Raw genomic sequence first — 144,179 nt, 5'->3', positions numbered from 1 at the left:
GGTCGGTGGAGGGGAGGGGCCCTTTGAAATCCAGACCAAGGCGTTCAAAGGGACGGGAAGCCTTGATCAGGTGCGCACCATCCGGCCTGAAAAAGTGCGGTTTGCACTCTGCGCAGATGTGGCAGTTCCTTGTGACTGTACGGACCTCCTCCACGGAGTAGGGGAGGTTGCGGGACTTTATAAAGTGGTAGAACCGAGTGACCCCCGGGTGGCATAGGTCCTCGTGGAGGGTTTGGAGGCGGTTAATTTGTGCGTTGGCACATGTGCCGCGGGATAGGGCATCGGACGGCTCGTTCAGCTTTCCGGGACGGTACATGATCTCATAGTTGAAGGTGGAGAGCTCGATCCTCCACTTTAAGATCTTGTCGTTCTTAATTTTGCCCCGCTGTGCATTATCGAACATGAAGGCTACCGACCATTGGTCCGTGAGGAGAGTGAATCTCCTGCCGGCCAGGTAATGCCTCCAATGTCGCACAGCTTCCACTATGGCTTGGGCTTCCTTTTCCACTGAGGAGTGGCGGATTTCTGAAGTGTGGAGGGTTCGAGAGAAAAAGGCCACGGGCCTGCCCGCTTGGTTAAGGGTGGCCGCTAGAGCTACATCGGAGGCGTCGCTCTCGACCTGGAAGGGGAGGGACTCGTCGATGGCGCGCATCGTGGCCTTTGCGATATCCGCTTTGATGCGGCTGAAGGCCTGGCAAGCCTCTGTCGACAGGGGGAAGGTCGTGGTCTGTATTAGGGGGCGGGCCTTGTCTGCGTACTGGGGGACCCACTGGGCGTAATATGAAAAAAACCCCAGGCAGCGTTTTAGGGCTTTTGAGCAGTGCGGGAGGGGAAATTCCATGAGGGGGCGCATGCGTTCGGGGTCGGGGCCTATTATCCCATTGCGCACTACATATCCCAAAATGGCTAGCCGGTTTGTGCTAAAAACGCACTTGTCCTCGTTGTATGTGAGGTTCAAGGCTTTAGCGGTCTGGAGGAATTTTTGGAGGTTGGCGTCGTGGTCCTGCTGATCGTGGCCGCAGATGGTTACATTGTCGAGATACGGGAACGTGGCCTGCAACCCGTGTTGATCAACCATTCGGTCCATCTCTTGTTGGAAGACCGAGACCCCGTTTGTGACGCCAAATGGGACCCTTAGGAAGTGGTATAATCGCCCGTCTGCCTCGAAGGCTGTGTACTTGCGGTCACTTGGGCGGATGGGGAGCTGATGGTAGGTGGACTTGAGGTCCACGGTGGAGAAGACCTTATATTGGGCAATCCGATTGACCATGTTGGATATGCGGGGGAGAGGGTACGCATCTAACTGTGTGTACCTGTTGATGGTCTGGCTATAGTCTATGACCATCCTTTGCTTCTCCCCTGTCTTTACTACTACCACCTGTGCTCTCCAGGGACTATTGCCTTCCTTCAGTAGCCGCTGGACTTCGGACCGAATGAATGTCCGGTCCTGGGCGCTGTACCGTCTGCTCCTAGTGGCGACGGGTTTGCAATCCGGGGTGAGGGCTCAACCTTGGGGGTTGCGAGGCCGCAGATAGTGAGTGGGGGTATTGGGCCGCCGAATTGAAACGTTAGGCTCTGCAGGTTGCACTGGAAATCTAATCCCAGTAATGTGGGCGCGCAGAGTTGGGGAAGGACGTAGAGCCTGTAGTTTTTAAACTCCCTCCCTTGCACCGTTAGGGTCACTATGCAGAAGCCTTTAATCTGTACGGAGTGGGATCCTGCAGCTAGGGAAATCTTTTGCGCACTGGGACGGATGGTCAAAAAACAGCGTCTTACCGTGTCGGGGTGGATGAAGCTTTCCGTGCTCCCGGAGTCGACCAGGCATGGTGTCTCGTGCCCGTTTATCAGCACCGTTGTTGTCGTCGTCTGAAGCGTCCGGGGCCGTGCTTGGTCCAGCGTCATTGAGGCCAGACGCGATCGTAGTGTTTGAGCGTCTTCCTCGAACCCCGTGGAGCCGTCGACACTGGGGTCCGTTGTTGCCGTCCAAGATGGCGGCTGGGGTGAACAAAATGGCCGCCCCCATACATCGCACATGGCTGGGGGGTCACAAGATGGCGGCGGGGTGGACAAAATGGCCGTCCCCCTGCGTCGCACAGGTCTGGGGGATCCCAAGATGGCGGCGCCCCTCCTCCCCTCGTGGTGGCCGGGACCCAAAATGGCGGCGCCTGCGGGTCGCCCATGGGGCACTGGGGGGGTTGGGGAGCGTCAGAAACGCGCAGATCGCCTTGTTCTCCGGGGACAGCGGTAGTCGGGACCCAAACTGGCTGCGCCTGCGGGTCGTACATGGGGCGCTGGACAGCGGTGGCCGGGACCCAAACTGGTTGCGCCTGCGGGTCGTACATGGGGCGCTGGGGGGGGGTTGGGGAGCGTTATAAGCGCGCAGGAATCCTTGTTCGCCGGGGACCGCGGCGACCTCCCGGGACCGGCACACAGCCGCGAAATGGCCCTTTTTTCCGCAGCTCTTACAAGTCGCTGCGCGGGCCGGGCAGCGCTGCCGGGGGTGTTTCGTCTGGCCGCAGAAATAGCAGCGGGCTCCCCCGGGACGACTTGGCGTCTGAACCGCGCAAGCCTGTGGGGTGGGGGGGGGGGGGGGTTTGTCGCGACGGGGGTCCACGGAGCCCAAGGGGCTACCGCGCAGTCGGGGCCGTAGGCGCGGGCGTTTCGCGCGGCCACATCTAGTGAGGCTGCAAGGGCCCGTGCCTCTGAGAGTCCTAGCGACTCTTTTTCTAAAAGTCTTTGGCGGATTTGGGAAGAGTTCATACCAGCCACAAAAGCATCACTCATCAACATGTCCGTGTGTTCCATCGCGTTTACCGGCGGGCAGCCGCAGGCCCGTCCCAAAATTAGTAGCGTGGCGTAGAAATCATCTATCGATTCTCCGGGACTTTGCCGTCTCGTTGCGAGTTGGTAGCGTGCGTAGATCTGGTTCACTGGGCGAACATAGATGCTTTTTAGTGCTGCGAACGCCGTCTGGTAATCCTCTGCGTCTTCGATGAGAGGGAAAATTTCCGGTCTTACCCTCGAGTGCAGGACCTGTAGTTTCTGGTCTTCTGTGACCCGGCCGGGGGCCGTTCTGAGGTAGGCCTCGAAACAAGTCTGCCAGTGTTTGAAAACTGCTGCTGAGTTCACTGCGTTGGGGCTGATCCTCAGGCATTCCGGGAGGATGATCCTGAGCTCCATAGTTCTTTTAAGTACGCTTAATAAATTGTAGCGCACAAAGACTCACGAGAGACAAATAGAGATGAAGTCGATGAGTCTTTATTAAGCGTGACTTGTTCCCCGCAGTTCAGTAGCTGACTGGCCTGCGGGGGAGAACTCCAGGTTCTCATACTCCGCCTTCAGGGCGGAGCTAGAGGTCAACAGCCAACCAGGACCCGGGATCTGTCAGCCAATGACATCACGGCTTCACAGTCCCACATGACCCCTAATGCATACTACCACAGTGGTGAAGGGAATTTCTTTGTTTTCCTTGGACCTGGGGGTGTGGGGTGGGGGGAGAGACATTGGAGGGCAGTGAAGCCTGAGCGGGGGCCTCCACATTGGCTAACTCAAGCTGAACAGGAGTGTGGTGGGGGGGGGGGGGGGGGGGGAAAGAGAGGCTCTAGCCAGCGGAGCCTAATAGAACAGATTTTGATGGGCCTAGGAGGTGTGTAAAGTTGGGGGAAGGGACCGATACTGGGTGAAGTGTTTTCAAGAGGAAGTGGAGGAAGTGGGTGGGAGGATTCTGGGAGGGGGGGGCTTGATGGTAACAATGGAACGGGGCTGGCCAAGCCAACTGGGCAGGGCCTGGAGTTATGATGATGGTGGATAGGCAGGGGGGGATTTTGAGACCCCTCCGGTTAGGATAGTTATGTGGAATGTGGGGTTTGTTGGAGGGAGGTTTTCAGTGTCATCTTGGGTAGTGCCCGTGAATTTGGAACCAGGACCCCTAGAAGCCTTTTTTGGGAGGTTGGACCGGCTCGGGTGGCAGGCGGGTGCAGGGCAGATGTTAGCCTTTGCCTCACTGATTGCCCGGAGGTAGGTCCTGTTGGGGTGGAGGTCAGCTTCTCCATCTTTGTCCGAAGATGTGCAGGTTAGGTGGATTGGCCATTATAAATTGCCCTTAGTGTCCAAAATTGCCCTTAATGTTGGGTGGGGTTACTGGGTTATGGGGATAGGGTGGAGGTGTTGACCTTGGGTGGGGTGCTCTTTCCAATGGCCGAATGGCCTCCTTCTGCACTGTAAATTCCATGATAATCCATGGTAATCTTGGGACACGGCTTGGCAGGGGGTGGGGGGGGGGGGGGGGGGGGGGGGGGGTGCCTACTTGAATTTCTTTGACTCTCGGGAAGGTGAAGTCTCAGCTGAAGGGGATGAAGGAAGGGTTTCACAATTCATGGTGGCTGTTTATTATGCACTTCCAAAAATTGCTTGCCATTGAACATTGGGGTGGGGGGGGGGGGTCTGCGGTATTGTTGTCTTTGGTTACACTGTTTACGGATTGATTGTTCATTTGCGTTTTTTTTAACCTGGAATGTACAGGTGGATGTTTTGGTCTGTATATTGAGCGAGGTGCGGTTTGTGTGTGGGGGATTGTTATTGTATTTGTTTTTGTTTGTTTTTTCTTTGGTTTATTTGATGAAAATGTTGAAATTGTGGAAAATAAAAAACATTGAACTTGGAAAAACATTGAACTTGGGATTCAAGGAGGGCAGATAAACAGTATTAAATGGAAAGTAAGGAAATTTGGCATGTCCACATCGACTCTTACCAATTTTTACAGATGCACCATACAAAGAATCCCGATCTGGCTGCATCACAGCCTGGTATGGCAACTGCTCAGCCAAGACCGTAAGAAACTCCAGAGAGTCGTGAACACAGCCCAGTCCATCACACGAACCCACCTCCCATCCATTGACTCTGTCTATACCTCCCACTGCCTTGGGAAAGCGAGCTGCATAATCAGATACTCTCCCCACCTGGGCTATTCTCTTTTTCAACTTCTTCCATCGGGCAGGTTAAACAGGTTCAAAGACAACTTCTTCCCTGCTGTTACTAGAGTCCTGAATGACCCTGTTATGGGCTGAAGTGATCTCTTTACAAATCTTCTCTACTGAGTAGTGCTACACTCCGTATGCTCACCCGATGCCTGTGCCTATATATTTACATTGTGTATTTATGCATGTCCTACATTTTTCATATCTGGAACGATCGGACTGGACTGTATGCAGAACAATACTTTTCATTGTACCTCGGTACACGTGACAATAAATCAAATCAAATCTAATGCCTGTGTTTACATCTATGCGTTCTATTTGCGACACTATGCTGTCAGTTTGAAACAACTGAGTTCCAACACTTGCACATTTCAAAGTACAGAAAATGTAGTGCCAACAGAATAAAATAACAAAAACCTGTATTTATATAGTGCTCTTTCCGACATCAGGATGTCCCAAAGATCTTTATCGGCAATTAAGTATTTTCAAATGGAGTCACAGTTGTAATGCAAGAAACGCGACAGCCAATTAGCACACAGCAAGCTCCCAAACATAGTAATGTGATAATAATTAGATCAGCTTTTTCAGTTGGTGGAGTGATAAATATTGTCCAGAACACCAAGGGTAACTCCTTTACTATTCTTCAAAATATGCCATAGGATCTTTTACACCCATCTGATAGGGCAGAACAGTACTCGGTTTAACTTCTCAATCGAAAGGCAGCACCTCTGACAGTACAGCACTCATCAGTACAAGAAGAAAGTGTCAGCTTTGATCTTTATGCTTAAGCACTGGAGTGGAACTTGAATCCACAACCTTCTGACTCAGGTGAGAGTGCTATCAACTGAGCCATGGTTGATCCTCCTGTGACAATGCAGCACTCGTACATCCATTAGAAATTGTCCACACCAGTTTTATTGTTGCTTGAGCAATATATTTTCCAAATGATAGCTTTTGGCACCATTAAATTACTTCAAAAACTGCACGAATTATCACAAGATGCTGTTTTGATCTGACAATGCCAAGAAACAAACTAAAAATTATTAAGTTGTGGCACTGGGCATTGATTATGGCAACATGAAAGAACATGATTCCCAGTGTTATCGCCATTAATTTAACAGTATTTCAACAATAACAACTTGCATTTATATAGCATCTTTAATATAACACATCCCAAGTTACATAAGAGCATTTGATGAACAAACATTTGGTTCAATTGGTAGGTTTTAAGGAGTGTCGCAAAGGAGGTAAGAGGGGTAGAGGTGAACAAGTTGAGGGTTAGAATTCTAAAGCTTAGGGCCCCAACAGCCTACGGTATGGCCAAAAATGATGGTGCAATTAAGATAAGGGATGTGCAAGAGGCTAGCATTGAAGGAGCACAGATATCTCAGAGGGCTGGAGAAGGATACAGTGCCAGGGAGGGGTAAGGCCATAGAGGTTTTGAAAATAGGCTGAGATTATGCAATTTATATTAGCTTAGCTGAACCCAGCAGGTGACTTCAATTGGCCTCAGTGGCCTTGTGCTCAAAGGGGTGGAGGAAAAGTACAACAGAGTTCCTGATTGAGATTCTGTGATTCCTGCAGTAAAATGTTCATGTCAGGGGAGGACAGGAACCTGTGGCACAACACCGAGCCAAATAGCCTATCAAGACTTATTGTCTAGAAGCACACAAGAATATTGTCACCTTCCAAAGCCACAACCTCTAGCGCCAAGACAGAGCAGCAGAAACACCACCACCTGTAAGTTGCCCTCCAAGCCACACACCACCCTGACTTGGAACTTATATCATCATTCCTTTACTGTTACTGGGTCAAAATCCTGGAACTCCCTTTCTAACAGCACTATGGTGTACCTACACCACATGGACTGCAGCAGTCCAAGGCGGCGACTTACCACCACCTTCTCAGAAATTATTAGGGATGGGCAACAAATGCTAGTCGAGCCTCTGACAACCAAATCTCATGAAAGAATAAAACGTGTCCACCTGAGCAAAATATTGAAAGTCTGTCAGCACACATGAAATCATATCCCAACAAAATTGCGCTATCAGGAGAGGAGTGAAGAAAATCAGAGGGAGAAAAATATATCTCTTGGGAACCACTTGCTACATGTCTGGGAGTTAGAAAGGGGTCCAGTAAATACTCACCGGGCCACTTAGTTTGGAGACAGTGGAAAATGTCTGGACTACGCTGCTCCGATCTCTATGCGTCATTGTGTCTGAAAAAGTGCTGTGCAAGGACACAGTATTGAGATGCCCATCTGGCTTTGTCTGTAACAATCCAAATGATTTGTATTAATTAAGGGCTTATTTTTTTTACATAGTTTTCATGTCCCTATTGGAAGAATACAGTTGAAAATAAAACATTCCCAGCATCATGGTATTGAGGCTCATCTGAATAAATTTGGAAGAACAGACTTGCATGGGTATTGCGTCTTTCATTATCCAGACTCCCAAGCACTATGCAGCCAATTGATTTATTACGGTGCAGCCACTGTTAGAATGCAGGAAATGAAAAAGGCAATTAGTGTACAGCAAGGGGCCACAAACAGCAATAAGAAACATAACCAAATAATGTTTTTTAGTGATGTTGATAAATATTAGCCAGGACGCCAAGACAACCCCTTTGTCCTTCTTCAAATAGTGCTACGGGATCTTCTTTGTTTGCCTGAACAGAAAATTGGGGCCACGATTTTAATGTTGCATCCATAAGATGGAATCTCCGGACATGCTGTAGTCTCTTAGTACTGCAATGAAGTTCCAGCCTGGATCGTGTGCTCAAGTCATGAAGATGCAAATCGACAAGGTTTTTACTCAGAGATGAGAATGCTACCAGTGAGTCATGGTCACCATCTTAGGAAAAGGGAAAGAAAGTCTGGATGGAGTAAATTTATCTCAAAATACTCCTCTCTCCTCTTCCACATTTCACCATAGAGAAAAATTATTTATCAGCAAAGGTTTGATTCAAAGCCATAAACTTTATGACATGCAAGAATGTCCTTGAATCAGGCCAGTCTCTCCGCTAAACTACTTCATGACATTTGCAACAAAATGCAGATCAATGCCTCCTCAACCTCACTGGGAACATCATAGATAGATAGATAGAACATACAGTGCAGAAGGAGGCCATTCGGCCCATCGAGTCTGCACCGACCCACATTAAGCCCTCACTTCCACCCTATCCCCGTAACCCATTAACCCCTCCTCACCTTTATGGACACTACGGGCAATTTAGCATGGCCAATCCACCTAACCTGCACGTCTTTGGACTGTGGGAGGAAACCGGAGCACCCAGAAACCGGAAACTCACGCAGACACGGGGAGAACGTGCAAACTCCGCACAGACAGTGACCCAAGCTGGGAATTGAACCTGGGACCCTGGACCTGTGAAGCAACTGTGCTAACCACTATGCTACCGTGCTGCCCTAATTTACCGTGCTGTCAGGGACCAAGACTTCATTCTGTCTGATGAGGTGATCCTGAGTTCTCTTCTTAGGCAGACCCTCAGAATCGAGGATGGCTTGCTTCCGCTCTGTTTCAATGGGTTCTGAGATGGTTGACAAGTCCAATGCGTGATCTGCAGATTCTCCGACACATGGGGCAGCTGGTGCTTAAAGGGTTGGGTAGATAGATTGCTGAAAGTTTTGTGTTCCCTCTGATGCCCAAATTTGTCTCTGCAGGTTCCCATCAGTCACTCGATGTGTTTGGTCTTCCCGAAGGAGCTTTCATGTCACAAGCCATGGTTTACCATGAGTTGGTGGGTATGTTTGACTTCTTTAGGGGATGTTCCCACTGTCCTCCTGGGAGTCTCCTGTTGCAACTAATTCTGAGTAAAGCAATTGCTTTCGAGTCTAATGTCAGACACCTCAATCCATGTTCTGCCTAGTTAGCATATTTTTGAGTGATTAGCACCTCAATGTTGGGCAAGTTGGCTTGGGCGAGGACACACACTGCTGTTGGATGGCCTTTCTTGCCACCAGGTTGAGAGAATGTTGTGAAGACTTTCAGGTGCTTGCTATAGGTTATCTAAGTCTCCGAAGCTGCTGCCCGGTAAGCCAGGATCTTAGTCTCGGTTTGAGATCCTGGTCCTCAAATACTCCTTTTCTCAATTGGCTGAATTCAGAGCTGATACATTGTGGACGCTGATGAATTCTGTTGTCTATGTCTGCCTTTGTCAACTGGAGGCTCCCTAGATAAGGAAATGGACCACAATAATCTTAATCGACGGGGGCCATGGTTTGCTGTGAGAGCTGGTTGGAAGATGTTTTCCAGGTGTTTAGTGAAAGGCCCATTTTCTCCTATGCTTCGGAGGATTTGATAATGACCCGGAGCGCAGTTCATTAGTGAGCACTCACACAAGTGTTTGTGTATCTGTATTGTGCAGTTCTATGACTGAAGTTGGAGTGGTTTTGGTATGTGTAATAATCTCACCAAAGCGGGTCTTCTGATACCATATCCTTTTATTTACAAAATGCAAAAGGCCACACAGCTCACAAGCCCAGGGGCCTATAGAATATCGTTCTGGGTTGAAGCAGCGGGTTTAAAACTCCCGCTTCTTGTTTCCCATTGAGTGGGATCCTGCCCCCTCAGTAAGGAAGTTCATTCTTCGCAAAGTCCACGGGGAGATTTATTGATTCTCCATCCCCCCCCCCTCCCCCCTCCCCGGTGTCCTTTGTGGTCACCATAACAGATTCAAGATGTTGTAGGTTGAACAGTTTCCCATGTGTTCTATAGGGTGTCTCCATGCCTGTGGGTAATTTTCTGAAGGCAAGGCAACATATTGCAGTAAGGATGATGGACAAGAGAGTTAGTGCAACGTCACAGTCTTGTTTGAACATTTTTTTTCCACTGTGATAGGACTTGTGGTGGTTCCATTGGAAAGGACCATGGCTTGTATGTCATTGTGGAATAGATGGAGGATGATGAAAACTTTCTCGGGACAGACAAATTTTAGGATTCTATTACGACATCCTGAGTGAGTGCGCGGTTAGTTCCAGCCCCACGGACCTCGGAGTCCCAACATAAGTGAATTAACCAATAATTTGTGTTTTCCTGAGATCATTAACCCTTGACTGCTCCAATAAGTTACAGACCTGGTGACTGACTGCTTATTTCCTTACTCCAGAAGCCCTTCACAGACCTAAGTACTGTCTGTCTTATCACTAGGAAAGCCTTCACAGGAATGGCTTGGAGGTTTTAGAAATCGCCTAGCCGAGAGAGAAACTGGCTGAGAGGGAGAAAGAGCAGATAGCAAGAGTGCTTTTAAGGTGCTTTCAGGCCTGCATCTTCTCAGAACTGACAAAATGGCTCGACTTCCCCTATTCCAGAAGTTTCTGAAAAACTCCACCAATCCCAGGCAACAAAAGGAGAAGTCTACATTCACCGATTGGCTGCCTGCCAAGTCTCTCAAATCAACATCCAGGTTCCGCCTCAGAACCCAAATGGAACGTCTTGGCCTGGTCCATTAGAACACGGGTGTTTGTGTGTGCTCAAAATCTGCTGTTTAAACGCAAACCTCAGTGTTGCAGCAGCTAGCAAGAAGATTGTGGATTAAAGGCAGTCAGAACAGGAATTTAAAAAAAGGAAACACAGCAAAGGTTTTACAACAGTATCAACATACTTCCCCCACTAGAAGAATGAAACGTCAGGACATGGATCTTTCATTACAACGTATGCAGGACACACAACACCCACACATACTTGTCTAAACTAGCCCCAATACAATCACCCCTGCCTGGTTTCGGAGTTTGTAACAATTTTAAACTCATGACACCCTTTTTGCAAACACATTATCACTTGCAGGAAATATGCAGTCTTTACAACAAAAGATTGCCATAATGTCTCTGACAGAAAACTCTTTGCGTTCTGGGTTTTAAATGTCTCTGTAAATGCAAGTAGTCGCCAATTCAGGGACGTCCAGGCTGGCCAGCACGGATTCATCCTCCAACATGACCGCCAACTTCCCAGGCTCTCTTTGGTGTTCCATAGATTACATATTCCTGTGCATGTCCAACATGCACTGCTCCTCAGTTTCTAACTGAGCCAGTATCTGTGGTTATAGTCAAGATGGAGCTGGCTTTGATGGTTCAAAAAGTGTGTGTCCACACCAGGGATAGTTAACAGAGTGCACCCTGGTGTTTCCTTACAACTTTGTCTACACTCCTTTGGCACCTCCTCTAGACCAGTCTCTTGCTGTCCCTCAGGTAACACTAACAAGCCTTCCCGATTGTCGGATGAAAATCTACACAAACTTGGGAGGTTTTCCTACAACTATACTATGAGTAGAGTTGTCAATGATGAATGAAGTAGTGGGTTTACTGTTAACCAATAGACTCTTTTCAATTCTACCAGCCTTACATTCTCTCTTGGCGTTCACATGGTCACCTTCAGCACCAGGAGCCGCTGAGAGGTCAGTCCTCTCAAAGTTGATTGACTCAACAGGCACTATACCTGGGGTGGCAACTGTTACCTTCTCATCAGAGTTTTCGAAACCACCACCTGCACTACACTTCCACTTTCAGAATCAGAGTATGGGACATCACTTACTCTGTGAACAGTTTTGGTTTTCCTTTCCTCTGCGAGTGCAGAACCACTGCAGGATTGGCCAACCTCTTTCCCCTTAATTCTCGAAAGAACTGATGGCCCATTACTTCACTTTCCCGGCTACCTACCTCTGCTACCTTAAAGAGGCGCTGTAGACCTTCAAAAGAATGTGTTAAGCAGCCGCTCGCTGGGTATAACACCCAAGTCTTTACTGTACTCGTAGTGACGAACTGACGCTGTGCAGTCAGGTATATTTTTCTTCAAAGCAAGCCTGATCTGGGAACTTCTTTCACTTGAAAGGAATGGCAATGGGGTTATCACAAGAGGCGGTAACAAATTACCTTTTGGCGAGTCCAATTTACCTCCTTTATGAGCTTTGGAAGAATTGCTCGCCAGTGGTCCAAGTTCCGTTTGTGACAAATCTACTTGGGTACAGCTGACTATCATTGCATCATAGTCAGACCCGAGAACACAGTCAAGACTGTCATCTAACTCTTCCTCCCTACTATCATTCTTAGAACTATTCACCATCAGTTCCTAACCGGAACCTAGGTCGAAGTCAGAACATCTCTGACACCTCCTTACCAATACACTTACAACAACTGCTCACCAGCACCTCAGAATCAGAACCGAGGTTGAAGTCAAGACTCTTGTCTAATTCCTCATCCTTATGGTCACCTTCGGTCTGAAAATGGTCACGACCTAGTTCACTACCATGGTCGCTGGAAACATGCTCAACAGCAGTCGACACCTTTCTCCAAGTGTTTTACTGCCCAGTGGGTTTTTCTAGCTCCGGCATGCCCTTCAGTCAGCATTTCAGGTGCGATCTGCAGTACTTCCTTCGGACTCTCTGTAATCGTTGGTGATGCTACAACCTTCACTCCCGCTAAATCGTTCCCCAAAACTACGTCTATTCCTTCCACTGGGAATTCCTTAACCACTCCAACTACTGGACACGACACTAGGTCACATTCCAACTGCACTTTATACAATGGAACTGGGATTTAGCTTCCACCCATCCCATTCACAAATACCTCAGCTTTGACTGGGCTCTCTGGAGGAATGTCCAAATCCTTCTCCAGCACAAGAGTTTGAGTAGCCCCTGTGACTCTTAAAATTGTTATGGGTTTGACTACTACTTTTGAGGAAAATTGAGTGACTTTTTCCTTAGACACAAAACCGGTATATCTTTCATCTACCTAATACTCTACACCTGCACCCACAGCAGTGTTCACCTTGGGTCTCCTAAATCCAGTTAACGCGACCATCTGCACCGAAGCATTCTCCACTTTTTCTCCTTTCTCAGAATTCTCCGTGAACCCGCACAACTCCCATGGGCCTTCCTTGCAATTTTCAACAGGCTGAACGAACATGTCCCACCTTATTACAACACCTAGACTTCCCAGTCTTGCTTCCACCTCCGGTACCTTGCTTTCTGGGCTGAGGCGGAGATCTCGGAGCCTTCCCAGCTATGCATTCTTTAACTTGGCTACCTGTCATTCTCTCACTCTCCCACTTCCTATCCTTTTCAAAATTATGGGGATGATGGAACAAAGGTTTACATTTATGGATTAGCTCGTAATCAGCAGCCATAACTGCTGCTTGCTTAGCAGTTTGCGCTTTCTGGTCTTCAACATGGGCTCTTATTATCGTAGGTAAGAAATGGGGCAGCACAGTGGCGCAGTGGGTTAGTCCTGCTGCCTCGCGGCGCCGAGGTCCCAGGTTCGACCCCGGCTCTGGGTCACTTTCCTTGTGGAGTTTGCACATTCTCCCCGTGTTTGTGTGGGCTTCGCCCCCACAACCCAAAAGATGTGTAGGCTAGGTGGATTGGCCATGCTAAATTACCCCTTAATTGGAAAAATTGAATTGGGTGCTCTAAATTTATTTTTAAAAATCGAAGGTAAGAAATTCTTAAACTCCTCTAAGAGAATGACCTCTTGGAGCCTCATAGGTTGTCTCAACTCCCAATGCTCGTTCCCATCTATTAAAATTGTTCTGCTTAACAATTTCAAACTCTGCGTATGTCTGTCCCGGCAGTCTCTTCAAATTCTGAAACGGTTGCCTAGATGCTTCAGGAACCAATTCTAAAATAGCCTTTTTTTACTGTGTCATAATCCCTGGACTCCTGCTCTGACAAGGCGGCATAAACTCCTGTGCTCGCCCCCTCAACTTACTCTGCAGGGTTAATGTCCACTTCTCTTTTGGCCACTCCATTTGTGTTATTTTCTCGAAAACCCTAAAGAACGTTTCTACTTCTTGCTCTTCAAATTTTGGGAGAGCCTGTAAAAACTTAAACATATCACCACTAAGTTCTGTTCCAGGACTAGGCTCCCCACCCCGTTCTGGCAGCTTTCCACTCAGTGCCAGTACCGCAAGCTGGAACTCTTTCCCTCTCTTTCTTTTCTCTCATTCTCTCTTTCCTCTCTCTTCATTTCCATTTCCTTCTGCTTTTGCTGTATTTCTATTTCCTTCTGCTTTTCTCCATTTCTATTTGTCTCTGCTTTTCTTTGCATTTCTATTTCCCTCTACTTTTGATTTGATTTATTATTGTCACATGTATTGATATACAGTGAAAACTATTGTTTCTTGCATGCTATATAGACAATGCACACCGTACATAGGGAAGGAAAGGAAGGAGAGACTACATAATGCAATGTTACAGTCATTGCTAGGGTGTGAGAAAAGATCAACTTAATACAAGGTAGGTCCATTCAAAAGTTTGATGGCAGCAGGGAAGAAGATGTTCTCGAGTCAGTTGGTACGTGACCTCAAACCTTTGTACCTTTTTCCTGACGGAAGAAGGTGGAAGAGAGTATGTCCGGGGTGCTGGGATCCTTAATTATACTGGCTGCCTTTTCGAGGCAGCGGGAATTATAAAGGATGGGAGGCTGTTTTGCGTGATGGATTGGGCTATATTCACAACCTTTTGTAGTTTCCTGCGGTCTTGGGCAGAGCAGGCTCCATGCCAAGCTGTGATACAACCAGAAAGAATGATTTCTATGGTGCATCTGTAGAAGTTGGTGAGGGTCAAAGCTGACATGCCAAATTTCCTTAGTCTTCTGAGAAAGTAGAGTCGTTGGTGGGCTTTCGTAACTAGTGTCGGCATAGGGGGACCAGGACATGTTGGTGATCTGGACAGCTAAAATCTTAAAGCTCTCGACCCTTTCTACTTCGTTCCCATTGATATAGACAGGGGCATGTTCTCCACGATGCTTCCTGAAGTTGACCACAATCTCCTTTGTTTTGTTTTGGCCATTGAGGGAGAGATTATTGTCGTCGCACCAGTTCACCAGATTCTCGAACTCATTCCTGCACTCTATCTCGTCATTGTTTGAGATCCGACCCACTACGGTGGTGTCATCAACAAATTTGAAAAGCGAGTTGGAGGGAAGGAAACACAGTCATAGGTGTATAAGGAATATAGTAAGGGGCTGAGGACACAGCCTTGTGGGGCACCGGTGTTGAGGATGATCGTGGAGGTGGTGTTGTTGCCTATCCTTACTGATTGTGGCCTGTGGCTTAGGAAGTTCAGGATCCAGTCGCAGAGGGAGGAGTCGAGGCCCAGACCACGGAGTTTGGATATGGGTTTCGTAGGAATAATGGTTTTGAAGGCTGAGCTGTAGTCAATAAATAGGAGTCTGACATGGTGTCTTTGTTATCTAGGTGTTCCAGGGTTGAGTGCAGGGCCAGGGAGATGGCGTTGGCGGTAGGTGAACTGTAGTGGATCAAGGCAATCCGGGAGGTTGGAGTTGATTTGTGCCATGACTAACCTTTCGAAACACTTCATAATGATGCATGTCAGGGCCACTGGACGATAGTCATTAAGGCACACTGCTTGGCCTTTCTTTGATACAGGGATGATGGTCGTCTTCTTGAAGCAGATAGGCTCAGATTGTTGTAAAGAGGGGTCTGCAAATACCCCCGCCAGCTAATCCGCGCAAGACCAGAGTACCCCATCCGGGCTAGTGGCTTTCCATCGGTTGACCTTCGAGAAGGCTGATCTGATATCTGCAATGGCGACCTCAGATACAAGTTCAACCGAGGCTTCTGGGGTGGAGAGCGTGTTCTCGTTTACATTTTGCTCAAAGCATGCATTGAATGCATTGAGCTCATCAGGGAGGGGTGCTTTGGAGCCACCGATTTTACGTGCCTTCATCTTGTAGCCCGTTATGTCTTGCAGACCTTGCCATAGTCGGCGGGGGTCCGTGTGGCTAGCCTGGGTCCCGAGCTTGGTCCAGTACGGTCTTTTGGCATCTTTGATGGATCTCCTTAGATCTATTTGGCTTTCTCGTATAGGTCAGGGTCACCTGACTTGAGCGCCTCAGACCTAGACTTGAGCAAGCAGTGGATATCCCTGTTCATCCAGGGTTTCTGGTTGGGAAACACGCGGATTTACTTCTTTGGTACACAGTCTTCTACACACTTACTATTAAAGTCAGTTACTGTAGTGGCGTTCTCGTTCAGATTGGTCGCAGAGTTTTTAAATATTGACCAGTCCACTGACTCTAAACAGTTCAGTAGGAGATCATCCGATTCATCAGACCAACATTGCACGACTTTCTTTGACAGATTCTCCCGCTTCAGTTTTTGCCTATAAGCCGGGAGCAGGAGCACAGCCTTGTGGTCAGATTTGCCAAAGTACGGGTGAGCGATAGAGTGGTAGGCATGTTTAATAATTGTGTAGCAGTGGGCCAGGATGTTTGGGCCTCTGGTGGAACAGGGGACGTGTTGGTGGTAACTTGGTAATACGCTCTCGAGCTTGGCCTGATTGAAGTCACCAGCCACGATGAACAAGGCCTCGGGATATTTTGTTTCAAGGCTATTTGTGGTGGTGTATATTTCGTCCAGTGCAATTTACAGTCCACATGGGGTGGGATGTAAACTGCTGTCAGGATAACGGAGCTGAACTCCCACGGAAGGTGGTAGGGGCAGCATTTTAGCGTCACGTATTCTAGGTCCGGGGTGCAGAAATTCACCAGTGTTGCTACATTTAGGCACCAGAAGGTGTTGACTAGGAGGCAGACCCCACCTCACTAGCCTTGCCTGAGGCCGCCGTATGCTCCATTCGGTGGATTGAGAAGCCCTCTGGTTGTAGGGCACAGTCTGGTGAAGCAGGAGTGAGCCATGTCTCCGTGAAACAGAGCACACAGCAGTCACTCAGTTCTTTTTGAAAAGTGAGTCTGGCTTAACGTTCGCCTAGCTTGTTTTCCAGAGATTAGACATTTGCTCGGAGTAAGCCAAGCAGTGCTTTGGAGCTGTGTTGTTTCACTCTCACCTGCAGGCCTGCACGTTTTCCATGCTTCCTGGAGTGACTGCTTCTTTTCGAGCCTAGGAGACGGTGAGAATATGCAGTGTTAAGGGTATAGTTGTACCCAATAAGTTTGCTGCATTTGCTGCACTTCTATTTCCCTCTGCTTTTGCTGCATTTGTTTCATTTGTAACTGGATCTTAAAATGCTACAGATTGTTGATCTGGCTGGGGCTACATTGCCTGTTTTTCCTATGAGCAATCTCGTCAATTATCTCAGTCTTCTTAGCTTTAGCTGGTACAACCAGTTTTAATTCCCTTGCCAATTTGATGAGCTGGTCTTTGCGAAGATCCTCCAAATAAACCAGATGTGTCATCCACCTGGAGAAATTGCTTAGCAGCTTCCAGAGCCATCTTGTTATATTACAACAAACTTGGTGTCTCTTAATAATTTACTCTGTACCTCAAATTCGCTGTCTAACGTTTCTAATCCCGGACGAGCCCCTAATTTAAGTTACAACATGCCAGGCGAGTTCACAGTCAGTTCCAGCCCCACAGTATTTTTGTGTCTGTCTTGCCATCCACATTAATTTCCATATCAGAAGTTTTCAAATTGCAAAGTTGCTTTGACACTCAAATGCAAAATGGGTTTATTTTGAAAATAATTTTGGGGCACAGTGTAAGAGCAAAAATGTTTGCAAATGTTACACCCCTACACTGCCATCACTCATTAGAAACATAGAAACTTCAAAAATAAGAGTAGGCCATTCGGCCCTTCATGTCAGCTACATAATTCATTATGATCATGGCTGATCATCCAACTTAGTAACCTGTTCCCGCTGCCCCCCCCCCCCAATATACTTTCATCCCTTTAGTTCCAAGAGCTATATCTAACTTCTTCTTGAAAACATATGTTTCAGCCTCAGCTGCTTTATATGATCACAAATTCCACAGGCTCACAACCCTCTGGGTGAAGAAATTTCTACTCACCTCAGTCCTAAATGGTTTACTCTGTAACCTTAGACTGTGACCCCTGGTTCTGGACTTCCTCGCCATCTGGAACATCCTTCCTGCATCACCCTGTCTCGTGCTGTTCCCATGGGCTTTAATTTACCACTAATCTCTTGAAAGCCTTTTGAAAGTCCAAATAAATCACACCACTGGCTCCCCCTCATCAACTCTACTAGTTATATCTTAGAAGAATTCCAGAAATTTGTCACAGTAAGAAGTCTCACAACACCAAATTAAAGTCCAAAGAACTTGTGCATGAAGATGTTGGAGTGTTGAGGTACGAACTTGGCCCCCATGGCTGTTCCATGTATCTGGATGAAGAACTGTTGTCGAAGGTGAAGACGTTGTGGTTCAGGGTGAAGCTGATGAGCTGTCGGATTGCATCTGGACATTGTCAATTTGTCAAGCATGAATTACCTTTCATAAATCCATGTTGACTCTGCCACTGTTTTTCAAGTGCTCTTCAGCAAATTTTTTATAATGGACTCTAGTATTTTCCCCACGACTGATGTCAGGCTGACTGGTCTATAATTCCCTGTTTGCCCTCTATCTCCCTTTTTAAATAGTGAGGTTACATTAGCTACCCTCCAATCTGTAGGATCGGTTCCAGAGAATCTTGAAGATGACCACCAATGCATCCACTATTTCTAAAATCACTTCCTTAAGTACTCTGGGATGTAGATTATTAGGCCCTGGGGGATTTATCAGACTTCAATCCCATCAATTTCCTCAACACCATTTCCCTACAAATATCGATTTCCTTCAGTTCCTCCCTCTCACTAAACCCTGTATTCCCCAACATTTCTGGTATGTTAGGAGTGCCCCTCTTTGTGAAGACTGAAACAAAGCATGTATTTAGTTGGTCAGCCATTTCTTTGTTCCCCATTATAAATTCCCCTATTTCCAACTGTAAGGGATCTACATTTGTCTTCACCAATCTTCCCCCTTCACACACCTATAGGAGCTTTTACAGTCAGTTTTTATCTCCCCTGCACGCTTATTCGCGTACTCTATTTTTCCTTTGTCCTCCTTTGCTGAATTTGAAGCTGCTCCCAATCCTCAGGTTTGTTGTTTTTATTGATCTCAATGATCAATACAATTACCAAACACAACTGGGTTACAATATCCTCCTGCTTATTTTAAAATTTCTTTTTACTTTTCCTTTACCTTTTTCTTAACCTACTCTTTCTCTCTTTATGTCTCCTGTATCTAACATGACTCTGAATCAAAAGGGAATTTACACATGAAGGCATGGGGCATACATGACTGAGGTATTAAATGAAAAACTTGCATCCATCTTTACCAAGGAAGTCGATGTTACCCAGGTCATGGAGATGGATGCGGAAACTGTGTCCTTGGGTGGGTTCAAAATTAATAACGAGGAAGTGTCGGTACTTAAAATTTGACAAGGCATTGTGATCAGATGAGGTGCATTGAAGTGAGGATGGAAATTACAGAGGCGCTAGCTATAATGTTCTAGTTTTCTCCAGATGCAGGGGAGGTACCAGAGAACTGGATAATTGCAAATGTTACACCCTTGTTCAGAAAAGGTTGCAAGGATAGCCCCAGCAATTACACTGATTTAACATCAATGGTGGGCAAACTTCTAGAAACAACTGGACAATCTCAGCAGGTCTGACAGCATCTGTGGAGAGAAAAGAGAGCTAACGTTTTGAGTCTGGACGGCTCTTTGTCAAAGCTCATCCTGACTCAAAACGTTATTGATGCGACCATCAATTCACGTGAGACAGAGAGTTGAAGTGAACAGTGGCTTCAATCGACTAGAACAGTGCCTGCCTGCGACTGCTCTGCTAGTGAGAGCCACCTACAGGGCAGCTGCTCTTTATACCTCCCCTCAAGGGGGCGGAGCCCACAAGGGCAACAACATGATACATTCCGTGTAGTACAGTACAATGGTCCATAGGTGGAGCCCACATGGGCAACAGCGGGATACAGTGGTGAATGGTTGGTACAATACGTTCACCACATTCACCCCCTGTTAAAAAAATTGAAGTCCGGCGGGGGTGAAGGGTTCACAGGTTCAGTATGTCCGGCGCCCTGATCGTGTGCTGCGATTGCCGGAGCTCTGGTATTGCAGCAAGCCCGGGTGTCAAACTCGTCGGTGCGGGCATGGGTGGTGAACTCTTCGGTGCGGGCACAGGGGTAGACTCCGGGAGTGTGTCTTCAGGAGCTTCATTCCTGTGGGTCGGCGAAGGGGGGAGTATAGGACGGGGTGTGGAGGCCATGTAGGGGCAGGGGCGCTGGTCAGTGTAGGTTGGGGGTGGTGGTAGGTTGGGGTGGTGGTAGGGGAGCCTGCAGGTGCCAGGTCCCAGAGGGAAACCGTATCCTGTCGGCCGTCAGGGTGTTCTATGTATGCATACTGGGGGTACTGAAGTCCGCAGCGCAATAGTCAGCGGTTCTATCGCAAGGGCGAATAATAACAGGGAGAGGGGGCACCCCTGCCTCGTCCCCCGGTGGAGCGGAAAGTATTCCGACTTCACCCTGTTCGTGCACACACCTGCCACGGGGGCCTGGTAGAGAAGCTGGACCCAACCTATGAACCCCTCACCGAATCCGAACCTTCTTAGCGCTTCCCACATGTACACCCATTCCACCCGGTCAAAGGCTTTCTCTGCGTCCATCGCCGCCACTACCTCTGCCTCCCCTCCCTCTGGGGGCATCATGATGATGTTTAGGAGCCTCCGTACATTGGAGTTAAATTGCCTGCCCTTGACTAAGCTTGTCTGATCCTCCCTTATCACCCCAGGGACACAGTCCTCAATTCTAGCAGCCAGGATCTTGGCCAGCAGTTTGGCGTCCACGTTCAGGAGCGATATCGGTCTATAAGATCCACACTGTAGCGGATCTTTCTCTCGTTTGAGGATGAGTGAAATCGAAGCCTGTGACATTGTTGGGGGGGAGGGTCCCTCTCTCTTTGGCCTCATTAAAAGGTCCTTAGCAGGAGTGGGCACAGCAGCTCCAAAAATTTGTTGTAGAATTCTACAGGGTAGCCGTCCGGCCCCGGGGCCTTGCCCGACTGCATGTTCCCTAGACCCTTTACCATCTCCTCCAGCTCTATCGGGGCCCCCAGTCCCTCCACCAGATCCTCTTCCACCTTTGGAAACCTCAGTTGGTCCATGAATTGCTTCATCCCTTCCCCTCCCGGCGGGGCTCTGACTCATACAATTTACCGTAAAACGCCCTAAAGATTTTGTTCACCCCCTCTGGGTCCACTTCCCCAATTTCATTCGCCGACTCCCTCTTGCGAAGTTGGTGCGCCAGCATTCTACTCGCTTTCTCCCCGTATTCGTAGACAGCTCCTTTGGCTTTCCTCAGCTGTGCTAGTGGTCAGCAGGTCGAATTCCGCCTGCAGCCTCCGGCGCTCTTTCAGTAGCCCCGTCTTGGGGGTCTCCACGTAACTCCTGTCTGCTCTGAGTATCTGCTCTACTAGCCTTTCTCTCTCCGCTGTTTCTTTCTTCTCTCTGTGGGATCTGATAGAGATTAACTCCCCTCTGATAACTGCCTTCAGTCACTCCCACACCGTGGACGCCACTACCTCCCCCGTATCATTAGTTTCCAGGTAGTTTTTAATGTTCCTCCTTATCCGCCCACAAAGCCCGTTGTCTCCTAGCGGCTCCACATCTAGCCTCCGTAGTGGGGGCTGACCTCTCTCTTCCCCAAGACGCAAATCCACCCAGTGTGGAGCATGATCGGAGACTGCAATGGCCAGTTATTCTGTCTCCTCCACCCGAGGGATTAACGTCATGCTCATCAGAAAGAAATCTATACGGGAGCAAACTTTGTGGACATGGGAAAAGAAAGAGAACTCCGTCGCCCTCGGTCGGGTGAATCTCCACGGGTCTACGCCCCCCCCACCTGTTCCATGAATCCCCTCAAGTTCTTTAGCCGCCGCTGGTCGCTTCCCCGACCTGGGGTTTGAGCGGTCCAATACAGGGTCCATAACTGTGTTAAAGTCACCCCCCATAATCAGATTGCGTGAGTCTAAGTCCGGGATTTTACCCAGCATGGGTCTCATGAATTCCACGTCGTCCCAGTTCGGGGCATAAACGTCCACTAGCACCACCTGAGTCCCCTGCAGCTTCCTGCTAACCATTATGTATCTGCCCCCCTTGTCAGCCACAATATTCCCTGCCTCAAAAGCCACCCGTTTGCTGACCAGATTGCTACTCATCTGGTCTTTGAATCCAGCCCCGAATGGAACACCTGGCCCACCGACCCTTTTCTCAATCTTGTTTGGTCTGCAGGTTTTAGGTGCGTCTCCTGTAGCATGGTTACATCTGCCTTTAACCCCTTTAGGTGCGAGAACACGCGAGCCCTCTTGACCAGCCCATTCAGGCCCCCCACATTCCACGTGATCAGCCTGGATGGAGGGCTAACCCCCCCCACCCGACTAGCCATCTCACTTTTTCGGCCAGCCACGAGTTCGCATTCCCCTTAATGGTGCCCTCCCATTGGAGGCCCCCTCCCCCGACTCTCCCTCTGTTCCCCCATGTTGGCTCTTTTTCCGTCAGCAAAGCAGCATCCCATCCACCTCCTCCCCCCCCCCCCGCCCCCCCCCCCCCCAGCACCCCCGTGATCCCAAACCCCCAAGTCAAGTACACGCTTGACACTGGCTCTCCCCCCATTACGCTTCCGTGAGTCAGCTGACCCCGGCCACTCCCGCCTCTGTCTCCGATTATTCAGATGCCTCATTTTTCGGGCCCCACCTTCCCTGTGAAAAGCCCACCTTATCTGCTTCAACGGCCCCCAAAGAACATTTTCCGCCCCCCCCCAAACAAAACGGACAACAAACCCCGGGCGCAAACCCGGCCCCACAAAAGAAACGGCTCCAGCTGCCAGGAGAACAGCCCTACGTGTAGGGCCCCTCTCCTCCCTCTGCGGCCGAGCTCTACAAAAGCCGAAAACATGGCCAAAGGAACAGGGAACAAACAAAAATAAGAAGGGACATAATGTTGCTCCCACCGGCTACCCGGCAATTAACATCCCCACCAGAGTAACGTCCCAGTGTGGCTTTCCTTTAGGCCGAGTCCAACTTTTCTTGCTTGATAAAATTCCACGCCTCGTCCGGTGTATCAAAGTAATGGTGGCGATCTTGATACGTGACCCACAGCCTCGCCAGATGCAACAGCCCGAACTTCACCCCTTTGCTGTGGAGGGCCACCTTAGCACGGTTGAATCCAGCGCGCCTCTCGGCCAGTTCTGCTCCCAGGTCCTGGTAAAATGTGGATTACGCTGTTCTCCCACCTGCTGCTCCGCTCCTTTTTAGCCCATCGCAGGACTGGTTCCTTATCCGAGAAGCGGTGGAACCGTACCACCATGGCCTTTGGCGGTTCATTCGTTTTGGGCTTCCTTGCAAGGATTCTGTGCGCCTCATCCAGTTCCAGAGGTCGAGGAAATACTCCTGACCCCATCAGGGTCCCCAGCAACGTGGGCACAAATGTGCTCGCGCCCGACCCCTCCGCACCCTCAGGTAGGCCCAGAATGGCATGTTTTGCCTCCTGGACCCGTTTTCAAGGTCTTCCAGCCTCTCCTGCCACCTCATATGCAGGGCATCGTGTGCCTCCACCCTGACGGCCAGGCCCAATATCTCATCTTCATTATCAGAGACCTTTTTCTCAATCTCCTTGATCGCCTTCTCCTGCATTTTCTGTGTCTCAACCATTTTCCCCATTGGGGCCTTCATTGGGGCCAGCATCTCCGTTTTCAGGTCAGCAAAGCAGCTTCTAAGGAACTCCTGCTGTTCCCGCGACCACTGGGCCCACGCTGCCTGTTCCGAGCCGGCCGCCATTTTCTGTTCCCGCAGCCGTTCCTGACGCTTCTCACTGGTCGTTTGTTTGGTCGTCCTGCTCCAGGACCCCTCCATAAACTGCTGTGGGGAGCCTTCTAGCGCCTTTTGCCTGCCGATTTACACCGAAAAGGGGCCGTCAAAGCTCCTTAGAAGGGCCCGTTAGTGGCGGGAGCTGCCGAAAACGCGACCTACCCACGCATGGCCGCCACCGGAAGTCACCTTTGATATTTTTTAATCAGCATCTTGGTTACAAAGGGATCAGGGGTTATGGGGAGAAGGCATGACTATGGGGATGAGAAAATATCAGCCATGATTGAATGGAGGAGCAGACTCAATGGGCCGAGTGGCCTAATTGTGCTCCTATGTCTTATGGTCTTATTCCAACTACAAAATCTGATGGTTGAGGGTTAAAGTCTCCTTCCAAGACTTGGGAGCCTAGACTAGACTGCTATTTCTGCGTAATACTGAGGAAGCGTAGAGTTGTTGGGGGTATTCAGTGTTGAACCTTAAACAGAGGTGCTTTCAAGTGGGTGCTGTGGATTTCATTATTTGAAGACAAGGGTGTAGCTAATATTACTTGCTCATCCAAAACCAAAAATACACCTATTGTTCATTAATTTCATCATCCTGTGTAGGACCCCTGTCAACTAGGAGGTACATCAATACAGCAACTGCTCTTCAAAAGTACATAATTAGCTGTAAAGCACTTTGGGATGTCCTGAGATCATTAAAAGGTGCTACACAACTGCAAGTTTTGTTTTCCCCTTTTATACGTACAACTTGCACTCGTTCATTTCATTACATACTAATAATGCCATCTGAATTCTCCAATAAGATGTGTCATCTACTTTTCTGACTCTAAATTTATGGAAAAGATTTTTCCACTCAGTCAGTAAAAGTCAAACTTTTACATGGGTGCAAGAAACGTTGGTGGGTCCCTCAGAAAGGCAAAAAATTCTCACAGAATTCCCAGAAGTTCTGCAAAGGACTCTTGGAAAAAAAGGCGCCAGAATTATTGGATTAAAAGGCTGCAGCAAACCTCGTAATAAGGACCACCGACTCAAATAAAAATAACTTTTAACGTAAAAATAACAAATCACGAGTAAAACAGAAATCGTTGCTTTCTTTATTTCTCCCAGCCTCTCTTACCCAAAGTGTAGTTGTTTAGATGGTAAACGTTAAAACACGACGCGTTTCTGTCAAAAAATTACTTACGACTGTGAAATGTGTAAGAATTCAGCCAGTTTACATCAATTCGCTTCGAGGCCTATTTCTGCCGTTAGCCTGTCTTTCGCCCGTTAGCCGGGGAAACCTCGCGCTTTCCCCACACGCGGGCGCGGCCCAGCGCCAATGCTTAAACTGACCAATGGACTTGACGCTTCGGGGTCACGTGGAGCCGAGGTAGCCTATCGGGACCCTGGGGCGCCTTGCAGGCGAAGACTCTGGCTGCGCCAGGTAAGCAGAGGGCGCTAGGTGAGCAAGGTGGCTGGGTCACTTCGAGGTGCAGCTTTCTGACTGCATGTTTTACACCCAAGACACACGCGCGGATCGATCATTCATTCATTAGTTTTATATTGATTCGTACAGTGATCGCTCAAGCAAATGGTGCTAGCCGACGTGCTGGGGAAGACCAGGTACTTTAAACTGTTGGTTAAATTTTCAAAAAGCACTTCGACACCCATTGATTTCCCTTGGCCAGGCACCATTTTTAACTAAAGGAATATTCAGGCAACCTGCTCCTCGTCGGCCCTCTGCCCCATGTTTTCTTCAAGTAAAATAATGTTAGCAAGAGTAATCGCTCCCCTGGAGTATTATTTCCTCCCATAAGACGAGTAAAGAACATACTCGAAGGTGCCCACACACCAAGCTACCTGGCGATGGTGAATGTCTCCATGGTAGTATTGGTGTGAGTGATCACTGTGCAGTCTTTGTGGGGATGGAGTCCCGATTCTCACACAGGGCACTTTCCATCATGTTGTGTGGCACTACCGCTGTGCAAAATGGGATAGATTCAAAATAGATCTGGTCAAACTGGCCATCCATGAGGCACGAGCGGCCATCAACTGTATCATAATTGTATTTCACCACAATCTGTAATGTCATGGCCTAACATATCCCTCAGTCAACCATCGCTGTTGTGATATGTGCATGCACCTTTAAAGAAGCATATCTCAAACTATTGTCTATCATTACTACCTCAACTGGATATGATGTACTAGTTCCATGGACTTGAAGTCAGTCTGCAAGCAACAGAAGTAGGGATTAGATTTACAATACTTAAGACTCACAGTTAAGTCTATCTGTGTATAGTCTTGTCATCAAATAAAGGATCCACATTATTGTTGCACCAATCCTTATGTATGATTGGTATGTTTAGAAGAAGAATGTAACATGGTGACAGAAGAATGTGACAGGGTTTCGAAGAGTTGGTTGAGTAGAATACCAACCCCAACCTCACATCTGGCAGAAGAAAGGGACTGGTGTGAAAGTGAAGCAACAATCAAAACAGACTCTGTGTAAGTGATTCTGCAGTTTCTCTTTGTTCTGGGATTGTATCTAAGTCCAGGTAGCAAGCAGGTCTTGATTTAAGCAGAACTTGACAGACAAGGGCGTTCATTACTGCTCACTATCCCTACAGGAAGTCTGGGAAAACCGAATACTGCAGATTGCGCTGGAAGGAAGAATCAGTTTCTAACAGCTAAAAGAAGCCTGTTTTTTAAAAAATGTGTTTCCTTTCACTTTTGAAGCCCTTCAGCCATTTTGCTGCCTAAATCACAGCTTTGCAGCTTACGTAAACCTGGGGAACATCAAAAAGAGCCCAAGGCAGGCCAGCAGCACGGTTCAATTCCCGTACCAGCCTTCCAGAACAGGCGCTGGAATGTGGCGACTAGGGGCTTTTCACAGTAACTTCATTTGAAGTCTACTTGTGACAATAAGCAATTTTCATTTCATTTCAAAGCACCACCATTGTAGTCAAAAAGTAACCCATGACTAGCTATGGCAGTGGCCACTAAAGGTACTAGAACAATGAGCTAAATTAACTCTAAAATAGCTGGAGGAAAGAGATAGCATTTAAAATCCTGCAAAATGCTAAAAGATAACCACAAAATATCCAACACTTAATTGAAAGATAACAGATCACCCATATGAATTTACTTTGTTCTGACAATGCAATGAGCTATGTTTCCTGGACTTTGATATTTCTGGCCATTAATGTTGCTATCTGCAGTGAAGGCTTCCACTGAACACATCAGGTCTATCTTATGGCCAACTTAAAAATCCTGAAAAATACAGTCGAAGATCAGTTAAGAATGAAGCCTAACTTCAGAATGCAGTGTCTAGAATCCATGTTCTTAAGGCAACAACTGACCGAGAACATTGATCAATTTATAAGTAGAACTAGCCAACAGAATAATTAAGCATGTGATAGCATATCTCCAATGAGACCATTTCGAACAGACATCTTGGACAAACCTAAAGATTGCACCATGGAAACTATAACAAAGCGGATGCAAGTACGACGCATGCTAATGGATAAGCAGAGTCTACAGACTATGTATAATTCGTCCACCATCATTAGAATAGCCAATGCAGGCAAGCCTGGTAAGAAATGCAGGCATTTCCGCCTCATACATGCACCCAGAAATGACCTGGCTTTTAATTCTGTCTGCAAGACATGTGGTTCAAAATCACAAGAAGCCACAACCAGAGGCCAGACAGGTACAGCATTCTAAACAACCAAGAGCATATTCTAAACAGTATCAAGACAAGATCCATAAAATGTTAGCCAAGCTACACAGTCAGGTGATGAGGATAACCAGATCAACGACACACAAAGTGAGCAGATATTCAACACAGTGAATATCAAAGACTGTGTTGGCACATTAGTACCAACAGAAGTCTTTACCATCATCCAGATTATATGTCCATAATTGCAGGGTCCGCAAAATTCATATGAAAAACTGGATACTGGTGCAAGTGTAAAAATACTTTCACTTTGCACACTGCAATGTATGTACCCATAAAGGTGGCAACCAACCAATACCAAACTCACCACGTACAATGACTCCGAGATTCCTGGGATCCATTACACTGGAGTGTCATTACAAAAAGTCACTCTGGTATTTTATATTGTGTCTACCCATTCTGAACTTGCACACTTCATCGCACTGTGGAATCAATGTGGAATTACTGATGCATTGCAATTACTATGATGCATTGTTCAGAAAACAAGAAGATGAAAGAAGCCCATGACCAGCATGTGGATAATAAATTACCCGACCTAACCTTTGGACAGAAAGCTCAAGTACAACACCCAAATGATTGCACCTGAACTGCAGAAATGCCCAGTACCTAGGTTGTATCATGTACGACCATGACCGTGCAATCAAATGGATGTCAAATCAGAACAATATCATAACCAGAAACGCCAAGTAATATTGTAAACAACATGGTCTAAGATTCAACAAAAACAGAGCACCCCAACTAACATTATGAAAATGCACAGCAGCCTCTGGAAAAGCTCACCATAATTAAAGTTGGAGAGATAAACAGACCGCTGATATATTTCAGAGACCTGTAAATGTATTGCTCTGTATTAAAGTCCATGCGATGTTTGTTATTTTCTTTTGCTTTCATGTAAATTGTTTGATTCTTTAAAGGTAAACCTTTTTTTCAAAAAAAGGGGATGCTGTGATATGATGTACATTCACCTTGAAGGGAGCATATCTTAAATTACTGTCCAACATTACTACCTTGACAGGATAAAATGTATTCGTCCCATGACTTGAAGTCCGTCTGCAAGCAGCAGTAGTAGAGATAAGTACAATATGTGGTCTTCTCGTAGAATTCAACAGTGTAGAAGGAGGCCATTTGGGCCACTGAGTCTACACCAACCCTCCGAAAGAGCGCCCTGCCCAGGCCCACTCCCCTGCCCTACTCCCATCACCCCACCTAACCTGCACATCTTTGGGCACTAGGCAATTTTAGCATGGCCAATCCACCTAATCTGCACATCTTTGGGCTGTGGGAGGAAACCGGAGCACACTGAGGAAACCCACACAGACATGAGAACATGCAAATTCCACACAGACAGTCACCCAAGGCTGGGGTCAAACCCGGGTCCCTGGTGCTGTGAGGCAGCACTGCTAACCATTGTACCATTGAGTTCAGATGAGTTGCCAAGAGCAGTTTCCAGCATATCTAAAAATGAGATTGACATTCTGGTGAAAGCTACAACACAGAACTAATGCTAAACAGCAGATGCTGTATGCTATAGACAGAGCTAGATGATTTCACAACCGATTTTTATCAAAGATGTGGAGATGCCGACGTTGGACTGGGGTGGACACAGTAAGAAGTCTTACAACACCAGGTTAAAGTCCAACAGGTTTATTTGGAATCACTAGCTTTCGGAGTATATCTCCTTCATCAGGTGAGTTAAGAGGGAGGTTACACAAACACAGCATATAAAGACAAATAATGATGCAAGATGATACTGTGAACGCGAGTCTTTGCAGGTAATTAAGACTTTACAGGTCCAGACGGTGCGACAAGAGAGAGAGATAATCACAGGTTAAAGAGGTGTGCATTATCTCAAGCCAGGACACTTGGTAGGACTTTGCAAGCCCAGGCCAGATGGTAGGGGGTTAAATGTAGTGAGACATGAATCCAAGATCCCAGTTGAAGCTGTACACATGCGTGTGGAACTTGGCTATCAGTTTCTGCTGGGCCATTCTGCGTTGTCGTGCGTCCTTTGAGAACGCTTACTCGAAGATCAGAGGCTGAATTCGGAAACAAACCTGGTCCCTGGTGCTGTGAGGCAGAAGTGCTAACCACTGTGCCCCTATACCGCCCTTAAAGAGACAATCACATTTACTAGATTTAAAGTGGAACAGCAAACTGAGAGGTAGATGAAATGTTTGATGTCATTTCAATACAGTCTGGAAATTGAGAGTTAAAGCACTTGTGAGCAGTTTGCACAGCAGTCGAGACCAAGAATTCCTCAAGGGGTAAGTGTGAAATCCTAGACTGGACTCTCTCTTGATTTTTAAAAGCACAAGTGAACCTTGCCATCTGGAATTTACCTGAGTGGAGGAGGAGAATCGCGGAGGCCCCAGAGAATACTGGGTCAGGTCTGCTACAAATGGAGTGATTAGCCCTGTTGCTTTACAGCGCCAGAGACCCAGGTTCGATTCCCAGTTTTGGTCACGGTCTGTGCGGAGTCTGCATGTTCTCCCCATGTCTGGGGTGCCGAAAGACATGCTGTTAGGTAATTTGGACATCCTGAATTTTCTCTCCCGTGTACCCGAACAGGCTCCGGAATGTGGTGACTAGGGGCTTTTCACAGTAACTTCATTGCAGTGTTAATGTAAGCCTACTTGTGACAATAAAGATTTATTATTATTATAGAAAAAGGGGTCACAATCTCAGAATACAGTGTAGGCCATTTAGGGTAAAGGCGAGGAAACATTTTATCACTGAGGGTGGTGAGCCGATGGAATTCTTTATCACGGAAGGCTGTCGAGACCAAATCTATAATTAAGAATGAAATAGATAAATTTCTGGACTCTATAAAGTTGTCAAGTGCTATGGAGAGAGCACTGGAGTATGTTGTTGAGATAAAGAATCAGCCAATATCAAATTGCGGAGCAGACTCAAAGGGCAAAATGGTCTACTTCTGCTATTATCTATGTTTCAAAGTTTTTCCTAGTGAAAGATAGGTTCCAAAGTAAAGACTTAGCAAAAGTTATTATTTAAGTTTGATGCTGGATCTTTTAAGTTGACAAAAATTGGTGAGGTGTAAAGGCCCTTTGTCCAGGACATTACATAGAAAATGCTAGCCCAAGAAAGACCAAGGACTTCTAGTTTGCTTTCTACTATAATGGTAGTCACAAGATAAAACAATAATAGAATTGTTAACATTGAGGACTGTGTGCCAGAGGTCATTATGGAAGATCAAACCGGGTTCGTCAAGGGCAGGCAGCTGGTGGCCAACCTAAGAAGGCTGCTGAATGTGATTATGATGCCCCTTCGATGAGGATGTGGGGAATGAGGCCCTTTTGTGGGGTAAATTCCACCTCATCCTGCACACGGCTCAGCCTCATCCAATGCAAGGTGGCTCATAGAGCTCATCGAACCAAAATCAGGATGTGCAGGTTCTTTGATGGAGTGGAGGATAGGTGCGAGCGGTGTTTTCGTAGGCCCTCCAACCATATCCACATGTTCTGGTCTTGTCCAAAGATGGTGAGCTTTTGGGTCTCCTTCTTTAACACCGTGTCAGCGGTTCTTAACATTGACCTGGAGCTTTATCCGTTGTTGGCCGTTTTTGGGGTGTCGGACTTGCCGTGGCTGCGGACGGGGTGAAAGCGGATGCGCTCGCCTTTGCCTCACTGATAGCCCGAAGGCGAGTTCAGCTGGGATGGAGAATGTCCGCTCCACCTAGTGCCTCAGTCTGGTTGGGTGACCTGATGAACTTTTTATACCTGGAAATGGTCAAGTACACCGTCAGGGGATCGGTAGAGGGATTCTATCTCAGGTGGCAGCCATTTATCTCTCACTTTCAAGAGTTAATTACCAACAGCTGTAAGGGAGGTAGGGTTTATTGGTGGGGTTAGGGGGGATACGGGGTGGATTTTGTTGTAGCCTTTGTTAAGTGTTTTTCTATATCTGATTTCTTGTGTTAACATGACAATTTTACCATATTTGAACAATTTTCATAGTTGTGTTGTAGTTCAGATCATGTTTGTTAAATACTGGGTGGCACGTGACGCAGTGGTTAGCACTGGGACTACGGCGCTGAGGACCCGGGTTCGAATCCCGGCCCTGGTCACTGTCCATGTGGAGTTTGCACATTCTCCTCATGTCTGCGTGGGTTTCACCCTCGCAACCCAAAGATACGCAGGTTACGTGGATTGGCCACGCTGAATTGCCCCTTAATTGGAAAATAAATAATTGGGTACTCAAATTTAGTTAAATATAAAAGCTTCAGTAAAATATATTTTTTTTACAAAGTATCAGGCACTGTGCATAATGGCCGCTGATCCATTCCTGTGCTTTTTGCACCACCGCCCAAGACCAATTTCTACCCCTAAATTCCTTAACCTTTCTGTAATATTGGAGGGAGCAAACTTCCTTTTTGTTGAAAATTTCTCTCCAGGCAAGTTGTACAGACTGCTAATTTTGTTCTGTTGAAACCTGCATGGATGATTAAATAGGCAAGAATCCATCTATAAAGGCATGTTGGGTCTTGAATACAGTTACACTACTGCTAAGAAGGAACTGCCTTGCACCTTTAAGGTGAAAATATCCTTGACGGTCATGTGTCTGAATGTGGAATGAATTCATTCATTGTGTTTGGTTACTGGTGTTGCAATAGATTCCAGTACGTGGACAAGTAAGCATGAATAAAGCAAGCATGTAGTATGTTTGAGACCTTAGAGGTAGATTTTGTTTTACCTTCATAGAGTAACAGCAATGGATATGTAGAATAGTTTCTCAGATAAAATAATGTATTTGGATTCAATGCACTTAGATAAATACCTGCAATATAAATGTGGTCCACAACATGTGCTAAATTATACAGATTAGATAGGACCAAATTTAATACCTGGAGGTAAACATCAACTGTGCGTCAGTGGTAGCACTTTTGCCTCTGAGTTAGATGTTTGTGAATGTAAGTTACACTTCAGGGACTTGAGCACAAAATCTAGCCTGACATTCCAATGAAGAAGTGCTGTTCTGTTGAAGGTACCATCTTTTGGATGAGGCATTAGTTGATACCACATTTGCCCTCCGATGGATGCAAAAGATCCTATTATATTATTTGAATGGGGGCAAGGTGTTCTCCCCAGTGTCCGAGGCCCAATATTTATTTCTCATCCAACCTTTAACCATTTATCTAGTCATTATCACACTTTGTGCAGAAGATAGCTGCTGCATACCCTACAATAATGAGTCCAGAACTAGGGGGCACTGTTTTAAAACTAGGGATCACCCTTATAGGTAAGAGATGGGAAGTATTTTTTCTCTCCGATTGCTTTGCAATTTTGAAATTCTGCCTCAGAAGACAATGGAAACTGGGTTGCTGAATATTTTTAAAGCAGAGGTAGATAGATTGTTGTTGGACGAGGGAATCAAAGAATATCAGGGTAGGTGGAAATGTGAACTCAACACAAACATCTGCCATGATCTTATTGAATGGCGGAGCAGGCTCAAGGGGCTAAATGTCCTACTTCTGCTCCTATTTCATATGTTCATATGCAAACGTGCTTAATTGTCTTTGGATATCCTGAAGCTATGAAAGTTGATAAATAAGTGCAAGGCTCTCTCTCTGGTGCCTTGACTTTGCCTCCTGAGGAAGACTATCAATGTGGGTTTGGTACCTTCCCAAATGAATCTTCTCCATTTTGATCCATCAACAGCCACGGATACTCATGGGTTGGAGGCGTGTTTGACCTCTTCAGGTATGCTTTGAGGACATCCTTAAAGCATTTCCATTGTCCTTGGAGTCTCCTGCCACCACATTCAGGGTGGAGTAGCAGCTTTGGGAGGTTTGTGACTATGTGTGCCTTTCCTCCTACATGGTTTGTCAGAATTTACCTCACTTTCCTCCTTTAAGACACTCCTTAAAACCTACCTCATTGACCAAGCTTTCAGCAAAGGAACAAGCCCTTCAGTCCTCCAAGTCTGCCGATCATGATGCTCTAGCTATAAAAAAAAACTTTGCCCTTACTCAGTCTGTATCCCTCTATTTCCTCCCTACTCATGTGCATATCCAGACGCCTCTTAAATGTTGCTGATGTGCCTGCTTCCGCCACATCCTCTGGCAGCATGTTCCAGGCACCCACCACTCTGCGTGAAAAACTTACCCCGCACCTCTCCCTTAAACTTTCCCCGTCTCACCTTCAACCTGTGCCGCTTTGTAATTGACACTTTCACCCTTGGAAAAAGCCTCGGACTATCCACCCTGTCACTGCGCCTCATAATTTTGTAGACCTCTATCAGGTCTTCCCTCAGGCTCCTTCTTTCCAGTGAAAACAATCCTACTTTATTCAACCTCTCCTCAAAGCCAACTCCTTGAGACCAGGCAACATCCTGGCTAACCTTCTTTGCACGCTCGCCAAAACTTACACGTCCTTCTGATATTGTGGTGACCAGAACTAGCACGCAATATTCCAAATGCGGCCGAACCAAGGTTTTATACGGCTGCAACATGATTTCCCAACTCCTGTACTCAATGCCCCGGCTGATGAAGGCAAGCATGCCATTTGCTTTCTTAATCACCTTGGCCACCTGTGTTGGCAATTTTAGGGAACTGTGGACCTCCATGCCAAGATCCCTCTGTATGCTAATATTCCTAAGGGGTCTGTCATTTACAGTAAAATTCATACCTAGATTTGATCCTCCAAAATGCATTTGGCTGCTTTAAACTTCATCTGCCATATCTGTGCCCAAGTCTCCAATCTATCTGTATCCTGTTGTATTCTCTGACAATCCTTGGCACTATCAGTAACTTTTCCTATCTTTATGTCATCCGCAAACTTACTAATCAGACCACCCACATTTTCCTCCAGATCATTTATATATACTACAAACAATAGAGATCCTAGCATTACTGCCTGCAGAACACCGCTAGCTACAGATCTCCATTCCATCGTTACTCTCTGTCTTCTATAACCAAGCCAGTTCTGTATCCATCTAGCCAGCCCACCCCGAATCCCATGTGATTTTAGTTTTTGTACCGGTCTGCCATGTGGGACCTTGTCAAACGCCTTACTAAAGTCCACATAAACTACATCCACAGACTTCCCTCATCAATTTTCTTTGTCACCTCTTCAAATAACTCAATCAAGTTGGTGAGACATGATCTTCCCCGCATAAAACCATGCTGCCTGTCACTAACTAGTCCATGTTCCTCCAAACGTGCTGCCCTCAGTATCTTTTCCAAAAGCTTCCCCACATTGATGTCAGGCTCATCAGCCTATAATTTGCTGGATTATCGCTGCTTCCTTTCTTAAGCAAGGGAACAACATTGGCTATTCCCGAGTCCTCTGGAGCATGTGACCTAATAACTCCTTATGTGGCTCGGCATCACACTTTGGTATCGAGGCAAGGCCGTTGAAACTTACATGAGGCTTCCCTTGGGATTTGCGACGCTTGAAATGGTTTGAGGGATTTAACAAAATCTCGCAAGATGTCGTGATCTCAATCTCGTGCTTACTGGGCCAGATCCAGATCTGCATATTTAAATGAGTCATTCGACTCATTTAAGTATGCGCTCGCGGGATTCTTCCGGAGCCTGGGACTTAACGGCCGGGCCTGGAAGACCTCGCCAGGGTGCCATTTAGTACTGGATCCCACAAGCTTGGACCAGTCGTAATGGCACTTGGTGGAGGGGGGTCTCCCAGGTTATTAGAGATCCCCCGGTGGTCAGGGACAGGGCAAGGATGCACCTTGGCACTCCTTCTGGTATTCTGGTACCTTGGCACTGGTGGGGCAGTGCCTGGGTGCCAGGTTGGCACAGCCAGGTATTGGCCCTGGGGGACTTAACCAGGTGGGGGTGAAGTGTTCCCGGAGGCCTCCCCAAGGTTTTTTTTTGGGGGGTGGGGGGGGGGTGGGGGGCTGAAAGAGGAAGATCGGGGCAGAGAGACAAAATGGCATCCAATCATCGAAGAGCTTCCCTGCTGGGCTCACCGGCAGGAAATGACTCGAATCATAATAATACTAATCTTTACTAGTGTCACAAGTAGGCTGCAATTAAGTTATTGTGAAAATCCCCTAGTCGCTACACTCCGTCGCCTGTTCAGGTACACTGAGAGAATTCAGGATATCCAATTCACCTAACAAGCACGTCTTTCGGGACTTTTGTGGGAGGAAATTGGAGCACCCGGAGGGAACCCACGCAGACACGGGGAGAATGTGCAGATTCCGCACAGCGAGTGACCCAAGCCTGGAATTGAACCCGGGTCCCCATGGCGCTGTGAAGCAATTGCGGCCTTGGCAGAAAGAAAATCCCCAAAGTCAAAAAAGTCCGGAAAAGTACCATTGACTAGTGGGGTGTTTCTCGCCACTGCAGCCACCAAGAAATACCCCGCCAAACACTCCCAAAACCAGACATACATTTTCTTCCGTTGAATTGTGCCGGGGTGTTACATTAAGTTATAAAGTGCTATAAAAGTTATTGTTTTTGGTGATAAGAATAAAGTGTACCCCTATCTTCAGTGTTCCTCTGTTGACCTAACTCTTGCTTTAATTTTACCTGAAATAGTTGAGCTAAGGTTTTAAAATTTTCAGGATCTATAATGAAAATTCCTATTTTGGATATTCTCTCAAAGTCTTATCAGTAATTTGAGTACGATGATCCTCTTCTGTTCTAGGCATGACCATATGTTCTCTCTTCTATCCAGTATCATCATTAAGACATGTCACATTATCACATGTTCTTTCTACTTAGCCCAATCCACCCTGTTATAGATTCTGTCCAAGACACTATCCCCTGAGAAAAGGTTCTGCAAAGTTACTCCCTATTATCCAAAGGTAGATCGAAAATAATACACAATAGTAGTTCAATTTTACAGCTGTTATTAAAAATAGGAAATTCTGGAAATTACTTGATGAAAGAAGAGGCACGTTATTGATACATATGCACACCTTTCCTCAGCTCTAATTTCTAGAATTTTCTGTTGTTTTGTCAAAAGGTTCAACATTTCTATTTTTCAAAGTGTTCCCTTTTTATATTGCTGCTGCAAGGTACGATTCGAGTACAATTCTGCATGATATCCTAAGGAGAATTCTTGTGTCTTCTCTTGAGGCTTAGAAGCAAGTTCTCTGCCTTTCCCCACCACTGGCAGCTAAGGGGGAATTCCAGCATTGTGAACAACAAAGCCTAAGAGTGGAGAAAAAAAAGGAACAGTTTGGATTGAGGAGGCGGAGGAAGAACAAAGTGAGTGACAGAGTACGCCCAGGAAGAAACCGAGGAATATAAAGAAGCAAATCTAAGAAGTGGAACTCATTCAAGGAAGGACTCAAAAGAGGAACCTTTGTAAAAAGCACGCCAACAGCTGCAAATACGAATTAAGAGCCAATGTAATTAAAAATTAGACACACGAGAATGTAGCAGAGAGCAGGCAATCTTTTTTTTATCTGTTCACAGTTTTAGTCTCTGTATAATGAAACGGTGATAGAGGTACCGGAGAACTGAGAGACTGTACCATAGAATCATAACATTTACAGTGCAGAAGGAGGCCATTTGGCCCATTGTGTCTGCACTGGCCCTTGAAAAGAGCACCCTACTTGGGTCCACACCTCCACCCTGTCCCCATAACCCACCTAACCTTTTGGATACTAAGGGGCAATTTAGCATGGCCAATCCACCTAACCTGCACATCTTTAGATATCTAATAGGAAAGGTAGAACAGTTGTCTTACAAAAGAGAAGGCTAAGGGATGACCTGATCAAGGCCTTCACAGTTATGAAAGGGTTTGACAAAGTAGACATACCAGAAATGTTTCCACTTGTAAGCAAGACTAAGGACTAAATAATACAAGGTGAAAATGGGCCTGTACTGATCTCAGGTTGTCAGGTGGCAGTCCCAACGTCATGACACCAGAACATGATAATACAGTAGACAGCCTAGAAATTGGGTGCCAATCAATCTCATTTATCTTTAGTACAATGTCCCTGGTGGTGTCGTGGCTGTCATTATAGCCCTCTCCATTTGTTCGAGGGGTCCTCACAGGTATCATGAACCATCACTTCAAAGAGACAAAATGACCCTTGTCACCCTGTTATGACACCCTGAGTAAGTGCACGGTCAATTCCAGCCCCATCTGTCCCCTCCCGGAGTCACAACACAATAAATTAATCAATAATATGGGCAGCACGGTAGCACAATGGATAGCACTGTTGCTTTGCAGCTCCAGGGTCCCAGGTTCGATTCCCAGCTTGGGTCACTGTGCGGAGTCTGGACATTCTCCCTGTGTCTCCGTGAGTTTCCTCCGGCTGCTCCACTTTCCTCCCACAAGTCTCGAAAGACATGCTGTTAGGTAATTTGGACATTCTGAATTCGCCCTCTGTGTACCCGAACAGGCGCTGGAATGTGGCGACTAGGGGCTTTTCACAATAACTTCATTGCAGTGTTAATGTGACCTACTTGTGACAAAGATTTTTTTTAAAAATTAATTCTTACAAAAATACCCGAAGTCTTTGGCCCTTGGCTGCCCACTAATTACAGTCACCAGGTCTGCAAATGTAAACACAATACCATTTATTTACAACAAGAACTACAATGAAATAAGCAGCAGATATAATTGGTTAACTATTAACTAACACCAAACTCCCACTTTAACTTGCCCAACACGTTACGCACACACGCAAGACTGACAAACATAGAGGGATGGAAAGGGATAAAAATCGTAAGTGAAAGGAAAATGAGTCTTTGTTTCAGATGATGGTTTTAGCACACTTTTCTTCACAGTAAACTTGCAGATTAAAGTCTTTGGTTTGCAGCCTGTAATGGTCTCCCATGTAGATTCACTCATTCAGGTTCTCTGTGGATTAGAAATGCAGTACTCACAACTTTCCTGGAGGGGCACCTTAATTCTTGTCAAACCTTGCTTTCAGTTTGAGGTTTGTATTCACGCCTCTAGTTTCAGGAATACTACCCCCACAGGCTTTCTGGAGAGATAGATGGCACTCACAGTAGCGTTCTGGAGAGAGTTAGCTGGATATTTTCTCTACCAGAATCAAATCTGAAACTTTGGGACTCTGAAAAGCATACCAGTGGGATAAGATCCAATCATCACTCGTCACCAGGCAGAGCACAGCCTTTTGGGTCAATTCATTGGTCCCCAGCCAATCAATCAAACCGAGTCCCAGCCCATCTCTTTCACTGATGCCAGCAAATCTGAGGTTTCCTATTCAAACCAGCACAGACAAGCAAAGGGATCTCTCCTGCTTCTGGATTCTTCTGCTTCAAAAAGATACAGGCTGCTTGCCTTAAAGAGACACGTCCATTAATCATCCATGGATCAAAATAGGAATGGCTAAATATAAAGGGAATAAACAGGAAGAACCCTTATGACTCCGAGGCCAACCATCCAGTGCATCAGGTCCATTAAACATGTCTGGCACCTGGCAGTTCCTGGGAATGTGGGAGTTGTCCAAGCACATAGCGCATACCTGCTTCATCATATACCCGAGGGCGCCCCGTGTGTACCGGCCCCGGCAGTCATACCAGGACCTCACGGACCGGGAATGCAGGAGGAGACTCCGGATGAGCCGGGAAACCGTGGCACACATCTGCCACCTGCTGGCACACCTGTCACCGCGTGGCACTGGCGGGGGACACCCTCTCCCCGTGCCCGTCAAGATTACGGTGGCCCTGAACTTTTATGCAACGGGGTCATTCCAGGCACCGAGTGGGGACCTGTCCGGCATATCGGTGCACCGGTGCATCCGGGCAGTGACAGATGCCCTTTATGCCATGGCGCACCGCTACATCCGCTTCCCCGTGGACCGGGCCAGCCAAGATGCCCGGGCCGTGGGCTTCTCTGCCGTTGCCGGGTTCCCCATGGTCCAGGGCGCGATCGATGGGATGCACGTCGCCGTGCGGCCACCTGCAGATAACAGGGCCGTGTTCACTAATAGGAAGGGGACCTATTCGATGAACGTACAGGTGGTCTGCGACCACCGCATGATGATCCTGCACGTCTGCGCCCATCACCCAGGCAGTGTACACGACTCATTCGTGTTGGCGCGGTCATCCATCCCCGGCATGTACGAGGGACGCCATCCCCGGCTGAGGGGCTGGTTGCTGGGCGACAGGGGCTACCCATTGCGATCGTGGCTGATGACGCCTATACGGAGGCCACGCAATGAGGCGGAGAACCGCTACAATGATGCCCATGTAGCGACAAGGGGAGTGATCGAGAGGTGCTTTGGCGTGCTGAAGATGCGTTTCAGGTGCCTGGACCTCTCTGGGGGCGCCCTCCAGTATCGGTCAGATAGGGTCGGCCGCATCATTGTGGTGTGCTGCGTCCTGCACAACATAGCCCAGCAGAGGGGCGATGTGCCGCAGGCAGAGGAGGGCGGAGTGGAGGAGCAGCAGGAAGAGGCGCAGTCCTCCCCAGATGAGGGGGATGGGGGCAATGGTCAGGGCAGACGGGGTAGACACAGGCGGGTGGCTGTCCACCGTTACCGGCTGGCCCAGCGGGCACGGGACAGACTGATAGCCGCCCGCTTCACTGAATAGATGGGCGTGGGAATCGGGTAGTATGGCCACAGACCGCACACCATGGCAACAGCCGACCACCCACACCCCCCACCCATCCACCCACCCAGCACCCTCCCCAACCCCACACACCCCACCCGCATGCACACCAACCCCCCCCCCAATTGCCGATCCACCGGCGGCACAACGGGCCGGGCTCACCCAGTTGCGGGTGGACGCGTGTCTATCGCAGGCCATGGAGGATGATGACAACCCGCCTCCGAAGAGCTCCTGGCTCTACATCGTTGGACTATGTCTGACCCATGGCCACAGTACCACCATCCACCCGGACCATCCCTGCATGCGGCTGTGACACTGCAGCGCACGGTCCCGTCCTCTGCCCGGGGGATGTTGATGGCGGCCCAGGGAGAAGGGGGCAGACTCACCTGGGGCTGAGGTAAGACCACCCGTCACACACACACTTGCGCTCAACGTACATGACACGCCCGCACACTTTGGACAGAGCACAAAGGCAGCTTCGGTAGGTGTAACATTGACTTTAATAACCAAAGGAGTTCATGCACGTGCCCTAGCCCCTAAAACTCATCTGTGCCCTGCACCCGTGCCAACTTACTCAGTGTCTAATTGTTTGGCCTTACGGGCCCTTTGACTACGTCTACGTGGTTCCCCAGACGGTACAGCAGAACTGGAGGTGGACTCCTGGGATTCCTGCCCTCTGACACTGGATCCCTTTGGCGGCCGTTTCCTGGGGCGTCCTGGCCTAGATGGGCCAGGCTGCGGCCCGGGCACTGGGATGGCAAGCTGCCAGCCTGTCCTGCCCGTTGCCCACCCGATGCACCTGGGACGGAAGGGGGGGGGGGGGGGGAGTCCGAGGTGTCGCGGTGTACCGGGACCTCCCCTACAGAGGGAGCCGGGACGGACCACACCACCTCCTCCTCCCTCGGGGTGCCCGATGGCCCCCAGGCCTCTACATGGGTGGGGGATGCGAACGGACTGGCCATCTGACGCGCCCCCGACATCTGGCGCTGCCAGTCCTGGAGGCCCGTGCTGGTATCGACAGGGGTCTGCAGGTTTGCAGCCATGGAGCCCAGGGGGTTGTCAAACCCTGTCTGTGACAGTGCGACGCCGGCTCGCACATGGCCACTGGCGCCGATGCCCTCAGCGATGGCCTGCTGAGACTGGGCCATGGCCTGCTGAGACTGGGCCATGGCCTGCAGAGACTGGGCCATGGCCTGCAGAGACTGGGCTATGGCCTGCTGAGACTGGGCCATGGCCTGCTGAGACTGGGCAATGGCGTTGAGCGCCTCTGCCATCTGGCGCTGGCACTGGCACATGGCCTCCTGTGAGAGGGCAGCCATTTCCTGGGCCACAGACGCCGCCTGCACGGAAGGCCCCAGGCCTCGCAAACCGTTCCCCATGTCTGACACCGTCGCACCCATTGCCTCCACCGCGGACGCCACCCGTGCGGTGTCAGCCTGGGTGGCACGCATGACCGGGACCACTCCCAGCTCCTGGACGCGGGTGGACTCCTCCACCTGCGACCGCAGCCGCCGCAAGCCACCCGTCACCCTATTCGCTCGTCTCCGTGTCGGTGGTTGCATCGGATCTATGTGTGGGTGTGGTAACTGCAGGAACCCGGGATCCATCTGGGCGGCAGATGTTCGCTTGGCCTGGGCTGCCCTCCGACCGCCCGGTCCCTCTGCTGCTCCTACCTCCACCTGCTGTACCGGGATGGCTGTGTTGTGCGCACCAGTGAGTGTACCAGACGCCTCATCACTAAAGTGCCCAACCGTGGTGAGTGTTTCTGCGATGGTGGAGGGTGTTGGTGACAGCAGTGGCGTTGTGTCGTGCTCTTCGTCCCACTCTGACTCCATGGCACTTTGGGGTGGGGGTTCGTCTGCACCCATCCACTCTGAGTCACTGTCCGATATTTCGTCTTCCCGGGTAGGGGTGTCCTGGGTAGTGCTGTCCCGGGTAGTGCTGTCCCGGGTAGGGGTGTCCTGGGTAGTGCTGTCCCGGGTAGGGGTGTCCCGGGTAGGGGTGTCCCGGGTAGGGGTGTCCTGGATAGTGGTGTCCTGGCTCGGATGTGACGGGGGCCTGTGGCTGCCCCCCTCATCGCTGGGTGGTCGCTCCCGCACGTGACGGGGGTGTCGTCTCCCTGTTGCTCCAGGTCTCTCCGTCTCCCGTGGTGTGCGAGGGGCATCCTGCGGGCGTCGCATGCTGGAGGGTCCGGGTCTCTCCATCTCCCGTGGTCTCCGAGGGGCATCCTGCGGGCGTCGCATGCTGGAGGGTCCGGGTCTCTCCGTCTCCCGTGGTCTCCGAGGGGCATCCTGCGGGCATCGCATGCTGGAGGGTGCGGGTCTCTCCGTCTCCTGTGGTCTCCGAGGGGCATCCTGCGGGCGGTGTGCATCTGCGGGGATGGGTGCCTGGACGTTTGGTCCTGCGATACACAATGAAGCATGCATGGTTAGACATCAGGCAGTGATCAGGTGATACGGGGGGAGGGGGATATAGGGGAGGGGGGATATGGGGGAGGGGGGATATGGGAGAGGGGGGATATGGGGGAGGCTCACCCTGCCTGCTCTGACGAGGTCGTTCACCTTCTTGTGGCACTGGGTGCCTGTCCGTGGTGTCAGGGCCACAGCGGTGACGGCCTCTGCCACTTCCCTCCACAGACGCCGGCTGTGGCGTGGGGCAACTCTGCGGCCGTGCCCGGCATACAGGGCGTCCCTCCTCTGCTCCACCGCGTCCAGGAGCGCCTCCACATCGCGTGACTCGAACCTCGGGGCTGAGCGACGGCCAGCCATCCAGTCGGGTGTTGCGGTCGGGTGTTCTGGTCGGGTGGGGGGGAGCTGCGCGGCCTTATGAGCCGTCACGCCGTGCAGCGCGTATGACGCTGCACGGCGTGAACCACTGCGCAAGCGCGGATCCCGTTACGTCGCTGCTAGCCCATTTCGGGCCGGAGACTATCGTCCCATTTTTATGACGTGACCCAAGTGGGATTTGCGCCGTTTTTTGCGCCGATCGGCGGACTTTCCGCCGATAACGGAGAATTTTGCCCCCTAATCGCCACATTCAGGGGCACCTGTTCAGGTACACAGAGGGAGAATTCAGATTGTCCAATTCACCTAACGAGCACTTCTTTTGGGAGGAAACCGCAGCCCCCGGAAGAAACCCATGCAGACCCCACACAGTGACCAAAGTGGGAATTAAACCTCGGATCCTGGCGTTGTGAAGCAACAGTGCTCACCACTGTGCTACTGTCCCTGTGGGTTAGAAAATTCCAAAGGTTAACAACCCTCTCTAATTACCAGTCCTAAATGGTTTATCCCTCGTCCTAAGACCTCGGGCCAGAAGAAACAGCCTCTCGGCTTTATTCTGTCAACCCCTCTCAGAAACCTGTCTTTCGATGAGACCCTCTCAGAATTCTCCCAAGCTTCAAGAAAAGGTGTTTTGTGGAACTTTACTGCAAGGCGCCTGCCCGTGGCCATAACAAGTCACTGAACTTTCAAAACAAATTCTGATTTCGTATTTGGATCACCGCTTTACCGAGTGCAACCTCCACCTCTTCCCTTTCGCAAACAGGCACTCCCGGTTTGCAAGGCGCCGTTTGAGGGTGAAGGTTAGTCTCCTCGCTTTAGACGGGACTACTGGGGAAAATGTGTATGGCTCGGGAACCCGGAAGGGTGGAGACTATGCAAGGAACAGCTGTAAACTCGGCGTCATTTTACGGTGAAATTATTACAACTCAGTTTGAAACGCAGGAAGTGGGGCTGAATCTTTCACATCCTCTATTTGAGAGCTGAAGGAGGAATAAAATGTGCTTTCGTTCTGACTCGCCCGCTGGCAAGTCGAGGTACGAACAAATCTGAGCAGAGCGGGTGGGAAGAGATCGGTCGTCTTACAGCCAAGTAAATAAAAACACGGACCAAAATCCAGGCGAGGAGGGAGAAATCGTTGGTCCCGAAGGATACCTGCGGCATCGGAATTGATTGAATCAATGTCCTTGTGATTAGCTTGTCAATTTCCGGTCTTCAGCCTGGAGTCCCGGTAAGAGAATGTACGTCCCAACTTTTAAAGAAAGTTAAATGTGGCTTCAGGTGATTAGTTTGTTTTGCAGCTAAAGTCAGCGACTTCCGTGTCTGTTTCACTTTTATTAACATGATCCCAAGTTGCATTGTGTATGGTGACTACCTGTCACGTTAATATCACAACAGGGTGATAAGTAAATGTTGGCAATTGTCACTTCTTTGGGGGAGGTTTAAATTGTTCTGAATTCATGTTTTTTTTAACTAAAGTTTTAGTGATCTGTCATGTTGTTGTTGATTTTTAGAGAATACTGCTGTGTTATGTATCACGCCCACCAACGTGATTTAATCCGAGGGCAACAACTCCCAATTCTATTAACTGCTGGATTCGAGAAAATATTTAACTCCAGTTCCACTGGACTGTGGGACTCCCTCGGGTTGCTTAATTCAATTATTTAACAAATACTTTAGGAAGTAGGATCCGATTATTGGATTCGATGAGATATTTTCAATGAGATATTAAATTCGTTGTTGATCTTTTCAGTGCTAGACCTCATGGGAGTCTCTCTCTGCTGGACTGGATGTTATCGATTGTGATGATACTGCCTGTGGATTTAACCCCGGTGTGGCAGTGCAGGAACTATCCCAAAAATTACAGCAACCAGTGTGTAGTGAATGCTTACAATGATCAACCGAGGTTGTTAAGAGTCTGAGAGAAGGTGCACTGAGACAATATAAAACTTAGTGATTTTTCAGGCCTGTTGATTGTAGTGAGTGGTCAGAGCTCAAGGTTTTGAGCTCCCCCAGCAAAGAAAAGACCAGGGAAAACGTAGGGTGGTATGTGGGGGTTGGGAAGATAGAAAAGTTCAAGAGATTGATTGATCCTTCTTCTTCTGTGTTTGAGAAGAGAGAGAGTAAAACCTGGCTCTGGAAATCCTATAAGGGCTCTCAAATCTTTGCGAGACTGAGTGGTACTTTATAAGAGATGCTGGTTGGTGTTACATCTTCCCACCCAGAAACCAAGAAGGTCTCTACCTACAAGTATTGAGAAAATTCCCTGTCATGTCTTCTGTTTTTAGAGAATATATATGTATAGACATATAAAAATAACAGGCAGGAAAAGATCATTTGGTCCATCAAGCCTGCTCCACACAAGGGTAGGAGAATTAGGAGCAGGAGTGGGTCATTTGGCTCCTTGATCCTGCTGCACTGTTTGACCAGCTCATGGCTGAGCCGACTGTGGCCTCAGCTCCACTTTTCTGTCGGCATTCCCATCATCACTCTTGACTCTCTTGTCAGTCAGAAAACTGTACAACTCAGGATTGCTTGTTTTAATTGCTGGAGCTTTTAGTATATCTCATTCTTAGCCACAAGGCGATTGGATCATTTATTAGTTGGACTATTCTTCGCTACCCTATTCAGCAATGACAGTGTCACGTTATATCCAGGCCAGAAGATCCTTGATTTAACATCAGTCTATGCTGAATTAGAAGAGCTGTCATTGACTTCAGCAACCCTGGGTGAGTGGCATCAAAGCAAACTGTAGAATCACTGTTCAACCAGGATTTCCTGTCTCCCGCCAATGTTTGGGAAGTGTGGGGTGGATGTTAAGGCTGGTTTACTGCTGTCTGTGGTCGAAATGCCCACCAGTTCTCACAAAAAGACTGACTATTTTGAGGAAGCACCATTTGGCTGTCAGTGCCAAAGGGGAGAGAATATTTTAAATGGCTGTCAATGAAGGGGTGAGTCATTCTAGGGGTACAAGAGGGAAGGAGAGATCAGCAGATTGGCACGCGATCTATCAACGATGTTTGCAAACTTCATTTGACTTGTCAGCATTGGTGAATATTGTCCATTGCCATTTCAGCAAAGTGTAATGGTGGTGTGTTCATTTGAGCACACAACAGCCTGATTCTGGATTCTGACTTTGCAAAAAAAATTTGCCTATAATTTACTTGTACTGTTCGAGGATGTTGGTCGTGTTGGGAACAATCTGACTGAGGTGATGAATTAAGTGTGATAGGTGAAGTATATATATATTTTTTCTCCGTTGTGTATTTGTACCAAAATAAGATTGGAGGACTTTTACAAATAAAAATCTAATTAATAACAGGGAATGCTGAAAATGTGCAGCCGGTCAGCTAGCTTCTGTGGGAGGAGAAACTCACCTTTCATCTACATTGAAAAAAAAAGAGATGGACCCAAGTTTTTAAACAAGTACAGAAGCAACACATTGGGAAGGGACGAAAAGAATCACAGAAATTTATGACAGAAGGAAACCACTTGGTCCATCATGCCTGTGCTGGCTGAAAAATATCTATCCCTAATCCCACTTTCCAGCTTTTGGTCTACTGTCTTGTAGGTTATGGAACTTTAAGGGCATATTCAAGTACTTTTTAATGTGATGGTGAATTCTGCACCTTCTAGACCTTTTATGTTGATTCTATCCCAGTTAATATTAGGGTAGTTGAAATCCCCCATTATTCCTGCCCTATTGTTTCAACTTCTCAGAAATATATCTGCATATTTGTTCTTCTATCTGACTGTTTTGGGGATCTATAGTATACTTCCAGCAGTTTGTTTGCCAGTTTACTCCATATGGTTTCATTTGATCCCTGCACCTTATTCGTCTCTTCTAACAGCTATAATTGTATCAATATTGTGACCCTCCTTTTCTCATCTGAAAACCCAGTAACCAATAACATTGGGCTGCCATTCCTGTCTTTCTTTCTGTCAAGTTTCATTAATAGATATGATATCATAATTCCAAGTATCTATCTGTGTCCTCAGCTCATTCATTAGATTCACCCTTACATTGAAGTATATGTCAATAGCATTGTCAAACACTTTTGTCCATTTTCTAGACTTTAATACCTCTGCTTTCCATATTCGTTTACTAATTTTCTGTCTTTCATTCTCAATTTTACATTTTTCCCCCTTCTGATTATAATCTCAGGTTCCAAATGCCATGCCAAACCTGTTTCAACCCTCCCTTAGCAGCTCTAACTAACCTTCCCACAACTATATTGCTCCCAGCCCTGTTAAGTGCAACCCATCTGTTTTCTTTGGGTCCCATCTCTCCAAAATCAGTCCCTAAAGTCCTCCTTCCTGTACCACCTCTTCAGCTCCACACACAACTACATTTCTTCCTACGTCTATTCTCACTGGCACTTGGTACCAATATTCAGAGATTACTATCTTTTGAGATCCTACTTTTTAATTTCTTTCCTTGCTCCCAAATTTTTCCTGCATGATCTCATCCTCTATGTACCGATATGAACCATGACCAATTATAGTTGTTCGTATAAACATAGAAACTGGAGCAGGAGTGGGCCAGAAACTGGAGCAGGAGTGGGCCATTCTGTCCTTCCAGCCTTCCTTTAGTCCCAAGTGCTATCTAACTCCTTGAAGACATATATAATGTTTTGGCCTCAACTGCTTTCTGTGGTAATGAATTCAACAGGCTCACCACTCTCTGGGTGAAATAATTTCTCCTCATCTCAGTCCTAAATGGTTCTCTGTATCTTTAGACTGTGACCTCCTGTTTCAGGACTTCCCCTGACATCAGGAACGTCCTTGCTGCATCTACCCTGTTAGAATTTTATATGTTTCAATTCCTCTGGGCAGCACAGTGGTTAGCACTGCTGCCTCACGGCACCAAGGTCCCAGGTTCGATCCCGGCTCTGGGTCACTGTCCGTGTGGAGTTTGCACATTCTCCCCGTGTTTACGTGGGTTTAGCCCCCACAACCCAAAGATGTGCAGGGTAGGTGGATTGGCCACGCTAAATTGCCCCTGAATTGTAAAAAATTAATTGGGCACTCTAAATTAAAATAAAAATGTTTTGATTCTTTTAAACTCCAGCGAATATAATCCTAACCAACTCGATCTCCTCTCGTACGTCAGTCCCGCCATCTCAGGAATCAGCCTGATAAACCTTTGCTGCACTCCCTCTATACCAAAAACATCCTTCAGATAAGGAGACCAAGACTGCACACAATAATATAGGTGTGGTCTCACCAACGGCCTGTAGCCAAGTCTTCTAGCTATGAAGGCCAACCTACCATTTGCCTTCATTACCGTCTGCTGCACCTGCATGCTTGCTTTCAGCAACTGTTGTACAAGGACGCCCAGGTCTCATTGCACATTTCCCTCTCTCAATCTTTGCCATTCAAATAATCTGCCTTCCTGCTTTTGCTACCAAAGTGGATAATCTCACATTTATCCCTATTATACTGTACCTGCTATTCATTTTCCAACTCACTCAACTTGTCCAAATCATACTGAAGCATCTGCATCCTCCTGACAGCTCAACCTCCCACCCAGCTTTGTGTCATTTGCATAATGGAGATATTGCGTTCAGTTCCCTCATCTAAATCATTAATATATGTAGTGAATAGCTGGGGCTGAGCACTGATCCCTGCCACAAAAGGTAAAGTCGCTACAATCGCAGACGACCATAAGCTGCTTTCCACTTTGATGGGCGTAGCTGACTGGTGGTGATTTAACCTGACAATCACCGCATCTCAGGTGAGGGGCAAGGTTGAGAAGGCAGGCCTTCAAGAATAGCCTCAGCCGAATTTAACCCGAGCTGCTGGCCTCTCTCTGCATCACGAACCAGCTGTCTAGCCCAGTGAGCAAAATTGGTCCCCGCAGAACGTCCTGCAACCGCCCAGAGACATCCTTGACCCCAGCACCAGGGAGGTAACATACCATCCTGGAGTCTCTTTTGTGGACACAGAAAATCCTTTTCACAGTAACTTCATTTGAAGCCTACTTGTGACAATAAGCGATTTCCATTTCAATTACTTACATTTTTTGAACAGATTTTTAACATAATAAAACTATAGTAACGACAAGGGGAGTCTGGGGAGTTCACAGGGAGACATGTATTCAACTTTACAGCGGCACACATAGGAGCGGTTACACATTACCGGGTCTCTACTCCTTTCTGTTGGCTACTACAGAAGCCGACCTATTATACAAATGTTGGTTAATTCCTGGTCCAATCAGGACAAGGGAACAATCATCCCCAGCAGGAGGAACCTCATACATGTCACATGCTTACAGGTCAAGAAGGATGAGGCGGAAAAGTTGACTTTTTTTCAGTCGCATGGGATATCATTTGTGAGTCTGATAAGAGTCATTTAGGTATTGTGGCCACAAACCTGATTGGAAGCATTCAAACATGGACTCTGGGAAAACCAGGAACAGATTTGGGAGGCAAAACACATTCAAGGACTTTGGAGAGAAAAGAGAGATGATTGAAGATGGGTGCTAGTTTGCAAGGCTGGTATGGTCTTGTCTTTTTATTTTGCGGAGAGGGCTAATGGTGGCAGATTTGAAATAAGTGGCGGGAATCCCACCCCCCGGCCGCCAAATTCTCCGGCACCGTAAATTTGGCGGGGTCGGGAATCACGTCGCGCCGGTCGGCAGCCCCCCCCCCCGGCGATTCTCTGGCCCGTGATGGGCCAAAGTCCCGCTGCTGTCATGCCAGTCCCGCCGGCACAAATCAAACCACCTACCGTCCCGGTGGGACTGGCGGCGCGGATGGGCTCTGGGGTCCTGGGGAGGGGGGGGGCGGGGGGCGATCTGGCCCCAGGGTGTGCCCCCACGGTGGCCCGGCCCGCGATCGGGGCCCACCAATCCGCGGGCGGGTCTGTGCCATAGGGGCACTCTTTTCCTTCTGCCTCGGCCATAGCCTCCGCGATGGCCGATGCAGACGTGACCCCTCCCCTGCGCATGCGCGGGGTTGACGTCAGCAGCCGCTGACGCTCCCGCGCATGCGCTGACTTCCACCGACCGGCGGAGTACCTTCGGCCCCGGCTGGCGTGGCGCCAAAGGCCTTTCCCTCTGGCCGGCGGAGCGCCAACCACTCCGGCGCGGGCCTAGCCCCTCAAGGTGAGGGCTTGGCCCCTTTGGGGCGGCCCAACGCCGGAGTGGCTCACTCCACTCCATCCCACCGGGACCCCCCGCCGGGTAGGGGCGACTCCCAGCCCTGGAGTAATAACACTTGGAAACAGAAATGTTGACAATATCAGCTAAAATGGCCACCAGGAGGGGAAGTTAGATGGTCAACAGTTTATTGGAAAAAAGATTGAGGGCGCACGAGGCGGGTTTCATAGGCTAGATGAGCTCAGAAAGGGCATAAGGTGAGATAGAGAGACCAGAGAAAGATGTGAGTTCAGGGCCAAGAGCAGGAGGGAGCATTAGAAGAAGTTTAGCCATTGCCTGCGACCAGAAATAAACATACAGTGTAAAGAAAAAAAAATAAAATTTGTTCTTTGGATATTACCGTCACTGGCAAGGCCAACATTTATTGCCCATCTCTATTTGCCCTAGATAGTAGTATTGAGCCACTTATAACTCATAGGCTTACTAGGCCATATCAGAGGGCAGTTGGGAGTCAAAATATAGGTCAGATCAGGTAAGGATGACGGATTTCCTCCCCTGAAAGGCATTAGTGAACTAGATGGGCGTTTACAATGAATTGGTAGTTTCATGATCATTATTATTGATACTAGGGATTTTGTTCCAGATTAATTAATTAATCTTGCTTGTTGTCTGTGCTTTATTTCTTTGATTGCAGTTTTTGCTAAAATAGTCTCCATCAGGAGTTAGCACTGGAGTTGCAGAATGAACTTCCCTTTGCTCTTCCATTCTTGTGGGCCCTAACCACATTCTCAAAGACACTTTCATTTCCCACATCAATCATACACACACAGTTTGTCTGGGTGAAATTTCCAATTGACTTTTTAATGTCAGGCATTCGGCAGGTTTTCATGTCAGACATCCTTGTCACGTGTACCGAGTGAAAAGTATTTTTCTGCAAGCAGCTCAACAGATCACTAAATACATGAAAATAAAAGAAAAGAAACTCATTATTTTGAACTCATTAGGTGGTGAATTAAGAGTACTCCAGTCTCATTTCATGTCAGCACTTTAACAGCAAACAGTCATAGCAGACCCAGTCCATCACACGAACCTGCCTCCCGTCCATTGACTCCATCTACACCTCCCGCTTCCTGGGAAAGCGGGCACTATAATCAAAGACCCCTCCCACCCGGCCTACTCACTCTTCCAACTTCTTCCATCAGGCAGTAGATACAAAAGTCTGAGAACACGCACAAACAGACTCAAAAACAGCTTCCCCGCTGTTACCAGACTCGTAAACGACCCTCTTATGGACTGACTTCATTAACACTGCACCCCTGTATGCTTCACCCGATGCCGGTGTTTATGTGGTTACATTGTGTACCTTTGTGTTGCCCTATTATATATTTTCTTTTATTTTCTTGTATTTAATGATCTGTTGAGCTGCTCGCAGAAAAATACTTTTCACTCGGTACACGTGACAATAAACAAAATCCAGGCTATTCAATAACGCAGTTTTCCTCTTCCACCCTCCTTAAGCTTTGTTGGGTATGTCGAGTGTCAAATCTAAGACAATAATTTTCCAGTTCCATTTTATCATATCTCGACTCCATTCACAGTGTATTCTATTTTCTCTTCCTATGAGCAGCACTTTACAATTTGCTAATATTTGTAATTTCCTCCCCTTCACCAAGTTTCTTATCCATTTCCAGGGCTTCCCTTTAACCTCTGCAGTTTTAGATTAAATTGGTGGCTTTTAGTGGGAAGTCAAGGTACTCTGGATCCTAGAGCTCACAACCATCCAATTGGATTGTCACATTCTCAGAAAGGTCCATCCCTGAGGATGGTCAGGCAAGATCTTCGCCTTCTGAACCCGTACTGACAGCTGTTGATTAGGTTATTCACAGACCGATAATCCTTAATCCACAATTATACATGGAATAGATGTAGGACTAATGGTAGTCTGTTATCTATGTTTTGCCCCTCTTTGAATATAGGGGGGGAGTCCTCTGCTCATTTCTCCCTATCTGGTGGTCTTGCACTTTCTTTTTCAGTTGCCCTCGGGAGCCTTCCTTTTCAATTTCAATGAGCAACATAGCTATGGATAAGAATATATGAGATCGCTTCCCATTACCTGTGTGCTTAAAGGAAACACAGCCCTGTTCCCCAAGAACTTTCTCCTCCTGTAAGTATTGTCTCTCGAGATTCTAGCTCTTCCACCATCACCACCAAAGATTTGTTGGTTACACTGTTGTCCATGGCTTGTAGCCCCGAGCATGGACTTGAGGCAACTTGCAAATGGTAGGATGCCCCCCCACATCCCCCAAGTCTGACTCAGATGAGCACCCTAAGTGTCCAACGACTCCCTCATAATGATTGTCAGTACGTCAAAAATGCCTCCCCCTTCACCTACTCCCCCAACCCACCATCTTTCTCAGTGCTCTGTGATTTGTGCAATTATCACTCGGGATTCATTTGTGTTGAGCTTGTCTAAGAATTACACCACTATTGCAAGTAATAAGCAATATGCTTTCTTTGCTTGGAGAAAGCATGTTGCTCATTACTTCCTCACAAGGGAAGATACTGTTCAGCATATTTGATATTGGGTGCTCCCCCTCACTTTCAAGCTTATTTAAACCTTTTATATCTTCCATCAGTTCCCTGACTGCTCTTTTGCTGTTGTGCTGCTACAAGAACGTTTTACTATAGCGCTAAGCATTTTTCCAGATCTCTCTGATCATCTCATTAACATATTGTATTTTGAACTTTCGATTCCTTCTCTTTGTCTCGTCAGGATTTGAACATGCCATTTTTCTCTTTCCCATTTTCAATTTGTTTACTTAGTTGGAGCTCATTGGCCATCTGAATATATCTATCCAGCATGCTCAGCGTTATCCTTCACACATTCCAGTTGCCTTTGTTACGATCCCAGTTGATGTTATAACTGGATGGGAAGATCCCAGAATGGAACCCTGGCTCAAAAGACCATAACTTTTACTTTTCTTTACAAAACGTGGAGTAATGGAATCACAAGACCGCTAATTAGTCTTAACAAGAAAAAAAGGGTGGCACGTGGCACAATGGTTAGCACTGCGACTACGGTGCTGAGGACCCGGGTTCGAATCCCGGCCCTGGGTCACTGTTCGTGTGGAATTTGCACATTCTCCCCGTGTCTACATGGGTTTCACCCGCACAACCCAAAGATGTGCTGGTTAGGTGAATTGGCCACGCTAAATTGCCCCTTAATTGGAAAAAAATGATTGGGTACTCTTAAAAAAAAATTTTTAAAGTATAGAAATTATGAAACATGAAAAAATTGGATTATAAAACAATCCTCTTTTACTCCCCCTTTAGCTTAGCACACAGGTTTTAGGATCAACACAGATTACAAAGTACATTTTAAGCTACAAATGTCTCATTAACTCATATAAGATGACTGTGGTCAAATACACATCCTCTGCTCTGAACCCAAGTTAGTGTCTGTGGACTTCTCTTTGGGATTCCCACAAATGATTGCCACATGAGAGTTTCCAAAGTCCACCCTCAAAAACATGCATTAAAATCTTCTCTCATAATAATGATGTTTTCCCTTAGTGGTTTGCATTCCTAAATCCGGATGAGGTTTTACAAATGACTCTTTTAAACAAGACTTCCGCTCTACCTTTTAACAGCAAGTCCAGTCCAGGATTTTACACCACCCCCTTTAGGATTTATTTTACTTGACTACTGTACAAAGTGTTCACAATTGATTTCACTCCCGATTCCCAGACTGTAGTAAAATGGCATCACTTTTGATTTACCTCTGAAGTCTGCTTTCCTACTTTAAATTTGGTTGCTGCAATTGTCTTTTTAACTCCGAACCCTTTATTTATTTTTCCTTTAATTCTTCTGAACAATACATTGGTCTCTGCACTCTTAGCTCCAATCATCTTAAACATTATTTTTGTCCCAATTCCCTGGTTATCTGAATTGTATCTTGTTTCTTAGGAAGCCTGCATCTTCGCAACTCCCTTGTCCTGTCCAGCTTCTCCTGGCGGAGTTGAGAACTGTTCACTCCCCAGTGTCCTATCTCCAACTGCAATCAAATTAGTTAAACTAAAACTTAAAAGCTCATCTACCTTACAAGGCCCCACTGCTGCTTTATTTACTCTTCATGCCATAGCCCTCCCTTAGCAGAATAGAATTGCAGTTGGAATTGAAACCGATCCCCTGCACCTTTGTCTAGCATGAACCTGACTACAGGTTTTACCCCTTTCAGGCACAGCAACATTAAATTAAACCCACTTAAATCTCTATCTTATTTCTAATGTTTATCAATACAAATAATAAATCCCTCAAAACTACCTTTATTTTCCTAACATCGTCTACTGAATTGTTTTTGGACAGTATTTATCATTGAATTAAATTGAACTAATTTTAAATGATATACTTGGGTTCCTGGTCTTTTGGTATTTCTGATCTCCAGATGATATTGAACATGGCTGTTGTCTCTACCTTCGGTGTTATGTTACATTCATGTCTTGACCATTTTCTGAGCCATTTACTCATACCAAAGCAAGATCAGCATTATCTTTCACGGCTTTCTTGACGTGTTGATTGAGAGTATGTCATTGGTTTACTCTGAATCTGAACGATGGGTTTTTCTAGTTTATATTATGGATACAGAGAATGGTTACAACACAGAAGGAAGCCATTTGACCCATCATAACCTTGCTAGTTCTCTGCAAATATAACTCAGCAGTTGCACCACCCTGACCTTTCCCCAAAGCTCTGTAAATATTTTTATCTTCAGATGCTTATAAAATTTCCTATTAAAGCCATGATTGAATGTACCTCCACTCCACACTCGGGCAGTGCATTCCAGATCCATTCGCTGCATAAAAAGGTTTTTCCTCATGTCACCTTTCAGTTCTTTTGCCATTCACCATAATATTGGTGTCCTGTACTTCCCGGTCCTTCCAGCAATAGGGTCTGTTTTCTCGATCTAAACCTCTCAATTTTGAGCACTTTCAGCCAATCTCCTTTCACAGTAACAGAGGTTTTTCACAGTAGCTTCATTGAAACCTACGTGTGACAATAAGTGATTATTATTATTTCAACCAGTTTTTTTGAGAAAATATTTTATTGAAGCATTTGTAATTTTCACAGTTTAACACATTAACATTTCCTAAAAGAAAAAAAATCCCCGTATGGGCCGGCGCCCGCAAAAAAACGAAAAAACAATGTGCCCTACTGCCCACGCCCTATTCCCTAATTACCCGTATACTGAGTTCCCTGTCCTTATCTAACACTGCCATGCCTCCTATTTTCTTCACCCCCCCCCCCCCCCCTTCACCCCCCCTTACTGCTGACGTTCAATTTTCTTTGAAGAAGTTGATGAACGGCTGCCATCTCTGGGCGAACCCCTGAGTTGATCCTCTCAAGGCAAACTTGATGTTTTTTCCAGGCTGAGAAACCCTGCCATATCGCTGACCCACACTCCTGACTTCGGGGGCTCCGAGTCCCTCCATCCCAGCAAAATCCTTCTCCGGGCCACCAGGGAGGAGATGCCAAGACATGGGCCCCCCTCCCCACCTTGGCCACCGGATCATCCGATATCCCAAATATTGCCAGTTCTGGACTCGGGGTTACCCTCCCTTCCAGGACTTCTGACATAATGTCTGCTAATCCCTGCCAGAATCCCCTCAACTTCAACCATGCCCAGAACATATGCACATGGTTAGTCGGGCTACCACCACACCGCCCACATCTATCCTCCACCTCCTCAAAGAACCTGCTCATCCGGGCTACCATCATGTGGGCTCTGTGGACCACATTGAACTGGATCAGGCTAAGTCTGGCACAGGATGAAGATGAATTGACTCTCTTCAAGACTTTTTCCCACTTTTCCATTTCCAATTCTCTTTCCAGCTCCTCTTCCCACTTCCGCTTCACCTCCCTGATCGGGTCCCTCCCACTCCATCAACTCTTTGTATATCTCCGAAATCCTCTCCTCTCCGACCCCAGTTTTTGACATCACCTTATCCTGTAGTCCCCTCAGCGGGAGGCGAGGGAAGCTTGGAACCTGCCTCCAGACAAAGTCCTGGACCTGAAAGTATCGAAACCCATTCCCGCCCGGTAGCTCAAACTCCTCCTCTAGTGCCTTCAAGGTTGGAAAGCCCTCCTGGATAAATAAATCCCCAAATCCCTTGATCCCTGCCTGTTGCCACCTCCTGAAGCCCCCATCCAGCCTCCCCGGAACAAACCGGTGATTATTACAAATTGGATACCACACTGACGCCCCTCCAATCCCATGTGCTGCCTCCATTGAACCCACACCCTTAGGGCTGCCACCACCACAGGGCTTGTTGTAGAGTACCGAGCCGGCGAGAACGGCATGGGCGCCGTTAGTAAAGCCACCAAACTCGTACCCCTTGCAGGATGCAGCTTCCACTCGCTCTCAGGCCGACCCCTCCCCCACTACCCACTTCCTGACCATCGATATTTTGGGCGCCCAATAATAATAAAGCTCGGGAGAGCCAGGCCACCCTCCCCGCGACCCCACGCCAGCTCCAGGAGTGCCCTCTTTACTCTCTGGGTTTTCCCCGTCCACATAAAACCTGTAAATGCCATGTTTATTTTTCTAAAAAAAGCCTTTGGGACAAAAATCGGAAGGCATTGAAAAAAGAAAAGCAGTCTTGGGAGGACTGTCATCTTCACCGTCTGGACCCTTCCCGCTAGCGTCAGCGGGAGTATGTCCCATCTGCGGAAGTCCCTTTTCATTTGGTCGACCGCTTTGCCAAGATTTAACTTGTGGAGCTGCCCCCACTCTTTAGCCACTTGAATCCCTAAATATCTAAAACTCCCCGCCACCACTTTAAAAGCTAACTCCCTCAGTCTCCTTTCCTGCCCCCGTGCCTGGATCACAAACATCTCGTTCTTTCCCATATTCAGCTTATAACTTGAAAATCGGCCAAATTCTCCCAGTACCTCCATGATTTCGGTCATCCCCCCCACCGGGTTTGGAACATAAAGTAGCAAGTCACCCGCATAGAGAAAAACCTTGTGCCTCACCCCCCCCCCCCCCCTCACTATTCCCCGCCATGCAGTCGATATTCTAAGGGCCATTGTTAAAGGCTCCATGGCCAGGGCAAACCGTAATGGGGAGAGCGGGCATCCCTGCCTTGTCCCTCTCCTGAGATTAAAATATTCTGACCGGGTTCGGTTGATTCTTACGTTTACCACCGGGGCCTGATATAACAGCCCTTTCAACCGTTTTTAAAGAAAACCCTAACTTCATGAATATATCTACAGAAATGAAGTCCCCATCCCTGGAACCATCCTGTAAATCTTTTCTGTACCCTTTCTAAGGCCTTCACTTTGTTTCTGAAGTGCAGTGCCCAGAATTGTACATCATACTCCATTTGAGGATGAATCAGTATTTTATTTTTAAATTTTTTTTAAATTGAAGTACCCAATATTTTTTTTCCAACTAAGGGCCAATTTAGCGTGGTCAATCCACCTAACCTGCACATCTTTGGGTTGTGGGAGTGAAACCCACGCAGACATAGGAAGAATGTGCAAACTCCACACGGACCATGACCCAGGGCGGGGATTCGAACCCGGGTCCTCAGCGCAGCAGGCAGAAATGCTAACCACTGCCCTTGAACCAGTAGTTTATAAAGGTTTCTTTTAACTGCCTTGCATTTGTACACTATTCCTTTATTTACATCGCCCAGGATCTCTTGCGCCTTTTAAGTCAATTTTTTAGCCTGCACTGTAACGTGCAAACATTTGTGAACATATACCCCCAGGTACCTGCGTCCCCTTCGGAAATGTTTCCATTACGACATATTAAAATGTATAATTTCACACTTCTCTGTATTAGAATTTCATCTGCCACCTATTTTCCCATTCCATCAACTTGTTTAAGTCCTCAAAGCACATCACTATCGCCTCACAGTTCATAATACCTCCAGGTTTTGTGCCAACTGAATATTTTGAAAATCCTGGAACTTTCTTTCCAATAGCACGAAGAGTATTATCACAAGGCCTGCTCTGGCTCAAGATGGGGGCTTAAACTCACGAGGACAATTGGGGATGGGCAATAAATAAATATGTATTAGGTCATTAATATATATCAAGAAAAGCAGTGGTAATTGTGCTGACCCCTGGGGAATCGATGTCCGGTCCAAAGAAACAACTATTCACAAGTGCTCCCTGTTTCCTGTCACTCAGCTATTTGTCACTGTTCCATGAACTCCATTTATTAGGTTGATTGAAATGTACCATGAAAACACCCTTCCTATATCTGTTATGTTTTCTTCCTTTAGCTTATCAAGTGGTCTATGGTAGACTGTTAAAACTATATAGTTCATTGAAAGTCTCTGCGGTGTATATGCCTTTGGACTATTTCCATTGATGCTTGTTGATATTGTTGGTTTATTGTTCTACATTAACTAGCAGCACGGTAGCCTTGTGGATAGCACAATTGCTTCACAGCTCCAGGGTCCCAGGTTCGATTCTGGCTTGGGTCACTGTCTGTGCGGAGTTTGCACATCCTCCCCGTGTGTGCGTGGGTTTCCTCCGGGTGCTCCGGTTTCCTCCCACAGTCCAAAGATGTGCGGGTTAGATGGATTGGCCATGATAAATTGCCCTTAGTGTCCAAAATTGCCCTTAGTGTTGGGTGGGGTTACTGGGTTATGGGGATAGGGTGGCGGTGTTGACCTTGGGTAGGGTGCTCTTTCCAAGAGCCGGTGCAGACTCGATGGGCCGAATGGCCTCCTTCTGTACTGTAAATTCTATGACTATGACTAACTGAGCTTACATCCTTCCTAGAAGTAAGGAGTGTACACAAAACAAGTTTAGACATCTTTGTTCATCTTGTAATGGAATACAAACAGCACAAGGCTGCCCTTAATTTGTTTCCGAGATGATTAGTTTCACACGGGACAGAATGGCTGATTTGGCAGACTCGGGCATGAGGGAAGCTTACCACACCTAACGGTCTTCTAACTGCCCCAGGAATCCTGATTGCTCAGGCTGGGCACCCAAAATGGAAAGTGTTTAATTGCCCAGCAACATCCCACATCACCATCAGCCTGTATTTCACACACATTAAGTCCAATGAGTACATTCCTATGTAGCTCCAAGTAGGTAGTGTTGTAAGGGGGATTTCCACACAGCTGAGTTCATATTCCAGCCATCCCACCCCACCCACACAAAAATATAGAGGATTTTCCTGTTATGGCAGTTGTGCACATTCCTAGTAATTACGTACATGGCAGTGAGTAACTGGGTGGAATCTACTCAAAGGGTCAAGCATTTATGTGTAAAATTATGGATAGCCATGAGTGAATTGGGGCTAAAATGTAATCCAGGGGTTCAAGTGGTTTGTACACCGAGCAACAGATGCACCTGAAGTGTATCACAGTTTGGAATCGAACCAATGGATTTGGTGGTTTTATTTGTAGAATAACAAAAACCCTAGAATGCGTTCTAAGCTGGAATCTAATCAAGTGGATGATTTGGGAAAATCACTATGCTAAAAACTAAAACTTCTTAAAAGGCTATTTAATGTTTTAGCTCTACTGTGTGTACAGTTCTGTTATACCACATTCCAGACATTATGGGTTTTTGCCCAGACACATCTGAGCTAGAGATATGGGACAGAATCTTGAGCTCTTACCGGTGGTGAGTTTGGAGGCGGGAAGGGCATGTACTTGGATCCAAACCCGGAGCCTTCCCACCTCCCCCAAACTAGGTACTGGATCGGAAGGTAAATTAAAGGCCTCATCCCACTGGGATTAACCTAGCTTCTGGCAACTAATCACCATGTGGCACTGCTACCCTGCAGAGAGCTTGTCACTTCCGGGGGGAGGGGGTTTGGCAGGGGCAGTCCCTCAATCACAGGCACTCAATGTTCAATTGAGGGACTGGACATCAGGAAGAGGAAGTGGGGGGACTGCTGCGAGCAGTACCGCTGTCCTTCCAGCATTTCTGCTCCCCATGACCCACACTTTATGAAACCAGCCCCTCACCCCACCCACATCACATCATTGTCCTGGGTCGTACCACGATCCTGAGACTCTGTGGTGGTGTTTCTCTGGCAGCAGCCATTGTCTCTTCCGTAGTGGTGCTGAGTGCAAGAGTTACTGGCATCTGATTGGCTGGCAGCTCTTGCTAGGTGAGACTTGCACCGTTGGTGACCTGGTTCCAGAACAAGGCCTGTCGCAGCCTGATTGGCGAGTGACTCAGTGGGCCTTCCAGAAAAGAGGCTAGTGTGGGTCCCTTGTCAGCTTTCCAGCCAGAAGGCAAGACTCCTGATGCCTCAACAAGATTCCGTCCATGATCGAGGTAACAATGGGAAGGGCCAGGCAAAAGTGTGGTTAAACCACTTCAAATCGCAAGGGAAAGAAGTTAGGGGATAACAATTGTAAAAAAGGCTACAAAGAGACTTGAGTGCAGTTTACCCACTCCTAGTGTGTTCCCCGCACGGTCTGATAAAGCAAAGAGAGGGAGAAAAGGGAACCTTTTATAAAATAAACCACTAGATTGGTGTCCCTGGAGAACACGTGCCCGGAAGAAAGGTAACCTGCAGAAGGCTAAGGGACTTGAATTCAAAATGGTAACCTATCTTATCTGTACATGCGCCACACACACACATTCGGAGCACTTCCTGTTTTTATTTCAGATTTACAGCATTTTCTTTCTGTTTCTGTGGTCAGTGATATATGTTTAAAATTAGGTGGCGATTATTGAAAGAAAGGGAAGGAAAATTTGCATTCATGTATCGTCTTTCACAATCACTAGATGTCTCCGCTCTTCTGAAATGTAGTTACTGTTGTGGAGGAAATGCGGCAGCGAGTTTGTGCACAGCAAGTTTCCACAAACAACAATGCGATAATGATTAGATAATCTGTTTTTGTAATGTTGATTATGAGCTATATTTTGCCCAGGACACCGGGAATAATTTCCCTGCCATGGAATATGAGAGAGGGCACAGTTTAACCACAGCACTCTCTCCGTGCTGCACTGGAACGTCAGGGTTGATTATTTAGCTCCAGTCCTGGAGTGGCATTTTGCCCCATAATTCTCTGACTCATAATTCTCTGACTCAAGATGAGTTTGATATTATCTGAGCATTTTATTCAATTTTGGATCATTCATGAATTCCAAGCTGTGATGGTCACGACTGGGAGTTAAAAATCCAAGTGTATCAGACTATACGAAAGGATAGAATGGACAGTAAGGGCGGTGGTGTAGCTTTGTTTAAGGATGGCATCCGGGCAATAGTAAGGGATGATATTGGTGCTATGGTGGACAAGGTTGAATCAATTTGGGTGGAAATCAGGAATAGTAAGGCGAAAAGGTCACTGATAGGAGTAGTCTATAGGCCACCAAATAGTAACAGGATGGTAGGGCAGGCAATAAGCAAAGAAATAACGGATGCATGTAGAAATGGTACAGCGGTTATCATGGGAGATTTTAATCTGCATGTCGATTGGTTTAACCAGGTTGGTAAAGGCAGCCTTGAGGAGGAGTTTAAAGAATGTGCCCGGGATAATTTCCTGGAACAGTATGTAATGGAACCTACAAGGGAACAAGCAGTCCTAGATCTGGTCCTGTGTAATGAGGCAGGATTGATTAATGATCTCATAGTTCGGGATCCTCTTGGAAGGAGCGACCACAATATGGTGGAATTTAAAATACAGTTGGAGGATGACAAGGTAAAATCAAACACTAGTGTTTTGTGCGTAAACAAAGGTGATTACAATGGGATGAGAGAAGAACTAGCTACGGTAGACTGGGAGCAAAGACATCATGGTGAAGCAGTTGAGGAACAGTGGAGAACCTTCCGAGCGATCTTTCACAGTGTTCAGGAAAGGTTCATACCGACAAAAAAGAAAGACGGTAGAAAGGGGAAAAATCGACCATGGATATCTAAGAAGGTGAGGGAGAGTATCAAATTGAAGGAAAAAACATACAAAGTGGCAAAAATTAGTGGGAGACTAGAGGACTGGGAAGTCTTTAGGGGACAACAGAAAGCTACTAAAAAAGCTATAAAGAAGAGTAAGGTAGACTGTGAAAGTAAACTGGCTCAGAACATAAAAGCAGATAGTAAAAGCTTCTACAAATATTGAAGATAAAAAAAGAGTGGCTACGGTAAATATTGGTCCTTTGGAAGATGAGAAGGGAGATTTAATAATAGGTGACGGGGAAATGGCTGAGGAGCTGAACAGGTTTTTTGGGTCAGTCTTCACAGTGCAAGACACAAATAACATGCCAGTGACTGATGGAAATAAAGATATGATAGGTGAGGACCTTGAGATGATTGTAATCACTAATGAGGCAATATTGGGCAAGCTAATGGGGCTAAAGGTAGACAAGTCTCCTGGCCCTGATGGGATGCATCCCAGAGTGTTAAAAGAGACGGCTAGGGAAATTGTAAACGCACTAGTGATAATTTATCAAAATTCACTAGACTCTGGGGTGGTCCCAGAGGATTGGAAAGTAGCAAACGTGACACCACTGTTTAAAAAAGGAGGTCGGCAGAAAGCGGGTAATTATAGGCCGGTAAGCTTAACTTCGGTTGTAGGGAAAATGCTGAAATCTATCATTAAGGAGGAAATAGCGGGGCACCTGGAGGGAAATTGTCCCATTGGGCAGACGCAGCATGGGTTCATAAAGGGTAGGTCGTGTCTGACTAATTTGGTAGAATTTTTTGAGGACGTTACCAGTGCAGTAGATAATGGGGAGCCAATGGATGTGGTATATCTGGATTTCCAGAAAGCTTTTGACAAGGTGCCACACAAAAGGTTGCTGCATAAACTAAAGATGCATGGCATTGAGGGTAAAGTGGTAGCATGGGTAGATGATTGGTTAACTAACAGAAAGCAGAGAGTGGGGATAAATGGGTGTTTCTCTGGTTGGCAACCTGTAACTAGTGGGGTCCCTCCAGGATCAGTGTTGGGCCCGCAGTTGTTCACAATTTACATAGATGATTTGGAGTTGGGGACCAGGTGCAATGTGGCAAAGTTTGCAGACGACACTAAGATGAGTGGTAAAGCAAAAAGTGCAGAGGATACCGGAAGTCTGCAGAAGGATTTGGATAGGTTAGGTGAATGGGCTAGGGTCTGGCAGATGGAATTCAATGTTGCCAAGTGTGAGGCTATCCATTTTGGGAGGAATAACAGCAGAATGGATTATTATTTAAACGGTAAGATGTTAAAACATGCTGCTGTGCAGAGGGACCTGGGTGTGCTGGTGCACGAGTCGCAAAAAGTTGGTGTGCAGGTGCAACAGGTGATTAAGAAGGCTAATAGAGTTTTGTCTTTCATTGCTAGAGGGATGGAGTTCAAGACTAGGGAGGTTATGCTGCAATTGTATAGGGTGTTGGTGAGGCCACATCTGGAGTATTGTGTTCAGTTTTGGTCTCCTTACCTGAGAAAGGACATATTGGCACTGGAGGGAGTGCAGAGGAGATTCACTAGGTTGATCCCAGAGTTGAGGGGATTCGATTATGATGAGAGGTTGAGTAGACTGGGACTGTACTCATTGGAGTTTAGAAGGATGCGGGGGGATCTTATTGAGACATATAAAATTATGAAGGGAATAGATAGGATAGATGCGGGCAGGTTGTTTCCACTGGTCGGGGAAAGCAGAACTAGGGGGCATAGCCTCAAAATAAGGGGAAGTAGATTTAGGACTGAGTGTAGGAGGAACTTCTTCACCCAAAGGGTTGTGAATCTCTGGAATTCCTTGCCCAGTGAAGCAGTTGAGGCTCCTTCTTTCAACGTTTTTAAGAAAAAGATAGATACCTTTCCAAAGAATAAAGGGATTCGGGGATATGGTGTATGGGCCGGAGAGTGGAGCTGAGTCCACAAAGATCAGCCATGATCTCATTGAATGACGGAGCAGGCTGGAGGGGCCAGATGGCCTACTCATGTTCCCAGTTCTTATGTTCTTATGAATAAGATGAATTGAAGTCACATAAAGAGAGATCTTGCATACACATAGCACCTGATCACACTCTCAGAATGTTTTGTAGGCAAACACAGTAGTCAAATTGCCATAATCTGTAAATGTGAATAGCCATTTTTGGTGATGTTGGTTGAGGATAAATGTTGACCTGGACACCGGGGAGAACTGCTCTGCTCTTTGAATAGTTCTATGGGATCTTCTATGTCCTCCTGAGCAGATAGAGAGTTCTGGCCTCGGCTTAACATCTCATCTGGAAAGACTTCTGCTTCTGCTTTAGTTGTGCTGGCATCACAGACTAACGTCTATAGTCCACCAGCATTGATATGTGTGGTGCTAGATGAACCTGCTGAAATAAAAACAGAAAATGGTGAAAGACTCTGGTCTGGCAGAATCTATGGACAGAGAAACAATGTCTTGAGTCTGTATGATTCTTCTGACATGGTAGTCCTGAGGAAATCTTTTAAATGGAAATAATCTAAAAATTGATTCTTGAAGATTTCAAGTGATGGGACTGTGACTATTTCCTTTGTGATTAGTTGTATTGTTGGATTGTCCTTGGGAAGAAAGGTCCACTGTCTTGGACATCTCCAACAGTGCAGTACTCCCTTGGGACTGAACTGAAGTGCCATCTTAGATTATGTGCTCAAGTCTCTGCACATTGGGCAAAATGGGAAATAGTTGCGATGCCCCAGCAGTTGAATAGATTGCTGATCCACAGTCATGGCAGAGCCATGAATAACAACCCCTTGGGCCAGCTACTGGCCTGTATGGATATAACTGTGCCTCAGCAGAGGGGAGCGGCAGAAACTGGAAGGTGATCATCTCATTATGTGGACAGTGAACAGTGTTCAGTTGAACATGAGTCACACCTGATGAATGAATTGTTGACTAATCCAACTTTTTATATCTAAAAATACATCAGGCATGAAGCTGTTTGCTTGGCCTTATCTCCTTGGATCTCTCTTTAGAATACCATTATACTCATCAGAGCGATTGCTGTATGCTGCGAACAAATGTCTTACTATCAATGTCTGATGAGGTACAGAATGCAATATACTCACAGCAAAGTAAACCAATCTTGTACCGGATCTGGGACAAGGTAATGACCCTGTCCTGACTAATATTAAACCAGCGCTCAGTAATTCCTCTCAGCTGCTGAACCTTGGAGACATCACAATGAATCCTGATCCTGTCTTCATCCAACACCAACTTTTTCCAATCATGGTCACTGTACAGAGCGCAGGAACCCCGAGTGATTGTCCATCCTCAACACAGGGCTATCCACGGGAACTTCATTGCAGTGTTAATGTAAGCCGTCTTGGGACAATAAAGATTATTATTATCCTCAGACTAAGATCGAACTGGGCGCAGATTGGGAATATCAGTTACACATAATCATTGCTAACAGAAGCCCAAAGAAAATCATTTTTTTGATAAGGTCCTTCGCCTGTGATGAGCCATAGTGTGAATGCAAGGGAGCTGTGACTGTGGGAGGAACCACCCAAGTTACTGGTGATGGATTTGTTTGTTTGTTGGATGTGTGACACTGTAAAAGCCACATGTAGAGCCCCACCAATTTTCTGCTGGTGTTAAATTTAATTTGCCCGCTGTAAGGAATAGAGCATAGAACATTACAGCGCAGTACAGGCCCTTCGGCCCTCGATGTTGCGCCGAGTTTAAACTAATGTGCCAGGGGGATGGGAACCGATGTAGGAAGTCAGTGGGGACAGAAACAAAAGGCAGGAAGGGAGAGTGTGTAAAGCATGACCAGAGAAAGCAGGGCAGAGAGCAAGGAAGGTCTACATTAAACTGCATTTATTTCAATGCAAGGGGCCTGACGGGCAAAGCGGATGAACTCAGGGCATGGACGGGCACATGGGACTGGGATATTATAGCTATGACTGAAACATGGCTAAGGGAGGGGCAGGACTGGCAGCTCAATGTTCCGGGGTACAGATGCTATAGAAAGGATAGAACAGGAGGTAAGAGAGGAGGGGGAGTGGCGTTTTTGATTAGGGAGAACATCACGGCAGTACTTAGAGGGGATATATCCGAGGGTTCGCCCACTGAGTCTATATGGGTGGAACTGAAAAATAAGAAGGGAGAGATCACCTTGGTAGGACTGTACTACAGGCCCCCAAATAGTCAGCGGGAAACTGAGGAGCAAATATGTAAGGAGATTACAGATAGCTGCAAGAATAATAGGGCGGCAGTAGTAGGGGACTTTAACTTTCCCAACATTGACTGGGACAGCCATAGCATTAGGGGCTTGGATGGAGGGAAATTTGTTGAGTGTATTCAGGAGGAATTTCTCATTCAGTATGTGGATGGACCGACTAGAGAGGGGGCAAAACTTGACCTCGTCTTGGGAAATAAGGAAGGGCAAGTGACAGAAGTGCTAGTGAGGGATCACTTTGGGACAAGTGACCATAATTCCATTAGTTTTAAGATAGCTATGGAGAATGATAGGTCTGGCCCAAGAGTTAAAATTCTTAATTGGGGCAAGGCCAATTTTGATGGTATCAGACAGGAACTTGCAGAGGTAGATTGGGGGAGACTATTGGCAGGCAAAGGGACGGCTGGTAAATGGGAGGCTTTTAAAAATGTGTTAACCAGGGTGCAGGGTAAGCACATTCCCTTTAGAGTGAAGGGCAAGGCTGGTAGAAGTAGGGAACCCTGGATGACTCGAGATATTGAGACTCTGGTCAAAAAGAAGAAGGAGGCATATGACGTACATAAGCAACTGGGATCAAGTAGATCCCTTGAAGAGTATAGAGATTGTCGAAATAGAGTTAAGAGGGAAATCAGGAGGGCAAAAAGGGGACATGAAATTGCTTTGGCAAATAATGCAAGGGAGAATCCAAAGAGATTCTACAGATACATAAAGGGGAAAAGAGTAACTCGGGACAGAGTCGGGCCTCTTAAAGATCAACAAGGACATCTATGTGCAGAGCCACAAGAGTTGGGTGAGATCCTGAATGAATATTTCTCATCGGTATTCACGGTGGAGAAAGGCATGGATGTTAGGAAACTAAGGGAAATAAATAGTGATGTCTTGAGAAGTGTGCATATTACAGAGGAGGAGGTGCTGGAAGTCTTAAAGCGCATCAAGGTAGATAAATCCCCGGGACCTGATGAAATGTATCCCAGGATGTTGTGGGAGGCTAGGGAGGAAATTGCGGGTCCCCTAACCGAGATATTTGAATCATCGGCAGCCACAGGTGAGGTGCCTGAAGATTGGAGAGTGGCGAATGTTGTGCCCTTGTTTAAGAAGGGCAGCAGGGAAAAGCCTGGGAACTACAGACCGGTGAGCCTAACGTCTGTAGTAGGTAAGTTGCTAGAAGGTATTCTGAGAGACAGGATCTACAAGCATTTAGAGAGGCAAGGACTGATTCGGGGCAGTCAGCATGGCTTTGTGCGTGGAAAATCATGTCTCACAAATTTGATTGAGTTTTTTGAGGGAGTGACCAAGAAGGTAGATGAGGGCAGTGCAGTAGACGTTGTCTACATGGACTTTAGCAAAGCCTTTGACAAGGTACCGCATGGTAGGTTGTTGCAGAAGGTTAAAGCTCACGGGATCCAGGGTGAGGTTGCCAATTGGATTCAAAATTGGCTGGACGACAGAAGGCAGAGGGTGGTTGCAGAGGGTTGTTTTTCAAACTGGAGGCCTGTGACCAGTGGTGTGCCTCAGGGATCGGTGCTGGGTCCACTGTTATTTGTGATTTATATTAATGATTTGGATGAGAATTTAGGAGGCATGGTTAGTAAGTTTGCAGATGACACCAAGATTGGTGGCACAGTGGATAGTGAAGAAGGTTATCTAGGATTGCAACGGGATCTTGATCAATTAGGCCAGTGGGCCGACGAATGGCAGATGGAGTTTAATTTAGATAAATGTGAGGTGATGCATTTTGGCAGATCGAATCAGGCCAGGACCTACTCAGTTAATGGTATGGCGTTGGGGAGAGTTATAGAACAAAGAGATCTAGGAGTACAGGTTCATAGCTCCTTGAAGGTGGAGTCGCAGGTGGACAGGGTGGTGAAGAAGGCATTCGGCATGCTTGGTTTCATTGGTCAGAACATTGAATACAGGAGTTGGGACGTCTTGTTGAAGTTGTACAAGACATTGGTACGGCCACACTTGGAATACTGTGTGCAGTTCTGGTCACCCTATTATAGAAAGGATATTATTAAACTAGAAAGAGTGCAGAAAAGATTTACTAGGATGTTGCCGGGACTTGATGGTTTGAGTTATAAGGAGAGGCTGGATAGACTGGGACTTTTTTCCCTGGAGCGTAGGAGGCTTAGGGGTGATCTTATAGAGGTCTATAAAATAATGAGTGGCATAGATAAGGTAGATAGTCAACATCTTTTCCCAAAGGTAGGGGAGTCTAAAACTAGAGGGCATAGGTTTAAGGTGAGAGGGGAGAGATTCAGAAGGGCCCAGAGGGGCAATTTCTTCACTCAGAGGGTAGTGAGTGTCTGGAATGGGCTGCCAGAGGTAGTAGTAGAGGCGGGTACAATTGTGTCTTTCAAAAAGCATTTAGATAGTTACATGGGTAAGATGGGTATAGAGGGTTATGGGCCAAGTGCGGGCAACTGGGACTAGCTTAATGGTAAAAACTGGGCGGCATGGACTGGTTGGGCCAAAGGGCCTGTTTCCATGCTGTAAACTTCTATGATTCTATGACCTGTGAAACCACTCTAAAGCCCATCTACACTATTCCCTTATCGTCCATATGTCTATCCAATGACCATTTGAATGCCCTTAGTGTTGGCGAGTCCACTACTGTTGCAGGCAGGGCATTCCACGCCCTTACTACTCTCTGAGTAAAGAACCTACCGCTGACATCTGTCCTATATCTATCTCCCCTCAATTTAAAGCTATGTCCCCTCATGCTAGACATCACCATCCGAGGAAAAAGACTCTCACTGTCCACCCTGTCCAATCCTCTGATCATCTTGTATGCCTCAATTAAGTCACCTCTTAACCTTCTCTCTAACGAAAACAGCCTCAAGTCCCTCAGCCTTTCCTCATAAGATCTTCCCTCCATACCAGGCAACATTCTGGTAAATCTCCTCTGTACCCTTTCCAATGCTTCCACATCCTTCCGATAATGCGGCGACCAGAATTGCACGCAATACTCCAAATGAAATGGAATGAAAAATGAAATGAAAATCGCTTATTGTCACAAGTAGGCTTCAAATGAAGTTACTGTGAAAAGCCCCTAGTCGCCACATTCCGGCGCCTGTTCGGGTGGCTGGTACGGGAATTGAACCGTGCTGCTGGCCTGCCTTGGTCTGCTTTAAAAGCCAGCGATTTAGCCCAGTGTGCTAAACCAGCCCCCTAAAATGCGGCCGCAACAGAGTTTTGTACAGCTGCAACATGACCTCATGGTTCCGAAACTCAATCCCTCTACCAATAAAAGCTAACACACCGTACGCCTTCTTAACAACCCTCTCAACCTGGGTGGCAACTTTCAGGGATCTATGTACATGGACACCGAGATCTCGCTGCTCATCCACACTGCCATCTTACCATTAGCCCAGTACTCTGTCTTCCTGTTATTCCTTCCAAAATGAATCACCTCACACTTTTCTGCATTAAACTCCATTTGCCACCTCCCAGCCCAGCGCTGCAGCTTATCTATGTCCCTCTGTAACTTGTAACATCCTTCCGCACTGTCCACAACTCCACCGACTTTAGTGTAATCTGCAAATTTACTCACCCATCCTTCTACGCCCTCCTCCAGGTCATTTATAAAAATGACAAACAGCAGTGGCCCCAAAACAGATCCTTGTGGTACACCACTAGTAACTGGACTCTAGTCTGAACATTTCCCATCAACCACCACCCTTTGTCTTCTTCCAGCTAGCCAATTTCTGATCCAAACTGCTAAATCACCCTGAATCCCATGCCTCCGTATTTTCTGCAGTAGCCTACCATGGGAACCTTATCAAATGCTTTACTGAAACCCATATACACCACATCAACTGCTTTACCCTCATCCACCTGTTTGGCCACCTTCTCAAAGAACTCAGTAAGGTTTGTGAGGCACAACCTACCCTTCACAAAACCGTGTTGACTATCTCTAATCAAATTATTCCTTTCCAGATGATTATACATCCTATCTCTTATAAACCTTTCCAAGATTTTGCCCACAACAGAAATAAGACTCACTGGTCTATAGATACCGGTGTTGTCTCTACTCCCCTTCTTGAACAAGGGGACAACATTTGCTATCCTCCAGTCTTCTGGCACTATTCCTGTAGACAAAGATGACTTAAAGATCAAAGCACAAAGTCTTACAACACCAGGTTAAAGTCCAACAGGTTTGTTTCGATGTCACTAGCTTTCGGAGCGCTGCTCCTTCCTCAGGTGAATGAAGAGGTCTGAGCAGAAACTTATAGCCAAGTTCCGCACACATGAGTGCGGCCTCAACCGGGACCTGGGATTCATGTCACATTACATTCATCCCCCACCATCTGGCCTGCGAAATCCTACCAACTGTCCTGGCTTGATACAATTCACACCTCTTTAACCTGGGGTTACCCCATCTCTGGATCTGTAAAGATTTAATCACCTGCTAATGCTCGCATTCCTAGCATTGCTTGGCATCTTTGAATTTGTCTATATATGTGTTTCTGGAACAGACCTCTTCATTCACCTGAGGAAGGAGCAGCGCTCCGAAAGCTAGTGACATCGAAACAAACCTGTTGGACTTTAACCTGGTGTTGTAAGACTTCGTACTGTGCTCACCCCAGTCCAACGCCGGCGTCTCCACATTAAAGATCAAAGCCAAAGGCTCAGCAATATCCTCCCTAGCTTCCCAGAGAATCCTAGGATAAATCCCATCCGGCCCAGGGGACTTATCTATTTTCACACTTTCCAGAATTGCTAACACCTCCTTATGAGCCTCAAGCCCTTCTAGTCTAGTAGCCTGAATCTCAGTATTCTCCTCGACAACATTGTCTTTTTCCTGTGTGAATACTGACGAAAAATATTCATTTAGCACCTCTCCTATCTCCTCGGACTCCAAGCACAACTTCCCACTACTGTCCTTGACTGGCCCTACTCTTACCCTAGTCATTCGTTTATTCCTGACATATCTATAGAAAGCTTGAGGGTTATCGTTGATCCTACCTGCCAAAGACTTCTCATGTCCCCTCCTGGCTCTTCTTAGCTCTCACTTTAGGTCCTTCCTAGCTAACTTGTAACTCTCGAGCGCCCTAACTGAACCTTCATGTCTCACCTTTACATAAGCCTCCTTCTTCCTCTTGACAAGTGTTTCGACTGCTTTAGTAAACCACGGTTCTCTTGCTTGACCACTTCCTCCCTGCCTGACAGGTACATACTTATCAAGGACACGCAGTAGCTGTTCCTTGAACAAGCTCCACATTTCCATTGTGCCCATCCCCTGCAGTTTTCCTCTCCATCCGATGCATCCTAAGTCTTGCCTCATTGCATCATAATTGCCTTTTCCCCAGATATAACTCTTGCCCTGCGGTATATACCTATCCCTTTTCATCACTAAAGTAAACATAATCGAATTGTGGTCACTGTCACCAAAGTGCTCACCTACCTCCAAATCCAACACCTGTCCTGGTTCATTACCCAGTACCAAATCCAATATGGCCCCACCTCTCATTGTCCTATCTACAACTGTGTCAGGAAACCCTCCTGCACACATTGGACAAAAAAGGACCCATCTAAAGTACTCGAACTATAGCGTTTCCAGTCAATATTTGGAAAGTTAAAGTCCCCCATAACAACTACCCTGTTGCTTTCGCTCGTATCCAGAATCATCTTTGCAATCCTTTCCTCTACATCTCTGGAACTTTTCGGAAGCCTATAGAAAACCCCTAACTGGGTGACCTCTCGTTTCCTGTTTCTAACCTCAGCCCATACTTCCTCAGTAGACGAGTCCTCATCAAACGTCCTTTCTGCCACTGTAATACTGTCCTTGACTAACAATGCCAACCCCCCCCCCCTCTTTTACCACCTTCCCTGCGCTTACTGAAATATCTAAACCCCGGCACCTACAACAACCATTCCTGTCCCTGCTCTATCCATGTCTCCGAAATGGCCACAACATCGAAGTCCCAGGTACCAACCCATGCCGCAAGTTCACCCACCTTATTCCGGATGCTCCTGGCATTGAAGAAGACACACTTTAAATCACCTTCCTGCCTGCCGGTACACTCCTGCAACTTTGAAACCTTACTCATGCCCTCACTACTCTCAACCTCCTGTATACTGGAGCTACAATTCAGGTTCCCAAGCCCCTGCTGAACTAGTTTAAACCCTCCCGAAGAGCATTAGCAAATTCTCTTCTCTCTCTCTCTCTCTCCCCCCCCCCCCGGATATTGGTATCCCTCTGGTCCAGGTGTAGACCATTCCGTTTGTAGAGGTCCCACAGAATGAGCCCCAATTATCCAGAAATCTGAAACACTCCCTCCTGCACCATCCCTGTAGCCACATGTTCACCTCCTCTCTCTCCCTATTCCTCGTCTCGCTATCACGTGGCACGGGTAACAACCCAGAGATAATAACTGTGTTTGTCCTAGATCTAAGTTTCCACCCTAGCTCCCTGAATTCCTGCTTTACATCCCTATCCCTTTTCCTACCTATGTCGTTGGTACCTATGTGGACCACGACTTGGGGCTGCTCCCCCTCCCCCTTAAGGATCCCAAAAACACAATCCGAGACACCACGCACCCTGGCACCTGGGAGGCAACACACCAACCGCGAGTCTCTCTCGTTCCCACAAAATCTCCTATCTATCCCCTTAACTATGGAGTCTCCAATGACTAATGCTCTACTCCTCTCCCCCCTTCCCTTCTGAGCAACAGGGACAGACTCTGTGCCAGAGACCTGTACCCCATGGCTTACCCCTGGTAAGCCCCCCCCCCCCAACAGTATCCAAAGCGGTATACTTGTTACTAAGGGGAACGACCACAGGGGATCCCTGTACTGACTTCTTCCTCCTAGCCCCTCTCACCGTCACCCATCTATCTTTATTCTTCGGAGTAACTAGATCCCTGAAGCTTCTATCTATGACCACCTCTGCCTCCCGAATGATTCGAAGTTCATCCAGCTCCAGCTCCAGATCCCTAACGTGGTTTCTGAGGAGCTGGAGATGGGTGCACTTCCCACAGATGAAATCAGCAGGGACACTGATGGCGTCCCTCACCTCAAACATTCTGCAGGAGGAACATTGCACTACCTTCCCTGCCATCCCCTCTAGATAAAAAAAGAAAGAAAGAGCTTACCTGTTATTCACTCCCCTTCTCACCCGCAATGGACAGTAAATGTATGTAAAGTAATAATCAATTCTAACAGATTAAATGGAGACTTGTAACAACTTGTGACCATTAGGAACATTTCTATGTGAAATAGCTGACCTGCCTAATGTGTTACGAGTGACACATCTGTAATTGGCTTCAATGGAAATGGGAACATTTAATAAAAAAGAAAGGCTTGCATTTCTATAGTGCCTTTCATTACCTTGTGATGTTCCAGAAGCACTTCTCAGCCATGTACCTTTCGACATGTAGATGCTGCTGTTAATGTAGGGAGACAGGCTGAGAAATCTGTAGGCCAGTCCAGAGGTAAGGTGACAGGTTCCCCTCACAGTAGTGAACGAGATTGATGGCTGAACATTAAATTATACAGGTCACATGAAGGTCCTTCGGCCCATCAGATCTGTGTTAGCTCTCTGTTAGAGCTATCCAATCAATCTGAATCCCCTAGGCTTTCCCCATAGCTCTGCAATTACCACTCTCGTTATATATCCAATTCCGCTTTCAAAGTTACGATTGAATCTGCTTCCACTATCCTTTCACGCAGTGGGGTCCAGATCACAACCCCCTGGATTAAAAAATAAGTTTTTTCGTGGCACCACTGGTTCTTGTGCCAATCACCTTCAATCTGTACCCTCTGGTTACTGACATTTCTGCCACTGAAAACAGTTCATCCTTATTTATATCGCAAAACCATTCATGATTTTGATCACCTCTATCCAATCTCCTTGTAACCTTCTTTGTTCTAAGGATAACAACCCAGTTTCTTTAGTCTCGTCACGTAACTTCAGTCCCTCGTGCACAGTTCCATTCTAGTAAATCCCAGCTTCACCCTCTCTAGGTATTGGCAGACTGAAGTGTGGTACCCAGAACTGAAAACCGTGCTCCAACTGAGGTCTGACCAATTTTATAAAGATTTGGCAGAACCTGCTTGCACTTGTATTCTATTCCACTACAATACCAAACATCCCATATGTTTTTATTTTCACAATCTTCTAAATTTGTTCTGCCATTTTCTTTTTTTTAAACGGTATTTTATTCCAAACACTTGTAACAACAGCAAAATACACACTCCATAAAATCACGATCCACAGTTTGTACAATTTTTGCACTTTTATTTCCCCCCGCCCCCCCCCCCCCCCCCCCCCCCCCCCCCCCCCCGTGACGAACACACCCTCAAACATTGTCATGAACAACCCCCACCATGTCTCAAAGCCCTCCGCTGACCCCCTCAACTCAAATGTAATCTTTTCCAACTGGAGAAAGTCGCACAAGCCTCCCCAGCCAGGCCGTTACCTCCGGCCTCCAATCTAACAGGATCCTTCAGCAGGCAATTAGAGAGACGAAGGCCACAACATCGCCCCCTTCCCCTCCAGCAGCTCCGGCACTTCTGATACCCCAAAGATTGCCATCATTGGGTCCAGCCTGATCTTTGTCACCACAATCTTAGATAGCATCCCAAACACCGCTTCTCAGTAACTCTCCAGCTCCTTGCAACCCAAGAATATTCGCCAGCCCTAGCTCACACTCATCAGCCACTCCTTACACTCATCAGTACTCCTTGGAAGAACCCACTCATCTTCGCCCGGGTCATATGTACCCTGTGCACCACCTTGAACTGAATCAAGCTCATCTTTGCACAGGAGGAGGTTAAATGCACCCTACACATCGCCTCACACCACAATCCCCAGCTTATCTCCTCAGTTTATCTCCTCCCCCAACTCCTCTTCCCATGTGTTCTTGATCCTCACCACCTGCCCTTCCACCCGTAGATATCCCCAATCCTACCCTCTCCCCACTCATCTGGAGAAGCAGTTGCTCCAATAGGGTATATCCCAGCAACCTGGGAAACGTCCTCCACTCCTTTCGTGCAAAGTCCCTCCACCTGCATATATCTAAATTCACTCCCTCTCGGCAACTCAAACCTCTCCTGCAACTCATCCAGATCTACAAACTTCCCTTCCAAGTACAAATTCCTCACGTTACCAGCCCCACCTTCCTCTACTTCTCATACATCCCATCCATTCACCCTGCTTAAACCTGTGGTTCCCACACAGTGGTGTTAATGCCAACATCCCCTCCAACATAAAGTGTCTCCACAGTTGATTCCACACCCTAACTATCGACCGTACCACCGGGCTCCCCATGTACTTCCCTGCAGCTAGTGGCAGTGGAGCCGTCACCAAAGCCCTCAGACAAGATCCCCTACAGAACTCCTCCTCCACCTCGACCCACTCTGCCACCCACCCCCCTCCCCCACCATCGCCTCTCGGCAGTCCTGGTTAATGTCTCTGCACCAAAATGGGATGATTACGGGTTTAATTAACCGGTTGCTAGTCTCCATTGCTGATTTGGATTGGCATCAGCTAATCTTTGGGGGTGCGGGGGAGGTGACTTAACCTGTTTTCTAGATCTGAGGGTGGTTTGATCCAGGCCCAAATCTTTGACTCCATCAGGTGTGGCAAAAGCATTGTTGGCTTTCATGGAGCTGGTGGGGAAGGGGCAGATCGTGGCATTTTTATGCACCTGATGGATAAAGATTTATCTTTTCCCATGTCCATCAGGTTTGTTCAGATATTGACTTTTTTGTAGTGAGTAGGTCTCTCCTCCCTTGGGTGCAGAGGGTGAGGGTATCTGTGATTATGGTTTCAGATCCTGCCCACATTTGTGAATTTGATACTAGAGTCCGGTCCCTCCCAACGCCCACCAGGAAAATTGGATACGGCGTTGTTGCCGGACAAAAGATTTTGCGAATGCATGTCCTCTACCACTGGGGAATATATTACATTTAATAAAACTGTGTCTCTCACCTTCTACATTGTGGGAGCTCTTAAGGTGGTCATCAGGGGGGAGATAATTTCCCACAAAGCCCATATGGAAAGGACTGCGAGGGTGCAGTGGCAGAGGCTGGTGGACTCCATCCTCGAGGTGGACCATCAATACTCACTTGCCCCTACCCCAGAGTTGCTTGCAAGTGGGAGAAAGCAGCAGATGCAGTTTGAATTGCTATCAATAGGTAAGGCAGTGAGCTAGCTGTGACAGTCGAGGGGGGCATTTTATGAACTCTAGAAGAAGGCCATCGCCTTTTAGTTCATCAGCTGATAAGAGATTCAGCAGATAAGGGAGCAGTTTGACTGCCGCCCTGCCTCAGGTCAACCCGGCTTTTGAAACATTCTATCGGGATCTCTGAGGCGAGATCGGCCATAATGGAGTTTTTGGATGAGTTATTCTTCCCGTTGGTGGAGAGGGAAAGGCAGGAGGAGTTGGAATCCCCGTTGGGCCCTGAGGAAATTATCCAATGTATTGGGTTAATGCAGACGTGTAAAGCACCCGCCCTGATGGATTCCCCATTGAGTTTTATAAGAAGTTTGTAGGTCATTTGATTCCTTTCATATTGGGTATATTTAATGACTCCTTGTCCCTGGATTCGTTGCCCGTCACACCTCTGTTTCCCTGATCCTGAAGAAGGTCAAAGATCCTACGGAATGTGGGTCGGTTCGCTTTTAAATGCAGATGTTAAATTACTCGCAAAAGTGCTGGCACTGCGGTTGGAGCCCTGCCTCCCAGAGGTGATCGCGGAGGCCCAGACAGGCTTCGGCAAGGGCCGGCAATTGTCGGCCAATGTACGTCGGTTGTTAAATATTGTCCTTTCACCCTCTCTAGTGCCCGAATCAGAGGTGTTTGATCGGGTGCAGTGGGAATATCTCTAGGCGATTCTCGGGAGTTTTGGTTTTGGGCAAAAAGTTCATGGGCGGGATTCGCCCCTACCCGGCGGGGCGGGGGGTCCCGGCCGGAAGGAGTGGCGTGAACCACTCCGGTGTCGGGCCGCCCCAAAGGTGCAGAATCCTCCGCACCTTTAGGGGCTAGGCCCACCCCGGAGTGGTTGGCACCCCGCCGGCTGGCGTAGAAGGCCTTTGGTGCCACGTCAGCCGGGACCGAAGGGACTCCGCCAGCCGGCGCGAGTCCGCACATGCGCGGGAGCATCAGCGGCTGCTGATGTCATCCCCGCGCATGCGCAGTGGGGGGGGGGGGCGGCGTTCACCTACGTGTCGGCCATGGCAGAGGCTGATGGCCGGCGCGTAGGAAAAGAGTGCCCCCACGGCGCAGGCCCGCCCGCGGATCGGTGGGCCCCAATCGCGGGCCAGGCCACCGTGTGGGCACTCCCAGGGGCCAGATCGCCCCGCACCCTCCCCCCAGGACCCCGGAGCCCGCCTGCGCCGCCAGGTCCCGCCGGTAAGGGACCTGGTTCAATTTACTCCGGTGGGACCCGGCGGGGGTCGGAGAATCCTGCCCATTATCCTGGATTTGGTTATTGTATAGGCCCCCACTGCTAGTGCCCGAACCAATGCCTTGAACTCAGGTTATTTTCCGCTGAATGGGGTACGAAGCAGGGATGTCCATTGTCCCCCCACTTATATTTTGCTTTAGCAATTGAACCGTTGGCCATAGCGTTAAGATGTTCCAGTAAGTAGGAGGGGGTAAATTGGGGAGCTAGGGAATATAGGGTGTCCTTGTACACAGATGATCTGCTTTTATTTATATTACGGACCCATGCTCCACTATGGATGAGATAATGAAGCTACGTAGGAATTTTGGCTCCTTCTCTGGGTACAAGTTGAATTTGGACATAGCGAATACTTTCCGGTTCATCCCCTGGGGAAGGGAGCCTATCTGGGAATGTTGCCTTTTCGCCTGGCCAGATCTAGCTTTCGTTATCTGGGTGGCTGCATAAATTAAATTATGATGGGGTCAAATTTGACTTGTAGAAATGGGATAGCCGCTGCCTGTCCTTGGCGGACAGGTTTCAGAATATTAAGAACAAAGAAAAGTACAGCACAAAAAATGAATGTTCTCCTGTGGTTTTTATTTCTTTTTCAGTGTCTCCCCACTTTTCTCCCCAAATCAATCTTTGCCAGAGTTAACAAATTAGTGCCCTCTTTTATTTGGGTGGCCAAGACCCCAAGGACTTGTAGGGTGTTTCTCCGGAGGAATAGACAAACAGGTGGTTTAGCTTTACCCAATTTGTTAGTTTATTATTGGGCTGCCAATATTGAGAAAGTGCTGGAGTGTCCCAGTGATCCGGGTTCCGAGGGGGCAAATGGAGGCGAGTTCATGTAGGGGGTCGAGTTTGGGTGTTTTAGTAACTGCCTCGTTTTCATTCTCTCCTGCCAGATTTTCTTTGAATCCAGCAGTGGTGTCCACCCTGAGAATGTGGAAACAGTTCAGGCAGCATTTAAAATTTACCTCCGTGCTGTTGTTGGCCCTTATCTGCAGTAATCATCTCTTTGTACCGGCGAGCTTAGACTCGACGTTTCAGACATGGGAGGCGGAAGGGTTTAGAGAGGTTTGGGGACTTGTTCGTGGAGAGAAGGTTTGCAGCTCTGAGGAGCTGTCAGAACAATGTCAGAACCAGACCTTGGGTAGGGTGCTCTTTCTAGGAGCCGGTGCAGACTCGATGGGCCGGGTGGCGTCCTTCTGCACTGTAAATTCGATGAACAATTTCAACTCCCTACGACCAATTTGTTAAGGAATTTCCAGATTTGTGTTTTTTTTGCGGAAGACATTCCTTCTTTCCCCTTGCCACCATAACCCTCCCTGTTGAAGAGAATTTTATCTTTGGCCGGGTCTGATGACAGGGGAGTATTGTGGGTTTTTACAACCTGATCCTATCAGTGGAGTCGGCTCAGCTGAATGAGGTGAAGTGGGAGAGTGAACTGGGCCCTATTCTGGATGAGGAGTTGTGGAGCGAAGCTCTTCGTAGTGTCAATTCAACATCCTCCTGTGATCGACTTAATTTGATTCAGTTCAAGGTGGTGCACAGGGTTCTTCTGACCAAGGTGAGAATCAGAAGGGGGTGGATGACAAATGTGAGCGGTGCTCTCGGGAGGCCGGTTAATCATACTCGTAAGTTCTGGTCGTATTCCAAGTTGTTTTTTAAAAAATATTTTTATTCTCCTTTTCACATTTTTTCCCAAATTTACACCCACCAACAATAAACAATAATCAGTAACGAATGCAATGTCAATCCCCATATCAATATCAGCAATCCCATCCTCCCACCAAACCCCCAAACAGCAGCCCACAGGTTAACAAAACAAATAACATAAAAGAATCAGGAATCACCCATTGTCACCATTAACACATACAGTCCCCCAACCCCCCTCCCCTAATGTTTGATGTAATCCAATTCTCGAAAGTGTATAATTAATAACGCTTGTGAATTGTGGAACCCCCTCCATCCTTCCTCTCAGTTCAAATTTGACCTTCTTAAGAGTCAAGAATTCCAGCAGGTCCCCCCGCCACGCCAGGGCACAGGGTGGAGAGGTTGATCTCCATCCCAACCGGATGGTCGTATCCCAAGTTATTAATCTTTTGGATTTCCTTCTTCAATACCATGTCAGAGATTCTTTTTAAAAAATATATATTTTATTGAAGTTTTTCAAACAAAGATTTTCCGTTTTTACAACTTAATAAAGGAATATACATTAAACGTTATTTAAATAATATATTAAACTAACAACAGATGGAAAAAGAAATAAACAAAAAGCAAATATCAACAACTAACTAAGAAAAATCAAGAACACGGAATAACCCCCCCCCCCCCCCCCCCCCGGGTTGCTGCTGCTGCTCTTTTCTGTTTTTCCATTATCGTTCCGCGAGATAGTCAAGGAACGGTTGCCACCGCCTGATGAACCCCTGAGCCGATCCTCTTAACGCATATTTTATACGTTCCAGTCTTATGAACCCTGCCATGTCGTTTATCCAGGCCTCCACGCCAGGGGGGCTTCGCTTCTTTCCACATAAGTAGAATCCTTCGCCGGGCTACTAGGGACGCAAAGGCCAAGACGTCGGCCTCTTTCGCCTCCTGCACTCCCGGTTCTTCTGCAACCCCAAATTTAGCCAACCCCCAGCTTGGTTTGACCCGGACCCCCACCACCTTTGAGATCATTCTTGTCACACCCTCCCAGAACTCATGCAGTGCCGGACACGACCAGAACATGTGAGTGTGGTTTCCCGAGCACCTCCCACACCTGTCCTCCACCCCAAAAAACCTGCTCAGTCTTGCTCCCGTCATATGCGCTCTGTGTAGAACCTTAAATTGAATCAGGCTAAGCCTGGCACACGAGGACCAGGAATTTACCCTACTTAGGGCATCTGCCCACAGCCCCTCCTCAATCTCTTCCCCCAGCTCCTCTTCCCATTTTCCCTTCAGCTCCTCTACCTTCGCCTCCCCCTCGTCTCTCATCTCCCTGTATATTTCGGACACTTTACCTTCTCCAACCCATGCCCCCGAAATCACTATCCTGGACCCCTTGTGTCGGGAGCCGCGGAAATTCCCTCACCTGTTGCCTCGTAAATGCCCTCACTTTCATGTATCGGAAGGCATTCCCTGGTGGCAACTTATATTTTTCTTCCAATGCTTCCAAACTCGCAAACGTCCCGTCCACAAACAGGCCCTTCAGCTTCCTAATTCCTGCTCGCTGCCAACATTGAAATCCCCCATCTATCCTCCCCGGGACGAACCTGTGGTTATTCCTTATCAGGGACCACACCGAGGCACTCGTCACTCCCCTATGTCATCTCCACTGCCCCCAGATCTTCAAGGTCGCCACCACCACTGGGTTTGTGGTGTACCTTTTCGGGGAGAATGGTAGCGGCGCCGTCGCCAGCGCTTTTAGGCTCGTTCCCTTACAGGACGCCATCTCCAACCTTTTCCATGCCGCACCTTCTTCTTCCCTCATCCACTTACAGACCATCGACACATTGGCGGCCCAATAGTAGTCACTCAGACTCGGCAGTGCCAATCCCCCTCTGTCCCTACTGCGCTGCAGGAACCCCCTCTTTACCCTCTGGGTCTTTCCCGCCCACACAAAGCTCATAATGCTCCTGTCTATTTTTTTGAAGAAGGCCTTTGTAATCAGGAAGGGGAGGCACTGAAACACGAAAAGAAACCTCGGGAGGACCACCATTTTAACCGCCTGTACTCTGCCCGCCAATGACAGAGGCACCATATCCCACCTCTTAAAGTCCTCCTCCATCTGCTCTACCAATCGCGTCAGGTTAAGTTTATGTAGGGTTCCCCAGTTCCTGGCCACCTGTATCCCCAGGTATCGAAAATTCCTTGCTACTCTCCTCAGTGGCAGAGCATCTATCCCCCTGCCCTGTTCCCCGGGGTGCATCACAAAAAGTTTGCTCTTTCCCATATTTAATTTGTATCCCGAGAACTCTCCAAACTCCCTGAGTATCCGCATTACCTCTGGCATCCCCTCTACCGGATCCGCCACATATAGCAGCAAATCGTCTGCATATAGTGACACTCTATGTTCCTCTCCCCATCTAAGCACCCCCCTCCACTTCTTAGAGTCCCTCAGCGCTATGGCCAATGGTTCAATTGCCGACGCTAACAGGGACAGGGGGCACCCTTGTCTTGTACCCCTATGTAATCAAAAGTATCCCGATCTTTGCCTGTTTGTAACGACGCTTGCCACCGGGGCAGCGGACAAGAGTCTAACCCATCTAATGAACCCCTCCCAGAACCCACGTCTCTTCAGCACCTCCCACAAATAGTCCCACTCAACCCTATCGAATGCCTTCTCTGCATCCATCGCCACCACTATCTCTGCCTCTCCCTCCGGTAGGGGCATCATCATCACCCCCAGCAACCTTCGTACATTGGCATTCAATTGTCTCCCCTTAACAAACCCTGTCTGGTCGTCATGTACCACCCCTGGGACACATTCCTCTATCCTTGTCGCCATCACTTTGGCCAGCAGTTTGGCGTCTACGTTTAGGAGGGAGATGGGCCTGTATGACCCGCACTGCAGCGGGTCTTTGTCTCGTTTCAGAATTAGCGATATCGTCGCCTCCGACATTGTCGGGGGTAATGTCCCCCTTTCCTTAGCCTCATTAAAGGTTCTCGCCAAAAGCGGGGCCAACAGGTCCATATACTTCCTATAAAATTCCACCGGGAACCCATCTGGTCCCGGGGCCTTCCCTGCTTGCATGTTCCCAATTCCTTTGATCACCTCATCCACCTCAATCTGCGCCCCCAGACCTGCCACCTCCTGCCCCTCCACCCTCGGGAACTCTAGCTGGTCCAAAAAGTATATAATTCCCTCTTTCCCCTCCGGGGGTTGGGACTTGTACAGCCTCTCATAGAATGTCTTGAACACCTCGTTCACTTTCCCTGCTCTCTGCTCCATCTTTCCCGTTTCGTCCCTAACTCCTCCAATCTCTCTCGCCGCCCCCCTCTTCCGAAGTTGTTGGGCCAGCAGCAGGCTTGCCTTTTCCCCATATTCATATTGCATCCCCTGTGCCTTCCTCCACTGTGTCTCTGCCTTTCCCGTGGTCAGCAGGTCAAACTCCGTCTGTAATCTTCGTCTTTCCCTGTATAGCCCTTCGTCTGGGGCCTCCGCATACTTCCTATCCACCCTCAAAATTTCCCCTACTAATCTCTCTCTTTCTTTACCCTCTTGTTTCCCCTTGTGGGCCCTGATGGAAATCAGCTCTCCTCTAACCACCGCCTTCAGCGCTTCCCATACTACTCCCACCTGGACCTCCCCATCGTCATTGACCTCCAGGTATCTTTCGATACATCCCCTCACCCTTCCGCATACCCCCTCGTCCGCCAGTAGTCCCATGTCTAATCTCCAGAGTGGGCGCTGCTTCCTTTCCTCTCCCAGTTCCAGATCCACCCAATGCGGGGCGTGATCTGACACGGCTATAGCCGAGTACTCTGTTCCTGCCACCCTCGGGATCAGTGCCCTTCCCAAAACAAAAAAGTCTATCCGGGAATATACCTTGTGGACGTGGGAGAAAAAGGAAAACTCTTTACCCATCGGTCTGGCGAATCTCCACGGATCTACTCCCCCCATTTGCTCCATGAATCCCTTAAGCACCTTGGCCGCTGCCAGCCTTCTCCCGGTCCTGGATCTGGACCGGTCCAGCCCTGGGTCAAGCACTGTGTTAAAGTCCCCCCCCCATTAACAAGTTTCCCACCTCCAGGTCCGGGATACGTCCCAGCATTCGTTTCATGAATCCCGCGTCATCCCAGTTCGGGGCATATACGTTCACCAGCACAACCGCCTCACCCTGCAATCTGCCACTCACCATCACATACCTGCCCCCACTATCCACCACTATGGTCTTAGCCTCGAACGATACTCGTTTCCCCACCAGTATTGCCACCCCTCTGTTTTTCGCGTCCAACCCTGAGTGGAATACCTGTCCCACCCATCCTTTCATTAGTCTAACCTGAACCGCCAACTTCAGGTGCGTCCCCTGGAGCATAACTACGTCCGCCTTCAGTCTTTTTAAGTGCGCAAACACCCTTGCCCTCTTAATTGGCCCATTTAAACCTCTCACATTCCACGTGATCAGCCGGGTTGGGGGGCCATTCCCCCCCCCCCTCGTCGACTAGCCTTCCCCTTTATTAAACCATCTCCTCACACAGGTCTCACGCACCCGTCTGTCCCCCAGACGACGCCCTCCCGTCCCGACCACCTCGTCTCGTATCACCTCCCCCTTACTCTCAGCAGCAGCAACCAGCTAATCTTCCCCCCCCCCCCCCCCCCCCCCCCCCCAGATCCCCCTCTAGCTTGATTACTCCCCCCATATTGCTTCCGGAAGTCAGCTAACTCTGGCTGACCTTGGCTTCCCCCGTTCATCCTTTGACCTCCCTGCGTGTGAGGCTCCCTTCCTTCCTGTACCCTTTTTCCCGCCATAGTTTCCATAGCGTGGGAAAATACCCGCGCCTTCCTCTCGGTCCCGCCCCTAATGGCGCAGTTCCCTCATTCCCCTTCCCTGTCCCCTTTTCCACCGGCGCCCACATTTCTTCATGTCCCCCACATCAGGGGGAGAAAAGTTCCCCGTCCAACATTATTATACATTAGCCCTCCCCTCTCCCCACTTTACATTTCTGTGCCACCACCTCGCTACCCCTCTCCGGGCATCAATTTCTCAAGTCTAGTCCAATTTCTCTTCCTGAATGAATGTCCATGCCTCCTCCGCCGTCTCGAAGTAGTGGTGTTTGCCCTGATGTGTGACCCACAATCTCGCCGGTTGCAGCATCCCAAATTTGACTTTCTTCCTATGGAGCACCGCCTTGGCCCGGTTGAAACTCGCCCTCCTTCACGCCACCTCCGCACTCCAGTCTTGATACACGCGTATCACCGCGTTCTCCTACTTGCTACTCCGTGTCTTCTTAGCCCAGCTCAAGACCATCTCCCTGTCCCTGTAGTGATGGAACTTCACCACTATTGCTCTTGGTGTTTCCCCTGTCTTTGGTCTTCTCACGAGGACCCGGTACGCTCACGCCACTTCCAGGGGGCCCGTTAGGGCCTCAGCTCCCATTAGAGTATGGAGCATCGTACTCACATACGCCCCAGCATCCGCTCCCTCTGTTCCTTCAGGGAGACCTAAAATCCGTAGGTTCTTCCTCCTCGAGCTGTTCTCCAGGGCTTCCAGCCTTTCTATGCACCTCTTGTGTAGTGCCTCGTGTGTCTCCGTTTTTACCACCAGGCCCTGTATCTCGTCTTCGTTCTCGGCTGCCTTTGCCTTCACTTCACAGAGCTCCATCACCTGGACCTTTTGTGTTTCCTTAAGTCCCTCGATTGCCAGTAACATCGGCGCCAGCACCTCTTTCTTGAGCTCCTCCACACATCGTCGGAGGAACTCCTGCTGTTCCGGGCCCCATACCATCTGGGCTCCCTTGGCCGCCATCTTGCTTCTCCCTTCTCTTCGCTGCCGCTGCTCCAAAGGATCCTCCGCAATCTGGCCACTACTGTCGCTCCTTTCCATCCACACCCGGGGGGACTCCTTCCTTTGTCACCTCACACTGGGTTTGGCCGCAAAAAATTTCCGTTGGGGCTCCCGATAAGAGCCCAAAGGTCCGTTGAAACGGGAGGTGCCGAAACGTGCGGCTTAGCTAGTCATCGCCGCAACTGGAAGTCCCATGTCAGAGATTCTTAATGTCGAACTGGAGCCTTGTCCGCTGGTGGCCATTTTGGGGGTTTTGGACTCGTCGGTGCTGCAGATGAGGGTGAAGGCGGATGTCCTCGTCTTTGCCTCGTTAATAGCCCGGAGGTGAGTCCTGCTTGGTGGAAGTCTCCTACTCTGCCTGGTGCCCTGGCCTGGTTGGGTGACCTCATGGAGTGCCTACATTTGGAGAAGGTCAAGTGCACCATTAAGGGGTCGGGAGAAGGGTTCTACCTAAGATGGCAGCCATTTATTTCATTTTTTAAAGAGTTGGTCACCGTCAGCTGTTAAGGGGGTTTTTAGTTTCATGTTGGGGAGTTCGGGTTGGATGTGTTTCTGATTGTTGGATGTGCTCTTTTTACATTGTAACTGGACACATCCATTTTATATTATATTATGTTATTTTGTTATAATGAAAAAGTTTTTTAATAGAAATAAGTTTTTAAAAGATTGTAGAATGGGCAAAAAAATGACAGATGGATCAGTAAATGAGAGATGGCACATATTTTAAATAAAAGCAACATGAAACTCTGAATGGACGAAGGCTGGGAGGGTGAAAGAGGGGAGGAAATTGGGGATTCAGGTTCACGGGAAATTTAAAGCACACCGAAATAGATAAATCTATAAAAGAAGCAAATTATACTGGTGTTTATGGATGGCACGAGGTGTTGAATATAAAAGCCCAGATAATACTTTACCCCAGTACACTAATTGGAGCACTCTGCAGTTTTGGGCTTCACGCTAAAGAGAAATAATAAAATCAATCTTTTAAAAAATTCATTTATGGGATGTGCGCGTCGCTGGTCAGACCAGAATTTATTGCCCATCCCTAGTTGGCCTTCAGAAGGTGGTAATGAGCTGCCTTCTTGAACCACTGCAGTCCTTCAGGTGTAGGTACACCCACTGTGCTGTTAGAGAGGGAGTTCCAGGATTTTGTTCCAGCGACAGCGAAGGAACGGCGATATATTTCCAAGTCAGGGTGGTGAGTGACTTGGAGGGGAACCTCCAGGTGATGGGGTTCCCAGGTATCTGCTGCTCTTTAGTGGTTGTGGGTTTGGAAGGTGCTGTCGAAGGAACCTTGGTGAGTTACTGCAGTGCACCTTGTAGATGGAACACAAGGCTGCCACTGTTCGTCGGTGGTGGGGGGTTGAATGTTTGTGGAAGGGGAAGCAATCAAGCGTGCTGCTTTGTTCTGGATGGTGTCGAGTTTCTTGAGTGTTGTTGGAGCTGCACTCATCCAGGCAAGTGATGAGTATTCCATTACACTCCTGACTTGTGCCTTGTAGATGGTGGACAGGTTTTCGGGGGTCAGGAGGTGAGTTACTCACCATAGGATTCCTAGGCTTTGACCTGCACTGGTAGCCACAGTAGTAATGTGGCTCGCCCAGATCAGTTTCTGATCAATGGTACCCCCAGGATCTTGCATTTACATAGCACATGTCATGATCTCCGGAGTCTCAAAGTACTTTCTAGCCAATGAAATACTTTTGAAGTGTACTTGTAGCAAACATGGCAGCCAATTAATACACAGCAGGCTCTCACAATGGTAACAGGACCATTTTATTTAAGGTTTATTGAGGGATAAATGGAGGCCAGGACGTCAGTGATATATTCTGTTCTTCATATACCACGGAATCTTTATGTCCAAATAAGGGAACAGATAGGACTTTGGTTTAATGTCTCGTGTGAAAGACAGCACTTCTCATGGTGCAGCTCTCCCTCAGATCTGCACTGCAATGTCAATCTTGGCTTTTGTGCTCAAATCCTGCAGTGGGGCTTGAACCCAAAACCTTCTAAATGATCTGCAAATAGGGATATGGATAGAGTGTAACATTGCAACATTTGCGGATGATACTAAAATAGGTGGGAAAGCAGGCAGTGAAGAGGAGATAAAGATTTTGACAGATATAGATCGGCTAGGAGAATGGGCCAAAATTTGGCAGATAGAGTTTAACGTGGATAAGTGTGAGGTTATCCATTTTGGCTGAAAAAATTAGAAAGGCAAGTTATTATCTAAACGGAAAGATTCAAAGTGCATCTGGGCAGAGGGATCTGGGTGTCCATGAATCGCAGAAAGTCGGTAAGCAGGTACAGCAAGTAATTAAAAAGGCAAATGAAATTTTAGCGTTTAATGTGAATTGATTGGAGTATAAATGTAGAGAAGTGTTGTTACAATTGTATAGGGTGTTAGTGAGACCACATCTGGAGTATTGTGTCCAGTTTTGGTCTCTTTGTTTGGGGAGGGTGGCTTTGGAGGCAGTTCAGAGGAGGTTCACCAGATTGATTCCGGGGATGAAAGGTTTTTTTTTTAGAAAACATTTTATTGAAGCATTTGTAATTTTCATAGTTTAACAAATTAACATTCTAAACAGCCTAGCGGCCCGACACATGCAACAATATTACAATAACATAACCAACTATCTCCCTGCCCTAGCTCCTAACTACCCGTATATTAGATTCCCTGTCTCTTATTGTACTGCAATGTCTCTCATTTTTCTCCCCCCCCCCCCCCCACGCTCTTTCTGCTGATGTTCAGTTTTCCTTTGAAATGTCGATGAACAGCTGCCACCTCCGAGCAAACCCCTGAATTGAACCTCTCAAGGCAAACTTATATTTTCCTGCCTGAGAAACCCTGCCATGTCACTAACCCACACCCCTGACTTTGGAGGCTCCGAATCCCTCCATCCCAGCAAAATCCGTCTCCGGGCCACCAGGGAGGCAAAGGCCAAAACAACGGCTTCTCTCTCTCTCTCTCTCTCTCTCGCTCCCCCCACCCTGGGCCGGATCCTCCAATACTCCAAATATTGCCATTTCTGGACTCGGAGTCGTCCTCCCTTCCAGGACCTCTGACATGATGTCTGCAAATCCCTGCCAGAATCCCCTCCACTTCGGACATGCCCAGAACATGTGTACGTGGTTCGCCGGGTTACCGCCCACACCTATCCTCCACTTCCTCCAAAAACCTACTCATCTGGGCCACAGTCATATGAGCCCTATGAACCACCTTGAACTGGATCAGGCTAAGCCTGGCACACGACGAGGATGAATTGACTCCTCAAGGCCTTTTCCCATAGTCCGACTTCCAACTCATCCTCCCACTTCCTCTTCACCTCCCTGATAGGGACCCCTTCCCACTCCATCAACTCCTTGTATATCTCCGAAATACTCCTCTCCCCAACCCCCACTTTTGATATCACCTTATCCTGTAGCCCTCTTAGGGGGAGGCGAGGAAAGCTTGGAACCTGCCTCCGGACAAAATCTCGTACCTGCAGGTACCGAAACCCGTTCCCACCCGGCAACTCAAACTCCTCCTCTAATGCCTCCAGGCTCGGGAAGCCCACCTCAATGAAGAGATCCCCAAATCTGTCAATCCCTGCCCGCTGCCACCTCCTAAAGCTCCCGTCCAGTCCCCCTCGGAACAAACCAGGTGATTATTACAGATAGGTGACCACACGCCCTGTCCAATCTCATGTGCTGTCTCCATTGTTCCCACACCCTCAGGGCTGCCACCACCACCGGGCTTCTGGAGTACCAAGCCGACAGGAATGGCAGGAGCGTCATTAGTAAAGCCTCCAAACTCTTACCCTTGCAAAATGCCGCCTCCACTCACTCCCACACTGACCCCTCCCCCACTACCCACTTCCTTTTTAAAAAATATATATTTATTCAAATTTTTCAACAAATTTTCAACAAACCCCCCCCCCCCAACAAGAAGAAAGAAACAAGAACACAACAATCAGAAATTATACATTGGATTTCCCCCATATACAATAACCCCCCATATAACATTTAAAAACACAAATAGGGGGAAAAAACACCTTCACCCAAACGCCACCCCAAAGAAACCTCCCCCCCCCCCCCTGCCCTTGGACTGCTGCTGACCTCCTCCTAACGCTACGCGAGATAGTCTAGGAACGGTTGCCACCGCCTGAAAAACCCTTGCACAGACCCTCGCAAGGCAAACTTTATCCTCTCCAGCTTGATGAACCCTGCCATGTCATTGATCCAAGCTTCCACATTAGGGGGCTTCGCTTCATTCCATAGTAGCAAAATCCTCCGCCGGGCTACCAGGGATGCAAAGGCCAGAATACCGGACTCTTTCGCCTCCTGCACTCCCGGCTCGTCCGATACCCCAAATAATGCTAACCCCCAGCTCGGCTTGACCCGGGCGTTCACCACCTTGGACATGGTCCTCGCAAAACCCCTCCAAAACCCATCCAGCGCCGGGCACGACCAAAACATATGGACGTGGTTTGCCAGGCTCCCCGAGCACCTCCCACATCTGTCCTCCACCCCAAAGAACCTACTCAACCTCGCCCCTGTCATATGCGCTCTGTGAGTAACTTTGAACTGTATTAGGCTGAGCCTGGCACGAGGAGGAAGAATTAACCCTACTCAGGGCATCAGCCCACGGAGCCTCATCTATCTCCTCCCCAAGCTCCTCCTTCCACTTGCCCTTTAACTCCTGCACATAGGCCTCCTCCTCTTCCTTCAGCTCCTGGTAAATCACCGAAACCTTGCCTTCTCCAATCCATACACCCGAAATCACCCTGTCCTGAATCTCACGTGCCGGAAGCAGCAGGAATTCCCTCACCTGCCGCCTCACAAACGTCCTCACTTGCATGTACCTGAAAGCGTTTCCCGGGGGTAGCCCAAACTTCCCCTCCAGCGCCCCAAGGCTTGCAAACGTCCCATCGATGAACAGGTCCCCCATTCTTCTAATCCCCCGCCCATCCTTCCCGGGACGAACCGATGATTCTCCCGAATCGGGGACCAAACAGAGGCTCCCACCTCGCCCCTGTGTCGCCTCCACTGCCCCCAGATCTTCAGCGTCGCCGCCACCACAGGTCTCGTGGTGTACCTTGTCAGCGAGAGCGGCAGTGGTGCCGTCACCAGCGCCCTCAGGCTCGTGCCCACACAGGACGCCATCTCTAGCCTCTTCCACGCCGCCCCCTCTCCCTCCATTACCCACTTACGGATCATCGCCACATTGGCTGCCCAATAATAGCCACAGAAATTCGGCAGCACCAGCCCCCCCTCTGTCCCTGCTACGCTTCAGAAACACACTCTTCACCCTCGGGGTCTTATTCGCCCACACAAATCCCATGATGCTCCTGCTTACCCATTTGAAAAAGGCCTTGGGGATCAAAATGGAAAGGCACTGGAACACAAAGAGAAACCTCGGGAGGACAGTCATTTTGACCAACTCCACCCTACCCGCTAGTGAGAATGGCAGCATATCCCATCTCTTAAAATCTTCCTCCATCTGCTCCACCAATCGCGTCAAATTGAGCTTGTGCAGGGCCCCCCAACTCCTAGCTACTTGGATCCCTAGGTACCGAAAGCTCCTTTCCACCCTCTTCAGCGGTAGCTCGTCTATCCCCTTTCCCTGGTCCCCTGAATGCACCACAAAGAGCTCACTCTTCCCTACGTTGAGTTTATACCCTGAAAAGTCCCCAAACTCCCTAAGGATCCGCATGACCTCCGCCATCCCCTCCACTGGATCCGCAACATACAACAACAGGTCATCGGCATACAACGACACACGGTGTTCCTCTACCCCCCGGACTAATCCCCTCCGTTTCCTTGACTGCCTCAGTGCCATGGCCAGCGGCTCAATTGCCAGTGCAAACAACAAGGGGACCTGCCTCGTCCCCCCGTACAGCCAAAAGTACTCCGACCTCCACCGGTTCTTAGCCACACTCGCCACTGGGGCTCTATATAGCAGCCTGACCCAACTGATGAACCCCTACCCGAACCCAAACCTCCGCAACACTTCCCAAAGATACTCCCACTCCACCCGATCAAAGGCCTTCTCCGCGTCATTAGCTGTCACTCCCTCCGCTTCCCCCTCCGCTTCCCCCTCCACCGAGGGCATCATAATCACATTGAGGAGCCTCCGCACATTTGTATTTTGCTGCCTACCCTTCACAAATCCCGTCTGGGCTTCACGAATCACCCCCGGGACACAGTCCTCAATTCTCGTAGCCAGCACCTTCGCCAGCAACTTAGCGTCAACATTGAGGAGCGAGATCGGTCCATACAACCCACATTGCCTTCCCCGCCTGCATGCTCCCCAATCCTTTAACCAGCTCCTCAAGCCCAATCGGCGCCCCCAAACCAGCCACCTCCTCCTCCTCCACCCTCGGGAACCTCAGCCGATCCAGGAGTCGTCGCATCTCCTCCTCCCCCGCTGGAGGCTCAGACCTGTACAGATCCCCATAGAAGTCCCTAAATACCTCGTTTATTCTCACCGCATTCCCCCCTCTATCCTTAACTCCACCAATCTCCCTTGCTGCCTCCCTCTTACGAAGCTGATGTGCCAGCATCCGACTCGACTTCTCCCCATACTCATACGCCGCCCCCTGCGCTTTCCTCCACTGTGCCTCTGCTTTCCCCGTGGTCAACAGGTCGAATTCCGTCTGGAGGTTCCGTCGCTCCCTAAGTAGCCCCTCCTCGGGGGCCTCTGCATACCTCCTGTCCACCCTTAAAATCTCCCCCACCACCCTCTCCCTCCCTCTCTCTTCTCCCTGTGGGCCCTAATGGAGATTAGCTCTACCTTGACCACCACCTTCAACGCCTCCCAGACTACCCCCACCTGCACCTCCCCGTTGTCGGTGGCCTCCAAGTATCTTTCAATACACCCCCGCACCTCCCCTCATCCGCCAACAGTCCCACATCGAGGCGCCACAGCGGACGCTGGTCCCTCTCCTCCCCCAACACCAGCTCCACCCAATGCGTGGTCCGAGATGGCTATGGCCGAATATTCCGTTCCCTCCACTTTCGGGATTAGCGCCTACTCAAAATGAAAAAGTCTATCGGAGAGTAGGCTCTATGGACGTGGGAAGAAAATGAAAATTCCCTGGCCAGCGGCCTGGCAAACCTCCATGGATCCACTCCCACCATCTGGTCCATAAACCCCCTGAACACCTTGGCCATAGCCGGCCTCTTACCTGTCCTGGACCTAGAACGATCCAGTGCTGGGTCCAGCACCGTGTTGAGGTCCACCCCTCCTCATTATCAAGCTTCCTACCTCCAGATCCGGAATCCGACCCAGCATGCGTTTCATAAATCCGGCATCATCCCAATTCAGGGCATATACGTTCACCCGTACCACCCGCACCCCCTGCAACCTACCGCTCACCATCACATATCGACCTCCATTATCCACTACAATATTCAGTGCCTCGAACGACACCCGCTTCCCCACCAGTATTGCAACCCCTCTGTTCTTCGCATCCAGCCCTGAATGAAAGACCTGCCCCACCCATCCCTTTCTCAGCCTAACCTGATCTGCCACCTTCAGATGTGTCTCCTGGAGCATAACCACGTCTGCTTTTGGTCCCTTTAAGTGCACGAACACCCGGGCCCTTTTGACCGGCCCGTTCAGATCGGGGGGCTACCCGCGCGCGCCCCCCCCCCCCTCCCCGCACCGACTAGCCATCTCCTTTTCTAGGCCAGACACGTGCCCGCACCTCCCGCACCCTCCAGTCCCCCAGGCGGCGGACTCCCGCCCCGATTTCGGCGGCAGCGGTGCGCGGGGCCTTCTGGGAGGTGAGTACTTACTTTAAAAAGCCTTACCTTTACAGGAGCAGCCCTTTGGATTTCGGCGGCAGCGGTGCGCAGGGGCCTTCTGGGAGGTGAGTATTTACTTTAAAAACCCTTACCTGGTCCCGTGTCTGTTCTTCTTTTCTGTTTATTTTTTTTTAATATAAGGCAGGAACCGGAAGTTCGACCCGCGGACTTCTGGGAAGGCCCCCCCCCCCCCCAACCAATAAATTCTGGTGGAGAGGAAACCCGAGACACTACACGTGTAGTGTCTCCCACCCATCCTCCTCCTCTAACCTAATAATAAGACCCATTGGTGTGAGGTAAGTACCATATTATATTATTATTATATTATATTATTAGCATTGTGCAGGTCAAGGTTCGGAGGTGGAGGAGCAGTCTCTGTCAGGGAGAGAACCTGAGAACATCTAAGACACTCCGAAGGTAAGAAGGTAAGTAAGTGATTTTTACTCATTTTTACTTTTATACCTTTTTCAAATTGTGTGTGTCGGGGGGAAACTGAAGTGACATCACAGAAAAGCTGTGGCCTGAGTGACTGGTTGGGATTCTACACTAAATTAAAAAATTGAGCATTGGTAACAAATTAAACATAATCACTTAATTAAAAATTAGAGAATAAAACTATATTTAGCTTTCGCATTTCTATTAGAAATCTTGTGCTAGGAAACAGATAGTAAACAGTAACTTTGAAATTAAAAAAAAAATATTTTAAAAAAAATAATAATAATTTTAATTAATTGACGCAATGTCAGTTAGAGGGGTGCTGTGCTCTGACTGTGAGATGTGGCAGGTCCGGGAGGCTTCCAGCGTCCCGGGTGGCTTCTTCTGCAGAAAGTGCACCCAACTGGAGCTCCTCACAGACCGCATGGTTCGGTTGGAGCAGCAATTGGATGCACTTAGGAGCATGCAGGTGGCGGAAAGCGTCATTGATTGCAGTTATGTAAATGTGGTCACACCCAAGGTGCAGGCAGAGAAATGGGTGACCACCAGAAAGGGCAGGCAGTCAGTGCAGGAATCCCCTGTGGTTGTCCCCCTCTCGAACAGATATACCCCTTTGGATACTGTCGGGGGGGATAGCCTATCAGGGGAAAACAGCAGCAGCCAGAGCAGTGGCACCACGGCTGGCTCTGATGTTCAGAAGGGAGGGTCAAAGCGCAGAAGAGTAATAGTAATAGGGGACTCTATAGTCAGGGGCACAGATAGGCGCTTCTGTGGACGTGAAAGAGACTCCAGGATGGTATGTTGCCTCCCTGGTGCCAGGGTCCAGGATGTCTCCGAACGGGTAGAGGGCATCCTGAAGGGGAGGGCAAACAGGCAGAGGTCGTTTTACATATTGGTACTAACGACATAGGCAGGAAGGGGCATGAGGTCCTGCAGCAGGAGTTCAGGGAGCTAGGCAGAAAGTTAAAAGACAGGACCTCGAGGGTTGTAATCTCGGGATTACTCCCTGTGCCACGTGCCAGTGAGGCTAGAAATAGGAAGATAGAGCAGCTAAACACGTGGCTAAACAGCTGGTGTAGGAGGGAGGGTTTCCATTATCTGGACCACTGGGAGCTCTTCCGGGGCAGGTGTGACCTGTATAAGAAGGACGGGTTGCATCTAAACCGGAGAGGCATAAATATCCTGGCCGCGAGGTTTGCTAGTGTCACACGGGAGGGTTTAAACTAGTATGGCAGGGGGGTGGGCAAGGGAGCAATAGGTCAGAAGGTGAGAGCATTGAGGGAGAACTAGGGAATAGGGACAGTGTGGCTCTGAGGCAGAGCAGACAGGGAGAAGTTGCTGAACATAGCGGGTCTGGTGGCCTGAAGTGCATATGTTTAAATGCAAGAAGTATTACGGGTAAGGCAGATGAACTTAGAGCTTGGATTAGTACTTGGAACTATGATGTTGTTGCCATTACAGAGACCTGGTTGAGGGAAGGGCAGGATTGGCAGCTAAACGTTCCAGGATTTAGATGTTTCAGGCGGGATAGAGGGGGATGTAAAAGGGGAGGCGGAGTTGCGCTACTGGTTCGGGAGAATGTCACAGCTGTACTGCGAGAGGACACCTCAGAGGGCAGTGAGGCTATATGGGTAGAGATCAGGAATAAGAAGGGTGCAGTCACAATGTTGGGGTTATACTACAGGCCTCCCAACAGCCAGCGGGAGATCGAGGAGCAGATAGGTAGACAGATTTTGGAAAAGAGTAAAAACAACAGGGTTGTGGTGATGGGAGACTTCAACTTCCCCAATATTGACTGGGACTCACTTAGTGCCAGGGGCTTAGGCGGGGCGGACTTTGTAAGGAGCATCCAGGAGGGCTTCTTAAAACAATATGTAGACAGTCCAACTAGGGAAGGGGCGGTACTGGACCTGGTATTGGGGAATGAGCCCGGCCAGGTGGTAGATGTTTCAGTAGGGGAGCATTTCGGTAACAGTGACCACAATTCAGTAAGTTTCAAAGTACTGGTGGACAAGGATAGGAGTGGTCCGAGGATGAATGTGCTAAATTGGGGGAAGGCTAATTATAACAATATTAGGCGGGAACTGAAGAACATAGATTGGGGGCGGATGTTTGAGGGCAAATCAACATCTGACATGTGGGAGGCTTTCAAGTGGCAGTTGAAAGGAATACAGGACCGGCATGTTCCTGTGAGGAAGAAGGATAAATACGGCAATTTTCGGGAACCTTGGATGACGAGTGATATTGTAGGCCTCGTCAAAAAGAAAAAGGAGGCATTTGTCAGGGCTAAAAGGCTGGGAACAGACGAAGCCTGCGTGGAATATAAGGAAAGTAGGAAGGAACTTAAGCAAGGAGTCAGGAGGGCTAGAAGGGGTCACGAAAAGTCATTGGCAAATAGGGTTAAGGAAAATCCCAAGGCTTTTTACACGTACATAAAAAGCAAGAGGGTAGCCAGGGAAAGGGTTGGCCCACTGAAGGATAGGCACGGGAATCTATGTGTGGAGCCAGAGGAAATGGGCGAGGTACTAAATGAATACTTTGCATCGGTATTCACCAAAGAGAAGGAATTGGTAGATGTTGAGTCTGGAGAAGGGGGTGTAGATAGCCTGGGTCACATTGTGATCCAAAAAGACAAGGTGTTGGGTGTCTTTAAAAATATTAAGGTAGATAAGTCCCCAGGGCCTGATGGGATCTACCCCAGAATACTGAAGGAGGCCGGAGAGGAAATTGCTGAGGCCTTGACAGAAATCTTTGGATCCTCGCTGTCTTCAGGGGATGTCCCGGAGGACTGGAGAATAGCCAATGTTGTTCCTCTGTTTAAGAAGGGTAGCAAGGATAATCCCAGGAACTACAGGCCGGTGAGCCTTACTTCAGTGGTAGGGAAATTACTGGAGAGAATTCTTCGAGACAGGATCTACTCCCATTTGGAAGCAAATGGACGTATTAGTGAGAAGCAACACGGTTTTGTGAAGGGGAGGTCGTGTCTCACTAACTTGATAGAGTTTTTCGAGGAGGTCACTAAGATGATTGATGCAGGCAGGGCAGTGGATGTTGTCTATATGGACTTCAGTAAGGCCTTTGACAAGGTCCCTCATGGTAGACTAGTACAAAAGGTGAAGTCACACGGGATCAGGGGTGAGCTGGCAAGGTGGATACAGAACTGGCTAGGTCATAGAAGGCAGAGAGTAGCAATGGAAGGGTGCTTTTCTGATTGGAGGGCTGTGACTAGTGGTGCTCCGCAGGGATCAGTGCTGGGACCTTTGCTGTTCGTAGTATATATAAATGATTTGGAGGAAAATGTAACTGGTCTGATTAGTAAGTTTGCAGACGACACAAAGGTTGGTGGAATTGCGGATAGCGATGAGGACTGTCGGAGGATACAGCAGGATTTAGATTGTCTGGAGACTTGGGCGGAGAGATGGCAGATGGAGTTTAATCCGGACAAATGTGAGGTAATGCATTTTGGAAGGACTAACGCAGGTAGGGAATATACAGTGAATGGTAGAACCCTCAAGAGTATTGAAAGTCAAAGAGATCTAGGAGTACAGGTCCACAGGTCATTGAAAGGGGCAACACAGGTGGAGAAGGTAGTCAAGAAGGCATACGGCATGCTTGCCTTCATTGGCCGGGGCATTGAGTATAAGAATTAGCAAGTCATGTTGCAGCTGTATAGAATCTTAGTCAGGCCACACTTGGAGTATAGTGTTCAATTCTGGTCGCCACACTACCAGAAGGGTGTGGAGGCTTTAGAGAGGGTGCAGAAGAGATTTACCAGAATGTTGCCTGGTATGGAGGGCATTAGCTATGAGGAGCGGTTGAATAAACTCGGTTTGTTCTCACTGGAACGAAGGAGGTTGAGGGGAGACCTGATAGAGGTATACAAAATTATGAGGGGCATAGACAGAGTGGATAGTCAGAGGCTTTTCCCCAGGGTAGAGGGGTCAATTACTAGGGGGCATAGGGTTAAGGTGAGAGGGGCAAGGTTTAGAGTAGATGTACGAGGCAAGTTTTTTACGCAGAGGGTAGTGGGTGCCTGGAACTCTCTACCGGAGGAGGTGGTGGAAGCAGGGACGATAGTGACATTTAAGGGGCATCTTGACAAATACATGAATAGGATGGGAATAGAAGGATACGGACCCAGGAAGTGTAGAAGATTGTAGTTTAGTCGGGCAGCATGGTCGGCGCGGGCTTGGAGGGCCGAAGGGCCTGTTCCTGTGCTGTACATTTCTTTGTTCTTTGTTCTTTGACTACCTCTCCTACTTCCAGCTCCCCTTTGGCCAATGCAGCAGCAACCCAGTTTCCCCCACCCCTCCCCCCGCTAGATCCTCATCTAGCCATTTTGCTCCCCCCATGACACTCCCGTAAGTCGGCTGACGCCGGCCTCTCCCGCCATTCCATCGATCCCCCAGTGTGAGAGTCCCCCCCCCCCACCCCTTGGCAGTCAGTGTGCGCTCCTCTCCAGCACCGCCCCCCCCCCCCCAGCCCCGCCCCCATCCTTCCCTAACGCGGGAAAAACCTGCGCTTTCCTGAGCCGGCCCTGCTCCCTCTGGTGCAGCTCCTTTTTGCGGCTGTTATAACCTGCCTACGTACCATTGGCTGGGGACTAATGACTATCCCACAATCCTGTGGGAGTATGAGCTTCCCCAATGAGGGGGGCGGAGAAACCACTAGTAAACTCCTAGTATAAATAAAGCTGGCCAGTTCAGGAACCAGCAGGAAGGAGTATGTAGCAAGGGAAGTTACTGCTACTGTTATGTATATATGTTATAGTAAATAAATGTTATTACTTTGTATCCTTAAAACTCGTGCTGGATTCTTCGTGGCCCTCACAAAAGGGTGAGTGTGCGGTTTGTTGGGGGTGAGTGTGCGGTTTGTTGGGGGTGAGTGTGCGGTTTGTTGGGGGTGAGTGTGCGGTTTGTTGGGGGTGAGTGTGCGGTTTGTTGGGGGTGAGTGTGCGGTTTGTTGGGTGTGAGTGCGTTTTGTTGGGTGTGAGTGCCACAGCGAAAAACTGGACCGACCTCCTCAGAAGACAAACATGGGACACAACCGACAGAATACCCTTCGTCGTCCAGTACTTCCCCGGAGCGGAGAAACTACGTCATCTTCTTCACAGCCTTCAACACGTCATTGATGACGATGAACATCTTGCCAAGGTCATCCCCACACCCCCACTACTTGCCTTCAAACAACCGCGCAACCTCAAACGAACCATTGTTTGCAGCAAACTACCCAGTCTTCAGAACAGCGACCACGACACCACACAACCCTGTCATGGCAATCTCTGCAAGACGTGCCAGATCATCGACATGGATACCACCATTACACGTGAGAACACCACCCACCAGGTACGCGGTACATACTCGTGCGACTCGGCCAACGTTGTCTACCTCATACGCTGCAGGAAAGGATGTCACGAAGCGTGGTACATTGGCGAGACCATGCAGACGCTGCGACAACGAATGAACGGACATCGCGCAACAATCACCAGGCAGGAATGTTCCCTTCCAGTCGGGGAACACTTCAGCAGTCAAGGGCATTCAGCCTCTGATCTCCGGGTAAGCGTTCTCCAAGGCGGCCTTCAGGACCCGCGACAACGCAGAATCGCCAAGCAGAAACTTATAGCCACGTTCCGCACACATGAGTGCGGCCTCAACCGGGACCTGGGATTCATGTCGCATTACATTCATCCCCCACCATCTGGCCTGCGAAATCCTACCAACTGTCCTGGCTTGGTACAATTCACACCTCTTTAACCTGGGGTTACCCCATCTCTGGATCTGTAAAGATTTAATCACCTGCTAATGCTCGCATTCCAAGCATTGTTTGGCATCTTTGAATTTGTCTATATATGTGTTTCTGGAACAGACCTCTTCATTCGCCTGAGGAAGGAGCAGCGCTCCGAAAGCTAGTGACATCGAAACAAACCTGTTGGACTTTAACCTGGTGTTGTAAGACTTCGTATCGTTTAGTATGCATGGCCTCCCCGAGGTGCTGGTCACGGATAACGGCACTCCATTCACGAGTGAGGAGTTTGCGAGGTTCACGAAGATGAACGGCATCCGCCATATCCGCACTGCCCCTTACCACCCGGCTTCAAATGGGTTGGCAGAGCGCACAGTGCAGACATTCAAAAGAGGCCTAAACAAGCAGTCTTCCGGATCAATGGACACGAGACTGGCTCGCTTTTTGTTTACGTACAGGACCACCCCCCATGCAGTGACTGGGGTAGCTCCCGCAGAACTCCTAATGGGCCGGAGACTTCACACCCGCCTTAGTATGGTTTTCCCGGACATTGGCGCAAAAGTACGCCGCGCACAAGAACGGCAGGGACAGGGATTTTCTCGGCATCGGCCGATTCGGAAGTTTGCGCCCGGTGACCCAGTGTTCGTTCGGAATTTTGCTGGTGGTGCCCAATGGGTTCCTGGTGTAATCTTTCGCCAAACGAGCCCTATATCGTACCAAGTGCAAGCCCAGGGTCGTCTCCAGCGAAAACATGTAGACCACGTTAGGTCCAGAAGACTATCCCCTCAAAAGATTCCCCGCCCCCGGAGCTCATTTCTACAGCCGCAGAGACCAGAGACAACATAGAACATAGAACATAGAATTTACAGTGCAGAAGGAGGCCATTCGGCCCATCGAGTCTGCACCGGCTCTTGGAAAGTGCACCCTACCCAAGGTCAACACCACCACCCTATCCCCATAACCCAGTAACCCCACCCACCACTAAGGGCAATTTTGGACACTAAGGGCAATTTATCATGGCCAATCCACCTAACCTGCACATCTTTGGACTGTGGGAGGAAACCGGAGCACCCGGAGGAAACCCACGCACACACTGGGAGGATGTGCAGACTCCGCACATAGTGACCCAATCCAGAATCGAACCTGGGACCCTGGCGCTGTGAAGCAATTGTGCTATCCACAATGCTACCGTGCTGCCCAAGGGAAGGTAGTCCTCACAATCTTCCACTGGTGCCTCACTCGAAGCCTGCGCAGATCGTTACGGGACCGAATGGAGATAGAGACGCTGACATGATGGAGGAAGCAGACTCTAACTCCGAGATGGAGACACAGGATGCATCAGAGGGGGAATCCTCGGGTCCACGGGCCGTGGATGGACAACCGTTGCGCCGTTCATCACGGAGCGCCGGTCTCCGTCTCGTTACACGCCGCCTGATCCAGCGCCGCGTGCAAATGGTGTCCGGCCTGCGGCCAAACGAGTCCGACGCCCTCCTTCGCCAGGGTCTTCGGTGGATTCCTTGGACTTTGGGGGGGAGGGATGTTATAACCTGCCTACTTGCCATTGGCTGGGGACTAATGACTATCCCACAATCCTGTGGGAGTATGAGCTTCCCCAATGAGGGGGGCGGAGAAACCATTAGTAAACTCCTAGTATAAATAAAGCTGGCCAGTTCAGGAACCAGCAGGAAGGAGTATGTAGCAAGGGAAGTTACTGCTACTGTTATGTATATATGTTATAGTAAATAAATGTTATTACTTTGTATCCTTAAAACTCATGCTGGATTCTTCGTGGCCCTTACAAAAGCGGCCTTACCCCAACTCCCCATCCCCGGACCTCCACCCACCATCTTCCTCCGCAGGGCCCTGCCCCACCAACACCGACGCCCACACTCTCCCACAGCCCCCACATCAAATCCATTCACCCATCCCTACCCAGCACCAAAACAAAAAGAACATTCCCCAAACACAGTAAACATCCCCCCCCCCCCACGACAAACCCTCCGTTTGAGTCCAACTTTTCAGTCTAGATAAAGTTCCATGCCTCATCAAGCGTTTCAAAATAGTGGTGCCGATCTTGGAACGTGACCCACAATCGCGCTGGCTGCAGCATCCCGAACTTCACCCCCTTCCGATGGAGCACCGCCTTAACCCGGTTAAAACCAGCTCTCTTCTTAGCCACCTCCGCACTCCAGTCCTGGTAAGTTCGGATCTCCGTGTTCTCCCACCTGCTGCTCCGTTCTTTTTTGGCCCATCTCAGGATGCATTCTCTGTCCATAAAGCGGTGGAACCTCACCACTACAGCCCTTGGCGGCTCGTTGGCTTTGGGTCTACTTGCCAGTACCCAATCAGCCCCATCCAGCTCCAAGGGCCTCGGGAAAGCTCCCGCGCCCATCAGCGAATTGAGCATTGTGCTCCTATATGCCCCGGCATCGGGCCCCTCCACCCCTTCAGGGAGACCCAGAATCCGAAGATTCTTCCTCCTCGACCTGTTCTCCAGGTCCTCAAATTTTTCGACCCACCTCTTGTGCAGCGCCTCGTGCGCCTCCACCTTCACCGCCAGGCCCAAGATCTCGTCCTTGTTCTCCGAGGCTTTTTGCCGCCCCTTGGGCCTTCTGGGTCTCCACAAGCTTCTCAATCGCCGCCTTCATTGGCGCCAGCATTTCTGTCCTCAGCTCCTCAAAGCAGCGTTTAAGAAACTCCTGCTGCTCCTGCGACCACTGCGTCCACGCTGCTTGGTCTCCACCCGCCGCCATCTTGCTTTTCCTCCCTCGCACTTTCCGCTGCACCAGGATCACTTTTTTAACTGCTCCACTCCTGGTCCAATCCATATAAAGTCGGGGGGACCTTGCAGTCACCTTCCCACACTGGAAGCCATCGAACAATTGCCGTTGGGGCCCCTCTGAAGAGCCCAAATGTCCGTTCCCGGCGGGAGCTGCCGAACGTGCGACATACCTAGGCATAGCCGCAACCGGAAGTCCACTACCCACTTCCTAACCATCAATATGTTGGCTGCCCAGTAATAGTTGGGATGAAAAGGTTGATGTATGAGGAGAGATAAAACAGTTTCAGCTTACACTCGCTGCAGTTTAGAAGAATGACAGGGGATCTCATTGAGGTATATAAAATATTAAGAGGGATTGATAAAGTAAAATATTGTGAATGCTGGGGTTCAGAAATAAAAGCAGAAAATGCTGAAAATATTCAGCATTCTCTCTCCCCACAATTACTGCCAAACCTGCTGAATATTTCTGGCAGTGTTCACGAGCATGCTGCTTAGCATGATGAAATACAAATACAAAGAACCATTCGAAGAATTGGGGCAGTTTCTGCTCGTCCAAAGGAGGGTGATTTGATAAAGGTGTTTAAAATAATGAAGGGTTGTGACGGGGTAGGTAGAAAAAGACTCTTCCCAGTAATTGAGCAGTCTTGAATGAGGAGACATGGACATTCAAACTAAATGTGTGAGATTTAGCCCACAAAATAGGAGAAATCTAATTTTACACATGAGGGTCAGTGGTTGAAGCAAGAGATTGTATCAGTATTGAAGGACAGGATAGGCAAGTATTTAAAAAAGGGGAATTAATGGGGAACAAGTGGGACACAAGAGTTTGGGAACACTGCTTGCGTGCAGGCTAAGCACGAACACAAACATATCATTTGTATGAATTCCAATTACATTTGATACACTTTTAGGATGTTTATGAGAAGAATGAAGAAATTTTATACAATTGCATATTATTTTGTAATCCCCAGCTTTTCCTTGTCCTGTTTTCTCATTGGTATCCTGTGCTGTGGACTTTGACTCTTCACCCAGATAGTTGAACAAAAAATGCCAGTTTCATTTTTGTAAAATAGGAAGTATGATTTAATTCTCTTGGTGTGGAGCAAAAATGAAAGTTTGAAATAAAAAGGTTGTTCAAGCTGAGTGTTTACAGGCTGGTTTTGCTATTATCGATTTGAAATTGAAGGGATTTCCAAAGTTTGCTGTTTCGCGATGAGAAAGTCACTTTTGTGTGAATAGTATTTTCATTTTTGGTATATCTGAATCATTGCATAGGAAGTTGTTATTTCCTTTTAAAGATGTGTTCTATATTTAAAAATAAATAGGCTTTCAAACGACAGATCATTGGTCTCCAATCCGATGACTGTCTTGAGGTCTCCCAATTCCTTCATTTCTGGTCTGTCGCATGTACCGGATTTCCTTCGATCTACCATTGGGGGCTATGCCTTCAGCAACCAGGACCTTTAGCCCTGGAATCTCCGCCCGAAACACTTCCTCCAAACTTCTGGTCACCTGTCCTAATATCTCCTTATATGCCTCAAATTTTCTCTCAGCGCTTGTTGATGTTTTACTGTGTTAAAAGTAATGTTTCTTCTCAGCTGTCCATGCGAGAATCTGGAATGTACTGAGCAGTATGATAAACAGACTACACAACAAAGAGGAATTAGGGGGAACATTGCTTAAAGGTGCGCTATAAATTCAAGATGTTGTCGTTGTTAATGTTTGAGTAATGTTCAATGTCACTGTCTTCATTGGTTTCAGTTCGAATTTTCCCAGGAATTTAGAATGATGGCCATGCAGCCACGAAGGATTCGCTTGAAACCGTGGCTCTTGGCACAGGTGGACAGTGGCCACTATCCTGGGCTTCAGTGGCTGGATGACCAGCGCACACATTTTCAGATCCCTTGGCGGCATGCCACCAGGCACATCCCTACCCAGGATGACGACAACACTATCTTCAAGGTGAAGTGGACAACTCTGTAGCTCCTTGTTTGTTTTCATAGAATCATAGAATCCCTACAGTGCAGAAGGAGGCCATTCAGCACATCGAGACTGCACCGACCCTCCGAAAGAGCACCCACACACCCCACCCTATCCCCGTAACCCCAGTTAACCTGCACATCTTTGGACACTAAGGGGAAATTTAGCATGGCCAATCCACTCAACCTGCACATCTTTGGACTGTGGGAGGAAACCGGAGAACCCAGAGGAAACCCAAGTAGACACGGGGAGAATGTGAAAATCCACCCAGTCACCCTAGGCTGGAATTGAACTCGGGTCCTTGGCACTGTGAGACAGCAGTGCTAACTATGCATATTTGCTGCAATTTGATCTGCATGTTATAATGTGTAAAGAAATTGCATTTCACAACCTCCAGGTGCCTCCAAGCAATTTACAGCCAGGAAGGTGGGGGAATGGGGGAGAGGTTTGCATTGTTGTCACTATGGGGCAATGGGGGAGGGGTTTGCATTGTTGTCACTATTGTAATGTAGGGGAGCGATAACCACATTGCACCAAGCAAGCTCCCACAAACAGCAATGTGAAAATGACTAGACCATCAGGGTTTTTTTTGTGATGCTGTTTGAAAAATGGAACAACAGGAAGAACATCCTCAAGATAGTGCTGTGGGTGCTAATTCATCTTCCTGAGGGATGTTTAAGGTCTCATTTGAAAAACGCCACCTCTGACAATCAGACTGAAATGGAGACCAAGCTAAAAAAGGGAGATCTCAAGAAGGCTAACAAAAAGTTTGATCAAAGTGAAAGGTTTAATGGAGAACATTAGAGTCAAGGATGTAAATGCAGAACCACAGCTGATGGGCAAAGTTGTATTTGCTTTATTTTTCCTGAGTGATTGTGTTCTTTCCCTACCAGGCTTGGGCGGTGGAGACGGGCAAATATCACCAAGGGGTTGATGGGCCAGATCCTGCAAAATGGAAAGCAAACCTCCGCTGTGCCCTCAACAAGAGCCGGGAGTTCAAACTGATTTATGATGGCACCAAGGAGACCCCCATGCAGCCATACAAGATCTACCAAGTGTGTGACCTTCACAATGGGGGAAACATCACTCCAGGTAGGAGCTACATGAAATCTCAGAATCTTGCTCAGGCCCACCCAACCCTCTTCTTCCCTTTTTTGTTTTATTCCATCCTCAAAAAGAGGCAAATGTAAAATTGATTTGCATCACATGCTGACCTTTTCGCACTCCCCTCTCCAGCATTAATGCAAAGGTTTACAATGAGTGATGTGGAAAAACAGCTCACCTAGTGGTTATTGGTGCTGGACCAGCAGCTAGAGAATCAGGGTGACCAACCATTCTGGATTTTACAGGATCATCCTGTGGTTCAGCTGATTGTCCCGCACCTTACTTCCCGCAATGTCATTTGTTTCGTATTTCGTATTTCTGCGGCAGCAACTTGGGAAGCTGTTTCGGCGACTTCTCTTGTTGCTGCCTTCTGCCCCCTCTCTCTCCCACTCCTTCTGACCCCCTCTCTCTCTCCCACTCCTTCTGGCCCCCTCTCTCTCTCTCCCACTCCTTCTGGCCCCCTCTCTCTCTCCCACTCCTGGCCCCCTCTCTCTCTCTCCCACTCCTTCTGGCCCCCTCTCTCTCTCCCACTCCTTCTGGCCCCCTCTCTCTCTCCCACTCCTTCTGGCCCCCTCTCTCTCTCCCACTCCTTCTGGCCCCCTCTCTCTCTCCCACTCCTTCTGGCCCCCTCTCTCTCTCCCACTCCTTCTGCCCCCTCTCTCTCCCACTCCTTCTGGCCCCCTCTCTCTCTCCCACTCCTTCTGGCCCCCTCTCTCTCTCCCACTCCTGGCCCCCTCTCTCTCTCTCCCACTCCTTCTGGCCCCCTCTCTCCCACTCCTTCTGACCCCCTCTCTCTCTCCCACTCCTTCTGACCCCCTCTCTCTCTCCCACTCCTTCTGGCCCCCTCTCTCTCTCTCTCTCTCCCACTCCTTCTGGCCCCCTCTCTCTCTCTCTCTCCCACTCCTTCTGGCCCCCTCTCTCTCTCTCTCTCCCACTCCTTCTGGCCCCCTCTCTCTCTCTCTCTCTCCCACTCCTTTTGGCCCCCTCTCTCTCTCTCCCACTCCTTCTGGCCCCCTCTCTCTCTCTCCCACTCCTTCTGGCCCCCTCTCTCTCTCTCCCACTCCTTCTGGCCCCCTCTCTCTCTCCCACTCCTTCTGGCCCCCTCTCTCTCTCCCACTCCTTCTGGCCCCCCCTCTCTCTCCCACTCCTTCTGGCCCCCTCTCTCTCTCCAACTCCTTCTGGCCCCCCCCTCGCTCTCCCACTCCTTCTGGCCCCCCCTCTCTCTCACTCTCTCGGCTTCCCCCCCACCCCTCTCTCTCCCTCCTTCTGGTTTCTTATGACTCTCGCCTTCTGGCACCCTCCTTCTCCCCTCCTCTCTCCCTTCCTCTCTCTCTCTTCCTCTCTCTCTCCTTCTTACTCCCTCTCTTGCCTGGCTCTCTCCCTTCTTCTCCCCTGGCTCTCTCTCTCCACTTCCTCCTTTTTAAAAATAAATTTAGAGTACCCAATTCATTTTTTTCCATTGAAGGGGCAATTTAGTATAACCAATCCGTCTACCCTGCACATCTTTGGGTTGTGGGGGTGAAACCCACGCAAACACGGGGAGAATGTGCAAACTCCACACAGACAGTGACCAAGAGTCGGGATCAAAACTGGGACCTCGGCGCCATGTGACAGCAGTGCTAACCACTGCACCACTGTGCTGCCCCCTCTCTCCACTTCTGGCTCCTTCCTTCTCTCTCTCTGTCTGTCTCTCTCTCTCTCTCACCACTGTGCTGCCCCCTCTCTCCACTTCTGGCTCCTTCCTTCTCTCTCTCTCTCTGTCTGTCTCTCTCTCTCTCTCTCTCTTCCCCCCCCCCTTTCTCTTTCCCCCCCTTTCTCTTTCCCCCCCCTTTCTCTTTCCTCCCCTTTCTCTTTCCTCCCCCCTTTCTCTTTCCTCCCCCCTTTCTCGTTCCTCCCCCCTTTCTCTTTCCTCCCCCCTTTCTCTTTCCTCCCCCCTTTTTCTTTCCCCTCTCTCTTTCCCCTCTCTCTTTCCCCTCTCTCTTTCCCCTCTCTCTTCCCCCCCTCTCTCTTCCCCCCCCTCTCTCTTCCCCCCCTCTCTCTTCCCCCCCTCTCTCTTCCCCCCCTCTCTCTTCCCCCCCCTCTCTCTTCCCCCCCCTCTCTCTTCCCCCCCCTCTCTTCCCCCCCTCTCTTCCCCCCCTCTCTTCCCCCCCTCTCTTCCCCCCCTCTCTCTTCCCCCCTCTCTCTTCCCCCTCTCTCTCTCTTCCCCCCTCTCTCTCTTCCCCCCCTCTCTCTCTTCCCCCCCTCTCTCTCTTCGCCCCCCTCTCTCTCTTCCCCCCTCTCTCTCTTCCCCCCCTCTCCCTCTTCCCCCCCCTCTCTCTCTTCCCCGCCCCTCTCCCTCTTCCCCCCCCTCTCTCTCTTCCCCCCCCTCTCTCTCTTTCCCCCCCCCCTCTCTCTCTTCCCCCCTCTCTCTCTTCCCCCCCTCTCTCGCCTGGTTCCTTCTGTGTCTGCCTCTCACTCTCACTCACGCCTTCTATCTCTTGTTCGCTCTCTCTTTCCTTTTGTCTCTCTGTTACTCATGCCTTCTGACTCTCTCTCTCTCTATCTCTCACTTCTCTCTCTGTTCATTTTCTGTCACTCCTCTCACTTTCACTCCTCTCTCATTCACTCTCCTCTCTCTCTCTCTGTCTCTCTCTTTCTCACTCCTCTCTCTGTCTCTGTCCTGTCTCCCCATAGAACCATAGAACGGTTATGGTGCAGAAAGAAGCCATTCAGCCCATCGTATCTGTGCCTGCCAAAAAAGAAAAAAAAAGAAACTTGCCGCTCATTTTAGTCCCATTTTCCAGCACCTGTAGTGATTTATAGAATTTTGGGCACAGATCCAGGCACCTTTTTAAAGGAGTTGAGCATTTCGGCCTCTGAACACCCACTCAGACAGTGAATTCTAGATGCCTCCACCCTCTAGCTGAAAATTATTTTCCTCGTGTCTAATCCTTCAACCAATCACCTTAAATTTACGCCCCCCCCCAAGTAATTGACCCATCAGCTAGGGGAAAACAAGTCTTTCCTGTCTACCCTATCTGGGCCCCTCATAATTTTGTACACCTCAATTCGGTCACCCCTTAGCCTCCTCTGTTCTGAGGAAAACAATCCTTGTCTATCTAATCTCTCCTCATAGCTGCAATTTCCAAGCCCTGGCAACATTTTTGGAAATTTTCTTTGTGCCCTGTCCAGAGCAATTCTGTCCCACCTGTAATATGGTGACCAGGACAGTACACACAATTCCAGCTGTGCCCTAACCAGCATTTTAAACAGTCCCATCATTACAGCCCTGCTTTTGTATTTAATACCTCGCCCAATTAAGGAAATAATTACATATGCTTTCTTGACCACCTTGTCCACCTCTCCTGCCACCTTCAAGGACCTGTAGATCTGCATTAAAAGGTGCTAACTTCCTCAACCCCTCTCAATACTTTCCCATTTATTAAGTATTCCCTTGCTTTGTTTGCCCTCCCCAAATGCATTACATTCTCAATGTCTTCTCCCCGCTCTGGTCCCTGCCCCCGCTCTGGTCCCCGCCCCCGCTTTGGCCCCCGCCCCCGCTCTGGCCGCTCTCGTCCCCGCCCCCGCTCTCGTCCCCGTCCCCGCTCCCGCCCCCCCTCTCGTCCCCGCCCCCTCTCGTCCCCGCCCCCCTCTCGTCCCCGCCCCCCTCTCGTCCCCGCCCCCCTCTCGTCCCCGCCCACTCTCGTCCCCGCCCACTCTCGTCCCCGCCCACTCTCGTCCCCGCCCACTCTCGTCCCCGCCCCCTCTCGTCCCCGCCCCCCTCTCGTCCCCGCCCCCCTCTCGTCCCCGCCCCCTCTCGTCCCCGCCCCCCTCTCGTCCCCGCCCCCCTCTCGTCCCCGCCCCCCTCTCGTCCCCGCCCCCCTCTCGTCCCCGCCCCCCTCTCGTCCCCGCCCCCCTCTCGTCCCCGCCCCGCTCTCGTCCCCGCCCCCGCTCTCGTCCCCGCCCCCCTCTCGTCCCCGCCCCGCTCTCGTCCCCGCCCCCCCTCTCGTCCCCGCCCCCCCTCTCGTCCCCGCCCCCCTCTCGTCCCCGCCCCCCCTCTCGTCCCCGCCCCCCCTCTCGTCCCCGCCCCCCTCTCGTCCCCGCCCCCCTCTCGTCCCCGCCCCCCTCTCGTCCCCGCCCCCCTCTCGTCCCCGCCCCCCCTCTCGTCCCCGCCCCCCTCTCGTTCCCGCCCCCCTCTCGTTCCCGCCCCCGCTCTCGTCCCCGCCCCCGCTCTCGTCCCCGCCCTCGTCCCCGCCCCCGCCCTCGTCCCCGCCCCCGCCCTCGTCCCCGCCCCCGCCCTCGTCCCCGCCCCCGCTCTCGTCCCCGCCCCCGCTCTCGTCCCCGCCCCCCTCTCGTCCCCGCCCCCCCCTCCCCCTCCCCCTCGTCCCCGCCCCCCCCTCGTCCCCGCCCCCCCCTCGTCCCCGCCCCCCCCTCGTCCCCGCCCCCCTCTCGTCCCCGCCCCCCTCTCGTCCCCGCCCCCCCTCGTCCCCGCCCCCCTCTCGTCCCCGCCCCTCTCTCGTCCCCGCCCCTCTCTCGTCCCCGCCCCCCTCTCGTCCCCGCCCCCCTCTCGTCCACGTCCCCCTCTCGTCCCCGCCCCCCTCTCGTCCCCGCCCCCGCTCTCGTCCCCGCCCCCGCTCTCGTCCCCGCCCCCGCTCTCGTCCCCGCCCCCGCTCTCGCCCCCGCTCTCGCTCTCGCTCTCGCTCTCGCCCCCGCTCTCGTCCCCGCCCCGCTCTCGTCCCCGCTCTCGTCCCCGCCCCCGCCCCCGCTCTCGCCCCCGCCCCGCTCTCGCCCCCGCCCCGCTCTCGCCCCCGCCCCGCTCTCGCACCCGCCCCGCTCTCGCCCCCGCCCCGCTCTCGCCCCCGCCCCGCTCTCGCCCCCGCCTCGCTCTCGCCCCCGCCCCGCTCTCGCCCCCGCCCCGCTCCCGCCCCCGCTCTCGCCCCCGCCCCGCTCCCGCCCCCGCTCTCGCCCCCGCTCTCGCCCCCGCCCCCGCTCTCGCCCCCGCTCTCGCCCCCGCTCTCGCCCCCGCCCCCGCCCCCGCCCCCGCCCCCGCTCTCGCCCCCGCCCCCGCTCTCGCCCCCGCCCCCGCTCTCGCCCCCGCCCCCGCTCTCGCCCCCGCCCCCGCTCTCGCCCCCGCCCCCGCTCTCGCCCCCGCCCCCGCTCTCGCCCCCGCTCTCGCCCCCGCTCTCGTCCCCGCTCTCGTCCCCGCCCCCGCTCTCGTCCCCGCCCCCGCTCTCGTCCCCGCCCCCGCTCTCGTCCCCGCCCCCGCTCTCGTCCCCGCCCCCGCTCTCGTCCCCGCCCCCGCTCTCGTCCCCGCCCCCGCTCTCGTCCCCGCCCCCGCTCTCGTCCCCGCCCCCGCTCTCGTCCCCGCCCCCGCTCTCGTCCCCGCCCCCGCTCTCGTCCCCGCCCCCGCTCTCGTCCCCGCCCCCGCTCTCGTCCCCGCCCCCGCTCTCGTCCCCGCCCCCCGCTCTCGTCCCCGCCCCCGCTCTCGTCCCCGCCCCCGCTCTCGTCCCTGCCCCTGCCCCCGCCCTCGTCCTCGTCCCCGCTCTCGTCCCCGCTCTCGTCCCCGCTCTCGCCCCCGCCCCCGCTCTCGCCCCCGCCCCCGCTCTCGCCCCCGCTCTCGTTCTCGCCCCCGCTCTCGTTCTCGTCCCCGCCCCCGCTCTCGTCCCCGCTCTCGCCCCCGCTCTCGCCCCGCACCCCCGCTCTCGCCCCCGCTCTCGCCCCCCGCCCCCGCTCTCGTTCTCGTCCCCGCTCTCGTCCCCGCCCCCGCTCTCGTCCCCGCCCCCGCTCTCGTCCCCGCCCCCCGCTCTCGTCCCTGCCCCCGCTCTTGTCCCCCGCCCCCGCTCTTGTCCCCGCCCCCGCTCTTGTCCCCGCCCCCGCTCTTGTCCCCGCCCCCGCTCTTGTCCCCGCCCCCGCTCTCGTCCCCGCCCCCCGCTCTCGTCCCCCGCCCCGCTCTCGTCCCCGCCCCCGCTCTGGTCCCCGCCCCGCTCTCGTCCCCGCCCCCGCTCTGGTCCCCGCCCCCGCTCTGGTCCCCGCCCCCGCTCTGGTCCCCGCCCCCGCTCTGGTCCCCGCCCCCGCTCTGGTCCCCGCCCCCGCTCTCGCCCCCGCCCCCGCTCTGGTCCCCGCTCTGGTCCCCGCCCCCGCTCGCTCTCGGCTCCACCCCGCCCTCGGCCCCTCCCCGCTCTCCCTCTCCTCCAGTTGTGTGTGAGAGAACGCACAATCCCAAACTCCTGCCTGTGACATCCTATTCGAGGTAATTTCATTCCCCAGTTCCCTATCCCTTCTATACTGAAGTTGAAATTCAAAGGAAAAAGCACTTGATATGGGGATACTGGACCATGCATAAGGTGGTATGAATCTTTATGGCATCCGTCTAGCCCGTTTTGTACTACACCAGTGTCAATCTCATGAGATGTTTATCTCTGCTCCATGTCTGATTTGTATCCCTGTTGCTGATGTATAATATCTGTGCCACAAACCATACTATATCTCAAGTATGTATGTTTATATTACATATATAATATATATATATATAGGTATTATATATAACAATTGGGACGTGTTTAACAGTGCCTGCAGGCAGTTTATTCCAGATCATAACAACTTGCTGTGTCCATTTATTGTCCTCTGTCACCTCCTGTATAATTCTGCCCTGAATAATTTCCCTGGTTCAGCACTTGTATTGTTTTATGGAGGAAGTGTTACAGTGCTGGCTGGAGCTGAAGGTTGTACAATCTTTGTCTTCCCTGCATGCAAACGTTTTTGTAAAAACAAAAGGAAATGTTTTTCGTGGAGTGGGAAGGAAAGGCAAACTGCAAGTATTGGAAATACACAGCAGGGGTACAGAGAAAAGCCTGTCCAGCCATTTTGAATTGACCCTTCATTAGAATTCAAATTCCTTCTGCAAATGGGTGACTGAATGTGTCTTTCTCTTTCTCTCAGAGACTGTTGACTGTGAACTGGGCGATGATGAAGAGGTAAGTATGTCAATGGTTTTAATCACTCTCAAAGCACCAGCTCAAGTACGAAGGGCCGAACGATCTCCTTCAGTGCTGTAAGGTTCTGTGGCTTGCATGTCCACTCAACATAAACCAGCGTTTTGTTGAGTCCAGCCCTGCAATTTGAAACACTGAATTTCTAGTACACTCGCCCTCTGGAGGAAGATTCTTTCTGACCTCTGCAGGATGCACCTGTAGGGCTGAGAATTAACCCTTTCCAGAAACTGCCTCAAACTTTGAGCTCTTAGGATTAAATTCTGAGGATAGGATTTCACAACCTGCCTCGTGTTCCCTTGAGTTAGAAGGTCAATGTTCAAAATGACATATGGATCAGATAGAATGAATACAGACAAGTGCTTCCCTCCAGAAGGAGATGCCAAAACAATGGGACACAACCTTAAAATGAGAGCTGGCCATTCGGGGGTGAAATCAGGAAATCACAGAATGGAAATTTGGAACTCTCTCCTCTGCAAGATTGTAGATGCTGAGAGTCTACTGGAGATTTCATGATGGAGATTGAGAGGTTATTGTTGGATAAGGGTATCAAGAAATCTGGAGCAAAGGCAGGTAAATAGAGTTGAGGTACACATCTAATAGCCATGATGTGGAGATGCCGGCATTGGACTGGGGTGAGCACAGTATGAAGTCTTACAACACCAAGTTAAAGTCCAACAGGTTTGTTTCGGACAATGCTTCGGACCTGAGGAAGGAGCAATGCTCCGAAAGCTAATGATTTGAAACAAACCTGTTGGACTTCAACCTGGTGTTGCAAGACCTCTTACTATAATCTAATAGAACAGTGGAACAAGCTCAAGTTGTTAAATGGCCTCATCCTGTTCTTGCAAAGCCATCTTGATCCTTTTCCTAGCCCAGAAACATTGAGGTCAGTTGTTGTGCCCTACTAGTACCCCCCGTGAGATCACTCTCACACATTAAGAATATGAACTAGGACCTGGCTGATGGGTAGAGCTCAGTTCACATCATGGGCTGCACCTGCCCAATGAATCAACACTGCTGCTAACTGAACCTGGTGTGACTTGCTGATTTTTTACAAAGTCATGTTTGACAATGTCTTAACAAAGCTCAACTCTGTAACTGATTTATTTCTCTCTTTTTTGCAGCAACAACTCCAAGATTTGTTCCCATCAATGACTTTAAAAGGTGAGAATGGGCTTCACCATGTGTTTTTTGACAAGGGAAGTAAATTCCTTGGTGTGGATTGAGATTACTTCCTCTTTGGCAATCCCTCATAATTGAGGATGGTTTGTTTTCAGTCCAGCTAAGTGGGTCCAGAGATGACTGAAGTCTAATACATGCTCTGCAGATTCTGCCACATGCAGGACAAGTGGTACTTGGAAGATTGGGTAGATAAATTGTTGGGGAGTATTGTACACTCTCCAATGCTCTGACTTCATGTCTGTGAGTTCCCAACAAAGTCTATTGATGCGTTCGGTGCCTTCCCAAATGAGCCTTCCCCATTTTAGTCAGTCACATGCATCCTGCTCAAGTGTTGGAGGGAGTGTTTGACTTCCTTCAGGGATGCTTTGAGGACATCTCTCCCATGTGGGGAGGGGGCCGGGGGACAAGTGCTTGAGTTCCTGGCCCTCAAAGCCACTTCCTCAATCAGAGCTGGCACATTTAGAAACAATGAAGAATTTCATCATTCTAACTTTCTTCATCCCAAGATATGAAAAATGGCCCACATTATCTCGCCATTGATCTTAATTGATGGGGGGGGGAGATGCTGTGCCGTGGGAGGTCATTGGAAGAGGACTTTAGTTTTCCGGGTGTTTCGTAAATGTCTATTTTCTCAATGCTTCGGAAAAGGAGTAGGAAATGACCTGGAGCTGAGTTTCTGAGTGAGTGCACAAGTGCCATCTGCCATTGAAGATCAGTGACTGAAGTCTGAATGATCTTGGTTTTGGATTGAAAACGGCATAGGTTGAACAGCTTTTGTATGTTCTGTAAATTATCTTTGCCTTTGGGTTATATGCTGGGTTATGATGGTTCTGTTGTTGAGACTCGTGCTTTGTGTGTCATTGTGGAGTAGGTGGAGGATGGTGACCAATTTCTGAGGGTAGACAAATTTGAGGATTTCAGCTTTCAGTTAACAGAGTCAAACGTTTTGTGAGGTTGAGAAAGACCATGTGCAGTGGTTGGTACTGTTCCTAGCATTTTTCTTGGATTTTCTAATCAATGACTATCATGTCTGTGGTGCCTCACGATGGGTGAAAAATGCTCTGCAGCTCCTGAAGGAGCTCTTTGACAACTAAGAGGAGGTAATTTAGGAGGATCCTTGCAATGATTTTCCCTGTGGCAGAATGCTGGGAGTCTGCTCTGCAGTTAGCACAAATGAACATGTCTCCCTTCTTGAATATAATTATAATGACAGGGTCCCTGAGATTACTCGGCATCCTCTCCTTTTCCCTGATGAGGGATATGAGGTTGTGCAGCCAGGCTAGGAGTGTACCTCCATTGTGTTTCAGAACTTTGGCATTTATTCCAGGGGCTTCGTCGTTTTTCAGCTTTGCTCTGGACTGGAATGGTGCTGAAACTGACCAGATGGGGCATTGAGGAATGGAGTTTAGGGCATTCAAATCGAAGACAGAATGTCAGTTGAGGAATTCTTCAGAATCTTCTCTCTAGTGAGCACTGACTGCCTCCTTGTTCTGAATAATGGACTTAACAGAATTTGCATGATTAGTGTCAGTAACGAACTCTCCCAGGTCACGTAGAGTACAGATTAAAGCTCCCTCCACTGTGCACCATCAATGAAATGAAATGAAAATCGCTTATTGTCACAAGTAGGCTTCAAATGAAGTTACTGTGAAAAGCCCCTAGTCACCACATTCTGGCGCCTGTTCGGGGAGGCTGGTACGGGAATTGAACTGTGCTGCTGGCCTGCCTTGGTCTGCTTTAAAAGCCAGCTATTTAGCCCGCTGTGCTAAATCAGCCCCGAACCCCCAGGGCACGAACAGTACGGTTTAGATACAGAGTAAGGCTCCCTCTGCACTGTCCCAACAAACACTTCGAGGGCAGGTACAGCCATGAGTAAGATACAGATTAAAGCTACCTAAAGACTGCCCCATCACACACTAAAGCCAATGCCTGACCCAGTCTTCTATTGAGTCCTTCATCTTGCTTTTTAAGAACAATATTTTCACTTTTATTTTTCCTCTCTTGATTTGTGCCAGAGAATGCCAGCCTACCACCGTACCCAACACAGTCCTGGCCAAAACAGGAAGTTACAGTGCCTGATTCATGCATGAATGGAGGACTTGCTAACCCGACACTAACACAAGGGGACCTTGCCCATGCAAACCTTGATCACAGTGAACTTTCTCAGCCGAACCTTGCTCATGGAGGCCTCATTCAACCTAATGCTCCTCCAATCGCTCAAGGAACTCTTAATCCTCTCCCAGCACAGCCAGTGGACCAGTTATCATCACTGACTACATCTGAAATGTTTATCAACTCTCTGCCATGTAAGTTGCTGCTTTTTCTCATTGTTTGCCCCTGTATAACCTGAGGACATTGCTGCTTTAAATTCAGGCGGCATGTTACTTCCTAAAGAATCAAGCATCAGATCTTTAAAACATTTGGGGATGGAAATTTTACTTGTACAGCATTATTGCATTGGCTAACCGTTATACACCGTACTTGATATTCAGTTTTACTAAAGACAGTGGTTCTGAGTATCCAGTAGGCAGTAGAACCAACAATTAACTCCATCCCATCCATTGAGGGAGACGGGAATAGAAAATTATGCTGATAGTTTGGAAGTTAATATGCACACCAGCATAGACGCTTTGGAACAAATGGCTTGTTTCTGTACTATACATTTATCTAATTCTTTGATTAGGACTGAGATAAGTTTCTAACTCTTAAGCTATTAAGAATGCAGAGTTTGTTTGTTTGTATCACAATTGAGCTTAATCCTGCTTTTGCTGAATATCTGTACAAGACACTTGCCATGAGGAATGAAGCCCTGTGGAGTTGTAGCCTCTCCCCTAGCTAAAGTAAAGACATAGTTGCAGAGTACTTTTTTGCCATTTCAATTTCCCAAAACTCTGCTTTAGTGAAGTATTTTTAAAATGTAGCCACTATTGCCATGTAGGAAATGCAGCATTCAACACAGCAAGCTCTCTCAAATTGCAATGAGATAAATGACCAGATATTCTTTTTCCCAGTGATGTTGGCTGAGAAATTAATATAAACCAGGAAGAATTGCCTTGCTCCTCTTTATAATAGTGCAGTGGGAATTTTTACTATCTCACCTGAAAGTCAACAGGGCAGCACTCCCTCATTACTGCACTGAAAGTCTCAGCCTGGATTATCTGCTTGTCTCTGAAGTGGGACTTGAATCTAATTCTGATTGGGAGGAAAGTGTGCTATCTGCAGAGCCATGGCTGAAACTGCATAAAAGTTTAGTTGCTGTAACCCCTGCAGCATTAACCTTACCAGCCCCGCTGCTGTCATTGTTTTTGCATAGTATTTATAGCACAGAAATAGATCATCTGGCTCAACTGACCCATACCAGTGTTTATGCTCCACACGGGCCTCCTCCTACCCTTCTGAACCCTGTAAGAAGTCTTACAGCACCTAGTTAAAGTCCAACAGGTTTGTTTGGAGTCACTAGCTTTCGGAGCACAGCTCCTTCGGCAGGTGAGTGAAAGCTAGTGATTCGAAACAAACCTGTTGGACTTACCTGGTGTTGTAAGATTTCTTACTGTGCCCAGTCCAACGCCGGCAGACCTAACCTTCTACAACTTTCCCCTTGTGTGTTTAACTAGTTTCCCCTTGAGTACTATGTGATGTGCATGAACTACCTCATGTGATTGCACAATCCACATTCTCATTAATCTCTGGGTAAGGAAGTTTTTTTCTGAATTCGCTATTAGATTTATTAGCACAAGTTTATATTATGGCCCCTAGGCCGGTCTCTCCCCAAAGTGAAAACATCTCCGCATCTACCCTATCAAACTCGATGGGCTGAATGGCCTCCTTCGGCATTGTAAATTCTATGAAACCTGTCCACCTTAAAGTGCTCCATCAGGTCAACCCTCAGCCTTCACTTTTCTAAAGAAAAGCCTGTTCAATTTTTCCAGATAGATATAACCTCTCACTTCTGGTGACATTAATGTTTTCTGCACTTTCTCCAGTGCCTCTATATTCTTTCTATAATATGGAGACCAGAACTGTTTATGGTACTCGTGTAGTCTAACTAAGGTTCTGTCTCCTTCTGCGGCAGTGACTGACCTGGACGTGAAGTTCCAATACCGGGGAAAACAGATGGGATCGTTGATCACTGTCAGCAACCCTCATGGCTGCCGCCTGTACTATGGGGACCTCGGTCCTATCCCAGACCAAGTGGAGCTCTTCGGACCCATCACCCTGGAGCAGGTCCGTTTCCCCAGCACGGACCAGGTCTCTCACGAGAAGCAGCGATTTTACACCAATCACTTGTTGGATGTCATGGACCGAGGTCTGATCCTGGAGATCCATGGCCAGGATATTTATGCCATCCGCCTGTGCCAGTGTAAAGTGTTCTGGTCTGGGCCCTGCGCTATTGGACCACCAGGACCTAACCCCCTTGAGAGGGAGAAGAAGATCAAACTCTTCAGTTTGGAGAACTTCCTCAGTGGTGAGTTGGCCAATTTTGTTAAAAAATTATTAATTTTAATTTGTGTGTCTGAAAAAAGGTCAGGGGTGTTGTGTTGACAATGGACTATTTCACATTTTGGACACAGTATCTATATCAAGCACTCCCGGCTCAAGGCGGCATGGGGGCACAGCGGTTACCACTGCTACCTCACAGCGCCAGGGACCCAGGTTCGATTCCGACCTCTGGTGACTGGCTGTGTGTGTGGAGTTTGCACATTCTCCTAGTGTCTGTGTGGGTTTCTTCCGGGTGCTCCGGTTTCCTCCCACAGTCCAAAGATGTGCAGGTTAGGTGGACTGGCCATGCTAAATTGCCCCTAGATGGGGTTACGGGGAGAGGGTGGTGGTTTGGACTTGGGTAGTGTGCTCTTTCAGAGGGTCAGTGCAGACTCGATGGGCCGAATGGCCTCCTTCTGCACTGTAGGGATTCTATAAACAATAAAGATCACTGTCATTCAATCCCAATCTCAGAAAAATGTTCGCAAACAGATTTGTGTGTCCAGCACTTCAGACAACATCAGGATGTCCCAGAGCGCTTTCTAGACAATGCAATGCTTATTTTGAAGTGTAGTCACTGTTGTAATGTAGAAAATACGGCAAACAATTTTCTCATAGCAAGGTTCAATATGACAATGACATGGTAATCTGCTTTTTAGTTATGGTGGTTGAGGGATAGATATTGGCCAGCCCATTGCAGAGAACTCCCCTTCTTTACTCTGAATAGTGCCATGGGATCTTTTACTTTTCACCTGGACAGGCAAATAGGGCCTCAATTTAATACCTATAGCACCTTTAACATAGTAAAACGTCCCAAGTCACTTTACAGGAGCAATCACTACAAATAATTTGACACTGCACATAAGGGAGTATTAAGGTAGAACTTGGTCAAAACTGGGCTTTAAGGAGCATCTTAAAGGACTGGAGAGATAGAAAGGTTGAGAGATTTAAAGAGAGAATTCCAGAGCTTAGGGCCAAAACAGCTGAAGGCACTCTCACCAATGATCAAAGGAAATTGGAGATGCATTAGGGACCAAAACTGGCAGGGCACAAAAACCTCAGGGTATTAGGGTGGGAGGAAGCTGCAGAGACAGGACATGGCAATGCTGCTGCAACACCCTGGGCGAGTGTGTGGTTAATTGCAGCCCCACAAGCCCTGAGTCCCAACATAATTGAATTAACCAATGACTTACAGGCACCAGGCTTGTGAGTAAAACACAAAGAAAACTGTTTATTTACAACAAGAGAAGAGATAAACATGTAATGGTGATAACAGAGCGGCCTGCTAAACTAATTACTCCTCTTCACCGTCCCACCCTCTACCCGCACAAACACAGGACAGACACACAGTGGGAAGGGAAAGGATCAAAATAATGGGGTTTAAAAAGACATAAGATGAAAATCTTTGCTGCTGAGGTTGTAGTCTTTGTGGTCGGCTATCTCCTTGGGACGTGGAGTGTTGAAACCACCAGCTTATTTGGATCTTCTGGCTGTAACCTTCAGGCAGGATTCCCAGGCTGTACGTTCCCCTCTAGGGTGACACTTTAACTTGTGTTGACCTAAGCCTCACCAAGGAAGATGCACTTCAGGTCCATTCAGTTTCTTATCTGTTGTCAACTTCGAAGACTGACCAACAGCTTGTCTAAGTTAAATAGAATACCAAAGCAGCAGCTTTCACACACCTTCGAGCAATCTGGTAACCCTACAGGGAGAAGAATCCAGAAAGTACCCCCCCCCCCCCCAACTCTGTCTTCAAGCTTTAAATACTCACTAGCTGGCTAGAGAGAAAACACTGGCTGCTCTGTTTACCTGGAGTGAGCCCCAGCCGAGATGTCAGAGAGAAAGAGAGTTCTACCCTTTCTGGGAGGGACATTTGATAGAGTTCTGCTCGGCTCCTGAGCTCATGTCAAACTGAAACCCAAACAGACAGAATCACACAAGGAGCTTTCCGAAACAATCCTCATCAATCTGCCGAGTCCTGGGAAATGAAAGTAGCCGATTGGCTGCCAGCCAAGTCCATCACAATGTGACATCACTGGACCATATTAAGTAGCACCACTCAACAGGAGTGTCCAAAAAATAAAGGAGTTACACCGAAAGCAAGGTTTTAACATGGGAATCCTTACAACGCCATGCAGAGATTTGAACACCAGGGTGAGAATTTTAAAACTGAGTTGTTCCCTCAGTACTGCCTATGGAGTCCTTGTCTGGATTTGTGTTCAAATTTCTGAGGAGAACTTGAATGCATGACCTGATTCAGGGCAGGAAAGCAGGTCTTAAGTGTGAGAGCTACAGCATGGTGGGCCTACACCTTCAATATAGTACAAGGGTAATTTTCCCAGGTAACCTTACAATCTCACACTGCAGCAGCAAGCAAATAAGATGCTCCAATCAAGGATCTCTAGGTGGCAACAAATTTCATGTTTATAAATGGAAGAGAAAATTGGTTACAGAAAACCTTACCTTCCACTATTGGCAGGTCCAAGGGACCCCTCATTCCCAGGGAGCAGCTGTAATTATCGACTCACTCCCAGGGATCCCCTGCAATTATCGACTCATTCCCAGGGATCTCCTGCAATTATCGACTCATTCCCAGGGATCTCCTGCATATATCGACTTATTCCCAGGGATCTCCTGCAAATATCGACTCACTCCTAGATATCCCTGGAAATATCGACTCACTCCCGGAGATCCTGTCATTGTGCTAAAGCAACACATATCAAACTCATAGAATATTTATGTGACTGTGACAAAGATGAACTATTCCTCTTCCTCCTTTACGGTGGGGCGGGCAATAACAAAGAAATAACTGATGCATGTAGAAATGGTACAGCAGTTATTATGGGGGATTTTAATCTACATGTCGATTGGTTTAACCAGGGCGGTCAAGGCAGCCTTGAGGAGGAGTTTATAGAATGAATCCGCGATAGTTTCCAAGAACAGTATGCAATGGAACCTACGAGGGAACAAGCAACCTTAGATCTGGTCCTGTGTAATGAGACAGGATTGATTAATGATCTCATAGTTAGGGATCCTCTCGGAAGGCGTGATCACAATATGGTGGAATTTAAAATATAGATGGGGGGGTGAGAAGGTAAAATCAAACACTTGTGTTTTGTGCTTAAACAAAGGAGATTACAATGGGATGAGAGAAGAGCTGGCTAAGGTAGACTGGGAGCAAAAACAGATAGTAAAAGTTTCTACAAATATATAAATCAATAAAGAGTGGCTAAGGTAAATATTGGTCCTTTAGAGGATGAGAAGGGAGATTTCATAATGGGAGATGATGAAATGGCTGAGGAATTGAACGGGTTTTTTGGGTCGGTCTTCACAGTGGAAGACACAAATAACATGCCAGTGACTGATGGAAATAAGGCTATGACAGGTGAGGACCTTGAGACGATTGTTATCACGAAGGAGGTAGTGATGGGCAAGCTAATGCGGCTAAAGGTAGACAAGTCTCCTGGCCCTGATGGAATGCATCCCAGGGTACTAAAAGAGATGGCGAGGGAAATTGCAAATGCACTCGTAATAATTTACCAAATTTACTAGACTCTGGGGTGGTCCCGGTGGATTGGAAAATAGCAAACGTGACACCACTGTTTAAAAAAGGAGGTAGGCAGAAAGCAGGTAATTATAGGCCAGTGAGCTTAACCTCGGTTATAGGGAAGATGCTGGAATCTATCATCAAGGAACAAATAGCGAGGCATCTGGATGGAAATTGTCCCACACGCAGCCTGGGTTCATAAAGGGCAGGTCGTGCATAACTAATTTAGTGGAATTTTTTGAGGACATTACCAGTGCAGTGGATAACGGGGAGCCAATGGATGTGGTATATCTGGATTTCCAGAAAGCTTTTGACAAGGTGCCACACAAAAGATTGCTGCATTAGTTGAGGATACATGGTGTTAAGAGTAAAGTAGCAGCATGGATAGAGGATTGGTTAATTAATAGAAAGCAAAGACTGGGGATTAATGGGTGTTTCTCTGGTTGGCAGTCAGTAGTTAGTGGTGTCCCTCAGGGATCAGTGTTGGGCCCACAATTGTTCAAAATTTACATAGACGATTTGGAGTTGGGGACCAAGTGCAATGCGTCCAAGTTTGCAGACGACACCAAGATGAGTGGTAAAGCAAAAAGTGCAGAGGATACTGGAAGTCTGCAGAGGGATTTGGATAGGCTAAGTGAATGGGCTACGGTCTGGCAGATGGAATACAATGTTGATAAATATGAGGTTATCCATTTTGGTAGGAATAACAGCAAAAGGTATTATCTAAATGATAAAATATTAAAACCTGCTGCTGTGCAGAGAGACCTGGGTGTGCTAGTGCATGAGTTACAAAAAGTTGGTTTACAGGTGCAACAGGTGATTAAGAATGCGAATGGAATTTTGTCCTTCATTGCTAGAGGGATGGAGTTTAAGACTAGGGAGGTTATGCTGCAACTGTATAAGGTGTTAGTGAGGCCACACCTGGAGTATTATGTTAAGTTTTGGTCTCCTTACCTGAGACAGGATGTACTGGCGATGGAGGGTGTGCAAAGGAGATTCACTAGGTTAATCCCAGAGTTGAGGGGATTGGATTACGAGGAGAGGTTGATTAGACTGGGACTATACTCGTTGGAATTTAGAAGGATGCGGGGGGATCTTATAGAAACATAAAATTATGAAGGGAATAGATAGGATAGATGCGGGGAGGTTGTTTCCACTGGCGGGTGAAAGCAGAACTAGGGGGCATAGCCTCAAAATAAGGGGAAGTAGATTTAGGGCTGAGCTCAGGAGGAACTTCTTCACCCAAAGGATTGTGAATCTATGGAATTCCTGTCCAGTGAAGCAGTTGAGGCTCATTCATTGAATGTTTTCAAGATAAAGATAGATAGTTTTTTTAAGAATAAAGGGTTATGGTGTTCGGGTGGGAAAATGGAGCTGAGTCCACAAAAGATCAGCCATGATCTCATTGAATGGCGGAGCAGGCTCGAGGGGCCAGGTGGCCTACTCCTGCTCCTAATTCTTATGTTCTCATGTTCTTATGCTCCTCTCAAGCTGGCTGCAGCCATTAATCTGGTTGATCATCCCATCCTCCTCCAAACCCCCCTCTGTTCTTTCCAAGTGCCGGTGCAGACTCGATGGGCCAAAAGGCCTTCTTCTGCACTATGAATATTAGGAAAACTAAAAGCATTGAGCCCATTGCCTTTGGTTCCTGCTGCAAACTTGGATCCCTAGCCATAAACTCTCTCTGGCGACTGACTGTCGGAGACTGAACTCATTCATTTGCGTATTTGATCCCTGTGCTTCCAACCACATCCTCTGTAATGTCACCCGCACCTCACCCCTGCCTCAGCTCATCTGCTGTTGAAGCCCCATCCAAGTCTTTGTTACTTCCAGATTGACTTTTCCTACACAATTCTAGCCAGCCTCCCATAAGCTTGAAGTCATCCAATGCCCGGCTGCCTGTGTTCTACCTGGCAACAGGTCTTGTTAATCCATCACCCTTGTCCTTGTTGACCTACACTGACTACCAATTAAACATCAGCTGGTGATTAATGGTGTACCTCAGGGGTCGGTGCTGGGACCACAACCTTTCACAATATACATTAATGATCTGGAAGAAGGAACTGAAGGCACTGTTGCTAAGTTTGCAGATGATACAAAAAATCTGTAGAGGGGCAGGTAGTATTGAGGAAGCAAGTTGGCTGCAGAGGGACTTGGACAGACTAGGAGTGTGGGCAAAGAAGTGGCAGATGGAATACAATGTGGAAAAGTGTGAGGTTATGCACTTTGGATGGAGAAATGGAGGCATAGACTATTTTCTAAGTGGGAAGATGCTTAGGAAATCAGAGTCACAAAGGGACTTGGGAGTCCTTGTTCACGATTCTCTTCAGGTTAACGTGCAGGTTCATTCGACAGTTAGGCAGGCAAATGCAATGTTAGCATTCATGTCAAGAGGGCTGGAATACAAGAGCAGGGAGGTACTTCTGAGGCTGCATAAGGCTCTGGTCAGACCCGATTTGGAGTATTGTGAGCAGTTTTGGGCCCTGTATCTAAGGAAGGATGTGCTGGCCTTGGAAAGGGTCCAGAGGAGGTACACAAGAATGATCCCTGGAATGAAGAGCTTGTCGTATGAACTCTGGGTCTGTACTCGTTGGGAGTTTAGAAGGAATGGGGGGGGGGGGATCTTATTGAAACTTACAGGATACTTTGTGGCCTGGATAGAGTGAACATGGATCGGATGTTTCCACTTGCAGGAAAAACTAGAAGCAGAGGACACAATCTCAGACTAAAGGGACGATCCTTTAAAACAGAGATGAGGAGGAATTTCTTCAGCCAGATGGTGGTGAATCTGTGGAACTCTTTGCCGCTGAAGGCTGTGGAGGCAAAATCCATGAGTGTCTTTAAGATAGAGATAGATAGGTTCTTGATTAATAAGTGAATCGGGGGTTTTGGAGAGAAGGCAGGAGAATGGGGATGAGAAAATATCAGCCATGATTGAATGGCGGAGCAGACTCGATGGGCCGAGTGGCCTAATTCTGCTCCTATGTCTTATGGTCTTAACACTTTCATCATCGTTTTCAAATTCCGACATGACCTTGCCCCTCCAGTTCCACAAAGCTCCAAGTCCTCTAATTCTGGTAATTCATCACCCCCGCATCTCCCCCCCCTCCCCCCGTTTTAGTTGCTGTACCATTTCCAACTGTATCTTCAGCTTTCTAGGTCCTAGCTCTAGGGGTTCCCTCCCTAAACCTGTCTGCCTCTCTTTCCTCCTGTAAGGCAATCCTTTAAACATATCTCTTTGAGAAAACCTTTGGCATCTGCTCTAATATTGTCTCACTTGGCTCAGTAACAGATTTTGCTTTCCAACAGTCCTTCGAGGTGCGTTGGGACATTTTCCCATGTTTTTTTTAAATTTAGAGTACCCAATTATTTTGTTGACAATTTAGTGTGACCTAACCTGCACATCTTTGGATTGTGGGGGTGAGACCCACGCAGACACGGGGAGAATGTGCAAACTCCATGCAGACAGTGACCCGGGGCCAGGTTCGAACTCGGATCCTCAGCACGTGAGGCAGCAGTGCTAACCACTGCCCGCATTTTACCATTTTTTTTTTTATTTTTTAATATTTTTTGAAAATTTTTGGTCAACCAACACAGTACATTGTGCATCCTTTACACAACATTATAACAATACAGATAATAATGACCTTTTTTATTTAAACAAGAACAAAAGAAAACAACAACAAATAAATAAATATTAAATAACAAAAATAAAAACTAGCCCTAATTGGCAACTGCCTTGTCTCAGGCCACCCCCCCCCCCCCCAAAGTCCTGGGCTGCTGCTGCTGCCTTCTTTTTTCCCCCATCTATCTTTCCGCAAGATATTCGACGAACGGTTGCCACCGCCTGGTAAACCCTTGAGCCGACCCCCTTAGGACAAACTTAATCCGCTCTAACTTTATGAACCCCGCCATATCATTTATCCAGGTCTCCACCCCCGGGGGCTTGGCTTCTTTCCACATTAGCAATATCCTGCGCCGGGCTACTAGGGACGCAAAGGCCAAAACATCGGCCTCTCTCGCCTCCTGCACTCCCGGCTCTTGTGCAACCCCAAATATAGCCCACCCCCAGCTTGGTTCGACCCGGACTCCTACTACTTTCGAAAGCACCTTTGTCACCCCCATCCAAAACCCCTGTAGTGCCGGGCATGACCAAAACATATGGGTATGATTCGCTGGGCTTCTCGAGCACCTCGCACACCTATCCTCCACCCCAAAAAATTTACTGAGCCGTGTTCCAGTCATATGTGCCCTGTGTAATACCTTAAACTGAATCAGGCTTAGCCTGGCGCACGAGGACGACGAGTTTACACTGTTTAGGGCATCTGCCCACAGCCCCTCCTCGATCTCCTCCCCTAGCTCTTCTTCCCATTTCCCTTTTAGTTCGTCCACCATAGTCTCCCCTTCATCCCTCATTTCCCTATATATATCCGACACCTTACCGTCCCCCACCCATTTCTTCGAGATGACTCTGTCCTGCACCTCTTGTGTCGGGAGCTGCGGGAATTCCCTCACCTGTTGCCTCGCAAAAGCCCTCAATTGCATGTACCTGAATGCATTCCCTTGGGGCAACCCATATTTCTCAGTCAGCGCTCCCAGACTCGCGAACTTCCCATCCACAAATAGATCTTTCAATTGCGTTATACCTGCTCTTTGCCACATTCCATATCCCCCATCCATTCCCCCCGGGGCAAACCTATGGTTGTTTCTTATCGGGGACCCCCCCAATGTTCCGGTCTTTCCCCTATGTCGTCTCCACTGTCCCCAAATCTTCAGTGTAGCTACCACCACCGGACTCGTGGTATAGTTCCTTGGTGAGAACGGCAATGGGGCTGTCACCATAGCCTGCAGGCTGGTCCCCCTACAGGACGCCCTCTCTAATCTCTTCCACGCCGCTCCTTCCTCCTCTCCCATCCACTTACTCACCATTGAAATATTAGCGGCCCAATAATACTCACTTAGGCTCAGTAGTGCCAGCCCCCCCCTATCCCTACTACGCTGTAAGAATCCCTTCCTCACTCTCTGAGTCTTCCCGGCCCAAACAAAACCCATGATACTCTTTTCTATCCTTTTGAAAAAAGCTTTCGTGATCACCACCGGGAGGCACTGAAACACAAAGAGGAATCTCGGGAGGACCACCATCTTAACCGCCTGCACCCTCCCTGCCATTGACAATGCTACCATATCCCATCTCTTGAAATCTTCCTCCATCTGTTCCACCAACTGCGTCAAATTTAGCCTGTGCAATGTGCCCCAATTCTTAGCTATCTGGATCCCCAGGTAACGAAAGTCTCTTGTTACCTTCCTCAACGGTAGGTCTTCTATTTCTCTACTCTGCTCCCCTGGATGCACCACAAACAGCTCACTCTTCCCCATGTTCAATTTATACCCTGAAAAATCCCCAAACTCCCCAAGTATCCGCATTATTTCTGGCATCCCCTCCGCTGGATCCGCCACATATAGTAGCAGATCATCCGCATATAAAGATACCCGGTGTTCTTCTCCTCCCCTAAGTATTCCCCTCCATCTCTTGGAACCTCTCAGCGCTATCGCCAGGGGCTCAATCGCCAGTGCAAACAGTAATGGGGACAGAGGACATCCCTGCCTTGTCCCTCTATGGAGCCGAAAATATGCCGATCCCCGTCCATTCGTGACCACACTCGCCACTGGGGCCCTATACAACAGCTGCACCCATCTAACATACCCCTCTCCAAACCCAAATCTCCTCAACACCTCCCACAAATAATCCCATTCCACTCTATCAAATGCTTTCTCGGCATCCATCGCCACTACTATCTCCGTTTCACCCTCTGGTGGGGCCATCATCATTACCCCTAACAGCCTCCGTATATTCGTGTTCAGCTGTCTCCCCTTCACAAACCCAGTTTGGTCCTCATGAACCACCCCCGGGACACATTCCTCTATTCTCATTGCCATTACCTTGGCCAGGACCTTGGCATCCACATTGAGGAGGGAAATTGGTCTGTAGGACCCGCATTGTAGCGGATCCTTTTCCTTCTTTAAGAGAAGCGATATCGTTGCTTCTGACATAGTCGGGGGCAGTTGTCCCCTTTCCTTTGCCTCGTTAAAGGTCCTCGTCAGTAGCGGGGCGAGCAAGTCCAAATATTTTCTGTAAAATTCAACTGGGAATCCGTCCGGTCCCGGGGCCTTTCCCGTCTGCATGTTCCTAATTCCTTTCACCACTTCTTCTACCGTGATCTGTGCTCCCAGTCCCACCCTTTCCTGCTCTTCCACCTTGGGAATTTCCAGCCGATCCAAAAAATCCATCATTCTCTCCCTCCCATCCGGGGGTTGAGCTTCATACAATTTTTTATAAAATGTCTTGAACACTTCGTTCACTCTCTCCGCTCCCCGCTCCGTCTCTCCTTCCTCGTCCCTCACCCCCCCTATTTCCCTCGCTGCTCCCCTTTTCCTCAATCGGTGTGCCAGCAATCTGCTCGCCTTCTCTCCATATTCATACTGTACACCCTGCGCCTTCCTCCATTGTGCCTCTGCAGTGCCTGTAGTCAGCAAGTCAAATTCCACATGCAGCCTTTGCCTTTCCCTGTACAGTCCCTCCTCCGGTGCTTCCGCATATTGTCTATCCACCCTCAAAAGTTCTTGCAGCAACCGCTCCCGTTCCTTACTCTCCTGCTTCCCTTTATGTGTCCTTATTGATATCAGCTCCCCCCTAACCACCGCCTTCAACGCCTCCCAGACCACTCCCACCTGAACCTCCCCATTGTCATTGAGTTCCAAGTACTTTTCAATGCATCCCCTCACCCTTAGGCACACCCCCTCATCCGCCATTAGTCCCATGTCCATTCTCCAGGGTGGGCGCCCTCTTGTTTCCTCCCCTATCTCCAAGTCTACCCAGTGTGGGGCATGATCCGAAATGGCTATAGCCGTATATTCCGTTCCCCTCACCCTCGGGATCAATGCCCTACCCAACACAAAAAAGTCTATGCGTGAATAGACTTTATGGACATAGGAGAAAAACGAGAACTCCTTACTCCTAGGTCTACTGAATCTCCACGGGTCCACCCCTCCCATCTGCTCCATAAAATCCTTAAGCACCTTGGCTGCTGCCGGCCTCCTACCAGTCCTGGACTTCGACCTATCCAGCCTTGGTTCCAACACCGTGTTAAAGCCTCCCCCCATTATCAGCTTTCCGGTCTCTAGGTCTGGGATGCGTCCTAGCATTCGCCTCATAAAGTTGGCATCGTCCCAGTTCGGGGCATACACGTTTACCAAAACCACCATCTCTCCCTGTAATTTGCCACTCACCATCACGTATCTGCCCCCGTTATCCGCCACTATAGTCTTCGCCTCGAACATTACCCGCTTCCCCACTAATATAGCCACCCCCCTGTTTTTCGCATCCAGCCCCGAATGGAACACCTGCCCCACCCATCCTTTGCGCAACCTAACCTGGTCTATCAGTTTCAGGTGCGTTTCCTGTAGCATAACCACATCTGCTTTAAGTTTCTTAAGGTGTGCGAGTACTCGTGCCCTCTTTATCGGCCCGTTAAGCCCCCTCATGTTCCACGTGATCAGCCGAGTTGGGGGGCTTCCCACCCCCCCCTTGCCGGTTCGCCATCATCTTTTTCCAGCTTCTCACCCAGTTCCCACGCAGCTGTATCTCTCCCAGACGGTGCCCCCCCGCCCATCCTTTCCCGTACCCACTCCCCCCTTTCCCCAGCAGCAGCAACCCAGTAATTCCCCCCTCCCCCCCCCCCCCTGCTAGACCCCCCGCTAGCGTAATTACTCCCCCCATGTTGCTCCCAGAAGTCAGCAAACTCTGGCTGACCTCGGCTTCCCCCCGTGATCACGGCTCACACCGTGCGACGCCCCCTCCTTCCTGCTTCTCTATTCCCGCCATAATTATCATAGCGCGGGAACCAAGCCCGCGCCTCTCCCTCGGCCCCGCCTCCCATGGCCAACGCCCCATCTCCTCTCCCTCCCCACCTCCCCCCATCACCACCTGTGGGAGAAAGAAAAGTTACCATACCGCAGGATTAAAACATAAAACCCCTCTTCGCCCCCCCCCCATTCGCCCCACCACTTTGTCCAAACGTTCATTTTCATAATCCAATCATTCCAATTTTTCTTCTACAATAAAAGTCCACGCTTCATCCGCCGTTTCAAAGTAGTGGTGCCTCCCTTGATATGTGACCCACAGTCTTGCCGGTTGCAGCATTCCAAATTTTATCTTCTTTTTGTGAAGTACCGCTTTGGCCCGATTAAAGCTCGCCCTCCTTCTCGCCACCTCCGCACTCCAATCTTGATAAACGCGGATCACCGCGTTCTCCCATTTACTACACCGAGTTTTCTTCGCCCATCTAAGGACCATTTCTCTATCCTTAAAACGGAGGAATCTCACCACTATGGCTCTGGGAGTTTCTCCTGCTCTCGATCCTCGCACCATAACTCGGTATGCTCCCTCCACCTCCAACGGACCCGTCGGGGCCTCCGCTCCCATTAACGAGTGCAGCATCGTGCTCACATATGCCCCGACGTCCGCCCCCTCCACACCTTCAGGAAGGCCAAGAATCCTCAAGTTGTTCCTCCTTGCGTTGTTTTCCAGTGCCTCCAACCTCTCCACAGATCGTTTCTGGTGTGCCTCCTGTATCTCCGACTTCACCACCAGGCCCTGTATATCGTTCTCATTCTCTGCTGCTTTCGCCTTCACGACCCGAAGCTCCTGCTCCTGGGTCTTTTGTTCCTCTTTCAGCCCTTCAATCGCCTGTAATATCGGGACCAACAACTCTTTCTTCATTTCCTTTTTTATCTCCTCCACGCAGCGTTTCAAGAACTCTTGTTGTTCAGGGCCCCATATGAAACTGCCACCTTCCGACGCCATCTTGGTTTCTGCTTGCCTTCCTTGCCGTTGTTCCAAAGGATCCGCTGCAATCCGGCCACTTTCCTCTCCTTTTTCCATCCGTGTCCAGGGGGAACACCCTTCTGGTTTACCGCACGGTGTTTTTAGCTGTTAAAATTGCCGTTGGGGCTCCTATCAAGAGCCCAAAAGTCCGTTCCACCGGGAGCTGCCGAAACGTGCGACTCAGCTGGTCATCGCCGCACCCGGAAGTCCGCATTTTACCATGTTAACGGTATCTTTTCTTCCCTCATCTTTTTCTTGCCCAGCAAATATTGACACATTCCTGGGATCTCGTGCAAATGACAAATGATGGTAAGCTTGTTCAAAGAGGCAGGATTTACAATGTGCCATAAGGAGGGAAGAGAGTTTAGGGAGAGGACTCCAGTGCTTAAGGCTCAGGCAACTGAAGGCACGGCCACCAATGTTGGAACAATTAAAACTGGGTATGCGCAAGGGGATCAAATCGGAGGAGCACCAAGACCTCTGGAAACTGTAGGGTAGAGCAGGTTATAGAGATGAGGAGGGGCAGACCACAATGGAATTTGAAAGCCAAGATGAGAATTCTAAAGCGAAGAAACGCCTTTTTAAAACTGTTTTTCTCCTTTCAATGTTATTTCTTCCTGACGCAGAATTGATAATGTACCAGAAAGGACAGACTAGTGTTGCCCCGCTCTACGAGATCCAGCTCTGCTTTGGTGAAGAATGGCCAGATGGTAAACCCAAGGAAAAGAAGTTGATCATGGTGCAGGTAACAGGGCTAGACAGGGTGTGGAAGGATGGGTGGTCAGTACCTCTGAGCTGGGGGTCCCATGGATCCTATTGCAGTTTTCTGAAATCTCTACATTCGTACAAAGAATGGCACCTTGGGTGGGGTATCGGGAGGCTGTTGTCATATTAGAATGGACACCTCCTTGAGGAGGACCCCATTCTTGTGGACAACCATGAGGAATCCTACTGTGTGAACACCCTCCCTAGGGAGGATTATGAGATCTGGACTCTCTGTCCATGAGGGATCCTGTAATTGGATGCTCTTCCCATGAGAGGGTCCACTGTTTAATGAAACACTCAAGAAAAGATCTTGGGCTGGATTTTCCAAAGCCCTGCGCCAAAATTCGTTTGGCACGGGGGCAGAGAATCAACTTTCCCGGCGGAATTGGGCCTAGCGCTGCTCCGGCGATTCTCCAGGCCCCGAATATCCGCGAATTACGCTGCGCAGCTGGGGGGCCATTGCCAGAGGTCCTCCAAGCGATCCTCTGCTCCCGACCGGCCGGGTTCCACGACGTGGAACTAATATGGTCTGGCTGGTCAGGACTCTCGTGGCGGCTGCGGGGCAGTCCGATGCAGGGGCGCACGGCCGATGGGGGGGACCTATATTAGAGCTGCCTCTGCTGTCTGGGTCCACCACCTCCGCTGTCCGAGTCCGCCATGGCGCTCGGCACGGCTGCTGGAGGCCGCCGGGGTGCACAAGCGTGGCCGGGGTTCGCATACGTAGCCCCGGACCCAGAAGCGCGGGGGCCCGTATCTGCAGCCAAAGCTGCATGAACTCCCCGGGTCCCTGCTAGCCCCCTGCAGGTAAGTGAATCGACTTTTATTTTTCTCAGGAAACTGGGGAGTGCAACACCAGCGTTTTTATGCCTGCGTGGGGACATAGCCCCATTTTGGTAGAATCCAGTCCCCTGATTCTAAAACTCTTTACTTTTTATAAAGGTGTGAAGGTGAATTGGTGTGTTAGTGAATTGGACACTTTAGGGTATCCCAATGGTTAGATTCCTACAGCAAAGGAGGTCCTGATGCAGAATCTATTTTTTGGTTGTGAACTCCGTCTCAAATGTGCAATGTGGTATTTTGACATTCAATTTTTTTTTCCTTGCCCTTGGGGTGGTTCAGGTGATTCCGGTTGTGGCTCGCATGATGTTCGAGATGTTTTCGGGGGAGTTGTCATTCGACAGTACAAGTATCCGTCTGCAGATTTCAAACCCGGACCTTAAGGATAATGTGGTGTTTCAGTTTAAAGAACTCCATCGGTTACTTCAGTCCCAACAGGGCCAGGGACAATGGCCGATGCAGCCCGCCAACCTACAGTGAGGTTACAAAGTGCACAGTAAGAGGAAATAAACTTCCCAGAACGCTGCATGTTTCTCAGTCGTGGCCTCTAAATCTGCTACTGACGTCCTTTGAGGAGGAGACTAAGTTCAAGCCCAGGCAGACAGCAAGGCAAACCCTTGAGCTTTATGCTCTCGATGCAGAACTTGGAGAAGTGTTCAAGATGAATGAGCTCCTCTTATTCTCTCAGCATGGATTTGTGCATTTGCCTTTTTATTATTACCTCTTTTAAGAATTAAGAGCTGCTTCATCCTGCTTCTATCAGATTGCAATGCCATGGACAGCATAACAACTTCTCAGAGACAACTTTTTCTTCATCCTAACTTTAATAAAAAAACAGTGGTTTTAAGGCCACAATTGTGTATCTAGAGATGACCAATTCCTTTTTAATTCGAGATCAGATCTCACTGTGTACATCTTGCAGTCTTTTAAACTTTGAGGATGATGAGGAAAATAGACTTCACATCACAAGATGCTGACTGTATCCTCTAGAGGGGATTTCCTGTATCGCATTCATTGTGTAATCAACGGTGGTTCCTCCTGTTACGATCATTGCTTTGGTTTGGATTTGATCCATAGTACCAACCCCCTACTCTCCACATTTTGTTTGCAATGCTTCTGCAATATAAATCATTTGTTTTTTTTAAGTGATTTTGTACTCTTCTTATTGGATTAGTCTGTTGATAAACTTAGAACTTCAGGATTATTTATGTCTTCTGTTATGATCCTGACCCAGACCCCCAAATGTTTGGTACAATCCAATTTGAAACCGGTAACTTCTCTTTAGTCAAAGATGGAGATCTAAGACACTTGCTAAGAGAATATAGCCATGGGATTCCACAGGTGTTGAACAAACAAAATAAACTTTACAATACAAAGTTAGAACAGTAAAAATATCTAAATATAAATATATATATTTTTTATGTAGCTTATGCTTGAACATTCAGAATTAACATGAGGTACATATAAGTTAACAGACTGTCGTTGAATACCCCACAATGTACGTCAAATAGCCGATGCGGTTGACAAATCCCACGGATTTTTCAGCAACCCAGCCAAATGTCAGGGACACTGAGTCACCAAATCTCATTAAAACTCTGCCTCCACAAGGGATAACACTTCTGCACTTTTGAAGAGCCAGCCCTTGAACTCCTTCAAAGCCCTTGAGCTCCTTCGACTCGGACTGTCTCAACGGCTGCTTAACTCCAAGGGTTTCAAATTGTCTCCCGAGACTAGGTTTCCCTGGTTTCTGAGTCTGCATTCTAACCTGTAATTACTGGTGTAATTTCAACTCTCCAAGGTTTTTCCCCGAGTCCTAACTGGAGTCTGCAAACTCAGTGCCCCAGAGCTAATAACAGCACTCCAGCTGTATGGAACTAACCACCTTTTTGCTGACTAACTCTGCCTAACTGAAAAAGAACTCGCTCTTGAATAGATCTGGGTGATATTACAAAACTCTCCCAGAGGGTCCCACCCTTTTACTGGGCAGGCACAAATGTAACAAGCGTGGGAGCCTATGTTATTCTCTAAATCTGAATAAAGATTGTAGACCTCCAGTTAACACAAATACTTTATTCAATGGGTTGGTTCTGTCTCCAGAGCTCAACCAGACGTAATACAGTCAAGAGGTAAAACAAGAGAAGCTAAGGTAAGCTGCCTATGCTGAGCTGTCTCTATGTGCTGCTGCTCACTAGCCCTGTGCTTCTAAAAGAGGCGGATCCTCCCTTGGGCCGGACCCTTTATACCCGCCTCTGATGCTTCCCTCTAGTGGTGCTGTGGCTGTTACATCTGTGCTGTAGTCCCTGGTGTATGTGCAGATGTACAGATCACTACATCCCCCCCCCCTTTTTTTTTTGACATGTTTTCTGTGCTGGTCTCAAGAAAACTGTACATAACAAGTGGTTGAATGGGTATATGCATATCTGCACTTTGAAAATAATAATGGTGATACAGAGCCAATTAACTGTGTTATGAGTCCATTGTGAGAAATGTCCGTTGTCGTCTTGTTCGTGTTTTGCATTTTCATTATAAATCTAGTCGGTTGGGTGTCTTGCGACTTCTGCTGGAGCGTCTTCGCAGTTGGAGTAGTGATGATGATTTGATGTCGTCGAGAGTGCTGCCTGGCGTTGTGTGGTGAGGGTCGTCCTGTTGGCTAATTGAATCGTTCAGGTCCAGTGTAGGAAAATACTGATGTTTGGGGTCGAATCTCTAATAGATCCTGGCGGTTGCGCCGAAAGAGTATTCCCACGGTGCCGCCTGCCTGATCACCAGGTCTGGATCAGACCACCCTCCTTCTGCGTCTCTGATTCTGATGGTGTCATCTATTGTCAGTGGCTTGAGTGGGATCGCGTGTTGATCGTAGTATCGTTTTTGTTTGGAGCGTAGTACCCGCATTTTGTCAAGAACCAGTGCGTTGCCGGGGTCTCGGAATTGCATTGCCGGTAGAGTTGTCCGGATGTCTCTGCCAAAGAGCATTTGCGCTGGCGACAGTCCGGAGCTCAATGGGGTTGCTCGGTACGATAACAGAGCTCGGTTGATGTTGGATCGTGAATCGGTTGCCTTGCTGATGAATCATTTAATGATGTGGGCACCTTTTTCCCCCTTTCCATCCGATTGTGGGTAGCGATTCTGTGTTGCACCGTTGTCTCACCTGGACTTTTTCCTGTGCTTGCGGCATTGATTCTGTATGTCATCTTTCTTGAAAGCTGGTTTGCTTATTTGCTGTGGGGCAGATATGGATTCGTGAGATTCGGTGTCATGCCATGTTATGTTTGTACTCTTGCGGGGCAGCACGGTGGCACAGTGGATAGCACTAATGCCTCACGGCGCCGAGGTCCCAGGTTCGATCCCGGCTCTGGGTCACTGTCCATGTGGAGTTTGCACATTCTCCCCGTGTTTGCGTGGGTTTCGCCCCCACAACCCAAAGATGTGCAGGGTAGGTGGATTGGCCATGCTAAATTGCCACTTAATTGGAAAAAGAATGAGTTGGGTACACTAAATATTAAAAAAAATGTTTGTACTCATGCCATTGTTTTGAGCTGTGCTGTTACATTGTCCTTCATGTGCAGAGTTGTGCCATGTTGTACAGGTCGTTGTCTCATTGTTGTTTTTGTTGTTTCTGTCTTTGTTGTTTCAGTTGTTGTTTTTGTCATGCTTGTTGTTTCTGTTCTTGTCTTCGTTGTTGGTCTTGTTGTTTTTGTCATGCTTGTTGTTCTTGTTGTGCTTGTAGCTTTTGTTGTGCTTCTTGTTGTTTTTGTTTCTGTTGTGCTTCTTGTGGTGCTCAATGAATGTTCCGTGTAGATAATACAAGTCATTCTCAAAGTTATTTGTGTCAGTATCCTTTTTGGCATCTGATGTTTCATTGAGCGTGTCTTCTTGAGGATTGTGAGAATGATCTGATGTTGCATTGATCTTGGTGACATCAGTTATTTGTGGTTGATGTGATTCCTCTTTGCTTCCTTGGTACTCCTCTTTCGGAGTCATTTCAGGTACACTTGAATCATCATTGATTTTGTGGTACTCTTTTGGAGTCAAAATCTTCAAGATTTCATTTTCTGGTGGGTAGTTTAGAGTAAATGAGGTTTTAATTGACGTGGTCTCACTGGACTCGAGTAGTTTCACTTTGATTGTTGAGTGCTGCTGTACATACGAGCTGAGATCTGTCAGTCTCGCTGTAATCGTGCACATCTTGTATGTCGATCGTGATCACATTGTCAATATTCTCACATACAGTGGGTAGACATTCAGTGCCTTGTTGGTTAAATGAGCTGGGTAGACTTTCATAGTCTTCTTGTGGCTCAAATAAGCTGGGGAGACTGTCATAGTCTGCTGCTGGTTGCTCAGATAAGGTTGATAGACCTTCATGATCTTGTTCATGCATGGACTTCGATATGGAGTCTTGAGTTGCTTCCATTTTGGAGTCTGTCAACGAGCTCTCTGTGGAGGCTTGTATCGCTCTCTGTGGAGTCGTGCAGTGGTCTCGCTGTGGAGTCTATCGCTCTCTGTGTGGAGTCGTGCAGTGATCTCGCTGTGGAGTCTTTCATCGCTCTCTGTGTGGAGTCGTGCAGTGATCTCGCTGTGGAGTCTTTCATCGCTCTCTGTGTGGAGTCGATCTGTGCTCTCTGTGTGGCGTTGTTTTCTCCTTGGCTGATTGACAGGTTGCTGTCAACGATCTGCCATTGCATCATGGTGTTGGATTCATCTACCATGAATAGATTCGTATTGAGCTTTTCAACCATGTTGCTGATGCTATGATCATCATGTCCGAAGAACTCATCCGTGTCTGAGTAGTATTCTTCAATGTACAAATCATCTCTTTTTGTTTCACATTCGTTATTGTGCTCTTCATGTTCAATGAACAAATCATCTTCTTTGGTGTCGGATTTGTCATTGTTCACGATCTCAAATCGTAGCTGCTTGCGTATCGTCTTGTTGTCCACTTGGTGATGGCATAATCCCTTTGAGGTGATCTGATTGCCGTTGTAGTCCTTCAGCCTACATGCAGCAGGTATCATTTCATGGTCTCCTGGAATCAAATGGAGATCCTTGCTAGTGAGGAGTTTGGCTGAGGCCCCAATGTCAAGCTTGAACACTAACGGAAAGTTGTTTACCCGCACAGTCGCAGTCCACTCACTGCTGGAGTCAATGCTGTTGACCGGGTGAGGCATGGTGATTGTTGCGCAAGGTTCCTCAATTGTTTCAATCGTGTCCATGACAAGCAAATTGTCGCAGGTGAGGTTGTCCTCATCAGATGAATAATCACCGTTGGTTTTTTTGTGCTTTGTTGATTCTACGTTCCTTGCGTTCAAGGGCCTATATTTTTGTCTTGTGGTCTTCATTTGCAGCGCAGCTCTACATTGTGAGGCAAAGTGGTTGTGTTTTCCACATTTTAAACACTGTTTGCATGAAGCCGGACATTGCCCTTTAAAATGGGCGTGGCCGCAGCGGGGACACGTCATCATGCTGTCTCTCCACGCTTGCGCATGCGCAGTAGGCTTTTCGTCCATCTCAAATATTCAGCCAAACTGCGCATGCACGTGGCCCGCATCCTGATTCGCGCGCACGGGATTGCCGCTGGAGGAGCGCCTTCTGGATGCTTAGGCCACTATTTTGACTGGTTCAACCTCGTGGTGAAGGCCTTGTTCCCGGTAAGTAAATTCTTCATACTCTTCTTTACTTTTCTCATGTGTAGAGCATTTTTGCATGGCCATTTCTAGGGTCAGGTCTTTGCGTTTTAGCAGCGATTTTCTGAGTCCTTCATCAGATATGCCATTGACTATTTGGTCTCTGATGAGGGAATCACGCAAGTTTTCATAGTCGCAAGTTTGGGCCAGCAACTTTAAATCAGTTACAAAACTGCTGAAAGATTCTCCCGGTATTTGCAGACGCCGGTGAACTTGAATCTTTCAAATATCTCATTTACTTCAGATTGACAGTGGTTTTACAAATTTTTTGATTATTATTTCCAGCATGCCCTTGTCCTCCCCTTCCGAGTAACTGAAGGAATTATATATTTCTATGGCCTGCAACCCTGCCATGGATAAAAGCAAGGCTATCTTTCTAGAATCAGACGCAGAGGTCAGATCCTTAGCTTCTAGATGGAGATTAAACTGTTGTACGAAAAGTTTCCAATTGAAATGCGTATTACCAGTGGTTTTGAGCAGGCGTAGAGCTTGAAGTGAGTCCATCTTGCCGATTGGTATCCGAAGGGCCGAATGCTGCGAAGTCTTCCTTGGTCGAATGTCCGGTTCAAGTTTTCTTCTCTTGCTGGTGTCTAGCTAGCTTTCGGAAATCACTCCTGGTACCATATGTTATTCTCTAAATCTGAATAAAGATTGTAGACCTCCAGTTAACACAAATACTTTATTCAATGGGTTGGTTCTGTCTCCAGAGCTCAACCAGACGTAATACAGTCAAGAGGTAAAACAAGAGAAGCTAAGGTAAGCTGCCTATGCTGAGCTGTCTCTATGTGCTGCTGCTCACTAGCCCTGTGCTTCTAAAAAAGGCGGATCCTCCCCTGGGTCGGACCCTTTATACCCACCTCTGATGCTTCCCTCTAGTGATGCTGTGGCTGTTACATCTGTGCTGTAGTCCCTGGTGTATATGCAGATGTACAGATCACTACAGAGCCTATACTTTAAATGTTACAAGCTGCACAGGCTGCTAGCTTGTCCAGTACACATGGACACAGAAAAATGGATTCTATGATGCTCCAGGATGAATGTATGTGGAATTAGGGCACAGCAAGCTGAAGAATGCAGCTGATCAACATTTAGAATTGGCTCGGCTGACCTGCCTTACTGGGAATGTTTGTCATCTGTGATGCTACCTGAATCACTCACTCACAGTCACAGAACAGTCCCAGATCCTGTCCTCATGGGATGTGTCTGGAGAGAGCATTTTGAGCTTTTTAAACACTTGGATACAGTACTAATGAATACAGATTAGTCATTGATGTAACACTGAGATACAGTATAGGTGAATACAAGTCAGTCATGGTGCAACACTAGTACAATATTATTGAGTCTAGATCTGTTATTGTGTAACACCGGGGGTACAGTACTGGCGAGTACAGTTATATCTCTAGAAGTGGATGCAGGACTTGCACAGGATAACATTGAGTTACAGTACAGGTAGCTCCAACTCCCTCATCCCACTTCCATTCCAGTAAATCTCTTGTGACATCTCCAAGATTTTGACATCCTCCATAGAGCATGGTGCCCAGAATTGAAGACAGTACTCCAGCTGAACACTGATTTATATAGCTTTATCTGCCCCTTGTAGGCCACCCATGTTTTACTTCTATAGACCGGATCCGTGGAGCTGGAGTAAAACTATGCAATTTAATTTCACCTCAACCAATGGAGTGACGTTCTCCCTTCCCTGCTGACAAGAGTGGGGCCTGAACTCCTCTGCATCACCAAAACTCCTTGGAGTTTTCTAATCTGTGATAACATCAATGAGACGAAGTGTGCAGATGTTACATTGACCCAAATGGTCTTTTTGTGATACCAAATCTGGAAGGGACCAGTACCGGCCCAAGGAATCCCATATTACACTCACTCACATACCCTGCTTTCACTAGCAGCTCCCTCTTCCATAACCGGAGGAGGTCACTCAGTTCCTCCAGCCAGTTACAGCATTCAATTAAATCATGCCTCAGCCAAACATTTGTCTGCACATTCCCCACACACTTCTGGTCTAATTGGACTGTCAATTCACTCAAATCTGTTTTGCATTCGGGATTTCTTAACTTCCTCTTTTTTAAGTCACTGTTGTGAATTGGGTTCTTTTCTTTCTCTTTTTGGGGACTATTGAAAAAAGGATTTCTCTTGATTCATTTTGTTTCAACCTATATACTGGTCCCCTGTTTGGAAAGTGCTGTGTTACTTCAAGTAACATAAGCTGCTACTTGATGTAGGCTTTGCTGAAGGATGCTCCAGACTCAGGTAAATTCAACATATTTATTGAGCAATTAACAATGCTCCTAAATGAGTTTGACACTGCTAATCTGACTCTAGTAACTCAGTCTACTCTGCTAACTATACAAGCTTGCTCTAGACCATGAGCTAGGGTGTGATGTTGCTGTTAATCAACCCTGTCTTGCTCTCTAGGTTTCTGCTGGGTGGAAGAGGCAGAGCCTGTATGCCTTGTCCTTTTTATAGTGGTCTTGTAGTGCCCCCTTGTGGTAATGTCACCTCTGGGTTTCCTGCTTACCCATTGGTTGTGTCCTGTTCTGATGACCCATTGGTTGCGTGAGTGCATATAGACATAGACATAGAACATACAGTGCAGAAGGAGGCCATTCAGCCCATCGAGTCTGCACCGACCCACTTAAGCCCTCACTTCCACCCTATCCCCGTAACCCAATAACCCCTCCTAACCTTTTTTGGTCACTAAGGGCAATTTATCACGGCCAATCCACCTAACCTGCACGTCTTTGGACTGTGGGAGGAAACCGGAGCACCCGGAGGAAACCCACGCAGACACAGGGAGAACGTGCAGACTCCGCACAGACAGTGACCCAGCGGGGAATCGAACCTGGAACCCTGGCGCTGTGAAGCCACAGTGTTATCCACTTGTGCTACCGTGCTGCCCTTGACAAAGTTCTAGAGCAAAACGTGTAATTCAAGGCAGACAATTAGAGACACCAATTTAATCTTAGTTCCTCTTTTGCAATACCTGGTGCACAGAAACATTGCTACTAGACTTGTGTGTGATCCATTTCTGTCAACTATGTGGAATATTCATTACTCTGTGCAACATTCAACCCCCCCCCCCAAAGAAAATCAGGGAAGGAATCAGAATGACTGGTTTTTTTCTCATTAGCGTGGGGTGGCACGGTGCCACAGTGGTTAGCACTGCTGCCTACGGCACTGAGGAACGGGTCCGAGCCCAGCCCTGTGTCACTGTCCGTGTGGAGTTTGCACATTCTCCCCGTGCGTGCGTGGGTTTCACCCCCACAAACCAAAGATGTGCAGGTAGGTGGATTTCCCACGTTAAATTGCCCCTTAATTGGAAAAAAGTAATTGGGTACTCTAAATGTATATATTTTTTAAACAGGTGGGTTGACAGTCCCTGCCTGATCCAGGACTGAATGTCACTGAAGATAATCATCCTGCAGATCCCCAGCTGCAAGAAGCACAATCAATATTGTCTGAACTTCATAAAAATATCTAAGTAGCTGGGGAACAGGGCCTCAATATTGCCTTGGGCAATGAGTTAGTCTTGTATTCATAGCAACAGGCACCTCCTTGTATTTCAGGTTTGATCAGTGATTAAAATAAAGTTTTGACAGTGATCTGACAGACAAGGAGTTTGGAATGCGACTGTCAACCAGCCAACCATGCCCCCTATTTATACACATTAACCTGCAGTGCAATATTATCACAGAGTACTGTACAGTAGTGCTGTAAGGGAGCCCTCCACTTCCCACAAGTTAACATCTCTGAGGAGGAGTTTTTTGCAGTTAGTTTGGGGTTGACCTTTTATTCCTGGTTCCAATTCCTAGCCTGCTGCTGGAATGATTGTAGAGACAGGGAAAGGTGACAGCAAAGAGAATATTAGGAGGGGAGGGAGGTTGAGGAAAAGGAACACAAAGCATGAGGCCTAGGTAGTTGAAGGCATGACCTGGAGTATTATGTACAGTTTTGGTTCCCTTATTTAAGGAGAGCTATAGTTGCATTACAGGCAGCTCAGAGGTGGTTGACTGGATTGATTCCAGGGATGAGGGGGTTGTCTTATGAAGAGAGATTGAGCACTTTAGGGCTGTACTCTCTCGAGTTTAGAATGATGGGAGATCTACTTGAGGTATACAAGATGATGCAAGGTATTTACAAAGAAGTAGAGCGGATGCTTCCTCTTGTGGGGCAATCAAGCCAAGAGGTCATAGTTTTAGGATAAGTGATAGCAGATTTAAAACAGATTTACTTCTCAAAGGATCGTGAATCTGTGTAGTTGAGTAATTTTAAGGAGATTTTTAATTAGAAATGGGTTGAAGAGTTATGGAGAATGGGCAGGGAGGTGGAGATAAGGCTGAGAGGAGATCAACCATGATCATAATAATCTTTATTAGTGTCACAAGTAGGCTTACATTAACATTGCAATGAAGTTACTGTGAAAATCCCCTAGTCGCCATACTCCAGCACCTGTTCGGGTACACTACGTGGAGCAGACACGAGGGCCTGAATTGCCTACTCCTAGATCCTATGTTCTAATGGGGTACAAATGTACTCATTTTCTTTTACAAGATACAAATACAGCAATAGCACAGCCGGCTGCCTGTGTGGGCACAAAGACCAATGCTAAATTCACAGGGTTTTTTTTAGCTATCGGAGGTAGACACCGAAAACAGGTGTCAATTGGTGGCCTAATGGCTGTTGAAAGATCTTGAGGAGAAATTTGTTGTTAAACAGAGAAGGTGACTCAGAGACTTGCCTTCCAAAAATCCCAAATGGTATTCGCACCATAGTTCACCATTATAAAAATCTAAATAATTGCAACACCTTGTATTGGTTTGAAAAGTGACTTAACTGTCCTCCATCTTAAAGAACACAAATTCTGTGCAGCCTGGAGAGGTTGCTTTGCTTCTGAAAGGATAAACGGACAAGTCCAGAACGAAACTCTATGGAAACCGATGTGCTCTGATTTGCAGAGAAGATCCCTGCCTGCACTACTTTTTATGTCGGGGTCTGTCTGTATCACAAGATCAATTATGCACGTGATCCTTCACCCCCCCCCCCCACACACACCTATAAATCAAACCAGGTAGGTCCATTAGTCTGCCACCAGTCCAGTCCTGCAGATTAACACAAGGGAATTGTATTCAACCAGTGGTGAAAAGTACCAGGAAAAATATTAGTGGAGGCATTACTCTACAGAAGAGTACAGTAGTTCAGAGCATTAGACATTAGCCCGCTGAGACTATTCTCTATAACTCAATGATTGGCTTCACTTTATTCAAATACGATTTGGTAGACCTGCCCATGGAGTAAGCCTCCGTTTAGGAGTATTATTTCTGCCCGAGACAGGTGCAGGATTTGATCTCTGCTCCAGGTAGATCCATTGAGTGGAGACAGGAATTCCAGTTTCTGAACAGTGGCGAGCAGGAGACGAGAGTCTTGCCACTGAACGAGTATGAGTCAGACTAACAACCCATTCCAAGGTGCAGCAGATCTGGCTCCCAGATTCTCCACCTGAAAGTTGTGCATTCAATTTCCACTCCAGAAACCTGAATCTAGGCCAACATTCCCAGTGCAGCAGTCTCACTGCACTCAAGGGTGGTTCCATCTTTCACATGAGACATTAAATGGGGGCAACATCTGTCCTCTCGGGTGGACAAAAAGATTCCATGGTACTCTTCCAAGGGCAGCCTGGGATTTAGCTCCAGGGTTCTGGCCCATGTTTATCCATCAACCATGGGAACTTGCCGTGCACAAATTGGTGGTTGCATTTCCTACAATACAGCAGTGAATACATTACAAAAAATACCTCTAAGTGTAAAGTGCATTGAAACGTCCTGTGGTTGTCAAAGGAGGCACAGAGGCAAGCCTGTCTTTTAAGGACTTTGCTATGAAGCAACCCAGAGCAAAGGTCTGCCAGGTGGGAAGAAACCTCATATACAGCTAGCCTTGGAAGAGATCACAGCATGCAAATGTAGCTTCACAGAAGTATTAAGCAGATGAATGTCCAGGAAATTAAGCTCATCCTAACACCATAAACTGCATCTACATTAAACATGGTGTAAATCGGTCTGCACAAGTGACCAGTAAAAAGAATATAAACTGAAGCCCTGCCGCCTATTCCTTCTCTATTAATGCACGTTAACCTTCTCCTTACCGGAATGGATTTCATTATTTTAAACATAGTGTGCTCATGAGTCTAGTAGATAGGAAGGTTACAATGCCAGACTTGCGCTGTTAGCAATGCAGCAGTGAACGCAGCACGGTGGCGCAGTGGGTTCGCCCTGCTGCCTCACGGTGCCGAGGTCCCAGGTTCAATCCCGGCTCTAGGTCGCTGTCCGTGTGGAGTTTGTACATTCTCCCCGTGTCTGCGCAGGTTTCACCCCCACAACCCAAAGATGTGCAGGCTAGGTGGACTGGTCACACTAAAATTGCCCCTTAATTGGAAAAAATTAATTGGGTACTCTAAATTTGAAAAAAAAAAGCAATGCAGCAATGTGAGCTTCTGTACCACATGTACATATGTGGGGGTTGACAGAATCAGACTTATATGTTATGATCCCGAGGTCAAATAGCCAGCTCTGCATACAAAAATCATTGCCCGTGATCACATAGGAAGAATGAACACAGGTTTGAATACAACAAGAACCAAGACCTCAGCAGGAATCTGCAGTGGGACTGGGGAAAATGGGGTCTCTTTTTAAAAAAAAAAAAATCAAATTATTTCGCTGCCATTTGGTACATCATCCCGACCCCATCCATTTAGCATTCCAGTGGGACCATTCCCCTCGTGACATCTTGGTTCAATCGTCCATCAACCACTCACCTTCCCTTGCAAGCACGGGTGTAACACCTGTCCTTTCAGCGTCTCCCTTTCCGTTGTTCCAGGCCCCCAACACTCCTTCCAGGAAAAACATCAATTTATTTATTTGTATTTATTTCAATGTAGTATGCTGTATTTGTTGCTTGCAATGGAGTCTCCTCTCCCTTGGTGAGATCAAATGGATTTGGTGATCGCTTTGCTGAACACCTCCATTCAGCCCTCGGGTGTGACCGCAAGTTTCCTGTCATCTTAATTCTCTTATCCTCGATTCCGACACTGATTCATCAAAGCTCAAGGAAGAGGATCTCTTTTTTTCAATCCAGCCCATACAACCTTCAAGACTTAACATCCGAGTTCAATAGTTGTAGGGCGCGATCACCACTCCAGTTTTTTTTTCCAGATAGCAAGTGCTGAATGATTCTGCTTTTGACTTCGAGA

The 144,179-nt window shown here is 48.4% G+C and overlaps 1 protein-coding gene across 2 annotated transcripts; it reads left to right on the top strand.

Annotated features, from left to right (window-relative positions):
* Positions 1-43,419: 43,419 nt before the first annotated feature.
* Positions 43,420-132,385, top strand: LOC140387904 (interferon regulatory factor 6-like). 2 transcript variants are annotated; one of them, XM_072471199.1, is made up of 9 exons: positions 43,420-43,866; positions 103,253-103,453; positions 104,365-104,563; positions 111,494-111,528; positions 112,671-112,710; positions 114,744-115,034; positions 116,801-117,193; positions 130,265-130,383; positions 131,523-132,385. In XM_072471199.1, the coding sequence occupies exons 2-9, from the start codon at positions 103,277-103,279 to the stop codon at positions 131,718-131,720; spliced, it is 1,452 nt and encodes a 483-aa protein (XP_072327300.1). In that variant the 5' UTR covers positions 43,420-43,866; positions 103,253-103,276; the 3' UTR covers positions 131,721-132,385. The 2 variants fall into 2 exon arrangements, with proteins under 2 accessions (XP_072327300.1, XP_072327299.1); XM_072471198.1 differs by having other exon boundaries at positions 43,420-43,876.
* The last annotated feature ends 11,794 nt before the right edge of the window (positions 132,386-144,179 follow it).

Source organism: Scyliorhinus torazame, chromosome 13 (assembly GCF_047496885.1).
Source record: "Scyliorhinus torazame isolate Kashiwa2021f chromosome 13, sScyTor2.1, whole genome shotgun sequence".
NCBI classification, from domain to species: domain Eukaryota; kingdom Metazoa; phylum Chordata; class Chondrichthyes; order Carcharhiniformes; family Scyliorhinidae; genus Scyliorhinus; species Scyliorhinus torazame.
The sequence above is the reverse complement of the archived record's forward strand: the minus strand, read 5'-3'. Positions and strand labels throughout refer to the sequence as shown.

Excerpts from the sequence above, each read along its gene's own strand:
- LOC140387904 (XM_072471199.1), top strand. The coding sequence starts at position 103,277 with ATGATGGCCATGCAGCCACGAAGGATTCGCTTGAAACCGTGGCTCTTG. Across the intron at positions 111,529-112,670 it reads AACTGGGCGATGATGAAGAG|CAACAACTCCAAGATTTGTT; the intron begins GTAAGTATGTCA and ends TCTTTTTTGCAG. Across the intron at positions 112,711-114,743 it reads CCCATCAATGACTTTAAAAG|AGAATGCCAGCCTACCACCG; the intron begins GTGAGAATGGGC and ends GATTTGTGCCAG.